Genomic DNA, 108,812 nt, shown 5'->3' on the forward strand with positions numbered 1-108,812 from the left:
ATTTTCCGTGTATCACATATTGAAAAATAAACTTGTGACATTTGTGATTCGCCTGTTTAAAAATTCTCAATTTTGCTTGTGACGTTTGTGATTGGCAATTTTTACCCGATTTTGGTCAATCACATTCGTCACAAAAGTCATTTGTGACGAATGTGATCACATTCGTCACAAATTCATAAAAACTTGTGACGAATGTGATTTGTGACACATGTGGCCTAACACAGCCCTTACCTGACAAGAAAATTAATATGTTAGTCTCGAACTAAAACAATGACTTGTTTCCATTACCTGGATTTACAATCCAATGGCATTCCAGGAAAAATTTTCTCAAAATTTAAAAATTGACTGGCCATCTGTTCTTAGTCAACGATCATTTGATGTGAAAAAACACTATTCATGCAGACTCAATGGATTTAAGAATTATTATAGTACATGAATTAAATTAAATGATAATTATGCTGAAAGTTACCTGTGATCAATTGCCATACATGTAGAACAGCCGACATTATCATGATTCTGACAGTACATATCAATGTGTTTATGACTGTGTCTGTCACATCTCCCTGTTGGTGCCCTCGGTAGACCTTTACTGATTCCTGACTTAACTTGAGATTTATCCAACACCTTGTGACCAACACACAGAGGAACTTGACTGTGAACTTGAACACAATTTATACAGAAATAATCATGACAGTCTACACAGAATTTTTCACCTTCAGTGTTTTTACCTCGATTTTTACACATTGAACAAAGTACATCAAATATTTCATCATGAAGATTATCCGTATTTATTTCTCCACCGGTAGCCATTTTGAAAAATATCTTGTTTAAACCGGTTTATTTTAATGTCTAAATATAGACATATAGCTTGTCCTAATTTCTTTATTTGCGGTAATCACATAGTTATTTTGAAATTCTTTTGTAATTAAACTTTTATTCCAACCTTTACATTTCCATTCTAATACTGCTTTCTCAACAATATTGATTAAATCTTTCCTATCTTCATTTATGAATAAATTTACCCCAAATAGTTTAACCTTAATAGAGATAACGTTACTGTCATGAATGTAGTAACCAAAACATATCATATCTCTCATAATGTATTCACTACAGTAAAAGATTGATTTCAAATTATTGATCTGTTGTGCTTATTCAACGAATAATTGTCAAACTTTATAAAACATGTACGTCTCAAACATTTGCTAATTATTGTGAAATATTTGGACCAGGAAGTGAGTAAAAAAGTTAATTATTGTATTGTCAGAACAGAATTTTTAAAGCTAGAATAGGACACTGGCAAATCTGTAATTTTTCTTTATTTGCCTAAAATGAAACAGAATACCCCAAAGTAATGATCTTGCTTAATATTTTTTCCGGAAAATATCATTTACGTTACTTAACACTACAAGCAACATTTTTCATTAAACTGTATAAATCGATTATTGTTTTCTGAATAGCGTTTTCCGAAAAATAGTATAAATACAGTGAACATTATAGCTACAAAATCACCATGCACGTTTTTATGTCCGAGTGAACCAAATACCGAAATTTTGCAGCTGCTTTAAATTTGAACCGGTATTTTTTGCGCAAATGGCACGATTTTTTTTCAAGTTTGATTTTCTTGAAATATTGTGGTTAAAAGCATTCAGCTTTATACACTGTTTATTCCATTCAAATCTTATAAACAGTTTTTATGTTAATCTGGGACATGTTTGATTAACATACTTAATGCGTGTTTTGGAAAGTCTCTGTTGCAGAGGTAATGTTTCCATATAATTACCAAATCATAAATCGAAAATTTAATTTTAGAATTTTACAAGAAACTTTTTTTGATACTATTTTAATATATATCATTTATTCTGAATTTATTTTGATAACATAACATAAATTATTCCCTTTGTAGAAAAATATCCCTAATGTTCATTACTCCGGCATAAATATTGTATTCAATAATATATTATAAATTCTGTTTTGTTAAATTATTGTTATTTATAAACATTCATTGTGCCTTTTATGCAAAAATATCTCCAAATATTTTCGAATTAAACAAATCTTCTACAGCTGCAAAATACCTCTCGCATGCTTCTTTTTAAAGAAGGAAACATTTTTAACTTAATCGCCATACTCCACGTAGTGATCTCCCGTTAATTCTTCGGAGTAGTGCACTTATAAAGGGAAGTAACCGCTGCGAGGAGTTTGCTTAATTGCGTGTCGTCTGCCACATTTTGTTTACACGCTGTTTTGGCAGTAGGTATTACACCACCGTGTAAATATACATATATTTAAGTCGGCGCCGACTATGATTTTCTTGATTAACATATTTCACTGCCAGAGCAAAGTCGTGAATAGTTAGTAACTGTAGCATGTTTTCAAATTGCTTTACTAATACAGAAGAAATGATTTAAAGGGCCACACACGCGTTGAAATTCGAGTCGATAAAAAATCCAGTTTTGAGCCCTTAATACAGCTGGAAATCCCTAATGCTTGTTTTTCCCTCTGTGGGAGTAAATGCTCTTGACGCAAATGATACTGGCTATAAGATCATTATCTTGTTTCTGAATAATTACAATTCCGGTAGCATACTTGGAAGAGTCTGCCATGAGTACAGTTTCCATATTTGGATCATAATGAGCTACAGGAGTACTTGTCAAAGTAAGCTTGAATTTATCAAAAACTTTTTGTTGCCTTTATACCCAGGTAAAATTGATTTTTTTCTTTCTCAGCAGATCTCTGATAGGTTTCGAGTCTGCTGCCATTTATGGTGAAAATTACCCAAATTGATTGACCATTTCTATAAAACTTTGTACCCTATGTATGTATTTTCGAGGACATTTATTTTCTTATCGCCTTGACCTTGTCTGTGTCTACTGTGATTCCATGTTGTTCTGCTAAGTACTCAACAAATTTGACTTGTTTTTGTATTTTCTGATCGTAAGATCAGTAAATACATAGCTAACATCCACGGTCTAACACAAAATTTCCTAACAGTCCTAACAACGCAAAGTAGTTCTCACTCAAAACTGCTTAAAAACCAGCAATTTAAAAGAAAGAATAATTTTTAATGTAGGCATTTAACGAATTACAGTGCAATAAAAGTTTAGATTAGTCAACAGAAATATGAGGTTACAATCACAAATTTCGCGGATGAATATCTTTTTTACCCAATGAAAAATGTTTGACTATTTCCGTAAAGCTTCGGATTATCATGAATATCATTTTAATCAATGAAAATGCTATTTTTAGCTATGTCGATTACCGAATACTCCAGAGCGTAGTACACAAATAAATCTGACTGTCGAGTAGTAGAATATATACATGTCGGACTGTTTTGGCGAGAAGATTTTCGCTAAATTATTTACAACAGGTTTATCGTGAACAAAATACCTCGAAATTAATAAGGATTACAAACACGAAATGGAAATTCTCAATTTAGAATTACATAATGTATTCGTTTTTATTCAAGGTACATATGTATAACTTCGCCATGGTGCAGAGGTAAGCGGTCTCGTTGAGGGTGTGAGAGGCCTATGGTTCAAATCCTAGTCGAGGCAATTCTATTTTTTTTTTCATGCAAAATTCCATATGTATCAATCTCAAACTGTTATAGAAGAAAATCAAAACGCTGTCGCTGCGTAAGATGAATTATAGTATATAAAAATAAACTTATACAGGAAAGAACATACAGATAGTCAGCATGATTTAGATTGCAAAAATCAGAAAATACCATAGAGCTGCAGCCCTTTGATTGCTTTATGCCTTGAGGTAAGGGTCATGTACATGTAGTTTACATAGATTTATATGGAGAAATGTATTTAAATCTGCTTCTGATAAACACTTTATCTTGAGTTAAGATATTTGATATGAAGCATTCACAGACACTTGGGGTAAATAAAATGTTTATTTGTCAATCCCAGCACATGTACTGATCATATATATCTAAAAACTTAATATAAGCCGTTTTGAAAAAAATTCATATTTCAACGTCTATAATAATACACAAGATAAAAATGTTCGCCGGTAAAAAATCCGCTCACCTACCGTCAACATCACCATGTATTTTATTCCATTTCCAATATTTTCACATAATCCTTATGTCCATCGACACAGAAGATATAATTCTTCATGATGATGGTCAATTTTAAACAAACAACGCAACAGCCGAAATAAACATCAACATTTTTATATTTAGGAGCATAATGAGCCCTGAATGTTTCTGGCTTATTTTCATTTGACTGTCAACGCTAAGGGTTTTAATCCTGCAAGGTTTTTTTTAGCTTTTAGCTCACCTGTTACAAAGTGATAGTATAAGCTTTTTGATCGCTTTTCGTCCGTCGTCCGTAAACTTTTACTTTAAATGACATCTCCTCATAAGCCAGTAAGCCAATTTCACCCAAACTTCACAGAAATGTTTCTTTGGTGGTTACCTTTAAAATTTGTTCAAAGAATTTAATTCCATGCAGAACTCTGGTTGCCATGGCAACCAAAAGAAAAAACTTTAAATACCTTATTTAAAAAAAAAAAAAAAAAAGTTAGAGTTTAGATATTTCGGATGAAACATCTTCAAGTGAGTGTCTTTTGTTCAAATAAGAGCCATGGAGTCAAAATTGGCCCTGCCACGGAGTCATTGATTTTCCTTATATGTGTATAGCAAAAACTTATAAAATCTTCTTTTAAAAACCCAAATACCTAGAGTTAAGATATTAAGAATGAAACATCTTCTAGTGAGTATCTACAAATTTTGTTCAAATAAAAGCCCTGGGTTTAAAATTGGATCCGTCCCAGGGGTGTCATTGTTTGTAACTATATGTTCTATATGTTAACTTTACTGTATAGTAAAATTTTAAAAATCTTCTTTTAAAAACCCACCAAGCTAGAGCTTAGATGTCTAGTATGAAACATCTTCTAATAGGTGTCTACCAAGTTTGTTCAAATAAAAGCCAATGACTTAAAATTGGCCCCGCCGGGGGGGGGGGGGGGGTCATTGATTTTCCTTTTATATGTGTATAGTAAAAACTTAAAAAATTATTCTATCTTAAAAAACCCAAAGAGCTAGAGTTTAGATACTAATCATGTATCACCATAATAATAATAATAATAATAATAATAATAAAATCTTTATTTATTGAAGGTAACATACAAAGAGTTGTATCATTTACTTTCAGTAGAAAGGATTACATTTTTTCACCTTTTTTGAGGAACCTATCATCATGCATTTTGTTTATAGGGTGCAAAGACATATTATTAAGGATACACCAATCATTTATAAAATTTAAATCTTTTTGTAAATTATCTTTTATTTCCAGTAAACAGTCACCGAGTGAGTGTCTACCAAGTTTGTTCAAATAAAACCCTGGGGTAAAAATTGGACCCGCCAGGGGCATTATTGTTCTCTATATGTGTGTGGAAAAACATTAAAATCTTCTTTAAAAACTCAAAGAGCTAGAGGAAAGATATTATGCATGAAACATCTTGTAATGGGTGTCTAACAAGTTTGTTCAAATAAAAGCCCTGGGGTTAAAATTGGCCCCGCCGCGGGGGGGGGGGGGCTATTTACAGATGAGCGACTTCAGGGCCATCATGGCCCTCTTGTTTATTATTTCATTTACTTTAGGAAGCTATGTAACTTTCATGACTGGCATGTGACTTTACTCTGATATAATGGAAGGCGAAAGATGTTTTCCTCCTACAGTAAAGTTGGGACATTGTCTTCCTCCTACAGTAAAGTTGGGACATGGTCATATTCTTTACATTGAATCATTTTACACCCAACAATTGAATGAAAAAAGAAGCTAAGGGTGTTTCAGAGACTTTTTTTCCGTCAGATAAATTCTTTGTGTAACACATTTTTTTATTTGAGTTTATAAATTTCAGAAGGATATGATGATATCTTTTCATTTTTATTAGCAGTTTTATTAAGATACAATGCATAAAAGAAATTATTTGTGTAATAGACATGTTAACAATTGAGTGAGTTGACTTGCTATTATAACTTCATCTAAAGAAATTATTGAACACCTTGCATAGTTAATTTTACAGTCTGTATAATATGTTTTCCGTATTTTCATAATCGTCTTGCCGAACCAGTGTATTGATTTTAACTTAAGACTTACCCTATATTTCTTTTACACACAAAATTTCTTTAAAACATAGCAACAAAAAAAACAAACAAATCAAAACCGCCCTCCCCCTTCAACCCCCCCCCCCCGAAAAAAAACAACAACAACAAACAACAAAAAACACACAACAACAACAAGAAAAAACATAAAATATTGTTTTGAAATCAAACGTATTCCATTTTATTTTAACATATAATTTTTTCAGGTACTTGTAAGCAAAAATATAACTTATTGTGGTCAGCCAGTTGCGATCGTCGTTGCAGGTATATCTTAATCTGATATAATTATCTTATCTTTAATTAAATGAGGGCACAATGGACGAGTGGTTTAATTTAATGACTGAATCATTTGACTTTCGCCATTGTGGGTACAAGGAACAGTGACGTCTTTCACGAAAGAATTCGAAGGCTATCCAGCAAGCGTATTTTAGGTCGGTGGTTCTACCTAGGTGCCCGTCCTGACTAAAATAATGGTAAACGTCTATTGGCTTTGATTTTTTCAAGATCTTTTTATTATTTAGAGTCACGTTTTATATTTTTTTTCTGTAATATGCTCTAAATCTATCTTAATATTTATATTTATCTATTTATGTAGAATATTTTGTCATTTTATTTATATACTTTCAGAATCATACGAAATAGCTCTTGGTGCAGTTTATGCCGTCAAGGTTACATACAGTAATGTACAAACTCCAGTCCTCACTTTGGAAGATGCCATCAACAAAAAGTCGTTTTTCCCGAAACAGTGTGATGACAAAGTTGTCGGTGACCCAGACAGTATGTGATATTGTATAAAATACTTTACGCCTTATGTTATGTCCTTGTTAACAAAGAACTGGCTCGAGAAAATATTTTCCACTTCCAATGGTACACAATTTTCCAATGTAGATCTTATAATTTTGCCGATATGCTTGTAGAGGTTGTCGTAAAATGTAACCGCATGTTTTCATCAAAATATTGCCGCATACAAAAGGTTCTGCTACCATAACGGGAAAGGTCAAGTTATACATTGAAAAAAATATGTACTATTGGAATTGCCTGCAACATGGTATATATCTATTATTAGAATATTGAAAAACGTATAAAATATAACCTTTAAAGCAAAGACGGGGCACTGCTACCCTTAACATGCGGGAACCAAAAGTGATAACCCTTTGTCACCGGCATAGAGTCTGACCAGGATGCACAGCCGTGTAGTCCGACCAGACTCTATATTTTTTCTGACCAAATTCAAATTTTCTTCTTAATATTCCCAAACGAGATAATAGACTGTTCCAAATGTGTTGCTGGACTGGTCTATTAAATAAAACTCAGCTGGTAAATGGTTACACAACCTCGCCCATTCAACAATTTACTGTATAACTGGTTTTATTTGCGTAAGATGATTTTTCGCTTATATTTGCGTATTGACTTCCTCGTAAATTCATTTTGTCACGAGTTAATATGTATACCTGAAATCGCCTTGTAATAGAAATTCCGTATTATATTCAATTTTTATCATAAATTAAGATGAATAGCTTCGCTATTTTACTTTATGACGCATTTATCTTTATAAATAGCAAACATATACATGTAGGTTTCACCGTCTTCGCTTGATTGTTTTTCTCTTGGTTAAACGGTTTTCATTTCTAAATTTATCCTTTAATATGCAACAGCCAAACAGGATTTGCTTTCAGATGAATATTACCTCTTCTTAAAAAAAGAAGGATATGTTTTGTTTTTAGCCTCTTATGCTGTCTTAATTTCTTGAACTAAATTAATTTGTAGCTGCAATTGCTCAGTCACCTAAGAAGATACAGGGAGTCATCTCTATGGGAACACAATATCATTTTCACATGGAAACACAGGTAAAGCAGCAACAAAAAACATGCTATATATATTTCAGTTCCATTGACATAAGACATGAAATATGAGCCAATATTGCCATATGAAGATACAATGTGCATACAGCATTTAATAGGAAACAGTAGCGATACTCTATGATATATATTTTCGAACAAATGAGTTTGAATGTGATAGTTTTGTACAAAAATATAAATAAAAAACATATACATGTACATAGTAATTTCGTGAACTTTCTTAGATTAAATGATGTAATTGTGTTTTATATTGACAGTTATATATTATTAAAGTAAAGATGAAACATACATACATAGTTTAGAGCGGAGGAAGGTAGTCAAGTACTGGTGTAACTCTTAAGGAACGATGGTTGGGAAACTACCCGCCTATATGACTGAAATACTGTTGGAAAAAGGTGTCAAATGAAACAAACATACATACATACATGCATGCATGCATGCATGCATACATACATACATACATACATACATACATACATACATACATACATGTATTATTTTCAGGTGAGTTTATGTGTTCCCACTGAAGACGGCATGGATGTATTTTCAAGTACACAGTGGTTAGATCTTAGTCAAACTGCCATTTCACAAGTTACAAAACTGCCGAAAAGCAGGTGAACATCTTAGCTGTTAATTTTATTGAGAATCGGAATGTTTATTGTATGATTACGAGTATAAATGAAATATTGAGAAATATTGATGAAATCATATGCACTTTGACTATTTCCGTATTTTCACTGTAAACATTGTTTATTTTTTCACTGCAGTAAAATATATTTTCCGTATTTTCACTCGTGTCTTGGCGGACTACTTTCGTCCAAAGTTATATCAAATGAACAATATAGGAGAAGTATTTCTAATCGTAAGATCAAAAAAAGTATAGAATTAGTTTATACTTAACAGAAAATTCAAGTTTTTCTTCTATAAATACAAGATTGATTTTCATCTATGGTATGCACATTTTCACAATTCACACCACTGTACCGTACCCTGTCATGCGGGCCTATACAAATGTACAATTCAAAGTGTACCCCTGTGTTGTGATTACAATCACCTGCTACTTCCGAACACTGTACCTTTCTTGGAAGCCTATTTATTTTAACTTGTACCTTTCTTGTGATAATAAATCCCGAAAATACTGTATTTATAGAAGAAAAAAAACTTGAATACCCTCTATATATTATATATTTTGGTTTTTTCTCAAGTAATACTTATTGTAATTGCAAAATCTGTAAAGTTGAACTAAATTAATAATGTTCAAATTGCTTTATATATCTAATATTTTGAGTAATATTCAAAAAAGTTTATAAAAATTTAACTAAGGAAAAGGGAGGTAAATCGTGCGATCTTGTAAATTATGAATATTTTAAATATTGTCATTCAGTATCAACGTACAAGTAAAGAGACTTGGGGGAGCGTATGGTGGTAAAATAACCAGGAATAGTTGGATTGCAGCTGCTTGTGGGCTGTCTGCTTATCTGACAAACAGGTATATATCTGACAAAAATATATTTATCTGACAAAAAGGCATTAATCTGACAAATTAGTATGATCTGACAAACTGGTATTTATCTGACAAAACTGGCTTTTATCTGACAAATGAGTATTTATCTGATAATTAGGAGTCAAATTAATCTGACAAAATAAATTTATCTGACAGGGTATGTATCTGACAAACAGGTATAACTTATACTTCAAGAATATTTTTATCTCACGAAAAAAACAAAAACAACAAAAATAGAAAAAAAAAACATTTTATAATTACACTTTGCTTTGTTTTAATAGTTAAATTTAAAGCATTATTATATTAAATTATATTAAGTGGAATCGTAACGTGGATGAATGACCTTATATTAGTTAGAAGCTTTCTGGCGGAGGAACATTTCAAATGACTGTCCGTGACTTATTCCACGGGTCGAGCAGACGAACAGACATCTAAGAAGAAACATTTGACTTCTTAAAATTTGCTAAATAACTTCCACTCATGAAGGAACTTTTTCCATTTTCTCGTCTGCAGTTCTTTTGCGCCCAAAAATGTTTTACATTCAGTCTTCAATTGCATCAAATATATGTGCAAATTCTAAAGATTGCTTTTCTGTTTCGGATATTGTTTTTTGTTGTTTGGGGTTTTGTTGTTATTGTTGGTATCTTTTCTTCCTTTCTTTGGTCGTCTAGTCGGCTAATGTTTTAACATGATCTTTTTTCAATATTAACGGCGCACTGCAAAAACTGCACTGCAAAACTTTACTTTCGATTTTGATGAATAGAATATTTTGTAAATTCGAAGTATATTTATAAATAAATAAATAGTATTTATAATAAGTAATAGACTACGAAGAAGAATAAATAATGTACATGATATATATTCTAAACATATTCTAGATATCGTTTATTTACAGGCCTGTTAAATTTCGACTAACTCTTGGTGACAATATGAAGGCCATTGGCAAGCGTTTTCCGTTTAAAGCACTATACGAGGTGAGTTGCTGCCTTCTTCTGACATCATCCTTTAACATGATATTATGAAAGAATATATAGAATGTTTCTCTAGAATGGAAAAACAATGAAAAATTATACAATTTGCCTCCTAAAATAATTGTCATCTTTTCAATCACAATTGCGAGAATGTGTGTGACACAATTCTTTTCACGGCATACGTTTTACGTTACTTTTGTACCATTAAAGCAGCTTGCCTCAAGATTCATGCATATTTTTGTGGTAATTTTAAAAATCTATTAATAGTAAAATATTGCCAAGTGAACAAGGAAAGAAATTTACACATAAGATTTACGTAAGTTAAACAAAACAAAAATAGGTCACAATATGCAAAACATCCCTTGCAGCGAAGTTGAAATATAGTGATTAATACTGCAAAATCAGTCATTAATTGTGAATAATATGTAAATTATTTATTTAATGCATTTGGATGGATGACTGATTTATCCGTGAAAATGAAAATTATTTGATAATTTCACGTGAAAATTATCAAAATATAGTTTTACACTTTTCAATGAAGAGAATATTTATTAAAGATTTTCATCACGTTACGCCACTCCTAAAATACTGATTTTGAAGATCAAGAGATGAAATGAAATTTCATCTTGCACAAAAACAAACATCTATCCTCTATTTCTTGAATTGTGAATATTTTTCTCAAAATCTTTGTACATTGTTTGTCAAGGTTGATTTTCTTGAAACATTTTGGCTCATCTAGAGGCATGCAGCTTTAATGATGTGAATCTGAAATAATGTAATATTTACAGTGATATACACCAGTGGTACCTGTTACTGCATTGATACAATGTATTTTATACCCACGTTTCTATTGATAGATTGTGCGTGCCTTTTTTAGTGCATATCTATTTTTAGTATACAAATCATTTGCATGAAATTTGCGAAACTAAACAGAAAGGTCTCATTCTCGGTCGATATCCTATGCGCATTATACTTTTTTTTAAGAAATCATGCTACATAAAAATAAAATACAACTTTTTCACAAGCTTAAATTGATTATAATTTTATAAAAAATTTAGGTTGGAATGACGGAGGCCGGACAACTGAATGGCATAAAGGTTACATATTATGGAGATTGTGGAAACAGCCCAAACGACAATTCACTTCCACAGATGCAGACGTGGGCTGACAATGGTACCTCTATACATAGTCATGTTTTCTGCTCGTTTATAACGCCGTTTTTCACTGGTCAATCTCTATGTTTATATTTCCTTTTTTTTAGATTTTAACCAATGAAACACTTTCGATATGTAGACAAGAGAGACTGTGTGATTTATGAGTTATGCACAAGTCATTTGTAACACCGCCACCCCTTCCCTCCCCCTCTCATCCGTGTCGGTGCGGAAACTATCGGGGTGGGGGATTTAACCGAAGTTGTACCTTCCGCCTGTCCCCGCACTTATTGATCAAGGCGTGGTTTCACTTCTTGGATAAGACCAACTCTGCAAAGCGAGTACATCTAATTTAAACATACAATCATTTTAACACACTTTTAAAAACTTATTTAGGCTTGATTTGTTCTGTCATCATTATGATAATTGTTGGGTACGCTCCATAGATCAATCCAGTACGGGTGTCATGATAGGAAACGTGGTGGTAACCCGTGAAGTACTCGCACCCACGATACATGAGTTGAGAGGCAGATACCTCAACCAGTAAATCTAGGCTCTTCTGCTTTCCTAGTGGAGGAAAAGGTTTAGGGCGGGTAGGGGGCACAACGCGGACATTTGACCATTTGACTGTTTCTGCAGGGCGTCACCTTTACAAGAGGTTACGTTCCATTTAGGGTCGGCAATCAATTCCGGGATTTCATTATGCAGTAAAACAATTAAGTTAGCAGTTTTTTTATGCGACCAATATTATTTGTTTAAAATTATTTGTTATTGTATTGGGGTGATCGGTAGTTTGTTTCCTCATTTTTTATAATGCAAGCTTTTAGATTTCAGTCTAAGATACAGCTTTAGTGTTTGTTTATGCTGCATTGATTCTTTCTTTATTCACCGCTTTGTTTATTATGCAAAAATGCACTTACCACATTACATAATCAATATAAACAGATGGCAGTTGAATGTATGTACAACCAAACCTGTGAAAAATGGCCTACCACATTAAAGACCAAACATGGTCTTTATTGACAAGTGAACTTTATTTTGGAGGTTACTCTTTTAATTTTAATTAATGAATTGTTGTTAAAGGGTGGCCTTTATTTACAGGAATGTGTTTATTTGGAGGTGGCTCTTTAACACAAGTATGACTGTACATGTCATTACAATCATAAATATAAAAAAATCGTCATTGCAAGCTATGATATCTAACAGAAGGTAAAATACAGCTATATGCACCATTTGCTTAATCTGATATCGAGTTTTAGTTGTAAAATAAAAGCAATCTTTTTGTTGCATTTTCAAGCATACTATTGTCCAAATTGGTCGATATCCTGCGTGGCTGTAAAAACAAACAAACCTGCCAATACAGCTGCAAGATCTCCTGGTAAGATATTGAACTGTCACGTGACTTTTCTAATTGACATTGACACAGAATTATGCAAATGTATTTCTGAATATTATGGTTAACATCGGCGTTTTTCCTTTTGAGTTAACCGCCAAATTTCATTACACCCCTTGGAGTACATTTCTTTAGATACCAAAGTGCGTTATATTAGATAAAATGACTATACAATAGTTCGTTTTGTACACTTTGTTAATTACGAAAGTAAGATTGTTTTAAATTTTCATTAAAAATAACACTGATCAGTGGCTTACTGCTTTAAACAATTATACCTTTTTGATATTTATGAGAATTAAGAATCTATATGATACTATACGAGTATATATAAAGATAATATCACAGATTTATTTGGCATAAATTAAAGGTTCGTTACCAGCAATTTTCATCATGGAATCCATCATGGAGCACGTAGGGGAAAGTCTTAACAAAGATCCATTTGAAACTAGGCTCCTGAACATGTTCACTGATACACAGGTAAGACAGATATTGAAACACGTTCTGAACATGTTCATTGATTCACAAGTAAGACAGATATTGTAAAACGCCTTCTAAACATATTCATAGATACATACGTAAGACAGATATTGACACACCTCTTCTGAGCGTGTTCACAGATATACAGGTAAGACATATATTGACACACGTCTTCTGAGCGTGTTCACAGATACACATGTAAGACATATATTGACACTCGTCTTCTGAGCGTGTTCACAGATACACATGTAATACATATATTGACACTCGTCTTCTGAGCGTGTTCACAGATACACAGGTAAGACATATATTGACACATGTCTTCTCAGCGTGTTCACAGATACACATGTAAGACATATATTGACACACGTCTTCTGAGCGTGTTCACAGATATTGTTTGATTTTATTAACCTGTCAATTCCATACTGATTATACGGTCAATTCACAGAATATATTAATATTCGATAAATGTTCGGTAAATTCCGTGAGAGGTACGCAGTAAGATGTGATTAAACTTATCTAGTTTGACCATTTAATACAAAATTTCTTAAAAATAAAGAAAAAATAAGTCTAAAAAGAATGTCAAAAGAAGGGATCGAACCTCGGACCTCTCATGCATTAAGTAATCACTTAACCGACTGCGCTATTGCGGATGTTACGAGAACCTTTATTAAGCTAGTGAGAGTTATCCAAACGTTATTTATATGCTCCATATTAATTATCGTAAAATAAACGGACACAACCGAAGTGGGATCTAATATTTAAATGAGTGCTATAATGTATTCATAATTGACAGGTAAATAAAATCAGACTATACACATGAAAGACATATATTGACACACGTCTTCTGAGCGTGTTCAAAGATATACAGGTAAGGCAGATATTGACACACGTCTTCTGAACATGTTTACAGATACACAGGTAAGACAGATATTGGCACACGTCTTCTGAGCGTGTTCACGGATATTCAGGTAAGAAAGATATTGAAACACGTCTTCTGAACATGTTCACAGATACACAGGTAAGACATATATTGAAACACGTCTTCTGAACATGTTTACAGATACACATTTACGACAGGTATTGACACACGTCTTCTGAACATGTTTACAGATACACAGGTAAGACAGATATTGAAACACGTCTTCTGAACATGTTTATAGATACACAGGTAAGACAGATATTGAAACACGTCTTCTGAACATGTTAAAGGATACACAAGCTAGGACAGATATTGAAACACGTCTATTGAAAATGTTCTAAGATACACAGTTAAGAAACACGTCTTCCGAGCATGTTCATAGATACACAGGTTAGGACAGATTTTGACACACGTCTTCTTAACATGTTCACATACCCGTATACACAATGTTCACAAAAACACAAGTAGGACAGACATTGAAACACGTCTTCAGATCATGCTTACTGATACACAAGTAAGACAGATATGGAAACACGTCTACTGAGCATATTGACTGATGCACTGTTCAGGTAAATATTGAAACTGTCCTTTGGAATACGATGTTCACTTTTACACAGGTAAAACAGAGATTCAAACAAAGCGTCTGTCTATTTTCCTTAATATTAAGGTAGGGCAAGAACTTTTCCCTTATATAAGGTACACAACGAGCTTTGTAATTATGTTACTAAATAGGCTAACATCTTGTTTAACCAGAAAATTGTTCTATTTGCGCCGCCATTTAAATACGTCATGTTTTTTCTTTTAATTAAAACGTGTTGTTTTTCTAAGTAATAATTATAATAATGTTATTTTTCTTAAGATAATAATAATAATAAATCATAATAATAAAAGATAATAAATATTTTAAAGAAGGTGTCAAAGGTTTGATTAATTCCAGACCGATCCTCTTACACAAATGGTATTGACCAACTGTCAGCTGAAGCCCCAGATTGCACTGCTACAAGCCAATGCTGAATACAGTGATAGAGTCCAGAAAATCAACACATTTAACCAGGTAAATGAATACCCGAACGTCCTTAATGTTAATTGTTATGTAACAATGATGATGTTCCTTCTTTTGTTCAATACTTCAATGTGGTAATATTGTTTAATAGATGTATCAGTTATTCCTTTAATGTATCGGGTTGCAATTAAGAATTTGCTTTACCATCTTTGCTATATTTTTCTAATTATATAACAGGGGAGATATTTTAATTTTGTAATAGATTTTGTTGTAAATTTTGACAGTCATGTTAAATAAATGTTGTATGTACACAAATCTATGATATTTGTTTTCTCTATTTCTTTGAACATAATCTTCACGGTAGAAACACGGTAGAAACATCATTTTCATAGGCACATTTTATATGATATTTGTTTTCTCTATTTCTTTGAACATAATCTTCACGGTAGAAACACGGTAGAAACATCATTTTCATAGGCACATTTTGCTACAGAAATAGATAAATGTTATTTTTATTGTAGAAAAAGCAAACTTTTTTTTATAATAATGTTGTAATAAAAGGATTTAAATCATGTATTATGCCAATCGCCTAAAGAAAAACCATGAAGCAGTGTATGTGAAACAATTTGTGGTGATACGGATAGTAGAAATGTAAACAGTCAATGTAGTTTGACCTCCATAAAAATCTTTTAACCATTGTGATTGCCCTAACGCAAAAAGAGCAAAAGATGTCTCAGTTGTATGCCCAATGTTTGACGTTTTGGAAACTATCACGTAACACGACACCTAAATACAAAGCGTTTGCAAATTTAAATCATTTCATTTTTAATGGATCTTTAACAAAGTAATTTAAACATTTATATTTGTTATGTCAAACAGAATAATAGGTGGAAGAAGAAAGGTATATCATTAGTACCATTAAAGTTCGGCATAGATTGGAGAGGTGCCAGATACGGGTGTCAGGTGTCGGTGTACTGGAATGACGGTACGGTAGCGATATCACATGGTGGCGTAGAGATCGGTCAAGGCGTGAATACAAAGGTAATAATTTGCAGTAGGTGCACAATTTAATTTTGACATAACTATTCAAATTATAAATATTACAAAAGAGTTACCTCTTATTTCACCTTAAGCACATTAACATCGATTTTTAGATTATAAATGTAGCCTTTGCAATTAGGTAAATTGATCTACATGTAATGATTGACGTTGCACAATCTGAAAAAGGCAACATTTCAGGCGAAAGTATAACTTGGTCACCTTTTTCCCTACATTTGTGGAAGCTATCCAGTTGGTTTACTCAAAAAGGTCAGTTACTCTTTCCAAACGTTTTTCTTAATAAAAATCAAAATTTTGTGTTCGAATTTTTTTTATCTAACAACAGGTTGCTCAAGTGTGTGCATATGAATTTGGAATTCCAATGGAAATGATAAGAGTATTGCCAACAAACTCACTAGTCACTGCCAATGGTATAACGACCGGAGGTAGTATAACGTCAGAAAACTGCTGTGCGGTATGTTGTTCAATATTTACATAATGTTTGCATGGGTCCATAAACCCATTTTTTCGATCGTTTTAAGGTGAACAATTGAGAAAAAATTAGCACCCTTTTGTTGACAATTGTCTGATTTTCAGGTGTTTTTTTTCAGTATTAGGAGAATTACACTAATGAGTCACAAGAATGTATGTAGAAAGCTATCGGTACTGAAGGATTATATGTTTTGTAATGTTTTAATCCATTATTGTTGCCACAGCAGGTGTTATGGTTTATTCCGATTACTCCTGACAGGTGTTAATTGTGATGCTGCAGCATAAAAAGACTTGCCTCGCACGTCATTCCAGATAGACCTTCGGAGACAATAATCTTAATTCATTTTGTGTTGAGGATACACTGATTTAGCCGTTGTTGCTCTTTCCATTATCTCAAAAGAGCAGACAGGATCAATTAATTAATTTTTCATTTCATTGCTCGCTTTAGAGGTATCTTTCTTTTTCCAGAATTATTTGAATGTTTCAGAAATGAATTCTTCTATTTTAAACAGTCATGTTGTTTCCTTTTAGGGTGTGATAGAGTGCTGTAAAACGTTGAAAGAAAGGATGGCACCAGTGAGGGCAAAGATCACTGATCCAACTTGGCTGAAGGTCATCAACGAGTGTTACAACGAGGGCATTGACCTCAGTGCTAGATATATGTATATCTTACACCGATCATTTTTGTTATTTTCTAGCTACTGCTCATCCCTTCAAAAGCACTTGATATATTTCATACATCACCTTCATCATAAAACATGTCGCATTAGTTACTCTGCGCATCGGCCGAGTGTTCAACTGCCGTTCACTTTCTTGCGTTTTGAAGTAACGGTAGTGTATGTAAAAGTGTAATTATTTTATATGAGAATTGAGTTAAACCAAAGACACACATGCTTTGAAACACACACAATCGTTTGAAAAGAATATAAGAGAGTTTTATAAGAATTATATTTATTGGGTTTTATAAGTCTCACTGACACAGTAAATGTCATATGGAGATTGCGAGCTCTGGTGGTGGATGGAGTACTTTTTGCCTCTTCGTGCATTAATTCAGCACAAGCAGGCACCTGTAGGAACAACGGCGTTGTTTAAGTTAGCTGCTTTCCTCTTATTAAAGAATCAAAAGTTTCTGGTGGGATTTGAACTAATAACGTTTAGTGGTGTGAAGTGGTGTGAAGTCAAAGACCTTAACCGCATCGGCCATGGAGGCTCATAAAACTATATATACTTTAACTGTTCACAATTGCTAATGAATTATTTTTGTTTTTAGGACGAATCCTGATCAGAAAACTCCTTTCCAATATTATTCTTATGGTGCAACTATAGCCGAAGTGGACTTTGATGTTCTTACCGGAGAACATCAGTTGACAAGAGTGGACGTTTTGTTTGATTGCGGTGAAAGGTATGATACTTTCGAAACATTTGCAAAAAAACATTTACACAATGATAATGATGACATTAAAGAATTTTTAGACATTCGTAAAAGAACATGATGGAGTATGGTAATAATGTTTATATTTGCGCGCTGAAAGAAGGCACATTGCAAGGCACGTCTGTCTGAAACTGGAAGAAGTTTAAACCTTGGTAATCAGAAACCATATTTAGTGTCAACTTACTTCAAAGTTTGAGGAAAAACTAATATGCACACCTCTTTCCAGTACAAATCCTGCATTAGACGTAGGTCAAGTTGAAGGGGCTTTTGTGATGGGTCTTGGATACTGGCTGACAGAGGAATGCAAATATGATCCTACCTCAGGGGCATTGGTTACAGACAGTACCTGGGTAAGTGTGAAGACATCATTTAAAGCCAGATAGGTTCCATTCCGAAGCGTTTTGACAATAATGTAACTGTGTAGTGATTTTAAGTGTAAGGGTTGTGTGCCTGAAGCGTGTTACATACTATTGTTTATTGAAAGTTTCACATTCTTTAAGATAAATTTAACCTTAGTACAGATATTTTCTTAAATATAATTCATTGAACCCTTTGCCTTCTGGTGGCGACACATATTTGCCCATGGGACCTGTGGTTTCCAAGATTAGCCGGCACTTTTGTACCGTCTTAAGTTACCATGATCTGTTTTGTTCACTATTTAGTCAGTACACATCTTTATATTTTCCTTTAAATGGTATATAGTCTTGTTCAGATTCAAAAATCCATTTAATATATTATACGTGGTAAATGTTATTAAAGTATCAAGTGTTTACAGGAATTTATGAGCAAACTATTTTCAACCATATGCTTTAATGCTTGCTGTACCTGTTTATGTTCAAATAACAAATGAAATATAATGTTTGATAGTGAACAGACATGAATTATAGCTTGTTGTAAAATGCAAAAGTGCATATGTTCTCATCTTATTAAAGGAGCTCCACTGAGGTTAAAAAAATAAACCTAAAAGCTTATATTGATCAAATCGATCAAATAAAACTAAACTAAATGATATGCAAACGATAATAAAGAAATTTGCTCAGAATTAAATGGAAAACCGACATTTCGTTAGATTCTTAGGCCGATTTGAGTTAAGAGCGTTTTAACCCTTTTTTTATTTTAAATAATTATGTACTATGTAATAAAATGGTTATTGTGGAAAAGCGGAGTGAGCAATTGGTCTGAAAATTTGCACACAAGCTATAGGTAAAGACCCACATTAAGCGGTATAGATATCTTGAAAAAATATTCCTAGTCCCATCATGCCAGCAAACTCAAAATAAGACCTTTAATATTTTGATATACTACAACAACTACAATTCACGTACTAATGAGCCGCGTAACGACAATACCAACATAGTGCGTTTTGCAACCAGCATGGATCCAGACCAGCCTGCGCATCCGCGCAGTCTGATCAGGATCCATGCTGTTCGCTATCAGTTTCTCTACTTGTTATAGGGTTTGAAAGCGGACAGCATGTATCCTTATCAGACTGCGCGGATGAGCAGGCTGGTCTGGATCCATGCTGGTCGCAGACCCATTATGTTGGTTTTGTCGTAGCGCGGCTCAAATATTGTTTTTTAAGGAGTACAAACCACCATCGTCAAAGGATATTCCTGTGGACTTCAGAATAAACTTTGTGAAGAAAAACCCCAATCCTAGAGGAGTACTTGGTGCTAAAGGTAAGCTCATGCATACTACTTGGTGTAGTTACGATCAATAAGGCTGATTTAACAAATGCCATTATATGTCACATAACAGGATTTTGTTGTTGTAATTGTTTTTGTTTTTGTTTTTTTTTTCTTCTTTTTTTTTTGGGGGGGGGGTGGAAATTGAAAAATCTTGTAACTTTTAAGTGATAAAAAGGATTGGGCGGTTTCTTTTTATATTATAGACAGTTTTTATATCTTATCCTAGTAATCATTTTTATTTTCATTGTTTTGTCAATTACCATTTAAATAGTCATTCTTTCGAGATATATATTGTTTATGTATATGATTGGTTTACGTCCTCAGCAGTATCATTTACCCAATGACTCATCTTCTGAAAGTATATTCTAGATACATTAAATCATTAATGAGCCGCGCTACGACAAAACCAACATAGTGCGATTACGACCAGTATGGACCCAGACCAGCCTGTGCATCTGCGCAGTCTGATCAGGATCCATGCTGTTCGCTTACAAACCCTATAACACGTAGTGAAACTGATAGCGAACAGCATTGATCCTGATCAGACTGCGCGGATGCGCAGGCTGGTCTTGATCCATGCTGGTCGCAAACCCATTATGTTGGTATTGTCATGACGCGGCTCATTTCATATGCTTTAAGAACTGCACTGATCAGGTTTTCTTAAAATTACGTGTATTTCATGTACTTCGTCATTTAGTTTCATATCCTCCAATTCTTTAAGCTACTTAAATATTAATATGTTCTTAAGATTTTCATGGTGAGATAAGACATTTCTTTGTTGACATAATAAAGATAAAAAACCTAACCCATTCAGTGTATACAAATATTGTTTTTATTACAAAGGCAAGTTCGCACTAATAATACCCTTGTCGCATATTTGCATACTTTAGTTTATGTAATTTTTCAGCGTGCGGTGAACCCCCGTTGTGCATGAGCTGTTCTGCTTTGTTTGCGTTGAAGAGGGCCATTGAATCTGCCAGACGAGATACTGGCGTCGATACATTCTTTCCTCTGAGTAAGATTTGTTTTAAAATTGAATTATTTGGCGTTTGTGAGTATGCCCCATTTTCATTTTCTGTTAAAGCCGGAGCTATAGGGGGCATGAACGGTAGTCTGTTTTTACCACTACCGCCCACGAACAGGCTCAATTAAACCGAGACTGCAACGGTTTCTAATTCGGTTTTGTTGTTTTGTGTGTCTATTAAGAATTTAATTGTTTTTCTCTTTTATGTATCAGTAACAAACCAGCAATTTAAAAATGCTTTCAGACACATCCTCGGTTGTTTTGATCTCAAAGATTCACCGTTTTTATATTTAGTTATTTAATTTTACTTTAAGCCGTTTCTAGTTTGCGTTAATGGTAGCTTACCCTGTCACTGTCACCCATAAACAGACTCGGTCTGTCCGAATCTAAATTATTTTCAATTTTGAGGTTTGATAGCATTTTATCGTTTCCAAATTTTATATATATTTTGAGAATTTCATTCAAAATTTCAAGATTAACTTTTTTGTGGGTTTATTTCCAGACAGTGGTATTTATTGGAATTCTCATAAAATCTTTAAGGCTGATCTTAACTGTCCAGAATTATTGTATTATAACTCTCTTTTATTTTCATTTTTATTCACTGATTGTTGCTCGTAAAGAAAAGCATTGATGTAATTTATTGTTTCATTTTTTTCAGTTTTCATGATTGTGCAATATTGTTTACTATAAAAATCTGTGTTTCGGTATTATTCTGTTTCTTTCCTTTAACTGACTTTATATATTTATTATTATAACCTTGTAGATGGACCTGCCACTGTAGAAGCGTGTCAACAAGCATGTTTAAATGACCCTGCCCAATTCGTTCTTATATAAACAGTGAAACATATTATTGTGCAAATGAACAAAAGGCAAAAAGATCTACATATCTCGTTTGTTGTGAAGAGTAACATACACAATTTTGTGAATAAGGAAGAAGTATTTTCCAACCGTTTCTTGCGGTTTAAGTGATGATTTCAACAAATGTTTTTGTTAATCTTGCATTTCTGTTAATTTTTCTCAGGATATATTTACATGTTTCAATATGATTTTGTGTACAATTTTGCTAAACTTTCATTTTCAATTCTTGATATTGAAAGCGTCATATCATTTAATGATTTCTTTTTACGTATTGGAGATAGGTTTTTTGCATAATGTTTCACATATACTTGATACAATGTATCACATTACGTCTCATGTGACATTCTTGAATATAAATACTACGCACCGTGAAATATGAATCGACAATGCAATCATGTTAATGTGTTTTTTGCATAAGTGTTTATTTCAAGGTCCACACTGGTTTGTTTGCAATTCAATTAGATTAGCTGCATGCTAAAGACATTCTGACAAAATGCAATAGAATGTTGACGTGTGTAGCAAATTGCAAACGTCCATAGCCACTATGTTCTGTTTATGTATGATTTTAAATATTAGCCGTGCCATGATAAAACCAACATAATGCGTTTGCGACCAGCATGGATCCAGACCAGCCTGATCAGGATCCATGCTGTTCGCTATTAGTTTCTCTACCTGTTATACGGTTCGTAAGCGAACAGCATGGATCCTGATCAGACTGCGCGGTTGCGCAGGCTGGTCTGGATCCATGCTGGTCGCAAACCCATTATGTTGGTTTTGTCGTGACGCGGCTAATATGTTGGCGGCTGAAAAGCAAATGCAATGTCACACCATAGCATTGCCTTTCGTATCTAATCAGGTGATCGGGTAAATTCTCTTATTCTCAGATTTTTTACGAAAATGTTTATAAAACATCATGTTTAAAGGAACTCAAATTAGGGTTAAAAGCCTATAATCGTGCAATTTAAAAATTGTACATATATCAAGTGTAGGACTTTAAAAGGATAAACCCGCAAAAGGCAAATATAGAAATATACTCATAATAGAATTAATTGATCGATTTTGTGCGAGTATTAGCCAGCTTTTAAAACAATTTTCATTTTTGGGTCATTTTGCACAATAAAAATAAAATTCTGGAAAAGCGGGTCGATAGAATGATTAGAAAATTTGCATACAAATTATTGGACCAGACCTCCATCAAATAGTATACAAAAGTTGGAGAGAAAATATTTTTAGTTCCGTTAGTGAAAAACACTTCAACGGAGTCCTTCTAAAAAGTTTTCAGATCATCAGGGCATTGCTTTATGCTATTTTCGTCTTCAGAAATATTATATCAATTGAAAATACAGATAACTGTATATATGTATTTTTTATTTCAATTTTAACACATATAATAATAATGATTTTTCTAAAGATTATGATTTTTAAAAGACAATTTACCGCATTTATGTGTTTACCAATAATGAATTATTGTGTCATAGAATTATAATTTATGAATTGTACTCATATTTATGAGACTTTTCTAATAAAATTGATTTACATTCACTGATAACTTACTCTTTTATAGACCTTATCAAGGGCCATATTTCATGTTTTATTGTCCTGTGGTTATATACTTTGTGATATGATTTTATTTATTGTATTATATTTCTATTATAATGATTTTGCAAAATATAAGCAACATTTTACTCTTGTTCAAAATCAATAAAAGTAAACTGGTTTAAACATGTTTTATCACATGATTTTAATCAATCAGAAAATCGCAAAGCAAAATTGTACAAAAAGCGACATGAGTGTATGAAATGTTACATTCATTAAAATTTTGTTTAATTGTCAGAAAAATTTAATGTTGAGAATTCCTGACAAGAACAAAGACCGAAACAGTCAGCGCCGGTCCGTATTGCCGGAGTGAATTTAATATCTGCAAAAATAAGGAGATAAACAATTAGTTAACATTATTAATTATAATGATGAACAAAAAATAGTTCACAGAAATGTAATTAAGGCCATCTATATAATGTGTTTATACAAACCGTAAAAATTAGTTGAAACAATTTTAAAGCGGTATGCCTCCATTTTCATGTTATTTGAAAATGTAATAAAAAATAAAATATATTTTGTGAAATTAACAAAGAAAGTAATTGACACATTGGAAACGGCACCAACAACACATGTTTATAACCAAAATGATATCCAAAAATGCAAAAATAACCCATACTGCGTGAGTCACGCAGTAGAAATTTGGTGATAACCCCCTGAAAAATTTAACATTAACATGATAATTATTATTTGAATCTTGAAATCATTTTACTTTTCTTAAAATCCTCGTACATTTTTTTAAGATTGATTTTCTTGAAATAGTTTGGCTCAACTCAAAGCATGCAACTTTAAACTCCAGTAAAATGATAACGGTGAAATCTAAAACTTGAAAGTAATTTTAATAACGTGTCCATACTTCGTTCATTTTTTTTAAAAGAATAGTTTTCTGTCGCAGGCCTGTACATGTATTAAATAAGATAGACGAAAGAAAATATGCAAAACGTAGCCCTCACTGCGTTAATAACACGGTATGAATATATGATAAATAGTACAAAAACAGACATAATCGCACATAAATATCAATTAATAGCTGAATCTTGAATCTTTTAACTTTTCTTAAAACATTTGTACATTGTTCCCCAAGTTTGATTTTCATGAAATATTATGGCTTATCTGGAGTCATGCAGCTTTAAAAAATCGTGCGTGCTGAACTTGAGGTTTCGATTAAGAAAATATTTTTTTTAAATACACCTTCACGCCCGTTTAACTCACAACGAGTGAAAAATGTCCATCGGTAAAAATGTTGTGAGCAACTTCCGTTCCTCGTTGTGAGCACCCATCTATGACGTGTGACACGATAAACAAGGTGAGTTTTTCATAATTTTTGAAGATTACAGACATTTATGTAAAAATATCGAAATGCAATTAGCTAGCGATGTGTTTTCCGAGTATGCACATGTAAAGATATTGCCTGTTGGTGGACAATTTGATGGAAATACCGTGCGACGCAGTCACTCGGGGTAGCTGGAAAACTGGAGACAACTTCTCTTTGGACCTAATTTAACATTGAAAACGTCGATTCTGGTGACGTTTTGTGCATTCTAACCTAAAACAGATGCCCACAAGTCTTCAGCGTAAATTATTATCTGAAAGTCTTCATAGAAACGAAGATATACCCTTTTTTTGCTTTAATCCTCGTTGTGAGCACCATAACCTCGTTGTGAGCAAGACAAGCGCAGTGAGTGTATGGTTGTAATATGTAATTCAGATGGTGAAAATATAATTTTCAATCTACAACAGCAATTAAAACGTTTTTGCACAGCAGCATTTCTTTGCAAGACGTTGTGCATACCCCAAAGGGAGGCATATTAGTTTTGAACTGTTCGTCTGTCAGTCCGCCAATCTGTCCGAAAACTTGGCCATAACTTCCTTATTAGTAAACGGATTTGATTCATATTTGAACACAACATCCCTTAGCACCTTCCTACGGACCTGTATTTTTTTACCTTGACCCCTGAATGGCCTTTACCTTGAAGGTCAAATTGTCCAAAAACATTTAAGATTGGCCATAATGTCCTGGCATAATGTTTAGGCACAACACATCTTTCGACAAGGCCTTTCAACTATCCTATATTCTTTTGACCTTGACCCCTGAATGACCTTCACCTTGAAGGTCAAATTGTCCAAAAACTTAAAAATTGGTCATAACTTCCTTATTAGTATACGGATTCTACTCATATTTTGAAACAACACCCCTTTAGACAAGACCTTCAAACTGATCTGTACTTTTTTACCTTGTAACGTGAATGACCTTCTAGAACATCCCAAAACTTTAACATTGGTCAGAACTTCTTTAAAAGTAAGTGGAATTAATTTGGACACAATGGCTCTTTGGACAAGACCTTCCAACTGACCTATATTTATTTCACCTTGACCTTGAATTACCTTCACATTGAAGATTTAATTGTCCAAAAACAAATAATCTATCGGGTCCATTAATCAAAGGACAAAGCACCACTTCAGGGGCATTGTCAATTTACCTTGATAGTTCTTGATTTACATAACTTGGTCAGTCTTCAGCTCAAGATAAACACATGTATGTGTGTATCACACATATTGTGAAATTGTTGAAATATTCATAAACACCCCGTGATGTTCACTCGTGCCACACTAGAGTATACGAAACAAAATACCTGATTTACCTCCACTGATTAGTTATGACTTGTGAATATGAAGAATAATTTTCAAAAAAAGAAAAAGAAGAACTATTGCAAAGAAAAACTATTGTACAAAAACGTTTTGATTGCTTTTGGTTGATTGAAAATTGTATTCTTGCCATTTGAATTACATATTAAAACCAGACAAGCACTGCGCTTGTCTTGCTCACAACGAGGTTATGGTGCTCACAACGAGGATTAAAGCAAAAAAGAGTATATCTTCGTTTCTACGAAGACTTTCAGATAATAATTTACGCTGAAGACTTGTGGGCATCTGTTTTAGGTTAGAATGCACAAAACGTCACCAGAATCGACGTTTTCAATGTTAAATTAGGTCCAAAGAGAAGTTGTCTCGAGTTTTCCAGCTACCCCGAGTGACTGCGTCGCACGGTATTTCCATCAAATTGTCCACCAACAGGCAATATCTTTACATGTGCATACTCGGAAAACACATCGCTAGCTAACTGCATTCCGATAATTTTACATAAATGTCTGTAATCTTCAAAAATTATGAAAAACTCACCTTGTTTATGGTGTCACTCGTCATAGATGGGTGCTCACAACAAGGAACGGAAGTTGCTCACAACATTTTTACCGATGGACATTTTTCACTCGTTGTGAGTTAAACGGGCGTGACCTTTGAGTTATCAACGCGTCGTATAAGGTTAATATGTAGGCCGAGTCTACAAATATCTACAAACGTGAAAAACAAAGACTCAGCAAAGTTTCGCTTCACACACGGGATATCTCTTGCTTTATGGCGCACGGGATATTTCTTGCTTTATGGCGCACGGGATATTTCTTGCTTTATGGCGCACGGGATATCTCTTGCTTTATGGCGCACGGGATATTTCTTGCTTTATGGCGCACGGGATATCTCTTGCTTTATGGCGCACGGGATATTTCTTGCTTTATGGCGCACGGGATATTTCTTGCTTTATGGCGCACTGGATATTTCTTGCTTTATGGCGCACGGGATATTTCTTGCTTTATGGCGCACGGGATATCTCTTGCTTTATGGCGCACGGGATATCTCTTGCTTTATGGCGCACGGGATATTTCTTGCTTAATGGCGCACAGGATATCTCTTGCTTTATGGCGCACGGATATCTCTTGCTTTATGGCGCACGGGATATCTCTTGCTTTATGGCGCACGGGATATCTCTTGCTTTATGGCGCACGGGATATTTCTTGCTTTATGGCGTACTGGATATTTCTGCTTTATGGCGCACGGGATATTTCTTGCTTTATGGCGCACGGGATATCTTTTGCTTTATGGCGCACGGGATATTTCTTGCTTTATGGCGAACGGGAATATCTCTTGCTTTATGGCGCACGGGATATTTCTTACTTTATGGCGCACGGGATATCTCTTGCTTTTATGGCGCACGGGATATTTCTTACTTTATGGCGCACGGGATATCTCTTGCTTTATGGCGCACGGGATATCTCTTGCTTTATGGCGCACGGGATATTTCTTGCTTAATAGCGCACGGGATATTTCTTGCTTTATGGCGCACGGGATATCTCTTGCTTTATGGCGCACGGGATATTCTTGCTTTATGGCGAACGGGATATCTCTTGCTTTATGGCGCACGGGATATTTCTTACTTTATTGGCGCACGGATATCTCTTGCTTTATGGCGCACGGATATTTCTTACTTTATGGCGCACGGGATATCTCTTGCTTTATGGCGCACGGGATATCTCTTGCTTTATGGCGCACGGGATATTCTTGCTTAATAGCGCACGGGATATTTCTTGCTTTATGGCGCACGGGATATTTCTTGCTTTATGGCGCACGGATATTTCTTGCTTTATGGCGCACGGGATATCTCTTGCTTTATGGTGCACGGGATATCTCTTGCTTTATGGCGCACGGGATATCTCTTGCTTTATGGCGCACGGGATATTTCTTGCCATATGGCGCACGGGATATCTCTTGCTTTATGGCGCACGGGATATCTCTTGCTTTATGGCGTACTGCAAATGCCAGCCTTACACGGCTGTTATAACCAGTCAGTGTATTGTGTGTGTGCGTGCGCGCGCGTGTGCGTGTGAGTGTGTGCGCGCGCGCCCGTGTGTGTGTATGCACGCGCATGCGTGTGCGTGTGTATTTGATTTTATTTATACACGCCACCAGTTGCCCATATATGCGAGTCTTCAAGAAGAGTATGTATTAGTCATTTTATATTGTGGAGGATAGTTCAAAATACAGAAGCTTCCCCTGGTTATTTAACGTGTCAAGTGTTAAAGCACACGGGACCTCGATTTAATGTCTCAAAATAATTCTAGTTGACCTGCCCGGGAATCGAACCAACAATGTCGAGATTGCAAATCTCGTGCTCTTACCTGCTGGGTTTTCCTAACTAAGCATTTTACGCGAGTTCATTGATTTCCTAGGTTGATTTATCACACCTTAGTTTTTTTAACATCAATGTTTCTATAATTTGTGGCATTGTGTTAATACTAGTACTTTGATTTATATGCAGTTAAAAAGACTACATATGGACGTATACGTATAAATTGTTCAGTGCGACATGCATTAAACAGTATCTGTCGAAAAGCAGTTGATGGTCCTGTATCGCTCACTTCAGAATTTTTGAAGAATTATTGAAAGATATTTTGTTTTGAATGACAGTAACATAATCTGCTGTTAAAGTACATACGGTCTAAATAAATACAATACATAACTACAATATTAATGAGACAGGAAGTAGATCAAGGTTAGCCGAGGTGAATGTATACAATAATTTAAAAAATCATTGTTTAAAAAACATAAAAAGGTGAAGGTCAGTTTTAAAGGAATGTAAGGTATGTTGAAATTAAAGGATCGGACTTTTAAATATTGGTTCTGTAAAGATCTTATGACGAGTGAGGTCTTTGAGAGCCCCTTTACTTTATCCATTTATTGAACGATCGGGCATCTGAGTATAACCACTAACATTTCATATACTAGCTGAAAAGCTTCCTAACATGGAGAATTCATAACATCTTAAAGATTTCAACTTACACCGTTGAGTGGCAGATGATTAAAAAATATAACGAAGGCCTCAGACATCTTACAAATGCATGTAGTTAAAAGTTAAAAAGGCACAAGAAATGGAGTCAGAAATTTAAGGTAAAAGCCAGTCAATGCTGAAGTTGAAGAATGGAAATAAATCCATTTTTATGACGTAACCTTTAAGAATGAAAGTGGGTCAAGGAAAATGCCAAGGTCATATATACATTTCAAGGACATTGAAGCTGCGACGGAAACATTAGCGGAAACAACGAAAGCAAAATACTTCAATAAAAACAAAAGTTAGTAGCCAGTGTTTGATTATGTTTGGCAAGTAGTTTGCATGTTTTTAGTTAGGAATGTATGTTGTTAAAGGCCCGGTCACACAGCCCTCCACGGGCGTATCGCGGCCGAATAACGGCCAAAAATTTCTGCCCGTGAAGCAGACGCTGTTGGACGCTTTGAGGTCGCGATAAAGACGCGATACAGCCGTACTTACCCGTCTTTACACGCGGAAAGACATTCACACGCAGTTGGCCGCGCGAAAAAGGTTTGGGCTGCCCAAAAATTAAGACCGCGGGTAATCGCGGGCGGTACACGTAGTACACACGCGGTAAAGACGCGGTACAGACGCGGAACGAACGTGCTAGGACGTGCTACGGCCGCGGTTAAGACGTGGTTACACGCGGTAGGACGCGAAATTTAAGCAGGTAATCGCGGGTGGAGCACGGTCATTGCACGTTTGTCCCGCGTCTGTACTGTGTTGTTATCACGTGCATTAGCGTGTGTACCGCGTGTAAGCACGGACAAACGCCTTTCTCCGCGTAAACAGCGCGCCTCAATACCGGCCTAATCACGTTCAATTGCGTCTTGTACACGTCCCAGATACGATTGTCCACGGCTTAATCGCGTCCGTTCAACGTCTGATTTTAGGTATATAAAAAACGCGATTTGCCGAGCATTCGTCAGTTGTGCTCCAGACGTCAAGGGGTGAACATGGATCCCTGTCACCGTAAAGACCTCGTATTGCTGCTCCAGCAGCATCAGAACCAAGTATTACATGTCCATCAGCTCCTCATTGACAGAAGATGACGAAGGAGGAGGAGGAGGGTGGATCGGAACATCTGGGTGCGCGACTGGATTGGCAGGAGACCTGAGCTGGGGCTGTACGATCGCCTCCACTGGCACTGGACTGCCTTCATTTGCTGCCTTCGCCCTCGGCTTCTTGCTCGCACGCTGCTTCTTCTTGGCCGGGGAACTCGACGTGGGCTTCTTCTTCGGTGCCATAGCTTGATCTTCACGGGTCTGTGTCTTGAGCGGTTATGATTTCTACAGCCCGGTTCGGCTGCTTTATTATACCTGTGGTAGGCCGCGGTACCGCCGCGCTTCACCCGCGATAAGGACGCGGAACAGTCGCCGGCGTCTGTTCCGCGGGCATACCACGGGTAAACCGCGGGTAAGCCAATTTTGCACATTTTCCACCACGGGCAACCGCGGGCAAAAAAAAATCGCGAAATTTTACCCGCGATTCAGACGCGAAAGGCTGTGTGACCGGGCCTTAAAGAAGGTCATTTTATTTCGGAAATAGATATCAGTTTTGAGTGCATGTTGTAGAATAATACACGGTTCGAGTTCAAATTGCGCAGGAATATAAACACGAAGGCCAATAGGCCTGAGTGATTTAATTTACAAATCATTTGAACGATAAACCATACATTATTAGATTTATAATGTAACTAATATCTATTTCCATTCTACTCATGCTAATAAAGTAAAGAATTGATAACATTTAGCGCGCCTGTACACTATATTTTTATAACGCTAATGACGTCACGTCAAAAATGTGCAATTTACCATTTTTACGAGTCGCAAAATCGGCACGGGTGTGTGATATGTCTCGTGTTATCTGTTTGTGAAGCGTGTTATAAATGTACGATAATTACCGGGAGGTATTAATTAACTTAATTAGGGATTACTTTAGTTTAACTTATTAATCGAATACCATAACAAACTTATAAAGAAATCAATCGGTCTCGATCAGACGCTTGCACTAGATTACGTACACTACACAGACCATATCAGTGTTATATCGTCGGTCACGTGATACTAAAAGTATTGTTATCACGTAATATGATCGTCGATATGATAAATCTATTCAAACCGACGGTGCAAACATACTAACTTGGTAGTCAAAAGAAAAAAAAGAAAGAAAAAAAAAATGTCAAACACGCATTTCATGTCAACAATTTTAAACAGTTGACTGTTTTACGGGTGGCCTTGAATTACGAAAGTACACGACAATCCTCCCCAATTCCCAATCAGGAAGATTTGGTCGTTTCCCTGAAGCATACCTCAAGTTGGTCACGTGACAGTTTTTAAAATGATAAAGAAGATATTGTTACATTTATTTTGAGCTGGATTATTATCATGATAAAATCATTTTTGCTAAGTACAAGTACTGTTTCCTGTGACACTAGATTTAACAATCGCATTAAACATGTATAATTACAAAATCAGGTTGAATTTGGATTATGTTTAACTACGGACGAGTTGTATAGCACAGTGTGAGTACGGTTCTTTTTTGTGATAAAGTGTTACACATAAATTACTTAAAATGCATTACTGCATGTTTTCAGATAACAATTGTTTATATTTAGATATTGCTATATATGTCATGGCAGCAGACGACGAGATATGCTTTTTCGCGCAGTGTTTTCTTTATATTGCACATTTGTGCTTTTGATTAACAGACTGTGCATACGATTTGTATTGTCTCTGAAATTATTCTGATTCGTCATTTATCTTAATATGACCTATGACCTTTCGGTTAATCGTCAATTATGATTTTCCTAGCTCGTGCATGCATGCATATTATTTCTAAAACACGTGCAAGTGTTCTCACTATTCTCAATATATGCATGTTTGTACATTGCCAAAGTGCTTGTTGCATAAGATATTATGGCAAATTTGATATACATGTATATATTCTGTACCCCGGTTTAACTGTTAACAGTAAATAATCAGATATATACATATTTACCCTAGATTTGCAATCATATAAAAAAGCATTACGTTAAACTTTCGAAATAAAGCCATGGAACATTCTTTTTTTATGGAAACATGCATGAAGGCAACTCAAAATGTAAAAGAAGAAAAAATCAACAAATGAGCCGCGTCACGACAACACCAACATAATGGCTTTGCGACCAGCATGGATCCAGACCAGCCTGCGCATCCGCGCAGTCTGATCAGGATCCATGCTGTTCGCTTACAAACTCTATAACAAGTAGAAAAACTGATAGCAAACAGCATGGATCCTGATCAGACTGCGCGGATGCGCAGGCTGGTCTGGATCCATGCTGGTCGCAAACCCATTATGTTGGTTTTGTCGTGACATGGCTCAAATACTCTTATATGTCGTATATACTGCCATTTAAGAATATAAACATAAACAGATATTCGAAACGTCAATTATTTTAAAACTTTGTTTGGTTTTCCGCAGTTATAAATGACAGGACTGCAACTTGCAAATTAGATTTTCTGCTGACACATACACATCTTAATAGATTTACCTTCTTCTTGATTACAATTTAATTAAGTATAGATGCTACAACTGTTCAATACTAATATTATCGAACTATCGAACTCTTTTTATTTTATTTTATTTACATGTATTTATATTTTTTTTAAAGAAAATTTGATAGGTATTTGAATGTTTTGTTTCAAAGTGAATTGGTCTATAAGGGAAGTTTTGTGAAACAATAAATAATTTATATTTTGATTGATTGATTGATTGATTGATCGATTGATTGATTGATTATTGGTAGTGTTTTGTATCAGACATAACAATTTACTGTGTATATTTTGCATACATGTTATAAGTACTATGTGTATGTTGCATACATGTTTTAATTATTTTGTATATGTTGCATACATGTTTTAATTATTGTACATGTTTTTATTATTTTGTTTATGTTGCATACATGTTTTAATTATTGTTTATATGTTGCATACATGTTTAACTTACTATTTATATTTTGCATACATCTTTAATTGTGAATGTGGATAAGGGTTTTGTAGATATGAATAAGATAGCAATATACTCAGTAACAGTGATAGCCCTTTTACTAGTATATTTAAGTTGCATAACGATAGTCTCCTATAAATCTGTGAAAGACTGGCCATGCTTTTTATTGCTACATTTATGAAATGTTTTGTACTATGTTAATATACATGGATGAGAGATAAATAAACACATAAACTAACAACAAACCACAAAAGAATTATATATGTAAGTTGATGGCAACTGTGACATACATGGTCAGATATTACATATACATATACAGTCAGCAGATAATAATGTGTGCTAGAATAAACTAATATTACTCATCATATAAATGTTTATACTTATTCACTTAAAACTTTATCAACATTTCTTTTTCAAGCAATATTATTTTAAGATATAAAATTTTATCAATAGTTGAAATACTGATGGAAAAAGACAAAAAGTGCAAATTGTAGACCAATCTACTTTAATAACATAATGCTCGTATATGATAAATTATGAAAGACTATACATGTTTGAATATATTTAAAAATCCATCCAATAATATTGATAAGACTATGACTATGTTTAATCAAATCTTTTGTTAACAAGACGATGCACATATGTATAAGTCTGTAAATAAAATTCTGTTCTGTTCTGATAAGACATTTAAAAGAGCAGTTTAATTTAATATTTGATTCTTTTTTTTATTTTATACATTATTTTTACCATTTCAATTCACTCAACCTTTTGTTTGTATATATGTATATATATATATATTGTAAAACATCACATGCTGAAACATGGTAAATGTATGAAGTCGGTAAAATAATTGCAGACATTTTCTTATTAGTATAAAATCTAGCTGCAAAAATAACTAGTGTATCGTTTTACTAAATGCTTATGAAACATGAATTTAACGTCCAAAATATAATCAAAGACAATCATTTTAACTATTGCTTATAATTACAATAAACATGGTTTTAATGAAAATTAATTGCAATGATTTATTTTACTATTGCTTATATTGCTTATGACTATATGACTATTATGCAAAAAGATTAATGCAAAACCTTCTTTATAAATGCACACAAGGTAAATGTTATATGCAATATTCACTACTTCTTATATCAATAAAAAACACAAAAAACAACAGCAAAAAAAACAACAAAAAAAACAAACAAACAACAACAAAAACATTGCTTTTAAATTAATGACAGTATACAAGGGAGAACAATTCTGTCATTAAATGACGTCAGTATAACGGAAAACAATTCTGTAAACTTAGTTTGTTAGCAATGAAACGCTCTACTGTACAGATTTCTTTACATATTGCTATGTTATCAAGAAAGAAATTAAGAAATTAGGAAAACTTTCGCATGTCTCGACACATTTTATTCCTTAACACGCTAAATATCTTAAATGGACTGGCCCATATTTTAGTCTGGTCAAAACCATTTATAATAGTTTAATAGGGATTTTTTTTTAAATAAATAAGTACTAACTGAACAGCTAACAGTGCGACCCATGATCACATACGAGCAGGCCAATGGTTTAGGTGAAATCGCTGGATTGTAAGGAATTTTGATAATTTTGTTTGCACTTTTCATAGTATGTTAAAACCTAAATATCATTTTTAAAAATAGTCGACACTGAGACTAAAAGACAGTAAAGCAGCCGAGAAAAAGAAAAACAGTTACGATTTAAAGTAACTGTATAGTCTAAACTGAATAAAATCAAATAAGAAATAGTGCAGCACTTTATTTGTGAATATCTATACATTATGTAAATTAACAATTTTAATCCTTGGTCTGCTAGCTGCATCTAGATATACCCATACCACGAATGCAGACCAAAATCAGTGATAAATACATCCTAAACATGCTCTGCACTGTTCATAATTCAGTCAGTACGTTTTTCCCCTTTCAAATGACGAATAGTTTTGTCCAGATTGAAGTCCATTTAAGATATTTTTAGCATTGCATTGTTTAAGTTTTTTTTTGTTGTTACAATTTGTTTACTCATACTAACGACACGTGACAATTTGTTTACTCATACTGAGAACACGCTGCATAAATAGAAGATTTTTTATTGTAGTAAAAAAAGACCTCTATGCAACTTATTTAAGAGTTGGTGCAGAAACTGGGGACATGCATGTATAATTGCCAGCATTGTTATCATTGTTATCAGTTGACAACGTCAGCAAACAGATAAAAACAGAGAGCATATTATAAAGTAGCACTTGTGATGATAATAAATTGATTGCAAATATTAATTAGAGCTATATCAAATAATGTTGCTGCACATAGATAAACATTTGATATACAATGTAAGCGTGTCTGTATCATCATCATCATCATCATCATCATCATCATCATCCTATCATTATTATCATCATCATCATCCTATCATTATTATCATCATCATCATCATCCTATCATTATTATCATCATCATCATCCTATCATTATTATCATCATCATCATCATCCTATCATTATTATCATCATCATCATCCTATCATTATTATCATCATCATCATCATCATCATCCTATCATTATTATCATCATCATCATCATCATCATCATCCTATCATTATCATCATCATCATCATCATCATCCTATCATTATTATCATCATCATCATCATCATCATCATCATCCTTATTATAATTATTATTATCATTATCATTATTATAAATAGTATTATCATTATCATTTTTATTATTATTATAATTATTATTATCATTATCATTATTATTATTATAATTATTATTATTATTATCATTATTATTATTATTATTATTATTATTTTTATTGTTGTTGTTTTATTATTATTATCATTATCATCATCATCATCATCACGATCAACATCATCAACATTTTAATAATTATGTTATTGTCATTATCATGATAATGATTATGACTACATGTATGGCTACTGTTTGCAAATATCATCATGACATATTTGTTTTTCATAGTATTTTATTTTTTTTAACCGTGTTTATTAAACATTTTCATAATCTACAAGATACTAATTTTTTATGATCAAAATAATGTACCTATATGCATGTAAACATTAATAACATAAAACAATTCCGCGTACTTCAAAGGCAGTCTTCGTACATTCTGTTATCTATGGTGGCTGATTTTAATCATTTTTACTAGCAACCCAAATTCACTTTTAATTCGTCTGTTAGCTAGGTGCCTTGTGCATTAATGAATATATCGAGCGCTTTTACACATGTAAAAACCTCTTAAGTCTCATATAGAAATGCCACGATTTAAATTAAATGATATGGCTTGAAAGGGATTCGAAACACGGGATGCTCCGCAACTGTTATGGTCCAATATACATGTATAATAACACACAAATCATAAGGTTGGACGAACTTTCGGTTTTCCATTGTCTTTCTAATCAAATCAATTATCATTATTGTAGTGGGAAGTATCATTTCTTCCGGTATAATTGTTAATTTTGATTATTTCAAACAGGAAAATCCTTTCCGGTTATGACATGATTTTATTTTTGAAGTATTTGTACGAGTTAAAGAAGTTTTAAGGAAAGTTAATTTCCCTTTAATAATTCAAATCGATTATTATTTCAATTTTAAATGACAGCAAAAAAAGGAGATAAATAAATATATTATTAATATTTGAATAAATAAATAAACAAACAAAATGAATGAATGAATGAATGAACGAACGAACGAACGAACGAACGAAGGAATGAACGAACGAACGAATGATGAATCAATTAATTAATTGTATTAAAATTGTTTTATTATTCAATTAATAGAAAAAAATAATGAAATTTATTAAATATACAAACAAACAAACAAACTAAATGAATAACAAACTGAATGACAAACTGATTAAATGAATGAATGAATGAATGAATGAATGAATGAATGAATGAATGAATGAATGAATGAATGAATGAATGAATGAATGAATGACAAATAGTAGAATTCATTAAAAATAAATAGATAAATAGTTTGTCAGACAGTTTGTCAGCCAATAAATGCCTGACAAACAACTCTCTACATTATACTTTGCAATGACTCATAATTTTTTCAAATGTTTAATGAGAATAAACAAATAAGGATAACGATATCCAAGATCACTTGAATTGGAAGCGAACTATTTTTACAAGTCCTGTCACGTGAGCATATTATGATTAGGTTCAATAGTGAATCAAGTCTGGATTGGTTAATGATAAGGTTTGCCATGTATGAAGCCGTTTTAAAGGCCCATTGTGCCTCAGAAATGCATTTATTTTTATTTCTCAAAAACACTTATGCGTTTGGTATCTTTTTATAGTTTCCAAAAATTACTCATTTGTCACATAGATGAACTACCCTTTTTCCTCTTTTGCACTGCTTGTTTATGGTATAATTATAATGAATTAGTATTTTTGAGGAAGTCAAAATACTACTTTGTTTACATTTTTCTATCTGTATGACACATTACTGCACGTTCAGCGCAATTCGCCTTTTTCGTCAGTTTTTAAATATCTACATGCTCTAATTTCATTATAGACAAATGTTCAGTAACTCTTAAGAACTATAAAAAATACGGATATCTGGGGCATCATGTGCCTTTAAGCTACTAGTATCAGATTTTAGTAGGCAAAAACATGCATGTAACCCTTGACCTGCGTGCTGCAACTTATTCTACCCATGCCACCAGTGCAGACCAAGATCAGCCGACACATGTACGCGTATACATGTCGCCAGAAAATGGTCTGCACTTGTTGCTATTCAGTCAGTAAAAACTTTGAAAAATTCTCTACAATAATGAATGGTTTCGACCAATTTGAAAGATGGCCAAGTCTATTTAACGTATTTAGGTTTGGTATGAGTTAAAAGCACATTATGCCTCAGAAACGATTAAATACTTACTTCTTTACCAAGGGTAAACTTATACCGTATAAATAATGGGTTAAGAGCGTTTTAGATGTATGGTACCCGAGGATGGGAGGTAGCTTTAATTATGAAACTAATTGCCATTATTGTCATAAAAGTAGCAAAATGTAAACAAATAGAATTTTGACTTCCATACAAAGTACTAATTCAACTGTACTAACTATATAACTGTACTAAATGCCACAAAGCAACAGAAGAAACAGGTTTTTATTTTTCAGGTAACTGGCCAGTGAAAACAACTGTTTTAAAACTTTAAAAGTACACAAAAATAAAGAAGTGTTTTTTTTAAAAATAAAAGTAAAAGCATTCCTGAGGCATAATAGGCCTTTAAAGTATATAAATAAATAAAACGGCGTAAACCTGTTTGTGCAGTCATCAATACAAAACACTGTCGTCTTACAAAAGAGAATCATATTTCTTGACAACAAATAGAATTCTAACAATATATAATAAGTATCCAATTGCCAAAGGCGACACTCAAGAAAATTAAATCGATGATATTAACCATTCAAAAGACACGTTTAAGCTTCGATTTTAATTAAAAAATAATTTCTTTTGCATTTTTTAGCGTCAGATATAACTTAACAAACATTTTCTTTGTACACTTCAGTAGTCTATATGTTAATATCGGGACCTAAGTTCTTGACCTTTTTTTTCTTTTTGAGAAAGGTCTATATATTTTAAAGAAGTTTTAGAAAAAAAATGTTTTGTTGTTATCATATGTATCGAGAAGAGTTTAAATAGTTTGAATGTTCTCCTAATCACTGGTTCTTTTTTATGTTTAATAAACTTCTAAAATCAATTTAGAAAAATTTTTAATTTAAAAAAAAATGGCGTCCGTGGCCGAGTGGCTAAGATCGGTGACTTCAACCCGCTTGCCCCTTCGAAATTCACCGTTGTGGATCCCATTTCTGCCAAGGAGTTTTTGCAGGTGAAGAAGCTTTCCAGCTAGCTCACGAAACGTCGCTGGTTCCACTCGGATGCCAGCTTATTGATAGAATAATGCGATGATGGTCGCATATTTTTTTCCCTGAAAAAAAAAATCGACATCCGACATTTACAGTTTGGCGCGAAACCGGTTAAACCACCCAAAAAAGATATATAGATATGATCTATATACATGTAACTGTACAGAATTTTTGCATGCCACATGATACAATAACAAGTTGTTTCTTTTGAATGACAACAGGAAAACCTTAGTTATTTAAGTTCAGTAGTAGCTATTGAACGAGATAAATCTAAATTGAATGCTTCGGTCGCGGTGCCCTCTTTTAATTCTTTTTATTGAGAATTCAAAGAATTGAATAATAGATATTGATTTTGCTAGCTAATCAAAACGCTAAACGGGCTTTTAATGAAGTTTTCAGTTCGACGCGCCAAACGGGGACGTTTTTTTATTATAATTATGTATAAAAAAGCGCGCGTGTCAAATTTAAGATTTACAACTGGATTGAAATAGAATAATACAAATACATAAAAATAAAAAATAGAACTAATTTAGTAGAAAATTAGCGTACTTAGGCATGCAATAGCTTTCCGTATCATATTTTAATTTAGTGTTGTATAGATTATGTAATTAGTAAGCATTAAAGCAGCATGCATGCAAAATCATTCCGATTTTATGTGAACATTCACTCTTAATCGTTTAAATTTGAACTGAATTTGCCCTGCTTTTAATTTGAAATACTCCGTTAAAAGATTATTTTAAGGCCCATATTGCCTCAGAAATGCTATGCTTTTTATTTCTCAAAAACATTCTACTTTTGGTATCTTGTTACAATTTCCAAAATTATACCAGCTTGTAATACCAATGCATTTACTTTGCTTCATTGTTCTTTGTTGGCAATTGGTATTATCAGTACTGAATTAGTACTTTGTATGGAAGTCAAATACTACTTTGTTGACATTTTGCTACCCCTATGACACATTATTTCACATTCACCGCAACTTTCTTCAGTTGTTTAAACATCTAATGAACTCTAAATCCATTACTAAAACATTATTTTACACATGTTCGACATTTCTAAAGAATTTAATAGATATGTTTTTCATAATGTGCCTTTAATATATTTCTTTATATTGCTTTATTTCCTCTAAGATTTAATAGATATGGTAAATCAAACAACATTTTTATGAGACTTTAAATGTTTACATGTATAACAATTCATGACTAAAGAAAAGATAATAATATGTAGTTGAAGTAAATAATTATTAAACATAGAGATAATGTACGACAGTTAATGATTACGCAAAGAAACAGTATGGGAAAATAATGTTAACTATGAATGAAAAGTCAAAATTTTATATTCACCTATATCCTCTGGCTTTTCTGGAATTTCATGATCAAAATACAAACTACCAACAGTAAAGAGCCTGGTCAGACCAGACACACGTGCAGGCTGGTCTGGCTCTATACTGGTGGCTAAGTTAATCACTTCCAGAACCAGTTAAGTTAATCACTTCCGGAACAAGTAAGGTTAATCACTTCCGGAACCAGTTAAGTTAATCACTTCCGGAACCTAGTTAAGTTAATCACTTCCGGAACCAATTAAGGTAATCACTTCCGGAACCAATTAAGTTAATCACTTCCGGAACCAATTAAGTTAATCACTTCCGGAACCAGTTCCATCAGGTAAAGGGTTCAAAAAGTATTTTAAATTGAAGTAACATTGTCAAGTAAACAAATACATTCCAAATCAGCATTAAAACTTTTAAATTTACATTAAAGTAAATAACCAAAACATTGTCAAAATATACGAAACTAGACCTATTTGTAGATGAACCCGAAATATCGGGGATTTGTCCCGCATGACCAAAACGTTTAAGGACTTCGAAAGTGCCACAATTAGGCAGCAACCATAACCATTCTATGTTCGATCAACAGTCATGCACATACAAGAGAACATCCACATACTTAAAGCAGCACGAATGCAGCATAAATGTGTTTCATCCTATTCAATTATCACCATCCATTTCATTTCATTATCAAATACGATGATTAAAAAAAGAAAGATCAGCCTCGTTTTTCAAATTATGACAAGGATATCGTTTAAGGAATTACATAAGCGTATATATTCTTAATATAACTAGACGCTTCTAAATAAAGAATGTCTTTTCTACTTGTCGATTTTATATATTATGAACGTCAAAGTTGTTTCAAGGCAACAGTGTTACTTATCTGCAAAACTGATCTATGAATGATGGTCTATGAATGTCACTTTGTTGTGGACACCTGTATATGTGGTGTATGATTCTCTGATGCTGAAAATCCGTTGTACAACCGTTTTACTATTTTCACTTGTATATTTATTTTCCCAACCCATTTGAATATATTTTGAGAGAGCAAATTGCAAAACTCTACGACCCGTTTCTTTGAGAGCAGCGTGCATATTGATAAAAATGTTTCATGCTTATATAAATGTCATTGTACCTCTTTATGTGATAGATTTATACTTGTGTAATGATTACAGACAGTTTCATACAAATTATTCGTGTCAAAAAATTAATCAAGCTTTATTTGATAGAGTTAGACAGATAAGACTTAATTACATTCATAAAGTGTATTATAACAAAAAACCCTTCTTATTTAAGGGAATTGTTTAAGGTATGTAGGGTTTCCAATTTAAGTCCTGGCAATTTTAATTTTGGTTTGCCTAAAAATTATTCTCATGTTACAAACACATTTTTCTACAATGCCACAAAAGACTGGAATTCTTTACCGGACAATAGGTCAATCGACAATATCCAAACATTTAAAACGAAAGTTAAACTTTTCTTAAATAATGAAATTGAAAAACAAAGTGAATAATATGTTTATCTATTATTAAATTGATGTGTAACTTATGATAAGGTTTTGTAACATGTTAATGTTGTATTTGATAATGTATGATGTTTTAGTTTATACGGAATTTATTTCAGTTTGTTTGTGTACAATGTACTTGTCTTATTATATCGAAAATGTGTATTGATTGTAAAAAAATTTTGCAAAATTTGTCATTTCTTTTTACTTCTTTAAAATCCATTTGAGCCGCGTCATGACAAAACCAACATAGTGGGTTTGCGACCAGCATAGATACAGACCAGCTGCGCATCCGCTGTTCGCTATCAGTTTCTGTACTTGTTTATTATTTATCATTATCATTTAAATCTTTTATTATTATGTAAGCTAGTGTGATTATTTTACAGTAAAAAGACTCCATTGGAAATAAGCTTTTAGCTTAATGGACAATCCTAGTGTAACATAAAACATACTAATTAATTAGTCTTATAATTATTTTTGTTGTATTTTTCAGTGTTTGTATATATATGCAAGTTGATATATGTGATACTTTTGTATGTGTTTATGTATATTTCGATCGATCGATTTATTCATAATTTTTATTTTTCTTCACAACTGCAGCATTGGGTGAAATTAATGAACAAATTCTCTGACTTAAAGTTGTCAGTGGTCAATATAACTATAATTTGATCAAATATAAGAGGAAAAAATGACTTATATGTCAGGAGGAACCATTTTTATGAAGCTGTATGCTATTTTCAGCGTTACAAGCATGTTATTATCTTTAAGAACATTCTTTTGAGCTGATGAAAAGGTTTAAGTGGTAAAAAAGTCATACGTCGCTTATATATAACAATTTCCATTTTTAATGCACGATCGCCATATAGGCAAACCATTTAACTATGTTGCCAATTATTCAGGTGCTTATAGTTCTCAATAGTTTAGTCATACCTTAATTAGTCTTTCCATTCAGATTCAATCACACAGGATGAAAATATCTGACTTCCATGGCCGAGTGGTTTATGTCGTTGACTTCAAACCACTTGCCCCATACCACTGTGGGTTCGAATCCCGGCAGAGACTTTGGATTCTCTCGTAAGAGAAAGCTATCCGCTCGAGCCTGAAATAATGCACGGAAGGGCACATGAGCTTCGTTTCATAGAAAGTCCTAACTGTATCCGAAGTTGGCTAGATCTTATGACAATCTATATGAGCCGCATCACGACAAAACAAACATAGTGGTTTTGCGACCAGCATGGATCCAGACCAGCCTGCGCATCCGCGCAGTCTGATCAGGATCCATGCTGTTCGCTTACCAACTCTGTTACAAGAAGAGAAACTGATAGCGAACAGCATGGATCCTGATGCGCAGGCTGGTCTGGATCAAAGCTGTTCGTAAACCCACTATGTTGGTTTTGTCGTTACACGGCTCAAATATTTTCATCGTTCAAATCAATTCTCTTGAGGAAAATGACAAAATTCAATGGCAAGGGTTTCAATATGCAATGTGTAAATGTTCATCTGCATTGTTATTTAAATATTGATGAGTCTTAAAATATTAGAATTATAAGTAAATTAGGACATTATCATTTTTTTCATACGAAACATTTCTCAGTTTTGGTCTTAACATTGGAATTTCGATGAAACGCAACGGTGAGGTGTTCCTCCACCAATAAAGCTGGAAAGTAGCCACATGATCTATACTGTGTTTGTACGACATAAAACACAACTAAAATAAATAATAAATAAAAGATCTTATATAATGTATTCACATGTTAAAATAATAAAGCTGCATTATAAAACTGCGTATTCCAAACATTAATGTTGATGTTTCTATTGAAATACGTAAAAATCTCATAAAATCTCGTTCGATTGCCGCTTGAATGTGCTTCAACATTTTTTTGCGCGCGCAATAATGCATAAATATTATATTACGTTGATATTATTTCTAATACACTTCATAGAAAATATAAAATATATTTTTCTCCCTTTTTGCTACATTTTCTAGAAGTATATTGATAATATGACTGTCATTTTCATATTTTTAATGATTTTCAGTCGATTTTCAATCGTTGATGGAGACGAAAATAACAAATTGTATTTTAAGAAAGTTTTTGATGTGTTAATGCAAAAGTAAGGTTGTGCAATATATTGCAATATATTGGATATCGCAATATTTTATCTGGCCATATCGCAATATATTTATATTAAAGACTTTTAATAAATACATATAAATAAATAGAAATGTATTCATCTTTAATTGACTTGACTTCAAATGGAAGTTCCGTAAAATTGTTTAAACAAAGCCACTTTTAACACCTTTTAAAAAATACATAAGGATCCCACATATATAATTTATTGTGACATAATATTAAACAATAAACTTAAAGTTCTAACCCTTGATTTTTAAACATTTTAAATAGCTCACAATATACTGAAATATGTATGTAAATATCGCAATATTTCGCAGTATATTGCTATATGATTTTCCCACCATTATGAAAAAGATATTTACAAATCTTAACAGGAATGTTTACGTATACGTTTTTTTTATCAATTTAATTTCAAGTTCTGGCATGCAATTTGTGTCTATACATGTGACTTTTTCTTGTCCTCCTTGAAATTGATTAATTAATTCGTGCCCTGTCAAATCATTTTAAAATTTTTCAATGAATTTGCATTTATATTTAATATAGTGACATAATGAAACGGCACTCTATTATCCTATTTTACAATGTCTTTTTTAAAATTAATTTTGAAATACCAATGTAGTCCAGTATCCAGGTGTAGAAAAAACGATTTATTTTTGGAATATGAAACCAAAAAAGTTGTTCTTTGAAATGCGAACTATAAGATTCATGACCGTATTTTTTGGAAGAAAGAAAACAAAAGAAGAAAAGCCTGAACAGAATCGTGAAAAGATATGAGAAACCGGAAGATTAGACAGACACACGAAACTTAGCATTGAAAATCTACATCACATAATTAGTCATTCATATACTATTTTACTTGTATTTACATGCAATAAATTAAGCAAGTTTGATAATGTATGTATGCATGGTGGGTAAAATGACAAAAATTTAAAAAAAAGTTTCCAAACAATATGAAATACACAAAACAATTTTACGTTGTATACAAGTATTTTAGTCTGATCAAAAAAGTTTTAATGTAAATGAATATATGTTATTACTAAGATAAAGAGCTACTCATTTCCGAGATGTACAAATGAGCCGTGTCATGACAAAACCAGCATAATGGGTTTGCGACCAGCATGGATCCAGATCAGGATCCATGCTGTTCGCTATCAGTTTCTCTACTTGTTATAGAGTATGTAAGCGAACAAAATGGATCCTGATCAGACTGCGCGGTCTGGATCCATGCTGGTCACAAACCCATTATGTTGGTTTTGTCATGGCATGGCTCAAATGTTTATAAACATCTACTACATTTATAATATTGGTACATTATACTGTTTTTTTTTTAGCAATTATGCAATTCATGCGCACTGAGAACCACAAACCAGGGGTGGGGGCGGGGGTGGGGTTAATTATTTTACTCAATATCCCTGAAAATTCCTTGAACCAGAACATTGTCTAAAAGATAAAGCTATTGAATCGCGTACAATGCGTACAGTCTAAGCAAGCTCTACATATTAGGATGGCCATGCAACTTAAAACTTTCATCCATGATCCATTCGAAAAAATTATCCAAGAAATTATTACGAAGGGTAAAAGCTAAAGAAAGGACATGATAACCACTTGACAAAGATGAACGGCCTCTGTTTAAATTTACACATTTAACATATGTATTGTCTTTAAATAAACACTGTCGTTTCAATGTTTTTATTCTAATCTTAGTTTTCAAAATAGATCGTTTGTTAAACTAAACAAGTACAGTAAACAAATAATGAAGGTAAAATATATCACGTAGTAATGTTTGTTTGTTGTTATTGTTCTTTTAATATTTACCATGGACTAAATACTAATTTAAACATTTTGTTATAGACATTGAAAAATAATTATGAAAAAATGGCATTAGGGGACATCCATACAAACAGCAAATTATTATAATAGTACTTTTGGAAGGGAAGAAAAGAAACAAACAAAAAAATTCCCAGATCATAGCAATTTGAAGGCTTTATGGGCCTTTAAGGAGCTCAAAAAACCTGTCTGCATATCAATGATTATTATCATGTATACCAGTAAGCATCTTGGCATATTTCTGTGAAGTTTTAGTGGGCTTTTTTTACGACTGAGGGTGTGAGCCTTTAAAGTAGTCTAGGCTTTAACAACTGAATATTTTTTCTTCTTCAACTTTTCTATTTTTTCCATCTAAATATACTTATATTCTGCGGATTTACAAGCAACAATCTCTTTCTTCGTATATGCGTTACTAATGTTCAAGGTCGATGTAGTTAGAAATGCAATAGAGTTTTATATATTGTCGCAATAAAATGAGAATTTGTCCTCTTTTAACTTTAAATTTATTGCACTTTTTTATCTATGTTAGCTAATACATGTAATAAAGATAAAACGTGCGCCGTTTGAAATATCCCAAGTGTGTAAATAACGTTTAAATTAAAAAAAAATCACGTGACCGTTATCAATAACGGTGCAATCTCACTACTTGACATATATCTATTCTAACAATGTCTATGAACTCAAAGCTAAGATACTAGTAATTATAATCCAACGTTATAGCCCTGATATAACACAACCGGCCCTCCGTCCGTTGTAGCTGTCCGTCTGTCTGTCCGTCCCTCCAAAAAATCTGTTTCCTGAGAACTTGGAACTTTTCCAACATATTAAGTAAGACCATAGTAATATTAGCGATTATATTTCATCACCGTTTATATTTTACTAATAAACTAAACGTGTCGCTTGGATAAAACATGCACATCTCCTTCAAATGTTTTTAATAAAGTTAAGTAAATAGACCATGGGAAGGGGGAAAGAATAGCCCGTGTTGACAACTTAAAAAATACGATCTAGACAAATTAAAAAGGTCCAATATATATATTTGTATTGCTCGTACACCTTCATTACCGTTAGGGATGGTATGGGGGGTTGTGTGGGGGCCAGGTGCATTTATCTGTAGTACTTGTATGCCATCACATCAAGATCTCGTGAGCACGATAACTAGATTGCATTCTGTTTGGACAGACGAAATAATCTTAGATTTTCTACATAAGTCATTGAAATTATGCATCTCGCAAGATATGTGTCACGGTATCATTTTCTTACCTTGACCTCGTTTTTTACCACAATGAGAATGCATTTTAAGCAGCGATCGCATATTTTTCTATAGATGTATAATTATATTTCTTCATAAAATGACTATTAATGCTTGTAAAATTTAAAGCGAAAATGGCACGTTATACAAAAGAAATCATTTTAGTTTAAATACAAACTTCTGATGCAAGGTACATATATATACATCATGTAAACTATAGCGTGACCGCTTTATTTGCCGATATGTTATACAAATAAATATAAATAACCCCTGGGATGTCTAAATTGTTATCAAAAGGCAAGAATGCAATGTTTGTTTGTTTAATTTAACTATGACTTGTCCCTTTTGATTTTTTAAATCTGCACGTCGAATCTCGCGCTTTTATATTGCCGATAACGTTGTTTAGACGGGTATATATACTGGCGATTTACCTTAACCGGTGTTGGCTTCACGCAGAGTACGACCTATTGAAGAGATATCTTAATAATATGAGAAATGCATGACGTGACTTGTATCTTCTAGCGTTTTTTTGTTTTTCCTTCATCGATTTCAGAGCTCTACAATAGCATTTTTAATTAGCGACTTCTTGAATATCCCTTGAAATCTGTACATGTGTATTCAATAATTTTATTGTTATCCTATCGTAAGTTGTGCATGATAATTCTGTTATCATATCGAAGGTGTGCATGATGATTCTGTTATCATATCAAAGATGTGCATGATGATTATGTTATCATATAAAAGATGTTAATGATGATTATGTTATCATATCAAAGAAGTGCATGATTAGTCTGTTATCATATAAAAGATGTTAATGATGATTCTGTTATCATATCAAAGGTGGGTATGATGATTCTGTTATCATATCAAAGATGTGTATGATTATTCTGTTATCATACCGAAAATGTGTATGAAGATTCTGTTATCATGTAAAAGAAGTGTTGATAATGTGATCTTAAAGATATGTGCTGTGATTCTGTTATCATATTGAATGCGTTGGTGAATTTGTTATCATATCAAAATATTTTTGGTGATTTTGTTATCATAACAAAGATGAGATTATGTTATCATGTTTGTAATATGTAGGAGGATTTTGCTTCTTACTTATCAAGGTGTGCGCGTTGAATCTCTTATCCTGTTAAAGATATACAAGGGTAATAATTTATCATATCAAAAATGTTTCTGGTGTCGTTGCCAAAATATTAAGACGAACATGGTGAATATACAAAATCACGATGGAAATATGCGCATTACATCAGCTATATCATCAAAGATGTGCATACTGCAATATTAATTAATTAACCTATCAAAAAATGTTAACAAGAAATGTCCTGGCCAATTTGCACTTATGTCAAAAATGTTAATCTTTGGTGTACATGTATGTTCAATTACACCAAGTTGAACGTAATGTATGTGGTATTACGAATTTACGAATTGTCTCAAGTTACGTTTTTTGTTGAATCTCTTCTCTTTCTCCGCCATTTTTAGATCCTTTTGTTTATATGGCTATTGTTCATTTTTTTTATTTCCCTTTTTCGTTGAAACTCTTCTGTGTTTTTTTATTTGAATTTTTAAGTGGAACGTCAATGATAAAGAAAAGAAGTGCAACACTTATGGCTCAATATGAAATGATAATTTATCCATGCTTTTGACAAGAATACTCAATGGTATCTTTTATTAAAAAAAGTATATTTGACCCTTGAATCTCTAGCCATATTTTTTTTCTTCCTGTAAGACTTAAGTGTAAAGAGAGGTGCTTGAGAAAATCCGCGTTTCTTGTATCTTTTCCAGGAAATGGTGATCAAGCATCCGAAAGAAAAACGGCACGGACAAGATGGAAGTTCACTCATTTGAAATTGTAAGTCATTTCTTACATTGTTTACCATAGAAATATAAATATGTTCTTTATTACACCAACAACTGTAGTATTCTATGAATTATAGGCTATATATAAACTTATGCAAGCAAGGCAAATAATATTTTACTGTTATTCATGCAGTTTTCACATTGTCACTAACCACACGATTTTCTTAAATATACACGAACAAATAGGCACGAAAAAATGTTTTAAGCCTAAAATATTTTTGAACATGGCCCACACCGTGTAACTTTTATGGTGTCGTAATTAAAACTGAGAAAGATTTGGAATAGAATTTTGCAATATATACTGATATCCATGTATATATTCTTTTATATTTGTACATATTTTTGAGAAGATAAATTCGCTTAGATCATTGCTTTTTTGTCAATTTTACTTACTCGGTAATCCTTCCACTTAGCTCAGTATGGAGTGCATCGAGTCTGATCTTATAAAACATTTTCTTCTGAGTTTCATCTCAAATCTCTTAATTTTCATTGGTCAGTGTATTTTCTGTGTCAATTTCTGAGCAATCAAATACCTGAAATCTCAGTATTTATTTATAATCTCGGAACCAGGGCTCACTAGTTCGATCATCGGGCGCAGCGGAATCCACGACAGTTGATCTCAGACAATTGGTGGCACATTTTGAATTTATGTCTGATAATTAGGGGAAAAGATTGTTTCATCTCGAGTATGACCCAATATATTTGCAAAAAATAAAGGTCAAGAAAGTTCGGTCAATTTATTCTGGTATAAAATTGTAAAAGGCAAATGAGCCGCGTCACGACAAAACCAACATAGTGGGTTTGCTTGGATCCAGACCAGCCTGCGAATCCGCGCAGTCTGATCATGATCCATGCTGTTCGCTTACAAACCCTATAACAAGTAGAGAAACTGATAGCGAACAGCATGGATCCTGATCAGACTGCGCGGATGCGCAGGCTTGTCTGGATCCATGCTGGTCGCAAACGCATTACGTTGGTTTTGTCATGACGCGGCTCAAATCATCTTACAAAATTGTACAATCGTGGTATTCTTATTTTTCTTATGGTCATATAATTATGTAGTGAATTTGAAGAAAATGCGTTTCTATTAGAAACCATGTAAAACAACAACATGAAACGAGTCCGAAATTGAATATACGCTTGATATTTGCAAAATGCAATCAAAATTTCTACCATTAGCTGTCAGCTTAATCTAGTTTTTTTATTATTAGTTATAAAGATGTTGACAGGCTATATGGCTCTATATAAACGTTTATTTGTATATATAATCCGAGCCGCCATGCGAGGAATATATTGCAAACACCCGTTTATATACGGCCATATAACCTATCAAGAACCTTGATGTACAAGAAACTTTCTTTATTTGGGGAAAAATGAAATGTCTTCATAAATTTACAGAAGCCGTGCAAATATAGATTACATAAAAGCAACAAGCGACATTTAAAACGTGCAGTTTTATAAATTTTAAAAACTTTAATTTAACTAAAAGAAAAACTGCGTATCGATCGATTTTTTTTCTACCGTACACTTTCTTTTGAAGTTAAGATAGTGTATTCTATGGTGGCTGATTTGTGTCATATCGTAATTTCGCTCCGTTGGACGCAATGCGTGAACACGATAATACGACAAAGTGGTGACTTTTTCGAATTATCGCGTATTTTCGCCTCGCGCACGTGGTTACTTTGTTGTATTATCGTGTTTTCCCCTGGCGCCCCGTTGAACGAAAATACGACATGGCACAAATCAGCCACCATAGTATTCAATTAGCTGCTAAGGGAGTGTATTCCAGATTAATAGCTTGGCGAATCTGTAACATGCATTAAGCAAATCACGGGTATAAATCCTTACATCTCTAAAAGAAGAATCATCATATTGTTTCGACGATAAAAACGCAGAATACTTAAGTATGAGATCGTTACCTAGATTTGTTAGAACTCCTTCAAAGGGGGCCCATAAGTTTGACGTCAAGTCTGTAGATATGATAGACATGTCATAAGCTAGGTGTACGTGTGACCTTGGAATATTTAAGCAAAAAAAATTCAGATAAGAACTTGTTACGGGACCAAAACAGACAAAAGTATGTGTATAAACTCATGTCCCAATGTCTTATATGATAAGACTTAGCGGCGGAATAGTTGGGGTGATAGTCAATAATTTCAAAGGTTTTCGTAGCCAGTTCGCTGGCTGACTTTACATTATTACTCAGTCCTCACCGAAATGGGATCGAATTCATATGGTGAGGCCTCCGAATTTTGTGATGCTATCTAGCTATATAACGGAAGTTGGTTGTTTTATCCGTGTGCCTGCTTTTGAATAACATGGTACATGGATTGTTACCAGAGGTATTTTTCACCCCTAGTAAAGCTGTACGGTTGCAATGATATTAACTTTACCTGGTCAACGTGACTTAAGATCCAAGCAATAAAATGATAACAATTTTAACTTTGATTTTAACAGTTTTAAGGAAAGTGTCCTCTTTAACAGCGTCTATATATTTGCATAATTTATTACGTATCCGGTATAGAACAAATTTATCTGTAAAGAATGTTTATTCGAGATTAAAATACACTTTTATTTAAGGATGGTCAACTTTCGCAAATACTTTCACTACCTATAACTATGGTGGCTGATTTATGCCATGTCATATTTTCGCTCCGCGTGGCGCCAGGGGACAACACGAGAATACGACAAAGTGGCGCCCTGTGGAGCGAAAGTACAACAAGGTACAACTTTGTCGTATTCCCGGAGTTAAACCCAAAGTCGCGAAAATAAGACAAAGATATCATATTTTCTTGTTATTGTGATTTAATTCGGGACCCCGCGGAACGAAAGGCGAAAGCACGAAAATAAAGTGAACACTTTGTGGTGTTTTTTGTGTTTTTGCCTGGCGCTCCGCGAAACACAAGTACGACAAAGAGGTGGTAACTTTGTCTTATGTTCGTGTTTTCGTACGGCGTCCCGCGAAGGGAAGATACGATACGGCACTCACCATCCACCGTATATAATTGGCTTTAATCTTGTGTATACTCATTTTTCATGAATCAATATCAAAATGAAACTTAACGACGATCATATTGAAATTAACTTGTTGATTTTAGAATTGATAAATTGGACGTAAACATTAGAATCAACATTACCAACGTGGTCTCATGTTACAAATGAATCAATGAATTAAATTTTTAAAGGGGAATGAATGCTCAAGAGCTACCTATACATGTCGTAAGGTTTGGCATCTGCAATGATTGTGTCAAATGAATTAAAAATTCGAAAACCTAGTTTTCACAACATTTGAGCCATGTCATGACAAAACCAACATAATGGGTTTGTGACCAGCTTGTCTGATCAGAATACATGCTGTTCGCTATCAGTTTCTCTAGTTGTTGGTCTGCGCGGATGCGCAGGCTGGTCTGGAACCATGCTGGTCGCAAACCCACTATGTTGGTTTTGTCATGACGCGGTTCATTTATATTTTTATCCCTCATTGAAGACGGAGGGATAAATTTTGCCGTTTTCCTTCCGTCTGCTCGTTCGTCCGTCATTCCGCCTTTCTGACTGTCCGGCGTGCGTCACGAAATTGTCCATCTCGGCATTAAAATGAGCATAAAACTTAAACTATTTCAGTTTTGAAAACTAAAAACTTATATGTTGTTACATATCAATAAAAAAAGAATTATTCATACGTATAAGTATAAAATTGAAACTATTTCAATTCGGAACATCGTTACAAAGGATTTAGAAGAAAGGCTATGCCTAAGATTCATAACTCATTTTTTTTTTTGCAAAATTTTTGAGTTACTGCCCTTTGTAATTTTTCATACCATAACTAAACAAGTATGACAGATATATACTTGATTAAAGATTAATAGGTCACGCGTTTTAGATGGATAGATCACAGTGTTATTCAAACCATAACTTTCTTTTGCAAAATTTTATTTTAAATGACCTAAATCAGTTTTCAAAACCAAAATCGTAGTTCGATATGGTAATTGCTGTAGTACGGGTATTTATTTCTTTAGCTCAATAGAATGTATTTCGAGAGAGTAAAAACTTGTGTGGCGGAAAACTACGTACAAGTTGACAAAAATGTTTTATTATATATATATAAGCCATCAAATTTGATAAAAATTATTAGAATTGTTATGAGGTCCAACTGCTTCGGGTATAGTATCAGTGTCAAAAGGCAAACTTTTTGACATTTATTTATTTATTTATTTACTTACTTGTCTGGTGCTGCAGGTGTGCGCATGGTGCTTCATTTGTGCGCCTTTTCATATCTTGAGTCATAAGCTGGTTTCATGTGTTTAGAACGCATTGTACTGTAGAAAAAAAACTCATTCTGTATTATATATTATGTTAATAGTCCTCTGTTCCGTGAACCTTTGATAGTGGCATGTATTTCACTAAAATATGTTCGACAAATATCACACTCAATATTGTATATAGGGAATAAAATATAAGAAATCAGCACTGTTATTTACAGAATCAAATTTTCAAACATTTGCCAAAAGCATGTGAAAATTTATTGAACGGATACATTCCATTTGAATGGTTTGAACAAAAATGGTTTAATATTAATATTTCTTGAAAGATGTCACTTGTGTATGATTTTACTTTATAAAATATTTACAAATAAAAGGCTGCACTTGAATACAAGTCTTTGCTTTTTGATAATATATGATGATGAAGATTTATTGCTAGCTGCATTTCTATAAGCTAAAACATCTTCGAATTTGTGCTACAACGTTACGGAACGCATTACAGCCGCTTTACAAACGTTGCTAGAATAAGACGCACACCTGAGGCACCATGCGCACACCTGAGGCACCATACGCATACCTGAGGTACCATGCGCACACCTGATGTACCATGCGCACACCTGAGGCACCATGCGCACACATGAGGTACTATGCGCACACCTGAGGCACCATGCGCACACCTGAGGCGCCATGCGCACACCTGCAGTACATGACATAAATAATAAATAAATGTTCTTGTATGTCCCCTTCGACACACATACTTTACTAGAAATTGTCGACAGTCTATACAAGTATAATTTAATCATCATTAAGAACTAAAATGGCGTTGATATATAAAATGAAACATTTTTATCAAGATGCACATAGATGTTTCACACACGAGTCGAACTTTTGATCGAATCAATATATTTAAACATAAAATAGACACTGCTATGCTATGCTAACTCTTATTCACTTTGATTATTCCCTCACATTTATCTAAGTCACGCTCGGTCAAAAGAAAGCTAAAGAAACCCGGTTCATGGCCCCCGTTTGCTTTGCAACCGAACCCGGAGATGGGGGTCGTGGTAACATTCCACTAGTGCATAACATATATAGTGTAGCCTCAACATAGCAACCATCTTTATAGAGCAATTACATTTTTATAACGACCGTTTGAATTTGTTTTCTAAAGTAAGACTTCACAATATGTAACTTCTATAGAGCATCAACAAAAAGCTGTCTGTTTACGAGTGTTGCTCTATGTACAGAGACAGTATTTTGTTCTTTAAATTTAATAGGAGTATTTTTTAAATATATTTTTATTACTTTAAAGTAGTATGTCTCCAGATTCATGCTAATTTTCATGAAAATTTTGAATATGTATCTAAAAGTAAACTGTTGTGAAGTGGACAATGAAAGTAATTTACACATTGCAAACGGCACTTACAATCCACGAAAATTTGCCAAAAAATGTTCAAAATATGCAAAAATAGCTTTTACTGCGTTAGTCATGCAGTAGCAATATCGTGATAAGTACTGCAAATGAGGCATAAATCGCAAATTAAATAAATAAGTAAATAAAAAAATAATGCTTAAATAAAACTGTAATAATTTCTTTATCTAGAATCGTTTCACTTTTCTTAAAATCTTAGTACATTATCCAGGAGGCATGCAGCTTTAAGACTATGCAACAAAGTTGCATCGTTACTCATGCATGCATATTTTTTTTTGAAAGGTATTTCACAAACGCAATACTTTGCTAAGAGTCCCAATGTTAACGAATATTGCGAATTTTTCATATCACTTATATATGAGAGTATAAGGATTTTAAATTCAATACTACATAGATAAAATAAATCACGATTGACAGGTGTCTATGACCTAGATCTATATTTGCTGTTTTGAAACCCAGCGAAATAGCGATCTTTAAGTTAGCTAAATAGTTGTTCTGCTACCCGGTATAATTGCAAAACCGATATATATGTATCGTTAAATAGGACAGAGAAACGGGTACCAGAATTCCTGGTATTGGTTTTCCCCTAAAACAGTATCATTTTGCAAAACAACCTACCCAATCATTCCGCACCAACTATTTTCTGAAGCAGACGATAAATGTTTTGTTTATTGTAAATGGATTAAAACTCGCTTATTTACTATTCTATATTGTAAAATATATTAAAAGCAAAGTAAATGAAATAAAAATATGTAAAATAATAAAACTATGCGAACTGAACAGGTGCATTTGTACGTATACCGAAACCGAAAGTACATGTAGTAATAAATTAACGGAAAACGAAACTAGGTTTTGATGTACTCGATTTGTTTTATAGATATCGGACGTGCTTAAAGACTGCTCCGCGGACGGACTTGATTTATGCGGAGTGGAGGAACATTTACTTTTCGAAGAGATGACATCTGTCGCCAATTCCATGCCGGGACTGACCGAAAGCGAGGAAGATAATTTAAGAACAATTCTAACTGAAAAGGATTTTTTGAATATGGAAGCAGTGGAAAATGACGTCAATGGTAAGTACACAATCGTATGCATTTTTATCTTCTGTTTACAAGTTTAAAATAAACGGGTTTGGATCAATATAATATGCACAATTTGCACTGCAAGTCTAATTAGAGAATTTGCAGGGTCGTATAACTTTATACACACGCGTCAAATTACAGTAGATTTGTAAACACATAATTATGCTCGGTATTCAAATACATACTGTAGTGCCTCGTTTAACATTTACTTGATTAAGAGATTTCCTGTCGACGTGTACACGTACATTTTCTGAAAAAAATCATCAGTGTGCACAGATTATTATGGAAAAAAAGTTGTTACAAAATTGTTTTAGAATTACTTTAAGTCACTCTGTGATCTTTCTACTCGGGTGCCTTCTGGTACATGACACATAATCACGAAAGATTTTTTTTTCAGTTTACTTTGTTGTGCCATAAATTATTTAGGTTTCCTTTTCTAGTTGTCTGTCTATTTCAAAAGATTTATCTTTTTTGCGGTCATTTTCACAATCATTTTGCTCTCTATTATTTGTTTGTTAACATTCCCACCAGTTTGGACTGCATTTAATAGACATTACTTGTTCATTTTTTTTCATTTTCAAGTTGAGCTGAATTGACTATTCGCGTCACGACAAAACCAACATAATGCGTTTGCGACCAGCATGGATCCAGATCAGCCTGCGCATCCCATCCTAGCCTGCGCATCCGCGCAGTCTGATCAGGATCAATGTTGTTCGCTATCAGTTTCTCTACTTGTAATAGAGTTGGTAAGCGAACAGCATGGATCCTGATCAGACTGCACGGATGCGCAGGCTGGTCTGAATCCATGCTGGTCGCAAACCTATTATGTTGGTTTTGTCGTGACGCGGCTCATTTATTTTCAAAAGATACATTATTACAGTGGTGATTGGATTAACCAAACAGTTAATTTTGGAAAATGTTAAGAATAAAATATAAAATTACCTAAAATATAAAATCTGCATTCAAGTGACTGGTTTGTGTTTCAATTTGTTTTATTTGAATACTACATGTATTATATTTCTGAACGCGCACGCGCGCCTATGCGTGACTGTTAGAGCGGATGTGAATCCCAGTGGTGGTGATACTATCCTTGTAGGGTTGCAAATTCGGTATCAAAAAACTCTATTAACATAAAAAAAGCCTTAAGTTAAAACATCAAATAGGGGTCCAACTGTAAGAGTTTTATTTCAGACACTTAATGTCTTGTTGGGCCAACAGCTTATGTGGAGGTCACACCGATGTGGGTCCATGCCAGGGTCCTTCGAATGCGACGAAGACTATTCGTCAGATTCAACCCGCGTTCATTTCAGGCTTGTGCATATTGACATCGAAGTAATTAGATTAGCAAAAACTGTAACCATGATTTAACAGTTTGAAAAAAAAAACAAAAACAAAAAACAATAACAAAAAAACAACAACAAGAAAAAGAAAATGTCAAAATTTGTTAACAGTTTATAAAAAATGTAAAAATGTACATGTATTTACAGTGTCTTTCTAAAGATCTACTTAATTAAGGAAACCACAAGAAAAGCACATGCACGTTCTTCTGACTTCCAACTTAGTGATAGAAAAATAGTACTTTTTCATAACTGAAATAATAAGATATGATTGTCGAATACACGATGTATTCTTTGTGGTTTTCAAGAGTTACATACAGTAATAAAAATATCTTAACATGTCAAGTGATGTTTTGACGAAAAGTCTTAAGAAGACTATCGACAAATTCATGAGTTAGTATAACTTAACTTTCTGAGTCTTAACAGTATATTTCCGTGAAATATACTTTGGTTTTTAAGATACATTTTGTATCTATTATCTAAAAAACTAAATTGTCGAACATTTTTCAAATAAAATTGTGTCTAACTAAAAGCTCGAAAATAAAAATAATGTTAAAAGTAGTATGTCTCCAGATTCATGCTAGTTTTCATGAAAAGTATGAACATGTTTTGAAAGTAAAATGTTGTGAAGAAAACAAAGAAAGTAATTAACATATTGCAAATGGCAGTAACCGTCCGCTTAAATCAACAAAACGAAATATACAAAAATGATCCCTTTAAATTTTGCGTTAGTAACGCAGTGGAAATATGGTGATAATCACAGCAAAATCAGTCACTAATCAAACATAATAAGTGAATTATTACTTGTAACTTGAATGTTATTTATTTTTTTGATCTTTATACATTTTTCTCAAAATGTATTAAACAATTTTCTTTAAATATTTGGCTCATCTGAAGGCATGCAGCTTTAAACGAATTTCAAATGCATTGCCTAAAAATATGTAAAAAGAATATGCGTCAGGAGTAGACTTTCAAATGCGTCAGAGGTTTCATTTGTCACTGGAATCCTCAACGAGAATAAACCAAAACTATTAGTAGTATAGTATTACTTTTTCACACAAAAAAAACGTTTAATGCGACCTTTGTACAAAACTTTTCACGGATATCTGAATTTATATTTAGAAATAGGTGTGGGTAAAATGAACGGGTATTTCCGAATATATAAACAAGTTTGTGATTGGCGCTTCGATAGGTTCGGTTTCGGTCTATTTAAAGAACGGCGTAATTGTAAAACTATTAAGTTGTGACAATCAATATCAAAAAACATAAACACAACGACGACCTAGTTTACAAACCTTTATCGTAAGTGCATAGTCAGTAGACACAATAGGCATGGCGTATGTCATTAATTTTTATAGGGAATGCATTTAAAGACACTCGCCTCAAGAACATAACAGGAAATTTACCTTCGTATATGTATACATATTTCAAAATCTCTTTTCAAATGCGCAACATTGTTGATAGAAAACAAACGTTCATTTTGGGATTTACCTTCTTTTGTTTAACTACTGATTTCTTTAATCAGGGTTATTTCTTGTAGCACGTGATGCTGTAGGACAATATCAGAATCCGTGCTCCGGAATGCACGGGATCCGGGATCGCATCAAATATTTAGGGAATCAAATAAACCTCTTTGGTTTTAAAATTTAAAGTAATTTATGACACTTTAAAGTTTTAAGTTAGTAATTATATATCTTTGTTAGGATCTGTATTTCGAAATTGCATTGTATATCTTAATAAATTCGACGGCTGGTGTAGATCTAAATATGAGTAGATCTACACCAGCCGTCGAATTTATTAAGATATACAATGCAATCCCGGGTTCCGTGCGTTCCAGGTCCGGAATTTTTCCATTATATTGGCTACTGCATTAGTAACGCAGTAGGTTGTGCAAAGAAGCAGCCACGTTTAGTGACGATTTATCTACTTTCATTCATGAATTTAAACATCATTAATGATGGATTTACACAATGAACCTAATTATACCAGTAGTTGTCGTTCGTTTTATCATCGGGATGCGAGTGACTTTAAGTCTTATTTGTTTATTTACGATGTATTATCTGCATGTTTGAGGTTTTGTCTTTTTTACAAACTGATTGTAGAGGTAACTCCGACCCATAGATACCCCCCCCCCCCCCCCCCGACATTTTGTTAGTTTTATTGGGGAAAAAAGTATCGTGTTTCTTCTTTAGATACTTTTTATGAATTCTAAGTTTCAAAGTTCATTCTGCATAAAGGAACTCCACTGAGGCCCAAAAGTCGAAAAACATAAATTTCAATTTCTTAAATAGATCAGCTTGAGCATTTGAACAGAAAAATAGTCACAAAATTCACAATCTTCCTAAATTCATTTCGAAAAAAAAAAACATTTCCAGTTATATCATGGAGTCCCTTTAAAAGGAAAAAGGAGCAGATCTCAAGGGACACTATGAAAGCAGTATTAAAACATGAAATTTGTTTTCTGGTTTTTGTTGTGTTTTGTTGTTGTTGTTGTTGTTTTTCATGAATATATGTAAATAAGCAACTTAAAAATCCCCCGTAATAACACAGAAATCAGTGTGGTTCTTTGTCATTTTTTTCAAATGCTTATGTAGCTACCGTATGCCTTTATAATTTAATTCGTAACTGTCTAAAATTAAAAAAAGATTAGATACTATTAGGATCTACCGCTTAATTATTTTAATGATAGACCGATTTAGACATAAAAAGCTCTGACCTCTTCGTGGTATATTAACATGAAGTTCGTGTGCCATTCAGTGTTTACTGTCAAACGGTTCGGCGCATTCCGCGTTGATTTTATGTTAAAGCCAATTTAATTCAATCATAGAAAGAAAAGACAATCATATGCTACCATTTAACATATTTCGGACCAAAGAATATTTTTAGGACGTAAACATTATTTTTATACACGGCCTGTTTAGACAACTGGTCAGTTGATGAGTTTTCTCGTGTTATTTGAATGTTTTAAAATCATGTTATGATACATTTTCGTGTGTCTGTTTGTTTTGATAACTAGGTCGTTGAAATTTGATTTAGCAGTTGACAGTTCAGATCAATTTGTCGAAACACAGTTGTGAGTTCTTTGTTTTGATTACTTTACATGATCAGATCTTTTCTTGATTCTTTTCTCTTTATTTTAGTTTGTACGAACATATATAGTTTGTTTTTAAATAGATGGACAGTTTGTATGTGTGTGTGTAATGATAAATATTGTTTTTATGCGATTCTGTTCAAGAATTGATGTGGTAACAACTATAGCATATTGTCTTTTGTACTGTTTATCCGTCCGTCCGCCTTCGGAATTCCATCGGAATTATTTGGATGCACAAAATAATGCAAATAATGCAAATAATAATAATAAAATAATAATAATAATAATAATAATAATAATAATAATAATAAAAGTATTATTAAAAATAATAATAATAATAATAATAATAAAAGTATTATAATAATAATGATAAATAATAATAATAATAATAATAATAATAATAATAATAATAATAATAATAATAATGATAATAATAATATTTATTATTATTATTATTTATCTCATATTGCAGTGAAACAAAATGAGCATAATGTCCCTTGTAATCACAATACTGGCCACCAAATTAAACTGGTTATGCAATCCCTGCCAATGTAGTATGTTTACCCAACCATCGCGCTGTGCAAAATTTGAAATTATATACCGTATTAGTCATAAAGATACATCCGTTTTTAGAATGGCCTTGTCATCTTATTTACCAACAGGGTATACAAGATAAACATAAATATTTCTAGATTGATTTTTTTAAAAATATCCTTTCCCGATGTAATAATAACTTAAATTAAATGTACCGTGTCAAGTTACATTAATACACGTTTCTATAGTAAACCTTGTTTTGAGCTTAATCTATTAGAAAAATAGTATTTAAGTACCAATTGGAATAGTGTATCACGTGTAAATTAAAGGTTATTTCTTTTCAGTAAAGAATATGGCCATCCATTATTCAGCACAAAGCAAAATAATATACTCATATTATCGTATATACTTTTATGTATAAACATGGGGCGTCCGTGACCCAGTGGCTTCAAACCACTTACCCTACACCGCTGTGGGTTCGAATCTCGATTGTGACTTTGAATTCTTTTATCTGAGGAAGTTATCCAGCTGGCACACGGAACGTCGGTGGTTCTACTCAGCTGCCCATTCGTGCTCTAAATAATGCATGAAGGGGTATCAGAGGTCTTCCGCCACAAGCATGCTGTCTGGTTACTAAGAAGTTGGAATTTCTTAAATTAAATGCACAATGAACATCCCTTAAACTTATGAATTTTAATGAGATTAAGGTTAAGAACACTAAAAAATGTCAGGTATTTGTAAATGTCAAGGTATGCTTATAATAATAATAATAATAATAATAATAATAATAAATATAATAATAATAATGTTTTTGATATTTATTTTATGTCCGAGATTTTTGTTTCGAACGGATATTTAGTGCTCGCCATTATTTTTAAGCCAATCACCGACGAGGATTGTTCAAATTTTCAGGTTTCAAATCTTAATAGAACAGATTTTATATAAACTGGACGTTTTATATTATAAAACGCAAATGGGCGGAGCACTAAGCCGGTTAGAGTGCATACTGGATGTTCTTCGTAATAAGAAAGCTACAGTCGCTTCGCAAGCTCCGCTCCTTTTTAGCTTTCTTATTTACGAAGAACACCCAATATGCACTCTAACCTATACTTAATCAAAATCCGATATTATGTATAGGTTAGCTTAGTATAGGTTAGAGTGCATATTGGGTGTTCTTCGTAAATAAGAAAGCTAAAAAGGAGCGGAGCTTGCGAAGCGACTGTAGCTTTCTTATTTACGAAGAACATCCAGTATGCACTCTAACCGGCTTAGTGCTCCGCCCACTTGCGTTTTATAATATAAAACGTCCAGTTTATATAAAAACTGTTCTATTAAGATTTGTAACCTGAAAATTTGAAAAATCCTCGTCGGTGATTGGCTTAAAACAATTGGCGAGCACTAAATACAATGTATATGCATTATAAAAATAACTGTTTCACTTCGTCTGTCAAATTATAAGAACTATGTCTCAATGATATTAAGTAAAGTTTTGAATTAAGTTATTCCTTGACACTGTATTATCTATATAGGTATATCGATTAATAATATCAATAAAATTAGGACAAGGATAGAACCTTGAGTTACACCAGAATGTATACAAATGGCACGTCCCACACTTTTACAATTTGTGTTCTGTTTGATAGATAAGATTTGAAAAATATGGACACTATTATCTGAAAAATGATGAAATGTTGACTTATATGCTATAATATCTTATGGCTAACAAGATAAAAACGCTTTTCTTACATCTAAAAATTTCCAACATAATTGCCAGAATCTAAGACGGTAAGCCATGCATGTTTCTAAGCTGAATAAGTGATATGAGCCGCGCCATGACAAAACCAACATAATGGGTTTGCGACCAGCATGGATCCAGACCAGCCTGCGCAGTCTGATCAAGATCCATGCTGTTCGCTTACAAACCCAATTACAAGTAGAGAAACTGATAGCGAACAGCATGGATCTTGATCAGACTGCGCGGATGCGCAGGCTGGTCTGGATCCATGCTGGTGGCAAACCCATTATGTTGGCTTTGTCATGACGCGGCTCATATAGTCTTAATTCGTATAATTCTGATGGTGTAATCACACCGTATTACCGGCGGCAGTGATGGCAGATCACTGCAGTGATGGCAGATATCTGAAAATTACCGATCGATACAGATAGGTTATAAATTTGGTTGGTTTAATTATATTACACAAATACGGCCCATTTCATTGCTATAAAACTATGTCCATTGAATGGAGATACTGTAAGGTAATTTTGGACTCGTTTTTTCTTGTTTTAAGACTATTTTGAGCAGGTTAAAAGTGAAAGCCTTGGAAAAAATCCGTGAAAATGTCTGTTTTCTGTTCAAAATATCTCAAGTTTTAAGTAAATGGCAGGATTTCCTGTTATCAATATAGACGTTCATCCATTGGGGTCACGCAAGCCAAATATCTACCCCGTGAGTCTTTTCTTGAAAGTTTTACAGACGCTCAATCTTGTCCGGTCGAAGCAAAAATGCTGCCGTTGTAGGCAGATACATATTATAAATGCTGCCGTCGATGGCAGAAATACCATGAAAGTGGTTAACATTCTGACAGAAAATCAAGTTCAATCTTTTATCAATTCCTCTTTTCTTTGCGTCCTTTCAGTCAGATTTGAGACGTTAAACTATCATTTCTAATATTTTCTCAAGATAGAAAAGTTATTAACCCATTACCCCATGAGCATCTTGTGAAAAATGGCTGTTTTCATTGAAAGGTCTCCCGTTGCTATAAAACTATAAAAACTGCTTCAATACTAATCAAACTTGGCACAAATGTTGACTGGACCATTGCCTTTGTAACAACATGTTCAGTCTGAAATTTCCTGTTACCATAGCAACTAGGGGACATCTCAAAATTGCCAAAAATCACTATTTTGCGTTGATTTTTTCCATCAAAATTGATTTCAAAGTGCTGCCACTTCTCAATGGATTGAGATAGAGTCAAAGGCTTTTCAGCATTGGTTACACGTTACCTTATGATCGACCTGGGGCCATTTTTAGCCTCCCACAAGTCCAAAGTTTTCTTGGCGATGAGGGGGACTCAGCCCCCCTTCAAACCCCCCAAACAGAAGGGGGCACATCCCCCTTCTGGCAACCCCCTGATGTATCTTTTGGATGGGGGTGGGGGGCCGCGCCGAAAAAGTGGTCAATTTTTTAAACAACATTTATCAAACAAAAACAAGTGTTTGGGGGCCTAAATAAGGCATTTTTTCACCATTTGAGAAAGCAAAAAAGGAGGGGGGGGGTGAAAAAGGCGTAGAAAGGCGTATATATCTGGTAATGGGTTAACAGAAAATGATGAAAAAAAAACGAAATTACCCAAAAACGCGTTTTTCCATGTTAAAACATGGCCTCACATATAATTTTGAAGAAAAATTGCTGTTTTGTAGATTTTTTGATTTTTTTCATTAATGCGGTATGTGCATCGAAAAAAAGCTTATTAGCAACATGCAGTTACAATACAAAAAGTTATGATTTAGTACCACAAAATTTCACTATAAATAGAGAAATGAACATGAAAAACTTCATTTTTCTATATTCATGCATGTGTGCTTGATCTGTTGTGTCTGTCAGTTACATGCATATTTATGACAAATAAAGGCTGAAATTTACTTAATCGGCGCAGATTATAAATTATTAAATTGATGTAATAAAGGGGAGACTATTAACCTCGCAACTGGCATCAGTGTATCATAAAACAATGTATGTTAATGTAAAATGGAAAGATAATATTATTGACAGTTCAAATATTTTCCTATATTATCAAGTTCTTGAAAAACACGACAACGTGGATTCATTTCTTTAAATTTTCATGTTTGTAATAGCGTTGTAGTTTGCCTTTGAATTACATTTACTATGCTAAACTATTAACAACAGTTCTAACATCACGTGCTCCCATTTAACTATATATTTTTTCATTCATTTTAGTTGTAACCATGACAACTTATAAAGATGAACCTTTCGATGATTCATATCACAAGATGAAAATAAATCCTGTATTTATAGGAAAAAAACTAGAATTTTTTTATTTGTTATATTCTTTTTCTCTTTTTTGACCTTTCAATTCATATGAACAGATCAAGCACACATGCATGAATATAGAAAAATGAAGTTTTTCATGTTCATTTCTCTATTTATAGTGAAATTTTGTCGTACTAAATCATCACTTTTTGTATTGTAACTGCATGTTGCTAAAAAGCTTTTTTCGATGCACACACCGCATTAATAACTTTTCTATCTTGAGGAAATATTAGAAATGATAGTTTAACGTCTATATTGATAACAGGAAATCCTGCCATTTACTTAAAACTTGAGATATTTTGAACAGAAAACAGACATTTTCACGGATTTTTTCCAAGGCTTTCACTTTTAACCTGCTCAAAATAGTCTTAAAACAGGAAAAAACGAGTCCAAAATTACCTTACAGTATCTCCATTCAATGGACAATAGTTTTATAGCAATGATATGGGCCGTATTTGTGTAATATAATTAAACCAACCAAATTTATAACCTACCTGTACCGATCGGTAATTTTCAGATATCTGCCATCACTGCAGTGATCTGCCATCACTGCCGCCGGTAATACGGTGTGTAATTGAAATGATAAAAATTCTTTTGATTGTTGGCTGTTGTTGTTGTTGTTGTAGGTTTTGTAAAGTGTACAATACTTCACTAAAATGATCCTTGCTAATTAATTTAAAATACGATTTACAAATATTCAAAGTAGAGCGCGATTTTTCTTTAAAAACTTGCATTTTATTATCATATAGTACCACACTAACAACAACAACAACAACTAAACAATAAAGAAAGTGGAGGCATCCAGTAGGTAAAGGTAACTGACTTCAAATAACTTTCCGTCCCTCATTGCTTGCATTGTAGGGTTAAATCCCACCAGACCCTTTTGATACTCGCATATCAGGAAGCCATCAATTGAAAAGAAAAGAAAGAAAACATTTAAGAAAACTACAGGTACATATGTACCTAACAAACATTAATGAGCCGTGTCACGACAAAACCAACATAGTGGGTTTGCGACCAGCATGACGCCAGACCAGCCTGCGCATCCGCGCAGTCTGATGAGGATCCATGCTGTTCGCTATCAGTTTCTCTACTTGTAATAGGGTTTGTAAGCGATCAGCAGACTGGGCTGGATCCATGCTGGTCGCAAACCCATTATGTTGGTTTTGTCATGACGCGGCTCAAATGTGAAATGAATGACTAGATTCAGTTTATGAATGAGAATTAAAGGATTGCTATTGATTTGCTATGTGTCTTTCAAATATTTTGGAAATAATTCGCAGGTTAGATATAGACCTGTACTGGTATGGATTTTTTTATCATCACAGAGGAAGTATAGTCCGGGAATAAACCAGTAGCAAAATAGTCCTTGGTCCTATTAGCAATGGATGTAGTGTTGTGGCCACCGCAGCATTATACAATATATTGACCAATGCAGTCCAATCCAGTTTATTTATTCACCTCTATGTATTATTAATATATTCTTTTTTTAAAGACTTTTGTGAACGTTTTCCTTTAGGCTTGTGAAATTCGATTCTATAAATGATGTTTTAATAATTATGGTGAAAGGTTAACGTTGCGAATTTTTTTTGTATTTGTGTCAACTGTGAGAACAAAATTACCTGGTTTTAATTTTATAGGTGCGCGTTTTGTAAGGATGTCATTTAAAATATTATAGAATACTTATTTAGACACATCTGAATCAGTAATTGATTCAGTGATATAAAAAGGAACAATGAATAGTTCTTTTTCTAAGAGTACTTCACCTAATGTTTTGAACGATCTTTAAGTTATTTTTTTATATATTTTGGTGGGGGGGGTGGGGGGGGGGAAGGTTGTAAAACATGATGGGAAGTGATCATACGGGGGTAATGGATGAGAAGTGATATTTTGCTGTTTAGATCGCATCTTGTGGTATATAAATGACCTATCCATTGTTACATAATATTTTGGGCCAAGATAAATTGTAATGGTACCACATGTACTTTTTTTTTGAAGACTTGGTTTGATTTTTTTTTCAGTTATAGGTTTAGTTACTGTTCAAAATGTGTCAATCGATAACTATCTGGCGGCCTTTAAGAATGATTAAAGATCATTGTGTTGGTTTTAATCTGAATATAGACAAATAGATTATCTAAGTGTTCGATATCAGTACGACAGTACTAAGCTTGTTTGGAGATATGTGTATAGGTTATATTCCTCCGTCCTTAAAGGCACATTATGCTTTGTAAACGAATAAATTTTTTCTCCTTTGGAATGGACAGACATTAGTTTTATAACATTTAAATAACGGTATTAGAACATGTTTGTTGCTTGTTTTCTAAACATGAAGCACTAAATGTGAAATAATTTGTCACAAAAGTTACAAAATGTATACAAAGTAGTATTTTGACTTCCATATAAAATATTGATTCACTATAATTGTACACTGATTGCCCCTAAAAAAGCACCAAAACAAAGAGTTGGCTCATGTTATTTGGCCAATGAGTATCATTTCTGAAACTCTAAAAGTACATTGAAAATAAAAAGCTATTAAAAATTAGAAAGTAAAAGTATTTCTAGGGCATAATTGGCCTTTAATATCATTTCTGTCATGCCTTTCACTACCAAAATTTACTTATTTTACTTTCGTTTATTTAGGTCAGAAAGTTTCATTCCTTGAAAATAGTATCGTAAGTCATGTGCAGTAACTCTTACTTCTTATCATGTTTAAGACCGCTTAGGTTCTCTCCCTTTTACTTGAACTCATTCTATATTTAGACAACCTGTATGTTACGGGAAGTTATCGCTGTGTGTAATGTGAAAATTATACCTGCTGCAGTTGTTCCCCTTGTCGTTAGTTATGTCGCGCAACTCTTCATATATTTTCGTATCCTCTTTTAAGACAATCACCAGGATTTATCTCCCTTGTGTCGCGTAAAAAGTTATGAGGAAGTTTGGAACGCGGAAGAAAATATCTAATAAATATCGAATCCATCGTATGATTTCACATGACGAGAAATAGTTTACACTTGTCATAGATATTTGCGGGGTGATTATCTAAACATGTGCACTTAACATTTATCGTTCTCTAAATATAGTTTCACAGCATTTCCTGGTGTACATACATGTTCGAGGCGGTGTCATTTTACAATCTTACATAACACGAAAATAACTATGATAAATTATGTGAAATGTCATGTGCTATAAATGAAAATGCTCATGTAACTTCAAGATGACCGTAAATTATGATAATTATACTTTATTTTTTAAAGGCCCATTTTGCCTCAGATATGCTATCATTTTTGTTTCGGTATCTTGTTTACAGTTTCAAAAGAAATTAGATGACTCATTTACCACATAGATGATCATATCTTTTGCTGTCTTTGCTCTGTTGGCAATTGGTATAATTAAAGTGAATAAGTATTATGTATGGAAGTCAATATATACTATTCTGTTTACATTTTGCTACGTTTATGACACATTATTTCATGTCCAGATCTACTTTCTTAAATTGTAAAACATCTTACATGCTCTAAACCCATTATTAAAACATTATTAAACACATATTTTATTTTTCTTAAGAATTAGAAAATATGGATTTCTGAGGCATAATGTGCCTTTAAGCTAAAAATAGATAATAAAATAGATAATTGCGATGAGTGAAAACACCTACTCTACTTCGTGTGCTCTCAATAAATGATACAAGTTGAATAATATAAGCTCGCAATAAATCAAACAGTAATCACAAGTAACAGGTGTTTTTGCTCGCGATAAACCGTACACATTGAATTGTATAGGCTCGCAATAAATGATACAGTGGCTGTGAAATTGCCCTTGGGTGTTAAGAGAAATAAATATTCTCATTATTAAAATGTATATTGGCAAGTTCTTTGATTAAACTGAATAAATTAAGACCAGTTGACCAATTGAGTGCGCAATTTCGAGGTAATCAGGTCAAAGGTAAAGGTCACAGGGACCTTGATTATAAAAAGCTTGCCCGTCCAATAACTTTAGATTCCTTTGATCCACAGTCTTCATATTTGGTATTTACAATGGTCATGATTAGTAGATGACCCCTATTGATTTTAAGGTACTTAGGTCAAAGGTAAAAGTCGCAGAAACCTTGATTATAAAAAGCTTGTCCGTCCAATAACTTAAGAATCCTTAGACACACAGTCTTCAGATTTGGCATTGAGGTTAGTCATAATTATAAGATGACCCTATTGATTTTGAGGTCACTTTGTCAAGGTTAAGGTTACATGGGACCTTGACTAAAAAAGCTTGTCCGCCCAATAACTTAAGATTCCTTTGACCCACAGTCTTCATATTTGGTATTTACAATGGCCATGATTAGTAGATGACCCCTATTGATTTTAAGGTACTTAGGTCAAAGGTAAAGGTCGCAGAAACCTTGATTATAAAAAGCTTGTCCGTCCAATAACTTAAGAATCCTTAGACACACAGTCTTCAGATTTGGCATTGAGGTTAGTCATAATTATAAGATGACCCTATTGATTTTGAGGTCACTTTGTCAAGGTTAAGGTTACATGGGACCTTGACTAAAAAAGCTTGTCCGCCCAATAACTTAAGATTCCTTTGACCCACAGTCTTCATATTTGGTATTTACAATGGTCATGATTAGTAGATGAGCCCTATTGATTTTGAGGTCACCAGGTAAAAGGTCAAGATCACAGGAACCTTGATTTAAAAAAGCTTGACCGCCCAATCTTAAGAATCCTCAGACCGACAATCTTCGTATTTTACATGGAGGTGGGGCATGATTATTAGATGACCCATTTGATTTTGAGGTCACTGGGTCAAAGATTAATGTCACAGGGGCCTTGACTAGAAAAGCTTGTCCGCCTAATAACTTTAGATTCTTTTGACCCACAGTCTTTATATTTGGTATTGAGGTTGGTATGACTAGTATATGACCCCTATTGATTTTAGGTCACTAGGTCAAAGATCAAGGTCACAGGGGCAATGACTTCAAAAAGCTTGTCCACCCAATAACCTAAGAATCCTTTGACACAAAGTCTTCATATTTGGCATGTACATTGGTCATGACCATAAGATGACCCTTTTAGCTTTTGATGTCACTGGGCCAAAGATCAAGGTCACAGGGGCCTTGACTAGAAAAGCTTGTCCACTCAATTGCTTTTTAATGTTTTATTCAGCAGTCTTCATATTTGACATTGAGATTGGTTATGACTAGTAGATGACCCTTATTTATTTTGAGGTCACTAGGTCAAAGGTCATGATCAGAACGGTCTTAACTAAAAAAAAATTTGTCCGCCCAAAAACTTAAGAATCCTTTGACCCATAGTCTTCATGTTTGATATTGTGGTTGGTTATAACTTGTAGATGACCCCTATTGAATTTTATGTGACTGTGTCAAAGTTTGGTCACATGGGCTTTTACTACAATAAGCTTGTCTGCTAAAATGCTTAAGAATGCCTGTCCACAGTGTATTGATTTTAACATTTTCACATTTGAAGCATATAATTATGTTTTCATATATTCATCATAAGCTGTTATTTTATATACCCTTATAACTTTTTGTCTGAGTTTTGTTTCAAATCTCAGGATTTTCATTGGTCAGTAAACATTATTAGGCAGCTTTTGACCAATCAAATACCTGAGATAATAAAATTTCTTTATAACCTCAGACCTTGTTCTAACCAAATTGTTTTTCTTCTTTCTTTCTCTCTTTTTTAGCTATACACCAAATTTACACTTTGTTCATTATTGCAGGCAATGAAGTGTATGTTCTAACAGAAGGGGACTCGATGTGGCCGTCACACGACGATAATTTCCCCGAGGAAGTCATGTTAGAAATTGAGGTAATCAGCACGTGGGAGGACGAGAAAGACGAGAGGACTATCGTAGATCTTGACAATGCTTCACACAGTCCAGAGTCTGATTATGGTTCCGGTAGGTTTTTGCTTTAATAATGTTTTTTACCGAATTTAGTATATTTTTGACTTGAGCAACGTGACTTGCTGTATTTTCGGTTAGTTTTTTAAATGATGCCTGTACTTCCGGTTCATTTCTTACTTGAACACCATGTCTGCTGTACTTCCGGTTCATTTCTTACTTGACACATGTCTAAAAACATCATGTCTAGCTGAACTTCCGGTTCATTTTTTATTTGAACATCATGTATAGCTGTACTTTCGGTTCATTTCTTACTTGAACATCGTATCTTACTGTATTTTCACTATTTTTCTTTTTTTCATAAATTTAGCCTTACACTTTATTTATGGAATATGTTTCGTATTTTCGGTATATTTCTGACTGAAACGCAAAGCCGAACAATGCCGAAATATGCTGTGTTGGTCTGGCCTATTTTCTTTCCGAAACACTACTTCATGCAGTACTTCCGGTGGCGCTCTAGTCTAGGTTCAAATGTGTTTTTTTTTTGTTCCAGTCTGGGTTACCTGCCCCTGACACTATTGTTATGTTCTGTCACGATTGACTGCCTGATGACACATGACTGTGTGTTTTCTTCTCTCGCTGATAAAAATAAATTACGTTCCCCTTCAAGGATATGATTTTGTCATCAGTATTAGAAATGAGTCAAAAAATGAAACATCATCGAATAAATTGAAGGGATGGTTAATGGTAGTGTACTTTTTACTTATATTAAGGTAGATTAAAATAAACATGTTCACTAGATCCTCGGCGATAATCACTAATCTGTGCATGTCTCTTTCTCGTGTATTTTAACTTTCAAAGGGCAAAATATCACGGTATTGGATTTTCAATTAACTTGCTCCTTATATGTTGTTATGATAAAAGCATCTCAACTTTTAGGTTTCTGTGAATAATAATTTAAAACGTATATATAGGACATAAATAACAAATTCTCATACTTCACTAGAGATTTGAACAAAACTCTCGCACAATTATGAATATCAAGGGGTGAGAGTTAGTGATTCGATCACTTCTTGCAGAATTACGGCCCTTTATTGTTTTCTCCCCATGTGTAATACAGAAAAAAATGAAAAAGATGTAAATGCTGCCGAAGTCCTCGTGGAATTTTATTCAACGTTAACAAATTATTTGTAATCAAGTGCACTTGCGTATATTGTTATGGTATTTTCTGTAAAAACATAACTGGCAGTCTAGAAAACCTGACAATTTACAACTTAATACTTAGATCAAGACAGTGTGCGTCTTACCGTTTACAGGCGGGCGACCCTCTGCTTCACCGATTCTAAATCTGTGTTTTTAAGGTGACCGGGTGCACATCATGACGTCAGTAAATGTTCATGAAATATACACGTTTTTTCACGATTTCAATGTATATTTCACTGACACCTTGCGCTGTGATATGTGTCTATAAATTATGGTCTATTTATAGTAAAAACGGTATACATGTACTTAGCGTTTTGCTAATTTTTTTTTCAATATAACATTACAAGCTTCGTCATTGTTAAAGCATGTCCCGGAAGATATATCTTATTCAAAACTATATAAAGTATCTTTATCAGTTAGTGTTTGTTAAACCAGGAAACGCGATAGTTGTTAAACGTTTTGAAACGAGTGTTGTCAATATATTAATATATTTTCACTTCCGCCTTTCTATTTTAGATAATGTATAACCGCAAAATATTTGAGCTGTACTTAGTTCTTTTTTTTAATAGGAAAAGAGAAAATTTCTTACTATACAATGTATAAATAAATTGTCTATACTTGATCTGTTTGAACGCATGCTTCTTTGTCAGTTATTAAATATATAAATATTGACTGGTTAAGTATTTATCCCTTAACGTGCCAAACCTCTGAAACTCTTCGTTTATTTGAGGGCAGGCCATTAAAAACTTTACGGAAATCATTATTGTTTGTTGAGGTCATATCGTGACTTTCCAGCTTAACTGGTGGAGGAAGGCCTCATGTGCCACTTCGTGCATTATTTTAGGCACGAACGGGCATCTGAGTAGAGCCGCCAATGTTCCGGAAGCTTAATGGATAGCTTCCTCAATTCCTTCCTCCAAAGTCCCTGGGGCGATTCCAACCCACAGCGGTGAGGGACAAGTTTAAATGTTCAAGTTAGTCAAGTCATGTCAGACCGCACGGAAAACCTGGCTTCTTCAGTGTTGCATAGGCAACTCACTTTTGGTGCTGGATAGTAAAATGCTTTTTCGTCTGATTTATTGACAAGACAATACGTTATAAAGACATTTAAATGTGCAGCAAAGTCAGTTTCTAACACATCTCTTTTTCCCATCGCTTTTAGCGGAGAATGAGGGTACTAGAAGATCAGTTTCAGAACTCAAATCAGAACAAAATGATCAGCATACAAAACTCAAATACTCTCCAAACTTCATATCCTTTATATCAGTTTTCGGTGCTAATAGTAAAAGTGCCGAGGGGAAGTGACCGTTTATAAAGGAGAGGTACTGAGATTCGTGCTCTAAGTGCAAGAAAATGCCAATTGAAACTTCTTTATAAATCCAAGATGTCGCCTCTCTTATTCAAAGAACTGCCGTCTTGTCGTCTGCTTAAAATCTTATTTAAAGTGACAAAATATATTACGACATAGTATAACCTATTATAGAATAATCTAATTAAATATAATAAGTTAAAGGAAGTGGGTCTCTTGACCTACTTATTGTAATATACGATAACAGAAGAAATCTGCCGAAGAAGTTCAATTTCTCTGTTTTTCGGTGACACTGGTCGTCTGCTATCTTAAACTTCCGTATTAATCAAACATTTGGAAATCGGGAAGGATAATCGCTGTCAATAAACGCTGACTGACTTATCATGTTTAACAAGATGTTGATAAAACTGACCTTAACCTGTTGAACTTACATATAATGGATTTATCCAGATTTTAATTTGGAAGAATCCATTAAAAGGGATTTCAATATCAACATATCTGACTTGCGCAGTCAACAATAAAGACCCTGGTCCGACTGCTAGGAGAAGCAGACCAGATGGCCGTATACTGGTGGCAAAGCCTAATCAACTTCGGCTGAAACATGGTAGCGTTAACATGCATTCACTTTCTGATTAGTCAAAGGTTTGCTATTCTTGCATATCAACCCTCACACTTTGTTGTATCCACTATCCACGTGTCTAATTCGTAGAGACGCTTTTAACATTTTTAGTGTCATGTGTAGGCTTCAACTTTGGTCAGACTGCTCTCTTTGTGCTCTCCTTTGCATTCAGCAGGTGTGCATCTTAGCATATGCTTGAACTGATTTAACGACTGCCTCGGGATCGGTAAGACTTCCACAACGTCCATATATTCAAAGCGACCAGTCGTTTGAGATCAATGACCTTATTTGCTTGGACGCCGCAACAGCCAACAGTATGTCAGAATGACCTGATCTCAATTTTGAACCCTTTAACGCATTCGATTGTCTAGGCATAGTAGAGAAAAATTCCTATATTTAGAACTGAGAGTGTCAAAATGTGAAACATGTGAGACGTATGCCTGCCACATTTTCAGGTTTTTTTTCAAATATAAACATAATTTTACCCTCCCAACCATGGTAATTTCATGGACTATATTTGTTGCTATGTTTGAGATACAAAACATATAAAATGTTGCTACTGTTCAAAAGTTTTAACATTTGCTATGGTGTTTGTTTCTGATATTTTTCCAAAATGATGAAAAATGCCATTGTATGTTTTGTCCTTAAGATTATAAGAATATCTGGAGAAAAGTTGTTTGTAATTATGCATAAACATTACAAATGCTGAAACATGGATGAAACGGTGTGATTTTAACCGGTGTAAAGTGAAGACGCTACACAGGTGATGGTTCAGGTCAAGGTCACTGTTTTTTTTCCTTTGCCACAAGTTCAGAGTCAGGCAAGCCTACACTCCTGGCAGTCTGACCAGACGCTATACTGTTGGTAGCTCAATTGGTATATTGAAATCCCTTAAACTTTTAATGGGCCGGTTCCAAATTCAATAGTGGGCAAATCCATTACACAAATGAAGCAGTTTATGTTGATTACCTGATTGTCTTTAAAGCATTCTTTTACCAGCACGGAAACAATGTGTTGCTCTATTATTGGATATACTTCGGAAACTACCAGTCGACTTCAGTGACAGTCTCAAAGTGGGCGGTATTTCACGATGTTTCGATTTCCGTAAACATGACGTTGATTTCCGATGTTTTCGATTTTTCTATTGGCATCAACAACATATTAAGACTCAAACTTGTCTTCATACAAAAATACAGTGACTGTCATTTCATAAACATACAAGTTTGACATTCTTGATTTATTGATGTTTTCTTCTTTTGTCAGGTCAATCCTGTTCAATCCACTCTATAATTAAATAAAATTCATCAACGAAAAGCGGTAATTGTAATGTTGAAGTCGGCGGGCGGGCGTCAACTTTTTATTCCCGTTCAAAAGGCAGCTTGGGATCGCTACCCGGGTGTCTGTGATCAAGGTCAAGGTCAGTGTTGCTAAAACAAGAAATTCAGGTCCGCTCAATAACTTGAGTTTGATTTGGCCTATTGAAACCAAGCTTGGTGTATAGCTTATATCAAGAGGCAGCTCAGATGTCTGTAATCAAGGTCAATGTCAAAGTTGCTAAAATGGAAATTCAGTTTCCGCTCATTAACTTGAGTTTGCTTCGGCCTATTGACGCACAATTTTGAATCTGCATAACTTTAGTAAAAGGTAGGTTGGGATTGCTACCCAGATGTCTGTTATCAAGGTTAAGGTCAGTGTTTCTAAAAATAGAAATTGAATTTCCACGTCATTTCTTGAGTTTGCTGAGACCTATTGACGACAAACTTTGTGTGTGGGTAGCTTATATCAAGACGCTACTCGAGATTGGTGTTTGTGATTAAGGTGAGGGTCAATGTTGCTTAAATAGAACTCAATAACTTCAGTTTGCTTTGACCTATTGATACCAGGGTAGCTTATATACTCGAGATTGCTACCCAGGTGCTTGTGATTAAGGTAAAGGGCAATGTTTCTAAAAATAGAAATTCAATTTCCACGTCATTTCTTTAGTTTGCTTTGACCTATTGATACCAAACTTAGTTTGTGGGTAGCTTATATCAAGACGCTACTCAGGATTACTACACATGATGTGATGGTTCAGGTCAAGGTCACTGTTTTTCTTCACTGCCATATTTGATTCCTAATTCTTGTCACATCAATACCTGATCGTTGAAAACCTGGTTTCCTCACATTGTGACGCTTCTTGTTCATTTTTTATTTAAAGAATAATATCATGAAGCACTAGCACTTTCTCAGACACTACCAGTAAAACAAAGAAATGATAGTATAAAGTCTTAAGAAAGTTTGACATTTCAAGGCCTACAGTGGATGATGTTGATTTTTTTCATAAAAAACATATCTGGATTCGAGACTTAATACATGTTTAAATAACTGAGATAAGCAATCCGTATAGTATACATATTACAGTTATAAGAATTACATCAGCAAGGTAATAACTTTGTAATTTTCACGACCTTTCATTTCAAAATAAAACTTCAACAACAAAAGATTTTAAAAATATGATTCAAATGAGTGGTTATAAAATCGATAACTCGGGTGGGCCTTCAATATTTGAGTTGTTCGAATAACCTTTTCAGCAGAATTGGGCCACGTTGTAGTTTAGGTGATAAGTGCTTAAAGATTATCAATCCAGATATAAAATATTAAACGCTTAAAAATGGGCTGCACGCCGTATGTTAAAAAAAATGGGTGACATTTTTTTATTAATTTTACCTTGTTATGTTTAACATTTTTTATTTCACCTGGAACAGGTCAATTATGCAAAAGTCCGCCATATATGGCTTAAAGCTGCATGGTTTCAGTTGATCTGAAGTATTTCAAGAAAATAATACTTGAGACAAAAATGTAGTAAGATTTTAAGAAATGTAAAAAGATTCAAGTCAAAATTTTCATTAAAAATTCGCATGAATCTGGAGGCATGCTGCTTTAAAAATTTATCTTGATAAAATGTGTAATAGATACACAAGGGAAGGACATTAAATCGAATAAGAAAATAATGACTAGTATGGTTTTGAAACGACTCATCAACTTTATTTATTTACCGCACAGAATGCATTATCTACAGTGTCATGGCTGGTCATCTTTAATATTTAATACTTTATCAACACAAAAGAAACAAGATATTTTGAGGTAAAGAAATAACAAAGATAATCATCAATTTTATTTGATTTTTAAATTTGCAATCAGTTTACGTTGCCAAATCCTTATGTATGGCATAAACGAGTAAACTATACCTTTTACACGCTTTTTAGATATGTGCATGTGTGTTTGTATTTTTGAGATCGCATACGGATAAAATGTTTAAACCGTATCAGTTTGCGTCATTCAATTTTAGGGAGGGGGAAAAATGGCGATGCACTTTAAAGTGTTTTCTTTTCAATCCTTTTATTAACTTGTTGAATAGCAAGATCACGCCATAAATTAGTGATTCACTTTTGTGTACCCAGTACTACTTTTCGATACGAATCCTGAAAGATATTCACTACATCCGCATTTAATGATCTTAAAAATGAAAGAAAATCATATAATTGAGCCGCGCCACGACAAAATCAACATAGTGCGTTTGCGACCAGCATGGATCCAGACCAGCCTGCGCATCTGCGCAGTCTGACCAGGTTCCATGCTGTTCGTTAACAGACCCTATAACAAGTAGAGAAACTGATAGCGAACAGCATGGATCCTGATCAGACTGCGCGGATGCGCAGGCTGGTCTGGATCCATGCTGGTCGCAAACCCATTATGTTGGTTTTGTCGTGACGCGGCTCATATATTGATTACTTAGAAATTAAATTATTCCTGTTCAACGTCGATGATAACATGATTCTCATTAAAACTCTATATACATGTGTAAGTCCGTTTGTTGTAGCGATGGGTCTGGATTTTTTTTTGAAAGCATAAAATGTGTGATATTGTTTTTTTTTTCGTTTAACATAAGAGTCGTGCTCAGCTGATATTAAACTTTGTTGATAGAAATTAAAAAATTGTAAAGAGTCTTTCCTTGTAACCGAAAACCTTTATTAAGAAGTTCCTCTAATTGCTTTTCATCTGTGCTTTATTTTATGAAAAACATTTGTTTTAGCAATTTATTATATGATACTACCTTTAATGGAATAGCAAAAATTGTTATAGAAAACTCGTGTTACATTAGCTACCGAATAATAACAACGACAACATAACAAATATATATATAAATGTCAGGTTTCAAGCATGCTATAGCATGACCCATTTTGTTTCCTGTTGAAATTTGGATTTGGGTACAGTTGTATACAGATGGGGACAGGTGTAGGTAACATGTCTACTTAAAACCAAAAACACTCGTTTTCAAATGCCTTACATTAAGCGTTAACATGATTTTCTTCGGAATTGTTCTTTATGTTTATTTCCTCATTGTACTGATTTTAGAATTTGGCGCCTACTTAACCAAACAATGAAAATATATAAGTCATTGAAGGAAATTGCATATTGATAAGTTATGTTTACTAACGTTAATATGTGTATGCTCAACCGTCATAAAATTGGCAAATCTTGCTATTGTTCTTTTATTAGCTATATATTGATAAAATAAATATCATAAAACGCAATTGTTTAAAAAGATTGATCAGTTAGATCGTAAAGATCAATACAACACTGAGCGGATTAAGATTTAAATTTGACTGCTAAATAATAGCACTAACAATACACTACAATATAAAACCTTTTGTTAATTTAATTCTTAAATTATAGTCATGGTTGAATTATTATTCATTCTGCCAAATTTTGGTCCAACGTGGTTGAATCATTTTGTTTTTTTACGACCTTTTAACATTGGTACGAGCAGGAAAGGGAACGAATTACACTTTTTCCAATTAATACTTTCTGTGTACGAAAATTAGAGAGGCCGAATTTACTTATTATGTGAATTTCTGACTGTAAATTATTTGGAACAATTAAAGATCATAGATTTAACATGTACGGCAATCACGTGCACATTTTATTCATGAATATGCACATTTGGTTCAGACTGAATATAAACAAAACGTTAATTCACTAGATTATACGCAACTAAAATGTCGTCTGCGTGCATTCTACTTAGAGGAACATTCGTCCTCTATTCTAATCGTACCCATTTGCTAAACTAAATATGGTTGTTTTATACTCTGGTCAGGATCAGATATTTTGAATGTTTAAAATACGATATAGTCTCGATTCGTACAATTCTGATGGTGTTATTGAAACGATAAACAAGCTGCGGTAAAAATTGTTTTGAGATTTGGTTGTTGTTGTTGTTGAAGGTTTTGTAAAGTGTACAATACTTCACTAAAATGATCCTTGCTAATTAATTTAAAATACGATTTACAAATATTCAAAGTAGAGCGCGATTTTTCTTTAAAAACTTGCATTTTATAATCATATAAAACCACACTAACAACAACAACAATAACAACTAAACAATAAAGAGAGTGGAGGCATCCAGTGGGTAAGGTAACTGACTTCAAATAACTGCCCCCCCCCACCCCCTCTCATTGCTTGCAATGCAGGGTTAAATCCCGCCAGAACCTTTGGATACTCGCATATCAGGAAGCCATCAATTGAAAAGAAAAGAAAGAAAACCTTTAAGAAAACTACAGGTACATATGTACCTAACAAATATTGATGGTGTTATTTGAACTATAATCGTGTATCTCGTACGGGAGCATATTTTGTCGCATCAATGGACCGTAAAGGTATAATGTGTGTAACTAATGATTTTATAAGTGTGTATAATATTTTTGATGAAAATTAAGTTTGTGTTTTAATTTGGAAAACGTTGTCCAGTGAACATAATAATTATGTGAGTTAGAATATGTTTAGCAACTGAAGATTAATATCACCACTCACACACCCACCCCTTAAATGATACACAAGAACAGACAAAAAACTTTACAAGTATTGAATATGCAAAACGGCAGCTACTCTGATATAATATGGGTATGGGTGGAAAAATATTTGGAATTTTGTATACTCGTCGCTTTAAGGTTGTTAACCAATTTGTGCCACGAGCGCTATAAAACGGGCCTTTAGAAAATTTACAAACGTTAAGTTAAGTATGTGACTATGTCATTTTGTTCAGGGTAACACGAGAATGAATTGACCTGTCGTATATAGGGCAGAACTAATTATAACCTGAATAGAAACTGTCACGAATACGTAACTAGTTTGTTTTTTAGTTAGTCTTACATCTGTGTCTAAATTTCATTATTTGACACGCACAAACAAGCCAACAACAAAAACTTAAAGGCACGATAATCTTCAGAAATAGTTTGGGTTTTTTTCTGTAGAAAGGAAGGGCAAACATGTGCTTTATGATCTTGTTATTGTGAATTTAGAACTTTCCAGAAGTTACGATAGTCACCTGAAGTAAATAGCGATACATATTAAATTATTATAGTTAATGATTTAGGTAAAATGTTTACAATTGTTTGTTTGTTTGTTTCATTTTACGCCTTTTCCCAAAAGTATTTCAGTCATATAGGCGGGTAGTTTCCTAACCATCAACAAAGTGGTATTCCTAACATCCATGCAAAATACTAAATCACTTTAACTGTACTTATTGTCGTATAAGTAAAAGAAGCAAGAGATACCCTCCAATATTACTACTGATAGTTAAATTTATTGAAGTGGAGGTCTTGTGTCAGATCACTTAGTCTAAGGTTTCAAACCATAAACGTTTTCTCTGTCGTGAGCCGACTCGATAGAGTAATAGATATAAGCCCACGCCTTGTGGTATTGCAAATCTTCTATTTGTTTAAGGATATTTAAAAAAAATCAATCTTGTTTAAAACAAGAATAGATATTTCGCAATGTTAACCTAAGTTCACGCTTTTTTTTTGTATGATAAGCTTGGTCGCAGCATAAATATAATATTATGCTACTATTTTCTCATCATGGGTTAATAAGCCTTACATGATTGAAACAAAACTATGTCTATCTCTATATAATATATAAATGTTATATTGTATTTTATTAGATATGTATATCTATATATTCTTAAAGATAATTGTCGGTATTGCATTCATGAGGGGTATGATATGTCCTTGATTTTAGATTAATCTTTTGTTGTGTTCGTTATCAAATCAGATACTAAATAAATGTATTGCGTAACCGTACGCGAATGACGTATACATAACAAACATCGAATGTTCTCGATTTAAAGTTGTTTTCTTTAAATAGTGAATGACAAAAATCGTTATCTTTTGGGATTCCTGATCTTTGTGCGTGTTTATAATACATGGGTAACTATAAACCGCTCCCGTAGTTAAAAATACGGACTTTGTTTGTCCCACAAATAGACGATACATTCATGTTGCCAACATTTTCACCGTATATTTTCAATACAAGTTTACGTACATTACAGTTTATGAAATGTAAAATCACTTGGCGGAACTAAATTCAATTAATGCGTTGAAAACCCGATATTTTACTTCTGCCTTAAACGATTATACTTGATTTATAAATGTACTGAATTTAACGACATTCTTGTTTGTTACGTCACATTTTAGTAGCTTAAGAGCCGGTCGTTTCATTAACGCTTTGAATCAATATTATAACCCAACACAATATTTAAGGCGACATTGCTTTAACCTGATTGTACGAATTTAACCCGATCTCTGAATAAACATTGAATGTGTGTACATGTCCGGACAGATAAAAGTATATACACCTCCCGGTGACTATATCATGAATATCGCCTTATATGTCACCGGGACGCCATTAAAAGCGTAGTTAAATCGACGAAACAAGGAAGGTTATTAGACGAACAAAATGTGAATATTGCTTCTCGTTGAGAGGATGTACTTTATAGAGAAGGTTCAACCGATAAGCAGTTAGTTATATATGTACGTTAATTGATCAAATATCGGTTAATAAATGAAGATTTACAGTATAAAATAATACAAGAACGGGATTGGATTTCGTGAGATATTTCAAACACTGAAGTTTTTCATCTACGCGACGACTAAGTTATTTTAAGTACTACACCGGAAACGAGTGTAATGTACATATTTTTTATCACCGGTTTAAATTAAGTAGAATTGAAGTGAAGTCAGCAGTTTATTACTGTAAATTAGCACGAGGAAGTAAGTTACAATTATACAAAATGGATGTATGTGATTAGAGAAAAAAAAGGAAAGTTAAAGGTAGTGTTTTCTTCATAAAAGCGTTGGATAGCTAAAAATAGAAAACCTAATAGTGACAGGAGAGTTTTTTTATAACATTTGTGACAGTGAATAATTCATTAAAGAACATAAGACTGCGTCAACGAATCTATGAAGGATGCTTTCAGTAATTAGGACTATGTTAATCATGCCTTTATAGGGATCACTATTCAGGAAGAATTCCGAAGTAAGGGGACATAAGAACAAGTTCTGTTAAACACTTAGTTCAGTAAAAAGAAGGAGAAATCGATTCCACGGAAGAAAAAAAAACGAGTAAGGAATGAAGAAAGCCCACTTGAATAAATGGAGAAAAGAAAAACTGCTAAACAAAAATGGCCACCCACAAGGTTGTGCCGAAACCAGCACTTCCCAGGAGTCGTACCCACGCACGTTTGCGAACGGATACCACTATATCTTAAACCTCATTCCAATTTCACCAGCCCATGGAGGTACATGTATATAGTATAGTCAATATTGTTTTTTTCTTACTTTTAATATTTTCGTTTGCTTAAATGATCAGTTAGTTAAAGTCACTTGTTACGCACATATAACTAGTACGACCTTAATGCCCTTCGGCACAATTTTGGCGACAGAGAAATGAAATGCATGTATAATTTAGTTGAAACATGTTTATTTTAGCTTATCAAGTTATTAAAAAAAAAAGAGTCGGGTCGTGTAAAATTTGTTCAGGTAAGGTTCGTACCTACAAATTCTGAGCTGTCTTAACCACTGGACCACAATCCCGTCCTCACAAAACAGAAATTAATGCTATTTTTATATTATTACCCAATCTCGTGATCATATATACATAAGGAGATTTATTATTTTATTTCATGTCATTTATATATACAATGTAAAGTTCAGATTTTTTTTAAGACCATGTAATCCGAGGTGACCGACCCTCGGAACGGATATTCCGATCCGAACCGTAACAAATTTTATAGATATTATTATTGATGTTCGACTTAATCTTAAGTTGACATAAGAAATACCCCACCCAGTATCATAACTATGAATTTTATAGTTTGTTCATTTTACTTATTTATGTAAAATGACATTCACCTTTATGTTGGTTTTCGGTAGTCTAACATAATTGAGCCGCGTCACGACAAAACTAACATAATGGTTTTGCGACCAGCATGGACCCAGACCAGCCTGCGATCCGCGCAGTCTGATCAGGATCCATGCTGTTCGCTATCAGTTTCTCTACTTGTTATAGAGTTTGTAAGCGAACAGCATGGATCCTGATCAGACTGCGCAGATGCGCAGGCTGGTCTGGATCCATGCTGGTCGCAAACGCACTATGTTGGTTTTGTCATGACGCGGCTCATATGAAGACTTGCCGAAGAGACATTTATGCGGCAACCAAAATTAATTATGTTACATTGACACTTAATCTGCATTGGAAACAGATCTAATTAGAACCAAATAAATCTAATGGAACCATCATGTTTTTTTTCCATTTAAATATCATGATAGTAAGTATGTGATTATTTTGAAAACTAATCCAGCTACAGTACTGTTCAATTTGCCATTTGCTTTTGGTCGTAAATATACCACTCTTTACACTGAAATGTCATAATATATAGGAAACGATCGTATTTTTAAAACAACAACAACAACAACAAAAGAACAATATGACTGCCTGGTTATTCATCGTAGTTAAAAGTGACAATTATACATCAACATGGCAAGGGTCAACCTATATTGTATAAGGCTAAATGACAAAGTTGAAATAATTATTTCCATATGATACTTATCCATTATTTAGTGGATTTCGAGAAGTGGAAGTAATATTATAGTCATCCCACTAAAATCTCTTAGTTTTAGGTGTTTTAGACATGATTATTATTTCAATCTACACATGTTGGGGGTCATCAAAGAGGTGTGTGTGTGTGTGTGGGGGGGGGGGTGTTGAGGATGGGTCGTTGGAGTGTTGGCTTTATCCACATTGATTTACATAGCAAATTATTATTCATAGATTTGATAATGTATGTTCGTCTAGAATACGTCTATCTATTTATTGATAATTTTCAAAACAATTAGCAATTTTCGATGTCAAAACTACAAAAAAAAAAATTCAACCCCCCCCCCTTCTAAGCAAAGTCCAAGAATTACTTAGAACAAAACGATGGTAGATTTCGATGTATTGAATGTTTTCGGAGAAATACAAGATAAGTTGTGTTATCGAAAAAAGCCCATATACCTTACAAAGAACTCAGGTAGAAAAAAAAGTATATCCTGTATTGAGTATAATTGCATTCAATAAATTTTACACAAAGTTTGCAGGCTTTAAGGTTTTAATTTTTTTTAAAAAAAAAAAGAAGATAATTTCTGAGAAGAAAAATAGTCTTGGCTTACATATTGACGTTGCTAGCTGTAATATTCAAAAATATAAATTTCCGTGATTTCCAGTCAGTGAACACGTACATGCCATATTAATCGTAAAAAAATGTTTTATAACTTAATATACATATCAATGGCAGGGTTGTATGAAAAGATTGCTTGAACATTTCTATTACCTCCCTTTTTCTATTACCTCCCTTTTATGATTTGCGTAACAATGGATACTTTCATAGCTTTTTACACTGTCTATTTTATCAGAGGCTAGTTATAGTCATACGATTATGTAACGTGCAAAAGTCCGCGTCTAGGATGTGAAAAGAAACCGCATGTTAGGACGATGTATTATCTTAAAGGGAATAAATTGAAGATTTATAGCGAAATGCCACAAAACCTGCTTTGTCAATAATTATCAAAGTATATTTGATGCAATTTTTAGAACACAACTGGGAACGCGATAAATCTGATGTGGGTTGAGCACACCTAATGCGGATTTCCAACACTTTGTGTAAAAATAAACATAACTGCAGAAAATGGTCACCTTTGCGACTGTTTATATGAATAATAATTAACAGAATTAACACATTTGATATAAAGAACGCTCTCTTTTAGTATATTTGATATTGTGTACGGTCACCTTTAATAAAGAGACATAAGGCAGGTTACCTTTAATATAGCCTACGGTCACCAATAATAAAGAGAAATAAAGGAACATCGTTTACAGTCATGTTTAATAAAGATAAATAAAGAAATGTTACCTTCGATATAGTGTACGGTCACCTTTGATAAAGAGACATAAGGCAGGTTACATTTAATATAGCCTACGGTCAACAATAATAAAGAGAAATAAAGGAACATCGTGTACAGGATAAATAAAGAAATGTTACCTTCGATATAGTGTACGGTCACCTTTGATAAAGATAAAAAAGATGGTTTGTCATGAAGTCATGAAGTCACCATTAACATAGTGAACAGTCATCATGAATATAGAGAAATAAAGGAAGGTTACCTTTAATACCTATAATATAGTAATCGGTCACCTTTAATATAAAATACGGTCACCTATGATATAGTGAGCGGTCATCTTTATATAGTGTACGGTTACCTTAAGTTTTAATAAACAGAAATAAAGGGAGGTAACCTTTAATTATAGAGAATGATCAACCTTGATAAAAAAGAGTAAAAAATGATGGTTACCTTTAATATAGAGAACGGTCACCATTAATTTAAAGAAATAAAGGAAGGTTACCTATAATAAAGCAAATGGTCACCATTTACAAAGGGAATAGTCGTCTTTGATATAGAAAATCATCGGCTGTATTATAGAGGAAGGTCATCTTTTATGAGTATTAAGTGATCACCTTTAATAAAGAAAATTATGGTATTACCGTTACTTTAAATAGCGTTACCTTTAATATAGAGACTTGTCATCTTTAATGCAAATAATTTTTATTTGTATATAGAATGATTGTCTTTTTAATAAAGCGAAAATGACTTTTTATGGCCGTGCTAATTGTAACGAATTTTCAATTTATACCACCGTACATAAGTCACCACAACCTCTTAAAAAATCAGTACTATACATAAAAGAAAGGATCAAGATTTAACTCTCTGGTATATACAAATACTTCTACAAGAGCCATAATATGATAGTGGAAGGGTCCTGTACAAACAATATACTAGTGTTAATAGTTGCCTATAACCATTGTTTAGACTATCAGATATGTTTTTACAAGTGGTAAAACCGTCAATAAAGAAATCTGATTAGCATTGTAATTTCGAATTATCGACAACTTGAACAATAAAATACCATTCATGAAAAAAAATCTTAACATTATCGCTTTAGATATGCGACACTGCCAAACGAAATACACGTGAAGTAGAATTAAGAACAATAATTATGTTTGCTTGTATACAACGTAATTGTATGTTTATTTACTTCCCCCAGTATATTTTGTATTTTTTTTTGGTTTTTGCCTTCCTGGAAACGGAAGTGATTTAGCCTTTGGATGTTAAGTTTTGTATTTTCATATTTTAATCCCTTAAAATATAAATGTTTTGTTCCACATTTAAAGCAGAAAGAGTCTATTATCAAAATTTTTCAAGTAAAGGGGTAGCAATATAATGTTATAAAAGCTATTCTTTTACACCAAGAAAAGAAAGTTCACATGTCTTCAAGGTTTGCTTTAATAGAGTTTTTTTAAAAGTTAAATTCAAGGATGAAGTTAATTTGGCAGTTCCAGAGACCATTATATATGCATGCGTCTATTTAAGATATGTATACCGTGGTGTTTTTGATTCTGCAGTGACCTCATACTGTTGGGAAAAGGCGTAAAATGAAACAAACAAACATACAAACAAACAAAGGCCCATATTGATAAAAAATGAGGTTGGGGAGGGGGAGGGGGTCGGTGGGGAGATCCATGACTTCTATTCTTTTATACGAAATTTAAAGAGTTTAAAACTTTGAAATCTGCTGTCTGTTGTAGTTTACAAAAGTATTGTTTAAAGTTTAGAAAAGAATACTTTCAAGAAATATATTTGCATATTTTCCTTATGTACAGTACATAATGTTTTGATGTATTTGTTTGCGTAGAAATCAGAATTTTCTTTCTCTCGGTATATTCTCCCTATCATACATTATTTCTTGAAAACGCTTTTTATGCCCCCGCCATGTAATGGCCGGGGCATATAGTGTTACCCTGTTCCGTCATTCCGTCCTTCCGTCCTTCCGTCCTTCCGTCCTTCCATCCTTCCGTCCTTCCGTCATTCTGTCATTCCGTCATCATCAGTTTCCGTTCATTATCTTAAGAACGGTTGGGCACATTCAACTCAAATTTGACATATGGATATGTCATGAGAAAATACAGGTCAAGTTCGAATTTGGTCATGGTTCGATGATTTTTGGCAGAGTTATGCCCCTTTTACTTTGAAAATAATATGAAATTTCAGTTTCCGTTCATTATCTCAAGAACGGTTGGACACATTCAACTCAAACTTGACATATGGATATGTTATGAGAAAATACAGGTCAAGTTCGAATTTGGTCATGGTTCGATGATTTTTGGCAGAGTTATGCCCCTTTTACTTTGAAAATAATATGAAATTTTCAGTTTCCGTTCATTATCTCCCTCAAGGTACAACACATTCAACTCAAACGTGACATATTGATGCGTCAAAGGAATGCGCAGGTCAAGTTCAAATTTGGTTGTGGTTCGATGATTTTTGGCAGAGTTATGCCCCTTTTACTTTGAAAATAATATGAAATTTTCAGTTTCCGTTCATTATCTCCCTCAAGGTACAACACATTCAACTCAAACGTGACATATGGATGCGTCAATGGAATGCGCAGGTCAAGTTCAAATTTGGTCATGGTTCAATGATTTTTGGCAGAGTTATGCCCCTTTCACTTTGAAAGTAATATGAAATTTTCAGTTTCCGTTTATTATCTCCCCAATGGTACAACACATTCAACTCAAATTTGACATATGGATATGTTTTTGGAATGCCCAGGTCAAGTTCAAATTTGGTCATGGTTCAATGATTTTTGGCAGAGTTATGCCCCTTTCACTTTGAAAATAATATGAAATTTACAGTTTCTGTTCATTATCTACCTAACAGTGTTACATATTCAATTTTAATTTGACATATGGATATGTCAAAGGAAAGGGCAGGTCAAGTTGGAATTTGGTCATGGTTTGATGGATTTTTGGCAGAGTTATGTCCCTTTCACTTTGAAAATAATATAGATACATCTTAGGAATAAGCAGTTTAAGTTTGAATTTGGTCATGGTTCAATGATTTTAGACAAACTTATCTTTCCTGAATGTTGGAAAAATTTTGAACTTTCAGTTTCAGCACTCATTCTTTTAGCCATTATTTTGGCTACAAATATGCAATATGCTTTTTCTAAAGGTTAAGACTGAATAATTTCAGTGCCTTGAACGTTGTATGGAAATGGTTTGTGTTAACATTGAAAAGTTTTAAGGGCTTTGAACTTAAAATGAAAAAAAAAAATTAATGCACCATCTGAAATTTTGGCTGCATGCGGGGGCATCCGTGGCATGATGACACATTTCTAGTTTTTAAAAAAATTCTTTATAAAGGGCAAACGTGAAAATTATAACCTTAAAATTGAAATGAGCCGCGTCACGACAAAACCAACATAATGGGTTTGCGACCAGCATGTATCCAGACCAGCCTGCGCATCCGCGCAGTCTGATCAGGATCCATGCTGTTCGCTATCAATTTACACTACTTGTTATAGAGTTTGTAAGCGAACAGCATGGATCCTAGTTAGACTGCGCGGATGCGCAGGCTGGTCTAGATCCATGCTGGTCGCAAACCCATTATGTTGGTTTTGTCATTACACGGCTCAAATAATGGTTTTAGAACATGTAAGATGCTATCATCTCAAGAAAATTGCGCTTAATGTAAAATAATTTGTCATGAAAGTAGCAAAATATAAGTAGTATTTTGCCTTTCACACAAATTACTACATTTTAGTGATAGCAAAATATAGAATGTTCTGGTAATTTCCCAGTGAGGAATTTTCATGAACCTGTAAAAAGACGTCAAAAGATTAAAATTTTTTGAATAATGAAAATAAAAGTATTTCAGGCGGATAATGGGCCTGTAAAGGAATGATGTTCATTTCATTCGACAAGATTCTCCAGAAACGATCCCTCAAATTAACTGTTTGTCTTGAATAAGGTTCTCCCTGAAAGGTTTCCTGTACGATCCTAAAGATACCTTATAACGTTTTATTTCGGGCTTTGAAATGCCTAAAATTATCAAGAAGCCGCTAAACTAAACCTCTTATTTCTACATTCTTTTGGCTAGGTATATTCACCATGCTTGATTTAAAACTTTGCCTATCGTATGATTTTTTTTTATCTGTCACAGAAATCAATAAGAAGTGCCCTATATCATTTGACCGAGATATTTGATAACCTTTTTTGTAAACTTGAATGTAACCCCGTTTGTATTTTAGCTCATCTGAGAGGGCTAAGGTCATCTGTAAACAAGAATGGTTTATTTTAGAACTGAACATTTTAAAGACAAAATCTGATTGTAGAAGGCAAAGTGGTGGCCGACCCGGACTCAAACTGAGACTAAACTCAACCTAAGGTTGTCTCAGAATTAGCCGAGATTCTTACTCATCTGTTAAAAAAAATCTCAAGTTGGATTTCACTAATCCTTTCACAACATTTGAGATTTTTCTTGAAGTGAAACTTTATGTTTGTCTATAGACATAAGCTATTTTCAAACTTCAGTCTAATTGCACATTGCCACTATGACTTAAATATACAAAAAGATATAAATTGAAACCAATTGATGAAAAACCGAAGCCGCGCTGGAATGCGTTTTCCAACGTGACGTTAGTTTTTGAGAAAATACATATTTGCTCATCGGACCCTGTAAAGGCTCTGTATAGAGAAAATTTTACAACACTGCCGTCTTTTTTGTCTACATTAAGCTTTTAAAACGTTTTCTACAATAGTCTAATGCAATTTTATCGTCAAAATTACGCATTAACATTTATTCCAAACCTCATCTGTCATGGTATGTTATGTATATTTCTTAACTGAGTCGAGTGACACGGGAACAGCGTTAACTTCTATATTTCATGAAAATTCCTCCGCTACCATTCAATGTTATCCGATGACGTCATAACTATCTAAAAACGTGTCCAAAGCAGAATTAAAACTCGGATGTTAAAACAGATTTTTGCATTCCAGCGGCGTGGGCGTCACTGTTAAATACCCGTGTTGTGTAGGGGCACCTGTTTTGATGTTACCTTTGAAGGTGTACTAGTATTTAAAATTTGTTTAGTCATTTCGTTTTTACCTCAACTTTCCACGGCTCACCAACTACCCAACACTTCTTTTATCATTGGTGTGTCTTTTTAATATCAAACTGCAAGAAGTCTCTGAGAAGTCTAATGCAGCAGAGTACTGACCCGGAAGTTTTTATTTAAAGTAATAATTTTGTGTCATTTATTATATTCAATAATAATTTTCGTAATTTTCTCCCGAATGTCGTCGCCCTCCGTGTAATGATTTCAAATAATAACGAAATGTACATATAAATTGTCGCAAATGTGCTCAAGGCAAAAGATCGGGAATTATACCGGAAGTTTAATGGAAAATTCGACTTCAAGGTGAAGAGCATTGACCTAATAATGTGAGCGTTTAGGTACCAAATGTATGCCTAAATATATACTAAAATTAATTTATAAGTATTAATTATTATCCTATTATGTGTACACCATTACACACGGAATAAGCGCCTTTTTGCATGTTTTGACACGTTATAAGTACATGTATAGGCAAGATTATATCACTTTATTTGCTCACTTGAAAACGTTTTTATTAACGTTATCAATTTTTATATAATTATGTAATACATATTAAAAGATATATACAAAACTTAGTGGGCGAACTTTGTTAATACAATTTACGTATTTGGAATAAGTTCAAGGGTATTTTTCATTCACTGAGGACTGGTAGAAAAAAAAAATCCGAAATTGATTTCTCTATTTTCTTACACGTTTACGTGAACTTTCAATAGCAACTGATTACGTAATAACTTTGACACAATCTTCGTAGTATAAATCACAATATAATCATATATAATCATATATAATATGTTAGGAATATATACATATCAATGACCGGACATGTCAGTATTTAACGATGTAACAATTGGACAATCAGTTTCTATATATATCGCCGGTTATTCACATGAGAAGCACGATTAGGTCAGAGGTCGTCTTTAAATATTTAATAAAAATGCAAACTCCCTGAACTTTTTCTGTATCGTTTAAAGAAAAGATTACATTCACGCACGACAACGTAAATTACGATGGATCCTAGACCCATAACCAGCTGAATTGCATAAATGAACATTGCAACTGTTGGGACACCATAGTTAAGGGTATGGTGGCTGGTATGCGCCATGTCGTATTTTTGCTCCGCAGGGTTCCAGACGAGAACAAAGTGATCACTTTGTTCTGCGTGACGCCAGGCGAAAATACGAAAATACATTGTTTTATTACATGTTTTGCAGAAGATTACTGAATTATAACGGTTAATTATATTCTGATAATTTCACAGTAATGATTACCAAATATAATTTCACAGTAGCCGAACTATATTTGGCGTAAAAATAAAATATTTATCATTAATGAATGTTTTTTTTCAGCGGAAATGTAGTCAATCATAATAACAAATGTACGTGATAACTGTAGTTCGTAAATATTTACGAACGTTGTGCTGAAAAACATCTAAAATCTAAAAATAATCATGGAATTATATATTTTGCTTCAACATTGTGACGTCATTATTTGATGACGTCATGAAGATAAGAGCATGAAGTTACGCGGCAAAAATCAGTAAAATGGTGTAAAAATCGTTAAAAAATCATGAAATAAACAGAAAATTTGTTTGTTTTACATGTAAGATCAAATAATATTTCACTCGTGAACCCCAGCTATTATATTTTCACTCGTGGCTACGCCACTCGTGGAAAATATTGCATCTGGTGTTCACTCGGTGAAATATTTTTCGATCTTACACTGAAACAAACAAATATCCTCTATGTATTTTCGTGTTGTTGACAGGCGCCACGCTGAACGAAAATATGGCATGGCATAAAACAACCACCATAACAGAATCTGGCTTTATACTGGTGCAAAAGACTAATAGCTTTTGGCTATGTTTTGGGTTGAGACATTCATATTTTTTTTTTAATTTTAAGCGTAAGCCCCGCTTTAATATAACAGTCAAAATGATTCCTATCGGCTACAAAGCACGTGCATAAAGTGAATTTTTAATTCTATTTTCAATGTGCAATTTCAAATGTAAACAATGACATCCGACTTTATATTGTGACGTTTAAGGTTCGTTTTTTTTTGTCAGATGACTCAATGTCTGTAGCCGCGTTTGTTTAACACGCCCTTCTACCAGGAAGTAAACCCTTCAATAACGACTTCGTAACAGCAAACATTTATGGTAATCTACTTTTCGTATCGTTAAATCAATGGCGGGTTTCTGTCGGTGCAAATACGTTTCTTTTTGTATAGTTTGTGATGCGTATTATTGTATGTTGTCATGTTACGGCGTAATTTATGAATTGATGAACATCATTACTATCATTTGAGCCGCGTCACGACAAAACCAACATAATGGGTTTGCGACCAGCATGGATCCAGACCAGCCTGCGCACCCGCGCAGTCTGATCAGGATCCATGCTGTTCGCTTGCAAACCGTATAACAAGTAGAGAAACTGATAGCGAACAGCACGGATGCGCAGGCTGGTCTGGATCCATGCTGGTCGCAAACCCATTATGTTGGTTTTGTCGTGACATGGCTCATTTATTATTTGCACGCGACCACTCCTGTAAAGCTCACACCTTAAGTAGTTTTTTATAACTACAAGGTAGTCAGGTAATATGTTTTCGAAATAATCTGAATAATGCGGTACATGGTGAAAAAAAATGATGTTCTAATCTAAATCCTGTATTTATGTTTATGTTAAAATTACCATATTTGGTGTCAGAATTGCAAACTAAAGTTAAAGTTGTGTTGTAGTTGTGTTTTTTTTGTTTTGTTTTGTTGTTTTGGTGTTGTTGTTTTTTTCGAAAAAAAAAAAGAGAAGATAATTCGCCATTTATTGTCACATCAGCGTTGTTTGTTCCATGTGGCGGCCGGAAAAATCCTCCCCTTACATTCACTTTCTGTCAGAGATGTTTTATTTTTCTGTCCTTATGACCATACTTACTAAGTTACTATTATAAGACAATGTATACTGAAAATATTTAATTAAAATGTTAATTAACCCACTTCATAGAAGAGATTATTTGTCGTTTCTAGGCTTGTTTTTAGTTATAATATTTGATTTGGCGAATTTGGCAAATATGTCCGAAATGTTCGTGCATTTGTATCACATTTCAGATACATGTGTAAATAGCTTTATAAGTGTATCATACAGTATATGTAAGACATATTTATTCACAAGATTAATATATTTGTACATCATGAATCCATGTATATTTTAGAGCCCACAACTTACGTAGCATTTTTCTATTCTGATAAATATATACGACGTATAATAATAATAATAATAATGAAAACGATTGAAAACATTTATGGCTTGAAACGCAAAACAAGTAACTGTTTTTTTTATTATAATTATTTTGACAACACTAAACAAACTTTCATAGAGATAACTATAGGCCCTATCGATTTTAAGAATTAAAAGTTCAAATGTATATTTGTTTTTTTTATTCAATATAATTCATTGAATATATAATTGATATTCCATTTACGTATACATGTATATATACATTTGACTGATAACTTAAATAACCAAGAAAACTAGCATACCCCACGTGTTTTAATACTTTTATTTATTTATTTATTTATTTATTATTATTATTATTATTATTAATATATTTATTTATTATTATTTTTATTCAAATTTAGAACGTCTTATTGTCATTGTCGCCAAGGAAAAAAAACACACACATTTTTTTTTCGCACGGAACAAAGGAAATGAGTTTTAGCGAAGCCGGAAGTAAAAGCTGTATGTTATCGTACTATTAGATCTTGTGTATTGCGGAAGTTAATTAGATTACAGTTTATTGATCAACACTGATACATACATGACGGGTATCTGCCTGCCGTGGTAATTTTTAAAATGAGATTTATTTGTGAGCACTTGAGAATGTTTGTTTCTGAGTATAATTTCCTGTGCCGTTATATGATATTTAACGAACAAAAGGTAAAATGAAATATTTCCTTTGAAATATGTCCCTGTCATGAAATTTAACTCTATTGAAAATATCCGTCTTTTTCAAAAAGGGTTCTGCTTGATTGTTTTGTTGTAGTATTTTTTTGGTGTAGTTATACATTTTTTTTCCACTGTAATTATGTATGAGTTCCGGTGTTGTTGTTTTTTTTGCTTCTATAAAGATAGCAGGGGCCGTTTTAGGGTATCATTCCCGCGCAAAAATTCTTTACGATCATGCAGTCTTTCTTTGGAATTCAATTTACACCAAGTTTATATTTCCATTTGCAAACATATATCGTATTTTTCCCCCGAGGGAAGACTCCTACCTGTAAATACTTAGACACATTATGCCCAAGAAATGAATATATTTTCCTTCTCAAAAAGGGCAAACGTAAGTTTTATAACATTGAAATAAAGGTTTTCGATATTGTGAGATGCTTTTCACCTGAATAAAGTAGTACTTAATGTGAATTATAATTCAAAAAAGAAAGGAAATAGAGATTCCATATCTTAAAACTTTTTACCCAAAAGCAAATGGGAAGGCAAAAAGGTTTGGGTGGCCAAAATTTGTCTTTTCTTTTGGAAATAATAAATTTCTTCCAGCAGGTTTCTGATAATGACTAAACTTATATGAAGGGGACGATTTTCAAACACCTAAAAAGTGTGCGGGTTTCCAACATGAAATATTAAAATTTTTTAAAATGGCACCCCTTTTTTGATCAAGGATTAATTTTGGCTTTTTTCCGGTATAAGAGTTTCCTCTACCCAAATAGGTTTTTAGCATAACCATGGATCCTGATCAGACTGCGCGGATGCGCAGGCTGGTCTGGATCCATGCTGGTCGCAAACCCACTATGTTGGTTTTGTCGTGACGCGGCTCAATTATATTTTATCCAATCTTTTGTCCGTCTGTCTCTGCGTTTTTCCCCAGTTGTTTCCTGATATTTAAAACCATAATAAGGAAGTGCTTAAAGAATTATTCCAGTCTTATCTATAGCTAACATAAATATGACCTCAAATAAAAGCAGATACAAAATTAATTTAACTTTTTTTTCTCGATAAAGAATTTATCGATTTTAATAACGCTATTCCAACCAGGAAGTTCGGGCAAAAATGACGTGTTTTTTTTTTGCAGATTGCAAACAAATCGGATGACGGCATTTTGAAAAGCGGTGTCGTCTTACTGCTATATATGAAAATTCTTCCTGGTCCAATTTTAGTTTAATGATAACTATTTTATATACAGGGCTGGAACATTTTCATAATAATTGCGAATTATAATTAATATAGAAGTGTTTGATATTGGCATACCATGTGCAAAATTATACTGAAACAAAAACAATGTGAGTTAATAATTATGTTATATTTATCAAATTTTGTTTTGAAAAAAAAAAGAAGAAATATTTTGAAACTGAATTGAACGAAACGGATTTTTTTTAAAAATTGTTTTAATGTAAATTAAGATATTGTGCAGAAGTTACAATGTCATTTATGAAATGCGCGCACTTTACTGACATTTTTTTGTATTGTTTAAATATTTATATATTGTTCAGAAATTAATTACAATATCTATCATTTATGAAAACTAAAATGTTATATATTTGCAGGAATTTATGATGATGTATATATATTTAGCGTGCTGTACCGCTTTAAAATTTTACATATAATTACGACGAGACAACTTAAATTGCTAGCAATTATTACTGGTTGAAGTATCTCTTTTTTTTACATGAGAAAATGTTGTCTTGTGTTGCCCTATCAAGGATGCGGTCGAATTTTATATCGGTTGTTTTTATTACATACTATATATGTATGTATTCAGTAAGCTTCCTGTTTGGTTGGTTATACATGTATTAACTTACGAGATATACATGAGATGTACATGTATATATCAAACTGATACAAGTAACATGTTGACATAAATCTACTCTACATCTACATTACTATCAAAAGTTTATTTGGAGGTCTGCATCTATGGGTTTCTTTTTTATAATAATCTTGTTGCCCGGCAAATTTGAGTTTTTTTCTTAATTTGACAAAAAAAGTTGAACTAATTGTTCTTTGTATGTTTACAGTAATAATGATACGAATTTAATTAAATAAACTTGCAATACATCATACAGTGATTGGGAGTAATCGATGACTGTTAAATAACTTAAAATAAATTATTCCATGTCAACCCATTTGCTCTGAGCACGCTCATCATGTTTCCATAATTCATTACTGCTTCTTTTTCCCCAATAATCCACTATTAAAATACTATTTACAAAAGCCTTTTTTTTTCAAACTTGAACTCTGTTTAAATCTACACGTATAATATATTTTTTTGCTTAATAAACTATTTATATGTAAATTACTATTATTCTTAAAGTGGTATATTATATTTATTTTTAGAACCAGATTATTTCTATTTTTAGAATCAGGAACCGATCATACCTCAGACATGGATCTCAGCCAAGGGTCGCTGGACCTCTCACGAACAGGACCATATTACAAAACTCCCACCATTCCACCACCGCCACTCACCATGCGACCACCACAAAACCAATCCCCCATATCACCGGCATCGAACGGCCAAATCAATGGATGTTTAGACCTCAGTCGGAGCTCGAACTCTACACCGACTTCGTACTTGCATTACAGCGGTGGCACCTCTATAAATCTGAGTCCGGGTGGCACAACCGAACAGACGGCTTATTATCAATTGCCGAGAATAAAACTTGAACCTGGACTAGGAATAGGTAGGTGATATTTGTTCAATAACACACGATGCGTCTACATATCTGCAAGCAATTTAAAAATAATACAAAAGAATGTATATGAATATATTCATATAGCATACATTCGCAGAATTACTTAATAAATGCAACTTAACGAAATATAAGTACGTTCTGTTAAAAAGTGAGGTTGCAAGAGCTTATTCGTTTGTCGCTATAATGAAAACCCTACTTTTATCGTTTGATGCTTATTTAGACCAGTCAAAAATGCAAAATAAAGTTGCACAGGTTTGCGTCTTTTCAATTTAAAATATATTCTATTCCCTTTCAGACTACTGGATCACAACTTGTCAATAGTTTCATTGTTTATTTTCTCCCCATATTGTTATTTATTATTGTTAGGCTTAACTATAATTATTATTTCCTTTTTTCAGATCCAACCATAACTTACAAACCGGAAATGGATTTTAATCACAATGAACACATGACGTCATCAACGACGTCAATACCAGTGCCTTCTCAACCAGCTTATGGTTTGACTTACGAACAAAATATTAATGATAGAATTAAGACCGAGGAACAAATGGACATTGGTTGTGAGGAAGTATCACGTGATACGTCACGTGACATGTCTGAACCCCGTGTAACTGTTGAAACAATAAATTCAAATTGTATCCCGTTAACTGTGACGTCGCCTGATGACGAAAATGACAGTGGTACGGAAAGTATAGATTCAAAGGATTCTGACGCTTGCAGCAATCTGAATATAAATGAAAACGGAACCAGTCAAAAATCAGATAGAAAACGCCCGGGCAGGAAAAAGGGTCAAGGTATGTCCTTCTATAAATTTATTTATTTATTTATTTATTTATTTATTTATTTATGATACTTGACGAAAGTTATGAGTTATTAACATCATCAGATTATGAAAGTGGTTCTATTACTTTTGCAGATACTTGAAGCTGTTAAAGATTATGTTGAACATTTTGACAAGTTAGAAAATTGTTCTTGTAGATCTAATCTATTTCTAGACAGTAAATCTTGAATCATTATTTTATTTTTAAAATTTAAATAGTAGTGGAAATGTGTCAGCAAGTCCTGACATTCATGAAGTAGTAGTTAAACGACATTAACAACTGGTGATGGTCATTGACGTGAATTACGTGCATTTTTAATAATCTCCTTTTCAGTATCAAAAGTTTATCACTTGTGGGAGTTCATACGTGATGTACTGAATGACCCCAGATATTGCGGGAAGGTAATTAAATGGGAGAACGAGGAGGAGGGAATTTTCCGGGTTGTCCAGTCGGAAACCGCAGCGTCCATGTGGGGCCAGAAGAAGAACAACCGAACAAAAATGACATATGAAAAAATGAGCAGATCTATCAGGTAAATAAAATAGAATAAATCTGTATTAACTTCCGGTTACTAATATACTTATAAAAACGACAACAACAAAACAACAACAAAAACATTTGAATTGTTTATGTTTAAAGGCTCAAGTTGTTTTCTATGGTATTTTGGGTTTACTTCCTATATACATGATTTTGATATATAAGGTTATTCTCCAATATGGCTTTTGTGGTTATTATTTTATAGTATTTGTGGTTATTTGCTTATATTTAAAGCGGAAATAATGATTTATTTTTAGCGTTTCTTAGTTACAATGACGTTTAGTGCATACGTTTTGTAACGACGTTATAATTTGTGTTTGAAGCTGAAGATTGAATGAGAATTTAGTTTTCTCAAATTGCTTTCATAAAGTACATACATTAATTGAGCCGTGTCACGACAAAACCAACATAATGGGTTTGCGACCAGCATCCGCGCAGTCTGATCAGGATACATGCTGTTCGCTGTCAGTTTCTCTACTTGTTATAGGGTTTGTAAGCGAACAGCATGGACCCTGATCATACTGCGCGGAAGCGCAGGCTGGTCTGGATCCATGCTGGTCGCAAAGCCATTATGTTGGTTTTGTCATGACGCGACTCTTTTATGTGTTCATGTTTGAAAGAAGAAGTAAGTTTTATCAGTTTAAAAATTCCATAAGAGTAAATATATTTACCGATCTCTAAATACTAACAAGATAAAAAGTAGACTTTATTGCGTTAGTCACTCAGTAGAACTATGAAGGCCTTCAGCTTTAACAAAGTTTTATATATTTATTTGAAAGCCGAGAGTTAAACGCCAGTCAATTATGTTAAAGTAATGTGTTATTTGAATATACTTATCTCTATGTTACATTTGTTATGCCGCCTTTAAATTGATATGCCACCTTTAAAAAAGTAAATAAAGTTAAAAATAATATACGCACGGAAATCACAAAAGCATTCAAAGTTTTTAGTCTATATACATGCATGTACACCATTTAACCCCCCCCCCCCTCAACGGGTTATCTCCATGTTTGGAAAACATTTATATATCTCAGTTATATATACTTCCTTTTAGACGCATATTGTAATGGGTTAAGATACAATACACCTTTTGTGCATATTTGGCAAACACAAGTAGTTTGTTTGTGCAATAGTTAAGTATATAAAGAATATTGACTAAATGTATATACTCAACTTAAATATACATAAGAGCCGCGTCACGACAAATCCAACATAATGGGTTTGCGACCAGCATGGATCCAGACCAGCCTGTCTGATCAGGATCCATGCTGTTCGATATCAGTTTCTTTACTTGTTATAGGGTTTGTAAGCGAACAGCATGGGTCCTGATCAGACTGCGCGGATGCGCAGGCTGGTCTGGATCCATGCTGGTCGCAAACCCATAATGTTGGTTTTGTCGTGACGTGGCTCATAACTTAATTAATCAGTTACTTGTAAATGCGCGGGTTAGTTACATTCAAAAAGACTCCATGTTTAAACAGTGTGTTATGATAGCTTAGTCTGAGCTTGTAAATTTATGTTTTAAAGATACAGTTAATTAATCCTTTTCTAGGCCATAATTTTGACTGCGTATTTAACGTTAAGGCGTACAGAATTAGCATATTCAGGTTTTAAGTCTAATTTTCGTTTAAAATGCAAGCCATATGTCGCCAATATGAAGAATGAGATAGACCGAAAGAGAAATCTTAGATTTGTGGATATATTTCAATGTGTATATATCGCTTTATAAAACTTCCTTAAATTATATAACAGCGCGAAGATACTTGTCCTATAAGAAAGGAAAAATATCTATATTGAAATCATCGACCCAGCTTAACATACGCTTGTAATTCAATACTATATAGCGGCATGATAGAGTTCTCTTTAAAAGTGTAGTAATCAACGTTATCCGGATGTTTATCATTGTTAAATCTCTTGACCTCGTTCTGTTACAAAGTTAAGGCGAACGATCACGCTAAGACTAAATATTATTGTACAAAGTAGTGTGTTTTTTTCGTTTTGAGTTACGTTTTAATTTTTTGTGTGTGCGTTTTTGTTTTTGTTCATTTTACAAAATTTTAATGTTTGTCAAGAAAGTTAAATTATAAAAGTAAATCGTAATGCATGTCTCCGATCTCATTCATATGGTGGCTGATTTGGTACGCTTTTGTGCGTCTAGTTGGCGCTAGCGACAACACGACAAAGCGCCAAACGGCGCGTTGTCGCATTGTCGTCTAGTCGTCCTGTCTCTAGCGAAGCACGCCAAACGGCGCGTTGTCGTGCGGCGCGTTGTCGCCCTGTCGCTTGACTTATAAGCCAATCCTTCGATTTGAACCGAGCGACAATGTGACATCGCGACAACACGCCGCACGACAACGCGCCTTTTGGCGTGCATCGTTAGCGACAGGACGACGAGACAAAAGTCCGACAACGCGCTGTTTGGCGCTTTGTCGTGTTGTCGATTGCGCCAACTAGACGCACAAAAGCCTACCAAAAAGCGTACCAAATCAGCCACCATACATTCATGTTCTTGTTTAAGAGTTGTCTTTGTACCGTCTTATTTTGTTACGTACATGTAATTTGTTAATGGAAACAAAAAAATAACGCAACATTTAATTGTACTTGTGTTAAAGTTTATGTAGCGCGAAATGAACATCACGCCCGTAATATGTAAATTCCATCACATAAATATAAAGTTATTATTTAATGTCACGTCGCTCCATTAATGTAACTGTTAGATGTACACTGTACTAAATGTGTAGAAATATGTCTACATATATAAATACACAATAAAAATGACAGATGTAAATACAGTAAACTTCACTTATAGCGGACACGGTTATAGCGAACTTCCAGTTATAAGGAACAATTGGTTTGTTTTGGCCCAAATTTTGTCTTTCTTAATTTAATATAAAAATACGGTTATAGCGAACATGGCTATAAGGAATTATCGCTTATAGAAATGTTTACATGTATAAGTTTTTCGGAATATTTATTCTCACAACAGCTTGATCTAAACAAAGGGTTGGACTACTTTTCTGGCCCTTCCCAAAATACTAAGGATTCTGTTTAAACCGATGCTATGGTCTGGAGGAATGTTATAAATTCTAGTTATATCTGTAATAACCAGATTTCCAAAGTTTCTAAAATCTTTTCATGTAGTTTATACACGTGACAATTTGGCAACAGGGTTCATATTTTGTCATACTGTATCCAAATGTATCGCACAACAGTTTTTGACCTCATATCTTACATTATCAAATTGTTTTCTGTAAGTATACCCCTTTCTTTCGATAATCTTGCAAGGAAATAACGTTCATCTTTCTAATCATGATATATCTTCAATTTACAGAAATTTAAATAGGTTCTTAAAGTTGACTTGTTTCATTGAAACCCAACGCAATTTATTTTTACATTGCAGGTACTCTAGAAAGGAAGGCTATTTTGATGACTTGCCGAAGGACAAAGGATATCCGAAGAAACTGTGTTTTAAATTTGGAAAGAAAGCGCATGGTTGGAACTCGAACAGAAAACCTCCACCAATGGCGCACAATAACTGCGTACCGTCGACAATTTAAAGAGTTTTCTATATCACTTCGAAAACTTTAAAACATAGATAAATAGATAAATTAAGTGCACTTACGGTTGGCATTGAGCCTATTTTTTTGGGAAAGAAATTTCTATATGTCACGTAGGAATATAGAAAATAAAATGGCTAGAATGTAGTTCTCGTGATATCAAACCGTAGTGTGTGTGGGGTTGTAGTTTTGAAAGCTATTCCTTAAGCGATCTCAAGACATTCCATGGAGTTTTTGTTTTCAAATGTGACCCTCAGCGCTGACTGTTGCCTGGATACCTGCCTCTAATGCCGTGATTGTTAAATTCGAAGTATATTTGACAGGGAACCAGACGACAATGACTATTTCTCATTCGGATGAGTTCGGACAAGTCGTTGTGTGAAAAGTTGCGTAGGATTTTGCATCCGGAAATTGTATTTTTGGATATATTTGGACAGTTTGGAGTGTTTGGTGAAAAGTGACACATTTTTTTGTACATTTTATGATTGTATTTCAAATCAAACCATCACAATTATGTTACATAATATGCCATGCACATTTTGATATGGGTGTAGGCATATTGAAAAATGTTGTCTGTGCTTTTATGTATATATACATATAAATATATTTTGTATACAGATGTAATTTAGCTGGAATTAGATGGCTGATTTTATTTTTACATTAACATTATAAAAAATTAAATGTCAAGACTTTTTCAATATGTGATATCTTTTTTATGTATTTATATATGCACATTTGTTTAATGTCTTCAAACATGTAGAACATGGGTGGAGTGTAATCGAGGTTTTTATAAAGTTTTATTAAGGGTGATTAGATATTCACGTAGTAAATTACATGTGCAGCCTTTAATTTATGCAACATTCTTCATATGCAAAATAGTGTTGTTTTTTTTCTTTTGTTACACTGTTTTTTCTGTTTAAGATTGTACCAGCCCCCCCCCCACCGCTCGCGCATCAAATGATCGGATAATGGTAATTCCTCGCGAGAGAAAGCCGTTTATGTTTAGATAGAAAGGCCATTTTCACGAATGTTATTAAATGTTTAAGTCAATTTTTTAATTATTTTGAAAGTCAATCTATTTATAGAGTCCGGTTACCATCTGCACACTTTTCACGAATGTTATTAAACGTTAAAGTCATTTTTTAAAAAATAATTTGTACTTTAATCTATTTATATGTTGAGGAAGGTTCCGTACTTTATATTTGTTCGAAGAAATGTTGTTAAAGCTGTACAATAAATGTTGTACAGGCCTTGAATTAAGATTTTATCGTTTTGTCAATAAGTTTTAGATATAAGTGTGGGCTTTATGAACGTTCAAGTGACAAAATCACAACTTGATTATTACTTGAACATGTGACTAATTATAGAACACTTACAGTTGCCAGAAGTTATCTTAATTGTTTAAGAAATAACGATGTTAAGCTATTCGATACTTACAAATTTCAGTCTAAACATATATAAAAGGCTTAATCGGAGATTACACTATGTCCGAAATAAGAACTATGACCGGACCGAGGGCTTTTGTCCAGTACTCGGATTATGAACGTGTAGATCTGGGTCTTTGTCCGGTTCTCGGGCCAATGCCGGATGGCGAAAACTCAAGCTAGGTCTTGAACACGGGCTAGGTTTAAGATCTCGGGCTCTGTCCGGATTTCGGCATTTGTGCTGTTTTCATACAACATAATTAAGTGCTATCTGTTGAAATTCTATTAAAGGATTGTGTTTAAATTATATACTACAAGTACATTTGAATTGTATCATATTCTCATATCTGTTTTTAAATGAAACGATTTTATGTTATATTTAAATGTTTTAACAATTTCTCTAATTTCTTAACCGTTAGAATAATTTGAGAGCATTTATATCAAATTATTTGAACAACATATATTCTACTGTTAATAAACTATTTTAAAGATATCGAAAACGCGTTGTTCTTTCTTACAGTAAAGGTATTAGATTTTGACCGGAATTGGTATTAGTGAAATACATTTTATTGTCTGAAGTTGCCACACGGTTCTGCTGGAGTCCATACACTCAGTGCCTAAAAGGACGGATAGAGCCTTACTAAGCTAAGAAAACACGCACGGTCCTGCTAAAACACAACTTATGATCACCCTTTGGAGTCTTTCTCTCAGCTAACTGCAGCCACGGAATTATGTCGCCATTTCAGGTGCACAAGTACACGTGCATGAAGTGAGGAAATGTAGAGTGAAGGAAATTTTCAGTGTCTTTAATGGGTCTCGAACTCGGGGACACTCTCGACCCTGATGTGTTTGATATATATATATATATACTACTGAAAGACTGCTCCTGTCTTGGAAATTGTTTCTTATAGAATTAATACAGAACCAGAATTGTAATTATTTTCCTGGTTGCATTTAAATCAGCATATGTGTTATCAATGTTAGGCAATAATTCTAAGCAAGTTTACATATGCCAGCATATTACGGTCACATATACGAGTATATCACATATTTAGCCAGCTTATGTATCGTAATTTATGCATGCCCATTTAACGTTAGATGGACATTTTGCTTATTTTTTTATTTTCAAGATGAGCTGGATTGACTCTATATGAGCCACGTCACGTCAAAACCAACATAATGGGTTTGCGACCAGCATGGATCCAGACCAGCCTGCGCATCCGCGCAGTCTGATTAGGATCCATGCTGTTCGCTTACAAACCATATAACAAATAGAGAAACTAATAGCGAACAGCATGGATCCTGATCAGACTGCGCGGATGCGCAGGCTGGTCTGGATCTATGCTGGTCGCAAACCCATGATGTTTGTTTTGTCGTGACGCGGCTCATATTTCAAAAGATTGACAATTGTAATGATGAATGACCTACAGTTAATATTTGAAACCGTTTAAAATGAAATATTAAACTGCCTATGATATTAAAAGACTTTCCTACTCTTTTTATTAATTGAAAAGTACATGTAATATAAATTCCAATTTATATTTATAGAAATTCCTTGAGGCACGGGAGATATTTATCGTTCAAACGAAGTAAATTATAAAATTGGAAGGAATTATTGCAAAACATGAACTTATTTTGACTTTCACTTGTACATTCACTATATAACCTTGGATGGGCACAATGTCGCGTTAATTACAAAATCTAAATTATTTCCGAAAACTGTGTGTTTTTGTTTTAAAATAAAACTTAAACTATTTTTATTAGTCTTTTTATGCCAATCAAATCCCACGTTTACATATACATCCGTGTAGATTATGTTATTACTCGTTTATTTTTTATATAGTTACATGCATTAACGTGTACTAATAAACAAGTTAAAAGACTCCGGGTAGATATTTTATAGTTCAAAAGTGAAACCACAAAATATGATAGTTTGTGTGACTAATCAAAATAATCCATTTGTCGTAAATTGCAAAGCCTTTTTAGATCAATACAATTTTATAAAATCATCTTTAAAAAGTTTAGAAATAGTACGTTCTTAAATCTGATTAGTTAGGATTAGGATATTTATTGATATTTCTAAAAAAAGAAATCGATAAATAAATAAAAAAGAAAAATAACGAAGTTTGCGTCCGTTCAACAAATACAAATCTAAGGGCAAGATTAAATGATTGAATATTCACAAGATATAAATCATAAATCGAGGAAACAGCTTTTTCAACTATGACGGAGAGGAATTTGCAGGCCACTACCCTTTTTCAGCAAATAAATATGGCCTCATTTTGGAAGGGCGTGTGAAATATGTATGATAATTTAAGACTTATTTGCTTTAGTTCATTCACTCATCTGCATAATGAGAAACGTACATTTCATCAACACATACATGTATATACAACGTCGCGCTAAAGAAGACTATGTCACAGTTAAGTGAATTATGTTCCAAAAAATCATATCCAGTTTTCAAAATATTTATTATTTATTTTTTGTCTTTTCATCATCAACATGTATCTCTTGTCCAGCAGTCAATCTGTAGCAATCTTTTTAATAGGTAATTTGTGTTATGTGTTTTTCTAGCTCTGAATTATAACATTTAGGGGATTTCAATATCAAAATACAAAAATTCGAGTTACCAAATGTAAAGCGGTTGGCCAGACTGCACGGTTGTGCAAGCTGACCTTACCATAGACAGAGGCAAAGGCTAACCTAACCAGCAGGCTTTATTCTTCGTCTCCTTAAACATATCCCTTTTCTTATATATTTTTACCCTGGCTTATCAAGTGATCCATCGGTATCATAGATATTATTATCATGTTTCATAACCATGTATCACGGCCATTTATCATAAACAAGTTTCGTTACAATGTATCATAACCAAATATCAAAACCATATATCATACTCATATAACCATGTTTCATAATCCTGTATCATAACCATTTATCATCACAATGTATCATAACCAAATATCATAACCATGTATCATAATTATCTTACCGTGACCCATAACCATGTATTTCATAATCATATATTTTCATAAAAATATATCATAACCAAGTTTTATAACCATGTATCAAAACCAGATATCATTACCATGTTAAACAGTTTTTTTTATAAACCGGATATAGGTGGGGAATGACACGTTATTTGCAGGATTATCCTTTTGTAGAAATTTTAATCACACAACAACGGGTGTCAAATTCTGTGTTGTAGCTGAAAAATTGCATGTCATAGATGAGAACTTTGCCAGACAAAAATACTGCTTAAAGGGAGGCAACTTTTACGGATAGAGCATACAGTTTCGACGGAGTTACACATCTTGTATTGAAAGTAACCTACACAACTTGAGATAATGAAGAAAAACAGGATCTTAAACCACTTATCATTTACTCGTTTTAATTGATGTTAAGTTTAACTTGATTTACCGGAAGTATATAATTAAGATATATACAAATACGTATATCAAAACAATTATTATGTTATTAAGAAAAGTGTCTTAAAACGTGTTTTTTTTAAATAACGATCTTTGAGTTACGTTCTTTGATATTTTCGTTTAACAGCTGGGCGTTTCGCTACAAGATGGGAAGTGCTGTTGTTGTCTGTGTTGAACTCATAGTTTGTTGTTTATTTTTTCCTCCGTTAGTTTTACAGACTGTTGGAGTGTTTACTGCGCACTGGGTTTCGAACTCAACATGTGACTCGATTGGATTGATGTACCGTTGTTGTGCCGGGCAGGATAATCAGACATGTGAAAGCACACATGGCGGTAAAGTATCATCATGTAGTCTGTTGACACAAAATAAAGTAGTTCTATATTCATAATGAACATCAATTTAATTTTTCTTAATTATAAAAATATTCTCTATTGTAGCTCTAACAAAATTATTTCTAATCCCTTTTCGGGGCTAGGTCCGACACTGAATAAGTCATATGGAGACTTCCTAGATTGACTGGTTGAGGAAGACCTGACATGCCTCTCCATGCATACTTCCAGGAATGGGTTACTTGTAAAAAAATAGTTTACGTTCTGTAAACAAGCTGGGTGTATTCCTCACAAAAAATCCCGAAGAAATTCGAACCTTATGCAGCGAAGCACATTAATTATGTAAATAGCGGCGAGGCACGTAAATGATGTAAATGACGACGAGGCACATAAAAGATGTAAATGTTTGCGAAGCACGTAAATGGTGTAAATTGCAAGGAGGCACATAATTGATGTATATGGCGGCGAGGCACACAAATAATACAAATGGTTGCGAGGCACGTTAATGGTGTAAATCGCAACGAGGCACGTGCACGTAAATGATGTAGATAGCGGCGAGGCACATAAATGATGTAAATGGCTGCGAGGTACGTAAATGGTTGAAAGGGCACCGAGGCATATGGAACGCCATAGCTGCCTCATGTTTTTAATTTCGTATCATTTTTCACTAAAAGCGTCTTATTATGTATAATAGAAGTGTTGGCCTGCCAACATTTTATGGGAACCTATCTTAACGAAGTCTTATTAGGTCAAAAAACATAGTGCTGACTTGTCTAAACACTGTCTTATTATTTCAAAACGTCATGTTATCATGTGCAAATCCGGTGTTAACATGCCGAATGGAAGTCTTAATATGTCTAACATGCACGCCATCTTTTCGAATTAGGATTTCATTATGTCTGAACAAAGACTTGTTTAAATGTGGTGTTGAAATGTCTTGAAATTGTCTTATCATGTGAAACAGTAATGTTATTTTGTCGGAAGTTGGTGTCATCTTGTCCAAATGTGATCCTGGTATATTATGACACTATGGAAACGTATATGGTACACCCTGATGATATGATTAAGTCTACTTTAGGTAAGTCGACTTGTTATGATAACAAAAGAAAATGAACTGTACCGGTTGTCTACGTAAGCTTATCTTTCTGACATAAGTTAATGCAACATTATTTAAAAATATGCCATGCCGACGTATGCTATGTCACCTTATCCACATAATGTGTACATCCTTCTTCCCTTACTTACCTAGTTCTTATAAGCATGTTGATAAAATCTTTTTATTTCATTCCTATATAAATATTTTTGTCAAAAAGAAATAAGTCGACTTAACGTGATAGTCGAGCATCTTGAATATATATTTCCCCTACTTGAACATTTATTTACAGCTTTGCGTCATAACCTACGACGACAAAAAAACTGCTTTTTATAATGCTTCTTACCCCCATAGGATACTTACCGTCTGGCAAAACGGAAGTTATGCAACGTATACAGGTACTAAATTCTTAATTAATCTATATTTTTATTCCAAATGTCTTTTTTTTTGTATTTGTCAATCTTTTTATGTTGCATTATCATCCTCTACACAATTTATAGAAAGTATTGTTATTGAGAAAAAAAGCAACGTTTACTTGATCATAATTGTTAATACTTGAATAAATTACCAGAATGGTTGTAAGTGCACAGACAGTCGGCTCCTACTTTATAGTTCTGACAGATTAGACCACCACTTGAATGTAACAATGAGACATGGGAAACAACAGGCGTGGGCTTAATCTTAAACTGCTACCAATTGCTAATATTAAATGAACTTTCGGGCATTCTGTTTTGATAATATAAGCATCCCTGAATAATATCC

At 33.6% G+C, this 108,812-nt stretch overlaps 3 protein-coding genes across 4 annotated transcripts; all 3 read left to right on the plus strand.

Annotated features, from left to right (window-relative positions):
- The first annotated feature begins 5,658 nt into the window (after positions 1-5,658).
- LOC132728960 (uncharacterized) lies at positions 5,659-23,466 on the plus strand. Its single transcript, XM_060714690.1, has 19 exons — positions 5,659-5,718; positions 6,322-6,379; positions 6,743-6,892; positions 7,883-7,962; positions 8,479-8,588; positions 9,359-9,463; positions 10,374-10,452; positions 11,508-11,622; positions 12,898-12,978; positions 13,361-13,470; positions 15,330-15,446; positions 16,275-16,436; positions 16,780-16,908; positions 17,457-17,587; positions 18,196-18,327; positions 18,584-18,707; positions 19,940-20,036; positions 20,953-21,060; positions 21,833-23,466. Exons 1-19 carry the CDS (start codon positions 5,659-5,661, stop codon positions 21,901-21,903), a joined length of 2,019 nt encoding a protein of 672 aa, XP_060570673.1. The 3' UTR covers positions 21,904-23,466.
- An 8,071-nt stretch (positions 23,467-31,537) lies between these two features.
- Positions 31,538-103,692, plus strand: LOC132728979 (uncharacterized). Of its 2 annotated transcripts, XM_060714711.1 has the most exons (8): positions 31,538-31,745; positions 48,954-49,020; positions 55,597-55,792; positions 70,551-70,730; positions 96,525-96,848; positions 97,259-97,654; positions 98,015-98,213; positions 101,619-103,692. In XM_060714711.1, the coding sequence occupies exons 2-8, from the start codon at positions 48,997-48,999 to the stop codon at positions 101,773-101,775; spliced, it is 1,476 nt and encodes a 491-aa protein (XP_060570694.1). In that variant the 5' UTR covers positions 31,538-31,745; positions 48,954-48,996; the 3' UTR covers positions 101,776-103,692. The 2 variants fall into 2 exon arrangements, with proteins under 2 accessions (XP_060570694.1, XP_060570698.1); XM_060714715.1 differs by lacking the exons at positions 31,538-31,745; positions 48,954-49,020; positions 55,597-55,792; positions 70,551-70,730 and adding an exon at positions 81,527-82,418.
- A 2,693-nt stretch (positions 103,693-106,385) lies between these two features.
- LOC132728969 (uncharacterized) lies at positions 106,386-106,960 on the plus strand (the record flags this gene model as incomplete). Its single annotated transcript, XM_060714702.1, is given in 1 exon segment — positions 106,386-106,960. A coding segment is annotated over 1 exon segment (187 nt), but the record flags the coding sequence as incomplete, so codon positions are not given.
- Between the last annotated feature and the right edge of the window lie 1,852 nt (positions 106,961-108,812).

Source organism: Ruditapes philippinarum, unplaced genomic scaffold (genome assembly GCF_026571515.1).
Source record: "Ruditapes philippinarum isolate M1 unplaced genomic scaffold, ASM2657151v2 ctg1971_1_1_1_1, whole genome shotgun sequence".
Taxonomy (NCBI): domain Eukaryota; kingdom Metazoa; phylum Mollusca; class Bivalvia; order Venerida; family Veneridae; genus Ruditapes; species Ruditapes philippinarum.

Bases quoted from the DNA above. Each gene is read 5' to 3' on its own strand.
- LOC132728979 (XM_060714711.1), top strand. From the start codon at position 48,997: ATGGAAGTTCACTCATTTGAAATT. The intron at 96,849-97,258 runs GTAGGTGATATT...TCCTTTTTTCAG, and splicing joins TGAACCTGGACTAGGAATAG to ATCCAACCATAACTTACAAA. The intron at 97,655-98,014 runs GTATGTCCTTCT...TCTCCTTTTCAG, and splicing joins GGGCAGGAAAAAGGGTCAAG to TATCAAAAGTTTATCACTTG.
- LOC132728960 (XM_060714690.1), top strand. From the start codon at position 5,659: ATGGAAGGCGAAAGATGTTTTCCTCCTACAGTAAAGTTGGGACATTGT. The intron at 8,589-9,358 runs GTGAACATCTTA...ATTGTCATTCAG, and splicing joins ACAAAACTGCCGAAAAGCAG to TATCAACGTACAAGTAAAGA. The intron at 11,623-12,897 runs GTACCTCTATAC...TGCATTTTCAAG, and splicing joins GCAGACGTGGGCTGACAATG to CATACTATTGTCCAAATTGG.